The 144,179-nt window shown below is 43.8% G+C and overlaps 1 protein-coding gene across 1 annotated transcript; it reads left to right on the top strand.

The window, feature by feature from the left end:
• The first annotated feature begins 37,344 nt into the window (after positions 1 to 37,344).
• ENTPD3 (ectonucleoside triphosphate diphosphohydrolase 3) lies at positions 37,345 to 126,328 on the top strand. The gene is made up of 10 exons (XM_073678055.1): positions 37,345 to 37,560; positions 63,670 to 63,803; positions 77,803 to 77,920; positions 102,853 to 103,003; positions 103,656 to 103,815; positions 107,425 to 107,655; positions 110,752 to 111,024; positions 115,003 to 115,113; positions 120,237 to 120,374; positions 124,809 to 126,328. The coding sequence occupies exons 2-10, from the start codon at positions 63,678 to 63,680 to the stop codon at positions 124,995 to 124,997; spliced, it is 1,497 nt and encodes a 498-aa protein (XP_073534156.1). The 5' UTR covers positions 37,345 to 37,560; positions 63,670 to 63,677; the 3' UTR covers positions 124,998 to 126,328.
• Positions 126,329 to 144,179: the final 17,851 nt, after the last annotated feature.

Below are 144,179 nucleotides of genomic sequence, written 5' to 3'. Positions count from 1 at the left end.
AACCCCGCCGAGTTACAGCCAGATGCTTTAATCTTCGTGGCCTTGCTGAGCCACAGCCAGATGCTTGCATCCACTTTCGTAGTCTTGTGCCCTTACCCCTTGCAACCAGGCTGCAGTTGCCCACATTCTCTAACCAATTGTGAGGTAGCGCTATTGAGCACGTTGAGGTGCACTCACTTCACCGGGTCAATTAAAGCACACATGCAACATTTTCCAGTAAACTGAAATCCAGCAGTTTATTAACCTCATAAACTGCTTATAACATAGTCCATCTCAGTGGCTCGCAGGAATGTTACACACATAATATTCTAGAACCTTTCAGTGACAGCTATGCCTGCTTGGCTTCAGATACAGTCCTCAGCAAGGTAATAACATTAATGTCCATATCAAGCACCATCTTTTACCTTTGCCGGGACTAGCTGCTTCTATCAGCTCTGTTCCGTCAAAGCTGTGGTTTAAGGCTCACCAGACGTGGTCTTCAGGCCTCATGCCTTCCCGGGTTAATGGTGTCCCAGGCACAGGGATCAGGTCTCTTGACTCCCAGTGTTTCAAAAACACCCGTATATATATCTCTTCTGTGTGCACAGGACCTGTGATGATGTCACAGTCTTGTGATCAGTCACCTGAAGGAGAGGTACGTGGTCAGCCAGAACACCCCCTCTCAGACATTTTGCAATGCAGCAAGCCGCTGCATTACAGCTGATAGAGAGTAATAGTTTCTTCTTGATTTGTGCCGTCCATGACTTATTTCCACCTGTAAAACTTGCACAGTGCCAAAGATTTGTTAGCTGGCAAATGTTACATGAACGCCGCTAGGTTCAGATAGGGGCGAGACAGGTTACATGAATTCTTTGGAATCCAGGGGGAACCGTTACTCAAGGAGACCATAGACCATGTGCTGCAGCTTCTCTCAGGCACACAGGGGTATTGACCTTCAGGCACAGACACGTAGGTTGTTTCACTTGCTGACCAGACACACTTGACAAGAGTCCTCATAAATGGTAGAACATTAGAATTTAATAAGAAGCCGCACAGCCAGTGCAAGTTAAGTCTTATCAGCAACAGGCTCCAGTGACAAACAGTACAATTTCCTTAGCAGCACAGCAGTTCACAGTTTTCCCAGTAGTACAGGAAAGCACAGTTCTAATGCAAAGGCACATTAATGAACACAGCATTCTTTACAGCACAGTGAGATGGAGGAGGGGGGCGGGTTTGCTGAGGGAGATGATCCCTGTGACACCATTTCTTGCAGTTCTTATCTTTCTGCTTGACAATTCTCTGCACTGCTAGTTCAGGAACTCTACCTGACCTGTGCTTAGCTTCAATCCTGACTTGAATCCTTTCCACTTGCAGGGGCCCTTCTGTCAGATGCAGATCACACACACCACCTTTCTCTTCTGCTCCAGCCAGACAGTAAACAACTTCCCCACAATCCCCCTGGGGCTCTGCTAAAACCCTCCCTGTCTCCTGTGTTAACCCCTCTAGTTGCTGTATGCTTCTGGAGCACAACACTTACTGTCTCAAGTGCTTGTTACTTCTAATAGTTGCTGAATGCTTTTAAAGCAACAGCACTACTTGTGATTGTCACACTCTGCAACAGCAATACTTCTCCATGTCACACAAAGTAGAAAACAATTCCTACACCAGAGATGACTGAACATAAAACTCCCTACCACCACGAACAGACATTTCAGGTGCTGGCTTCCTTATGCAACTGTATAACTATCTTTGATTTGAATTGAAGCAGTGCTGGCCCTGCTATGAGCTGTGACATCCTCTCACTATCCAGATTCATCACAAAATGGATGCTGCATTTCCTGCTTTCATAGAAGCTATTATGTTCCCTTCTTGGCTGTGCTCTTCCATGTGATGTTGAAGCCCTCCCGGCTGCAGCTGAAATCGTATGATTTTTCTGCTGCAATCTTTGAAATGGTGGCGTCGATTTTAGACAATTCACTGAAAGCAAATCACAATTTTTTAATTTTGGTGAATTCTGCAAATTCCTAAAAATCAAATAAATTTGAATCTATTTGCTCATCTTGACATTCAGACACTGGTGAGTGCCACACGTACGTTTCTATTTTTACTTGAATATGTGTTTCATTATTACACTCCTGCATTTTGTTCTAGGTTTTGATGTGATCTAATCTTTTGAATCATTTTGCAGTACGTTTAGATTAGTGTGGTATCTACTGTTCACATTTCCCTTTGATAGAATATCGCCCACTCACCACTCCACTAGCTGAGGTCTCAGTGAGATAGCAATGTTCATATACATCTCACAAAATCAGCCCTTCAGCTAGAAGGATTACACATTGAACTATTTAAATGCACTCACATTAGCATATAAAACCCGGCTGGAGACAGGATTCTAATTTTAAATACCGTGCCATGCAAGTGATGCTGAATAGTCTTTATTCTGGTAATGTGCACACATATATCTTGACTTGAGAAATATATCGTTACAGCTTTTAAAAAGTATTTTATTTTTACAAACCAAAGTCAAGTTGTATTTGGTTTTCTGCATTCACTCTAGCTGTTATGTTCTGCTACCAGAGCTAAGGAAAGAGAGGAAATCTGTCCCTACGATAGAACTCAGCTGAATCCCTACGATGTAACAGGGAACCTGATCCTGCGATCAGACCTGCTAAAGTCCTAAGCTAGTCTGTACGGAGACCTATAGATGTGGGGAAGGAATCCCTACAAGTACTAAGGACTGGGAGGAAAATGGGACACCTCCTAACAGAAATAGTAGCAGACAGACAAACAAACAAAATATATAGAACACTGAGGTCCGTAGACCAAGCAAACTAACAGAGTTAGATACAGAGCACAGGCTAGCTAGAAAGTAGTTATACAATGAAGTCCAGCAAAGCCAGAAGGGCGGAGCAGGATTAAATAGGCCAACAAGGTCATGTGACCAGCAAAGGAAAAAACCTAAGAGCAAGGTTCTAACACTAGCACTTGGGAGATCTGTCTCCCATCCATCAGTATTTACCAACAGCAGAAGTGGATTCCGGCAACCTGTTTGGGGAGAGGATGAGAAGATGATGTTCTGCACACATTGTACAGCTAAATGGCCCTAGGATGTGGACAGAAATAGCACATGTAAATGAATTTTCATTTAAATTTGTAGTTTTTATTACAGTAGTTGTTGTGCAATTGTAATTTGTCTTCAATTAATAGGCTGCTATAGAAAGTGATTTTTGAGGTGTACGTTTTCCTACTTTATCACTGTATTTTGAAAAAAAACCAACCCATAATAATATATATTCTATTATTTAAAATAATGCGTATTTTCTTGCATTGTTCTATTATAGTCAGTTAAAAAAACACCTTTGTTTCTCAAGTTCACCAATTTACTTTCAAACCTAGTTAAATCAGGGGCCCAAATGGCAGAGACCCAGATGTCCATGAAGTGGAAAATTATTTTCTGTTGAGCCCACAAAAATAATAATTAATTGCATTGGATTCTATAGGTACATGCTCTGCTCCCTTCCTCTATGGCCGCTGCCCTTTGCTGTGGTTCATATTGGGTCTTACAAGTGGCCCGGAAATTTTTCAATGATATCATCTCTCAAGACCTTTAAAGGCCCACTTGGACAAAAATCACTAAGTCTAATCATTGAGACAGCAATGTGTTAAGCTGCTGTTCATTTGGGGTTTGACACAAACCAGTGCCTTCTGTTGCATTCGCCTTTGAAAGCTCCTGTGATATCTACAAACCTTTTGATCTACTATTTAGTGTAACATACCTGGCGGCGTCCTTGCATAGTGGTCCATCTCCCACTGTGCAAGAGCGCGCACTTGATCTCCAGTCCAGTTTGCTAGCCTGGCTTCCCTCCATGCTCTCTGTTTGCCTCTGTGTCTGCTGCTTAAGGCCGGCGCCCGATCACTTCCTGCTTTTTGTACCTGCTGCAGACACACCCCTTGTGCGTCCTCAGCCTATTGCTGTCTGCCATCTGGTATTTAACCCAGCTGCGCCAATGAATCCCTGCCTGAGCATTGTGTTCTGTCAGTTGGCCTTTGGTCACTGATATGCCAGGTCCCGTTTATGTTTCCTGCCTTCGGTATCAGTTCCCGTGTCTGAACTGTGTCCTGTCTGTATTATCTTCTAGCCTGTTGTCTTCTGCCTATCCTGGAGGCTGTATTTCCAGGCCTGTGTGAACTCGCTCCTGCCTGTTCATTCTGCCTTCTAGGGGCCGCTTACCTAGACCCGCTCCTGTATCTTGCTGCTGTGTCTGTTCTTGTCTGAATACTCTCCTAGCCTGTTTTGTTTTTCTCTATGTCCGTACTTTCCCTTTTTCTGCAGAGTCTGAACTCGTACCTAACTCCTGCTTGTTGTCACTGTACTTCCGTTTGTGAGTTTGTGGTCCACTCGCTACTTCTCTGCAAGTACCCTGTGGGTATCTGGTTCTGCCTTTCCCTTCTAGTCTGTTCCGTGTGAACAGAGCCTTGTCCACCGCGTCTGCGGTTTTCGCTTTGCTCAGCTCTGTCCACCGCGTCTGCGGTTTTCGCTTTGCTCAGCTCTGTCCACCGCGTCTGCGGTTTTCGCTTTGCTCAGCTCTGTCCACCGCGTCTGCGGTTTTCGCTTTGCTCAGCTCTGTCCACCGCGTCTGCGGTTTTCGCTTTGCTCAGCTCTGTCCACCGCGTCTGCGGTTTTCGCTTTGCTCAGCTCTGTCCACCGCGTCTGCGGTTTTCGCTTTGCTCAGCTCTGTCCACCGCGTCTGCGGTTTTCGCTTTGCTCAGCTCTGTCCACCGCGTCTGCGGTTTTCGCTTTGCTCAGCTCTGTCCACCGCGTCTGCGGTTTTCGCTTTGCTCAGCTCTGTCCACCGCGTCTGCGGTTTTCGCTTTGCTCAGCTCTGTCCACCGCGTCTGCGGTTTTCGCTTTGCTCTGCCCTGTCCACCACGTCTGCGGTTTCGAATTTGTCTCCCAGTCTGTACTGGACCCTACCCAGCCTGCGCTCTAGTCTGCCTGTTCCTGTATTCCCCGGTGTGGGTTAACAGCCATGTCCGGAGTCTGACCTGGAGTAGACCCTGGTTCCTCTGCTCGGTTCCTCCCTGGTGCACTGGCGTCGTATGCCGTCGTGCGACCTTGGTCGGATCGGGCAGATACTTAGTTACGCCCCTCCAGGCACTCTCCGGTTCATGGCACAGTGGAATCACTACATACACATGCACACGCCACTCAGTCCGGGCGTGTGCATTACAGCATGCTCAGGCCATGGTTCCCGTTGAGCCCCACGGCCGTCGCTCTCTGAGACGTTTTCCAGCGAGTACATGCATTAAAAATAAATAAATAAATTTTTTTTTTCCTCTAGCTGAGTTCCAAGCGAATTACGCACCCGTCCAGATGGATCTATCAGCTCTCGTTCCTGCGGATCTGCCACGGTACTATGGGGATCCAAGACAGAGTCATGCATTTGTGGAGCAATGCATGCTACACTTCAAGTTCTACCCTCTTTGTTTTCCCACCGATCGGGTTAAGGTGGGATTCATTATGTCTAACCTAGCGGGTGATGCCTTGGAATGGATCAACCCCCTATGGGAAACACAGGATCCTATCGTCCTCGACATAATGGCCTTCCTGGTGGCCTTTCTAATGGTCTTCGATGATCCTAACCCGGAGGCTCCTGCTGAAGCTTCACTTCCCAATATCCCGGAGCAGCCCCGATGGGTAATGTGTGTGGGTAGCGCACGAGTCCTCCTGCCCGAAGAGACTACTGCCCAACCAGAATCCACACAGGATGACTACGCTCTCTGGAATACTTCTCCCAACCTTAAGAGGCAGTCCAGACGTGCTAGGCGTAGAGGCAAGCTGTCACGCCAGGGTCTGTCCTCCCAAAGACCTCCTGACCCCAACCTTGAAGTCCCTGTTGAAGCTTCATTTCCCAGTATCCCGGAGCAGCCCCGACGGGTAATGTGCGTGGGTAGCGCACCAGTTCTCCTGCCCGAAGAGACTGCTGCCCACCCAGAATCCACACAGGAGGACTTCCTGCACTTGGTATCTGATACTTCACCCACTTTAATCGGTGAGCCTATCCAAGGGTACTCTGAAGCAGAGGTTACCCCTGAGTCTCTACACCCCTCCGACCAGGCGGAGGACCTCCAGTTGTCTCCTGAACCCTTCGGGGTGCTATCTGGTAGCGAATGGACTGAGACTTTCCTATACTCTGCACCTGATACCTCGCCCGCTTCATTCAGTGAGTCCGACCTAGTGTACTCCGAAGCAGAGGTTACCCCCGAGTCTCTACACCCCTCCGACCAGGCGGAGGACCTCCAGTTGTCTCCTGAACCCTTCGGGGTGCTACCTGGTAGAGAATGGACAGAGACTTTCCTATACTCTGCACCTGATACCTCGCCTGCTTCGTCCAGTGAGTCCGACCTAGTGTACTCCGAAGCTGTTAGAACCTTGCTGTTAGGTTTTTTTCCTTTGCTGGTCACATGACCTTGTTGGCCTATTTAATCCTGCTCCACCCTTCTGGCTTTGCTGGACTTCATTGTATATCTACTTTCTAGCTAGCCTGTGCTCTGTATCTAACTCTGTTAGTTTGCTTGGTCTACGGACCTCTATGTTCTATCTATTTTGTTTGTTCGTCTGTCTGCTACTATTTCTGTTAGGAGGTGTCCCATATTCCTCCCAGTCCTTAGTACTTGTAGGGATTCCCTCCCCACATCTATAGGTCTTCGTACAGACTAGATTAGGACTTTAGCAGGTCTGATCGCAGGATCAGGTTCCCTGTTACATCGTAGGGATTCAGCTGAGTCCTATAGTAGGGACAGATCTCCTCTCTTTCCTTAGCTTTGGTAGCAGAACATAACAGTAAGTCCAGCCTGCAAATTCTCTAAGGAAAGATTTTTTTTGTTCCATCATGGTGTCGGTTCAGGATTTGGCTAAACACCTGCAGGGACTCTCTCTGGAAGTGGCCGAGCTCCGTCAGCACGTGAGTAACTGTCCTGGAGCATATTTCTTGGAGCCTAAGGTATGTTTGCCGGATTTATTTTTTGGTGAACATCGAGAATTTTTTTCATTTAAAAATGCTTGCTTATTGTATTTTCGTTTGAGACCCAAGTCCTCTGGGGATGAATCCCAGCGCGTAGGGTTCATAATGTCACTTTTGCGCAAAGAGCCTCAGGAGTGGGCCTTTTCTTTGCAACCTAGTGATACATGCTTCAGATCAGTGGATAGTTTTTTTTCTGCTTTAGGACTATTATATGATGATCCTGACCGTGTGGCATCAGCTGAGACTGAGTTGAGACGTTTAAAACAAGGATCAGGTAATGTGGAAAAATATTGTACTCATTTTCGTCGTTGGTCCACTCAAACAGGGTGGAACGATTCTGCTCTGAAAAGTCTATTTCTTGCTGGGCTCAGTGAAAGGGTTAAAGACCTGCTAATTGCTTATCCTACACCTGAGGATTTGCAACTGGCTATGCAATTAGCTATACGGGTGGATAGAAGACTGCGTGCTAGGGTTAATGAGAGCAAATCCTCTGCTATGTCAGTTTCTGGTTATGATAATGTGTGTACTAACAGTGGTGAACCGATGGAGATTGGATCGGTGGCACCTCGCTCTCAAGAAAAAGACCGTCGTTTTTCGGAAGGCTTGTGTTTCTATTGCGGAAAATCTGGTCATTTGATTAAAGGCTGTGAGCTTCGTATGAAGAAAGAAAAAAAAATGGTCAGTCACGCCCGTATTGCCTGTTTAAATTCCAAGGGTATATTTTTAGCTGCTTCCACGATTGCTCAGGAAAAATTAATGGAATTTCGGGTGTTTGTTGATTGCGGGTCTACACTGAATGTAATTGATGGGGGATTCGTGGAAAAACTCAATTTAAAACCTGAACCTTTATCATCCCCCATTGCTGTGGTTTCTGTGGATGGCTCCCCTTTGAAGAATATTACTCTCAAGGTCAGTGAATTTCCTCTCACTATTAATGGTGTTCACCATGAGAAATTGGATTTGGTAGTGTTGAATAACTTGCCTTCTCCAGTAATATTGGGTTTGCCCTGGTTAAAATTTCACAATCCTGTACTGGATTGGTCTACCAGTGAAATTAAATCCTGGAGCCATAAATGTTATGACAAGTGTTGTAACGGGCGTATTGCAGCTTTGGATAGGGGAGAATTGCCTGTTCCTATTCAGGATTTTTGGAGAGTTTTTTCTGAGAAAGAATCGCAGGTTTTGCCTCCCCATAGAGACTATGATTGTTCTATTGAATTTGTCCCTGGAGCGACTCTTCCTAAAAGTCGTTTATTTAACCTTACTATTCCTGAGAGGAAGGCTTTGGAGGAATACATACAGACAAGTTTGGCCGCCGGTCACATTAGGCCCTCTAAGTCTCCTGTGGCGGTTGGATTTTTTTTTGTAAAAAAAAAGGACGGCGGTTTACGTCCTTGTCTGGATTTTCGTGAGATTAACAAAATTACGGTACGCAATCCTTACCCACTGCCATTGATTCCTGATCTGTTTAACCAGTTATTGGGGGCCAAGTGGTTCTCTAAAATTGACCTTAAGGGGGCATACAATCTGTTGCGCATGAAGGAGGGTGATGAATGGAAGACTGCTTTTAACACTCCTGTGGGTCATTTTGAGAATCTGGTTATGCCTTTTGGTCTTACTAATGCTCCTGCATTTTTTCAGAATCTGATTAATGACATCCTTAGACCTTTGATCGGTAAAAATGTGGTTGTGTATTTGGATGACATTTTGATTTATTCGCCAGATCTGGAGTCTCATTGGCGGAGCGTGCGTGAGGTATTACAGTTATTAATGGACAATTCGCTTTTTGCTAAGCTGGAGAAATGTGAATTCGCTGTACAGAGAATTAGTTTTTTGGGCTACATTATCTCCAGCAAAGGTTTTGAGATGGATCCGGTTAAGGTTCAGGCTGTGCAGGAATGGCCTAGGCCTATTGGTTTGAAATCGATACAGAGGTTTTTGGGTTTCGCCAATTACTATAGAAAATTCATAAAAAATTTTTCTAGTATTGTCAAACCTCTGACTGATCTCACCAGGAAAGGTGCTGATGCGGTTCAGTGGTCTTCTGAGGCCATTGAAGCTTTTGTGTATCTCAAGGAGAGGTTCACCTCTGCTCCCATCCTTATGCAGCCTGATGTTACTAGGCCGTTTTTGGTTGAGGTTGATGCTTCCTCTGTGGGGGTTGGCGCAGTATTGTCTCAGGATAACGGGGATGGATTACATCCCTGTGCCTTTTTTTCAAAAAAATTTTCGGAGACTGAATTGAATTACGATATTGGTAATAGGGAATTATTGGCTATTAAACTCGCATTTGAACACTGGCGCCACTTCTTGGAAGGTGCGGAATTTCCCGTTCAGGTTCTTACGGATCATAAAAATCTGATATATCTTGATGCTGCCAAGCGCCTGAATGCCCGTCAGGCTAGGTGGGCACTGTTTTTCTCGCGGTTTAATTTCTCCGTTACTTACATCCCTGGTACTAAGAATGTTAAGGCGGATGCCTTGTCTCGCAGTTTTCCTCCCATAGTCGGTGCTGAGAAAGAGGAAAACATTTTACAAGAAGGTGTTGTGATAGCTGCTTTAGACTCCGTTTTGGAAGATGAGATTCTTAAAGCTCAGGAGAATGCCTCATCTAACACTCCTCATGGGAGGTTGTTTGTGCCTGGGACCTTTAGGAGAGATTTGTTTGTTGAGTGTCATGAATCTCGGTTGGCAGGTCATCCCGGAATCTCTGAGACCAAGAGACTGGTGGGTCGCAGTTTTTGGTGGTCTGGATGGCAGAAGGAAGTCATTAAGTGGGTGCGCCAATGTACTATATGTGCTAGATCTAAGTCCTCACATACTCCTGCTGCGGGGTTGCTTTGTCCTTTGGAGGTCCCCAGTGCTCCTTGGACACATTTGGCTATGGACTTTATAACCGACCTTCCCCCCTCTGAGGGTTTTACTGTCATCTGGGTGGTCGTGGACCGTTTTAGCAAGATGTGTCACTTGGTTCCCTTCGTCAAACTGCCCTGCGCTAAAACTCTCGGTAAGGCCTTTGTCAAGGAAATTGTCAGACTTCATGGCGTTCCTATTGACATTGTTTCTGATAGGGGTCCTCAGTTTGTGGCTCGTTTTTGGCGTGCCTTTTGTGACAGGTTGGGAATTCATTTGTCGTTTTCGTCCGGATATCATCCTGAATCTAATGGCCAGACAGAAAGGAAAAACCAGGATGTTGAGCAGTTCTTGCGTTGTTTTGTGGCAGACAATCAAGAGGGGTGGTCTGAGTTTCTGCCACTTGCCGAATTTGCTCTGAACAATCATACATCTTCTTCTGCTGGTTGTTCGCCTTTTTTTTGTTGTTCTGGGAGACATCCGTCGTTTGGGTCGTTCTCCAAGTTGGGATCTGCCGTGCCTGAGGAGGAGAATTTTTCCGGTGATTTGGAAAGAGTTTGGACGGATGTGCGTGGTAATCTTCAGGAGGCCAACAGAAAATCTAAAGACTACTTTGATAGGAAACGACAGGAGGTTTTGTTCGCTGTTGGTGACATGGTTTGGTTGTCCTCTAGGAATCTGCGGTTGAGGATTCCTTCTAAGAAATTGGGTCCCAAGTTTGTAGGGCCCTTTAAGGTGCTTCAGGTTGTCAACCAATCTGCTGTTAGGTTGGAGGTTCCTACCTCCTGGAGAATTAATCCGGTCTTTCATGTCTCTCTGTTAAAAAAAGCTGTTGTGTCGGATGGTGACGCCTCTGCCTCTGTTCCTCCGGTGGTGGAGGACGGGGAATATGAAATTTCTCGCATCCTTGACTCTAGACGGTATAGAGGTAGTTTGCAGTATCTTGTGGCCTGGAAAGGTTTCGGACCCGAGGATAACTCTTGGGTGAGGTCAGATGATGTTTCCGCGTCCAGACTTATCAGAGCGTTTCACAGGAGATTTCCTGATAAGCCTGGTCCTAGGGGATCCGGAGGATCCTCTTAGAAGGGGGGGTACTGCTAGAACCTTGCTGTTAGTTTTTTTTTCCTTTGCTGGTCACATGACCTTGTTGGCCTATTTAATCCTGCTCCACCCTTCTGGCTTTGCTGGACTTCATTGTATATCTACTTTCTAGCTAGCCTGTGCTCTGTATCTAACTCTGTTAGTTTGCTTGGTCTACGGACCTCTATGTTCTATCTATTTTGTTTGTTCGTCTGTCTGCTACTATTTCTGTTAGGAGGTGTCCCATATTCCTCCCAGTCCTTAGTACTTGTAGGGATTCCCTCCCCACATCTATAGGTCTTCGTACAGACTAGATTAGGACTTTAGCAGGTCTGATCGCAGGATCAGGTTCCCTGTTACATCGTAGGGATTCAGCTGAGTCCTATAGTAGGGACAGATCTCCTCTCTTTCCTTAGCTTTGGTAGCAGAACATAACAGAAGCAGAGGTTACCCCCGAGTCTCTACACCCTTCCGACCAGGCGGAGGACCTCCAGTTGTCTCCTGAACCCTTCGGGGTGCTACCTGATAGCGAATGGACAGAGACTCTCCTATACTCGGTACCTGATACCTCGGCTGCTTCATCCAGTGAGTCTGAACAAGTGTACTCCGAAGCAGAGGTTATCCCCGAGTCTCTACACCCCTCCGACCAGGCGGAGGACCTCCAGTTGTCTCCTGAACCCTTCGGGGTGCTACCTGATAGCGAATGGACAGAGACTCTTCTATACTCGGTACCTGATACCTCGCCCGCTTCTTCCAGTGAGTCCGACCTAGTGTACTCCGAAGCAGAGGTTACCCCCGAGTCTCTGCACTCTTCCGACCCAGCGGAGGACCCCCAGTTGTTTCCTGAATCCTCCGGGGTACCACCTGATAACAAAGAGACAGTGACTTTTCTACACCTTGTACCTGATACCTCGCCCATTTCATTCTATGAGCTTGACAAGATGTACCCCGAAGCAGAGGTTACCCCCGAGTCTCTGCACCCCTCCAACCCGTCGGAGGGCTTCCAGTTGTCTCCTGAACCCTCTGGGGTGCTACCTGATAATAAGTGGAGAGAGACTTCCTTGTGTGCTATTCCTGGTACTCCACCTGTTTCGTCTGTTGCTGAGGATGGCTGGATAGGAGGTAGCATCCTAGCTACCCAGAGGAGACCAGTTTTTCCGGTGGACAGTGGAAGTGATCTCCTTGAAGTAAAGGATTGGCCCTCGAATTCCCTGCGGAACATTCTGGCAGGTCTGAAGAAGAGGGGGCGTAAGGGGGGGGTACTGTAACATACCTGGCGGCGTCCTTGCATAGTGGTCCATCTCCCACTGTGCAAGAGCGCGCACTTGATCTCCAGTCCAGTTTGCTAGCCTGGCTTCCCTCCATGCTGTCTGTTTGCCTCTGTGTCTGCTGCTTAAGGGCGGCGCCCGATCACTTCCTGCTTTTTGTACCTGCTGCAGACACACCCCTTGTGCGTCCTCAGCCTATTGCTGTCTGCCATCTGGTATTTAACCCAGCTGCTCCAATGAATCCCTGCCTGAGCATTGTGTTCTGTCAGTTGGCCTTTGGTCACTGATATGCCAGGTCCCGTTTATGTTTCCTGCCTTCGGTATCAGTTCCCGTGTCTGAACTGTGTCCTGTCTGTATTATCTTCTAGCCTGTTGTCTTCTGCCTATCCTGGAGTCTGTATTTCCAGGCCTGTGTGAACTCGCTCCTGCCTGTTTGTTCTGCCATCTAGGGGCCGCTTACCTAGACCCGCTCCTGTATCTTGCTGCTGTGTCTGTTCTTGTCTGAATACTCTCCTAGCCTGTTTTGTTTTTCTCTATGTCCGTACTTTCCCTTTTTCTGCAGAGTCTGAACTCGTACCTAACTCCTGCTTGTTGTCACTGTACTTCCGTTTGTGAATTTGTGGTCCACTCGCTACTTCTCTGCAAGTACCCTGTGGGTATCTGGTTCTGCCTTTCCCTTCTAGTCTGTTCCGTGTGAACAGAGCCTTGTCCACCGCGTCTGCGGTTTTCGCTTTGCTCAGCTCTGTCCACCGCGTCTGCGGTTTTCGCTTTGCTCAGCTCTGTCCACCGCGTCTGCGGTTTTCGCTTTGCTCAGCTCTGTCCACCGCGTCTGTGGTTTTCGCTTTGCTCAGCTCTGTCCACCGCGTCTGCGGTTTTCGCTTTGCTCAGCTCTGTCCACCGCGTCTGCGGTTTTCGCTTTGCTCAGCTCTGTCCACTGCGTCTGCGGTTTTCGCTTTGCTCAGCTCTGTCCACCGCGTCTGCGGTTTTCGCTTTGCTCAGCTCTGTCCACCGCGTCTGCGGTTTTCGCTTTGCTCAGCTCTGTCCACTGCGTCTGTGGTTTTCGCTTTGCTCTGCCCTGTCCACCGCGTCTGCGGTTTCTAATTTGTCTCCCAGTCTGTACTGGACCCTACCCAGCCTGCGCTCTAGTCTGCCTGTTCCTGTATTCCCCGGTGTGGGTTAACAGCCATGTCCGGAGTCTGACCTGGAGTAGACCCTGGTTCCTCTGCTCGGTTCCTCCCTGGTGCACTGGCGTCGTATGCCGTCGTGCGACCTTGGTCGGATCGGGCAGATACTTAGTTACGCCCCTCCAGGCACTCTCCGGTTCATGGCACAGTGGAATCACTACATACACACGCACACGCCACTCAGCCCGGGCGTGTGCATTACATTTAGCCTTCTGCTTGCTACTATTTCAGAGATTTAGAAGTAAACCCCCATATAAGTCCTCAGTGTAGAAATCAGGAGAAATTTGAATCACTTTTAAGGCTCGGTTCACAATGTTATGGACCCCAAAATCGTATAAATAAAAGCTTCAACTCAACCCACAAAAAAACAAGTCCCCACTCAGGTCTGTCATCTGTTCACGGAAATATAGGGTTTTCCATGTTCCTGGTAAAACAAAGGCTCTGGAAAAACAACATGGCTCCCCCCAAAAGAAATCAAGTGAAATATGTTACCAAAGATAGATGGGCGAACCCGAACAGTAAAGTTTGGGATCTGTACCGAACACTTAGTGGTCCCTAAAAATATAGGTTTTCATTGAAAACATGAAAAAATGCTGCTAAATTTTCAACCCTTCTAACATTCTAACAAATTTTAAAAAAAGAGGCTGATGTAAAGTATACATGTGGTAAATGTTATTTATAAACAATTTTGGGTGCTATGACTGTCTGTTTTAAGGGCATAAAATTCAAATTTTCAAAATTGCGATTTTTTTTTTTTTTTCAAAATCTTTGAAAATCATACAAAGTTTCATAAATAAATGCAAATCATATCAACCTAAGTTTTGCACTAATATAAAGTACAGTGTGTCGTGGAAAAACATTCTCAGAATCTCTGGGATATGTTGAAGCATTCCAGAGTTATTACTATATAAATTGACATGATCATCTTTGAAAAATTTGGCCTCATCAGGAAGGCGAAAACAGGCTTGTGTTAAGGGGTTAATCCAATATATGGTTCCAGAGATATGGGCCTTTTTATTTAATGATAATTTTATGGTCTTTATCAAGTGGGTGTGGCTTAGAGGATTCTCTTGGGACTTGTCTTTAAGCGGCTCTGCATAATTACCCTATGACCCAAGACCCCTTTTTTTAACAGTATAAAAATCAGCACTAAATAAAAATATTTCTGGAACCGTATGGCAGATGTATTTAAAAAAATCAACAAAAAAGCAGAATGCTCGGGAATCAGTGGGTATAAAATGAGAGTACAAAGTGATCACTTATCACCTGGTGAAAGATCCTCTTTAAAGGAAAGTTTCTATTTTTGTTTGGCTCTTGTCTCGAAAATCTTATTCCGCATTTGTTTGTACCATATAAGAGAACGATTCGGTACTAATTTATTTCCTGCCTTTAAATCTTGAGAAACATGAATAGTAGACCTCAACATTTTACTTAAATTATGTATGTGGATTATGTAATCTGAATAACATTGTATAATCGGTTACATGTGGCAGCAAGTGAATACGAGGGCTCTTTTGATGTTTTACAGATTGTGAAAGAATGTAAAGGAAACCTCATAGTTCAGAATGGAAAAGCAAATAAATGGAAATTCTTATACAATATCCATGGAAGAGTTCTATTGAAGCACCATATGCTGAAGTCAATACACAACTTCTAACCCAAACACAATTCTCTTTACAATAAAGGAAAGGAAAAAACATGAGGCCACATGGATGTCTGAATAGGCACATACAAGTTTCATGTATGCTTTGACTGTAGAGGTACCCGTCAGCATTTAATTATGCCCTTTATACAAACGAGGATAACATGTAGTTGCTACATAATATCACTCTTTCAAAAAAATACCATTAATACTGCATGGTTTTACAGGAACCGAACAGCCACAGTAAGCAAGCATCTGTTTGCGTATTTTTTTTTTTTTAATTGCTTATTTTTTTAAAAATCACATTGGGAGTGTGTCAGGAGATAGTTTTATAAGGAAAAAAAACATGAAAAAATGGTTGCAAACGTATGATAATACATTTGCATTTCTCTTCCATTGTTTTGTATTTTTTTTGTTTTTTTACAGAACATACAGATATATCAAGTACACGGCCTTAATCTGGAAAGCTAAAACTGTAAGTACAAGTTCATACGTTGCGTATATGTTGCGGATTTTGTTTTGAAAAGTTCTGCAACTGTCCTACTTACCCAATTCACATGAATGGAACCAGTTTTCAGTCGCAGAAATGTCATCTGTTTTTCTCTTAAAAATCTTATTAAATAGAAAGAATGGAAGATGCCTCAAACTTGATAAAGAAATCCAGCAGGTTGAAACGGTGCACATGATTTTGCAAATTTTATATTATACTGTGGGTACGGAAAGTATTCAGACCCCTTTAAATTTTTCACTCTTTGTTTCATTGCAACCATTGGATAAATTCTAAAAAGTTCATTTTTTTCCTCATTAAAGTACACTCTGCACCCCATCTTGACTGAAAAAAAACAGAAATGTAGAAATTTTTGCAAATTTATTAAAAAATAAAAAACTGAAATATCACATGGTCATAAGTATTCAGACCCTTTGCTCAGTATTGAGTAGAAGCACCCTTTTGAGCTAGTACAGCCATGAATCTTCTTGGGGATGATGCAATAAGTTTTTCACACCTGTATTTGGGGATCCTCTGCCATTCTTCTTTGCAGATCCTCTCCAGTTCTGTCAAGTTGGATGGTGAACGTTGGTGGACAGCCATTTTCAGGTCTCTCCAGAGATGCTCAATTGGGTTTAGGTCTGGGATCAGGCTGGGCCAGTCAAGAATGGTCACAGAGTTGTTCTGAAGCCACTCCTTTGTTATTTTAGCTGTGTGCTTAGGGTCATTGTCTTGTTGGAAGGTGAACTGTCGGCCAAGTATGAGGTCCAGAGCACTCTGGAAGAGGTTTTCATCCAGGATATCTCTGTACTTGGCCACATTCATGTTTCTTCAATTGCAACCAGTCGTCCTGTCCCTGCAGCTGAAAAAACACCCCCGTAGCGTGATGCTGCCACCACCATGTTTCACTGTTGGGATTGTATGGGGCCGGTGATGAGCAGTGCCTGGTTTTCTCCACATATACTGCTTAGAATTATCACCAAAAAGTTCTATCTTCGTCTCATCAGACCAGAGAATCTTATTTCTCATAGTCTGGGAGTCCTTCATGTGTTTTTGAGCAAACTATGTTGTGTATGCTGTGAGGTCTAATATAGACAGGACTTGATTTGGAAAGGCACAAACCTATCAGTTTAATTAAACACAGCTGGACTCCAATGAAGGAGTAGAACCATGTCAAGGAGGATCACAAGGAAGTGGACAGCATGTGACTTAAATATGAGTGTTTGAGCAAAGGGTCTGAATACTTATGACCATGTAATATTTCAGTTTTTCTTTTTAATAAATTTGCAAAAAATTCTATATTTCTGTATTTTTCAGTCAAGATGGGGTGCAGAGTGTACTTTAATGAGAAAAAAATGAACTTTTTAGAATTTACCAAATGGCTGCAATGAAACAAAGAGTGCAAAAATTTAAAGGGGTCTGAATACTTTCCGTTCCCACTGTATATGGAGTGCTGCAGTTTCTTCATCCTCCAAATTCCAGACAGCAGTTTGTTTCACAATAACCATAATAAATCAAATTGATTTATTGATGGAAAAATGGAGGGATAGGGGGCGATCTTATAACAGAGTACAAATATATGAGGGAACAGTACAGAGATCTTTCTTATGATCTTTTTACACTAAGGTTAAGTGCACACGTAGCGTTTTTGCTGCATTTCCGCGGCATTTTTTCTGCCGCAAAAACGCTTGGTAATGGGTCTGCCTGGTATTGCAATGGTAATCCTGATGTGCACATGATGCAGAAATTTCCACTCAGGATTAACATTGCGGAAAAAAACGCAGCATGTCAGTTACACGCTAGTTTCCGCCACAAATTCGTGCCCATAGACTTTAATTGAACCGCAGCAAATCCGCAGGTATAGTATTTATACCTGCGGATTTGCTGTGTTTCAAGTAAAGCCAATAGGCGCAATTTCGCGGCGGAAACGGTGCGGGTGGTACCTGGGTCGGCAGAGGAGTACTACTCGCTCACTCCCAGCGGTGTACTGCGCTGCCAGGACCTGCGGTCACGTGAGCTCTCAGCTGAAGATCAGCTGAGAGCTCAAGTGACCTCACTTTACGGCATCGATGCTGCGTGGGGACATTCGCAAGAATGTTCCAACCAGTATTGGTGCTGAGGTCACTGTCTGATCAGCTGCTGAACCCCAGTGACCTCACTCCTGCAGCAGCAATGTACACTGACAGGAGTGATTTTACACTCCTTGTCAGTGTACATTGCTGTCTTCTACAGCAGTGACATCAGTGATTGCTGATGTCACTGCTGTAGAAGTGACTCGGATCGCCGACGGACAATCGTGATGGAATCGTGGACTACGTTGTGACGGTGAACAGGTGAGGGATATGGTTGTCTTTTATTTTACGTTTTTTTTCAGGATATGTGGGATTCGGGGACTGAGAGTACAATAAAAAAAAATTTTTAAACCGTGTGTTTTTTATTTAATTAAAATGCTTTTTCAATAAATACACGGCTAGAATAAAGTGGCGACCACTTTACTACACGGTTAGTAATGGTGGCGTCTTATAGACTCCCTCCATTACTAACCTGGGCTTCACGTCAGCCGCCAACTCAAGGCTGACGTGAACCTCAACCCCATTACCCCACTCGCCACCGCTACTGGGCAGTGGGAAGAGCGGAGGCTAAGCGCCAGATTTGGCGCATCTTATGGATGCACCATTTCTGGGACTGCTAAGGGGTGATCTTATTAGCCACGGAGGGGGCCGAGGATCCATGACCCCTTCCCTGGCTATTAATATCAGCCCGCAGCTGTCTGTTTAGCCTTTTCTGGTTACATTTTATAGGGGGACCCTACGTCAATTTTTTTCTCGGGTCCCCCTGTAATCTAGCCAGTAAAGGCTAAGCAAATAGCTGTGGGCTGATATTAACAGCCAGGGAACATTTTTGGCTAATGGCCCCTTCCCCGGCTACTAATTTCAGCCCCCAACGGTCGGCATTCCCTCTCTGGTTATAAAAATGATGCGGGAGCCCACGCCATTTTTTTTTTACATTTTAGGCTCTGTGCCCACGATCCAAATGTAGCAGCGCTTTGGATGCATATATTTTTTGCTGCGTCCAAAACGTTGCATTCTATTGAACGCAGGTAAATCCACATGTGTACACTGAACCATGCGAATTTACCACATTCAATATATTCTAGTGGTCAAATTTCTGTTGCGGAGACTAGCTTAAGTTAAGGTTTAATCATAATCACAGTCGCAGATTCTTTACTGTAAGAGCAGTGAGACTATGAAACTCTCTGCCGCATGATGTAAGGGTTGATTGACTACTAACATTAAAGAAGGGCCTGGATGTCTTTCTTGAAAATATAATATAACAGGTTATGGGTATGTGCCCACGTAGCGTTTTACAAGCGTATATGCTGCGAAATTCCCGCAGCGTAAACGCTTGTGAAACGCTTGGTAATCCGTCCCCCATGGTCCCCAATGAGAATCCGAAATTTCAATGCCCATGCTGCGGATTTTTCCGCAGCGTTTTTGATGCGCTCAAAAATCCGCAGCATGTCCATTAATTTTGCGTTTACGCATGCGGAATTGCCTTGTCAATGCAAAAAAAACGCAAGGCAATTCTGCATGTCCAAAACGCTTCTAAAACGCGCGAAAAACGCTTGCCAAATTCCGCAAGCATTTTTCCGGGAAAGGACATGCAGAAATTGTCTGCTTCATTTCCGCATTGTGGGCACATACCCTAAGGGTACTAGTTTCTGTGATGGGGCGTTGATCCAGGAAACTGGTCTGATTGCTGTATGTGGAGTCGGGAAGGAATTTTTCCCCTAATATGGAGCTATTAGTGCCTGCCCCCTGGTTTTTTTTTGTTTTCCTCTGGATCAACATTTTAGGCTATAGGTTGAACTTGACGGACTTAAAGAGGTATTTCCACGAGCAACGCTAATTTTAATCAATAGATCTTTGAATAAAAAACGTTTCTACAATTGGATGTGCTTAAAAATTGTTCCTGTGTGGAGATAGTCTTATAAATGTGCCCCTGCTGTGTGTCCTGTGTAATGGCTGTGTCCGAATGTGCAGGGACAGGGTCTGATCATACCACAGGCAAAAAACCCCGCAGCAGATACAAGTAATAAAAACACATATAAAAAAGAAAGCAATGAAAAAACACAAGCAACCTAGCTTAACTAATAAGTGCAAAAATGCTGCAGAAAATCTGCAACATCAAAAACACATCATATACTCATTGTGAAAACTTAGCCCAATGGCGTGATCACATGACTGTGTTTTTGGCGGTCTCTGTAAAGAACAAATTGTCTCTTCAGAGAGGAAGAGGACTAGAACTCTAGTGCCACCTACAGGAAGTAGCAATCCTAAAAGTCAATAGTGATCCTTTAACGAGGCTTATCACATGACTTAGGATAAAAGCCAGAACCAAAAACTCAATTTGCAGACAAAAAAAACTGAAAAGAAGACACACAGAGTACAGCGCTCGGACCAATATTATCAATAGGGCAGTGCAGCAATTTTTTTCACTGACCAATTATGCAAGTGAAAAAAAAACATAGCATTCACTAGTATCTTACATAAATTGAAGGAGACTCACCCATTCAAGTCGATGGATGCACAAAAAAAAAATCGGATACCATATGGCTCCGCAGAATAGCATTATTTTTTACGGATTCCTAGCAATTCTGGAACATAGGAAACTGTAAATGATCTTGTAAATCCCACTATGGCCTTGTTCACACGTTCAGTATTTGGTCAATATTTTACATCAGTATTTGTAAGCCAAAAGTATAAAAGAAACACGTCACCACTTCTGTATTCATCACCCACTCCTGATTTGGGCTTACAAATACTGATGTGAAATACTGACCAAATAGTAATAGTGTGACCGCAGCCATACCTAGAGTGAATGCTCTTCAAAAAGCAAGCTTTTTCTAGTAAATGATTGCCCATCCCATTGTTAGTAAACATGATAGGGTTGTACAAGGAAACAAAGTAGTGTAAAATTTGCAAATGAAAGCCCATTGTAAATGGGTGTTAGTATTGATGGAGAAAACAGTTTCCCTGATTGTAATCAGACCTGGAACAATTCCTGTTCAGCTGTTTGCTTCAAACATGGGATCCTGTCGCCTCATTGTTCTTTGGCGTTTCATATTGGTGAAAAGCAAACTCCTGGTAATGCGATAGTAATTCCCACGTGTGAATGCTGAAGTGTCCCATTAACAGTAAGGCTATGTGCCCACGATGCAGAAATGCTCCGGATATTTTCCTGAGCGTTTCGGCATCTCCCTGGCAGAAAAAACGCATGCGGATTGTACATGCGGATTGTACATGCGGATTGTACATGCGTTTTTCCTGCCAGGGACAAGCGGATGTGAAGCGTTCTTCACATGCATTTCCGCATGCGGGTTGACAAGCGCTTTCCAAGTGATTTTAGCATCAATTGGAAAGTGCTTGTCAACTTGGTCACACTATATAAATGCATGCAAACGGCATGGATTTATATAGTGTGACTGTAAAAGAATGGTAAAAAATAAAAAAATAATTCTATACTTACCTTCCGATGGCCCCCGCAGTTTTGCTTCACTCCGTCCTGGCTTCTGGCAGTTCGCGGTACACTGAAAGGACCTGCCGTCACATGACTATGACGTCAGCGCTGGTCCTTCAGTCCACCGCGAGCTGCCGGCAAGTGAAGACCAGCGCACCGCGGGCCGTCAGAAGGTAAATATAATATTTATTTTTTATTTTATTATTTTTTTTACAGGTTCTATGGTACCTGGGTCCGGAGGAGAGTCTCCTGTCCTCCACACCCGGGTACCATCCGCACATTGAAGCGCATGTAATCCGCATGTACAGATGCAGTGATGCTGATTCCATGCGTTCCAATGCAAGTCAATGGCGGCGAAAACGCAGCACTTCCACAAAATAATTGGTAGTGCTGCGTTTTTTTCCGCAATGATAATCTGCAGCGGAAACTTCCGCAGCATGTGCACAGCACATGCGGATTATCATTGGGGAACATGGCAGGCCTTCTACCATGCGTTTTTTAAGCGTTTCTGCAGCGTTTTTTCCGCTGCGGAAACGCTTAAAAAACGCATCGTGGGCACACAGCCTTATGGGCTGCGGTCACTCTATCAGTAATTGATCAGTATTTCACATCAGTATTTGTAAGCCAAAACCAGGAGTGGGTGATAAATACAGAAGTGGTGATATGTTTCTACACTGTGTTCCAAATTATTATGCAAATAATATTTTCTCAGATTTTCCCAAATTGCTGCACTCAAAATGCATGTTCCAAATTATTATGCACAGCAGAGTTTTCATCCTTTTCATTTTAATAAAGAACAAAAAAATGGTCATTTTTGAAATTATAAGCATTAGCAGGTTATTACAAACTGAAATCAAAGATCATTTCATGCATGATAATGCCCCGTCTCATGCTGCACATAACACATCTGCATCTCTGGCTGCTATGGGCATAAAAGGGGACAAACTTATGGTGTGGCACCCATGCTCCCCTGACCTCAACCCCATTGAGAACCTCTGGAGCATCATCAAAAGGAGTGTCTATGATGGCGGGAGGCAGTTCACATCTAAGCAACAGCTCTGGGAGGGTATTCTGTCCTCATGCAAAACAATTAAAGCAGAAACCATCCAAAACCTGACAAATTCAATGGATGAGAGAGTTCAGAAGCTCCTTTCGAACAAGGGGTCCTATGTGCAAATGTAACATCACCTAGAATAAAGTTTTGAGTTGAAAACTGTTTGATTTCAGTTTGTAATAACCTGCTAATGCTTATAATTTCAAAAATGACCATTTTTTTGTTCTTTATTAAAATGAAAAGGTTGAAAACTCTGCTGTGCATAATAATTTGGAACATGCATTTTGAGTGCAGTTTGAGTGTTTTATTTTTTTTAAAAATATACTGTTATCATAGGCAGTTTGTACAAAAACCTTTCAATTGTACTCTAATAGTTATTTGACTGGAAAATTACAATGACTGTAATTCATATAGGTAATTTGGGAAAATCTGAGAAAATATTATTTGCATAATAATTTGGAACACAGTGTATTATACTTTTCCTCTGATTGTTCCCCTCCTGATCTTAGCTTACAAATACTGATATAAAATACTGAATGTGTGAACAAGGCCTTAGGACTATAAACTTTAGCTTTCTATTTGCCTCCACTTAATCTATTCATAAAGCTTTATGTTGAGTGATGTTCACACAGAGATTTTTGATGAGACTACGTTCCCACGATGAGTTTTTAGTGAGTTTTTGACGCTGAGTATTTTCACTGTATCAAAAATGCAACATATTTCAGTTCTAATAAAGTGGATGGGATTTACAGAGATCTGATGCCCCCTGTGCTTCTTTTTTACTCAGTGTAAAATGACCTGCGGGGTGTTTCATATCCATAAGATGTGAATTTCTCTTGTGGGTATGCTGAGTTTTATGTTCAGAATTTCCCATAAAATTGCATTAAGTGCAGAATATCTGCAGGTAAAAATACACATGCATTTTTAGCGGAAACGCATCACAAAATGCATGTAATCCTCGCAAGACTATATAAATAAAGTTTTGTAAAAAGCCAAATACCAGGAAGTATAAAACATTAGTTTTGTTTTTCGCACGTTTTTGAAGCGTTTTGTACATGCGGAATTGACTTGCGTTTTTCTAATGCATTGAAGAAGGCAATTCCGCATGCGTAAACGCATGGGCATTGAACTTGCGGAATGTCATTGGGGACAATGGGGGAAGGACTACCAAGCGTTTTACAAGCATTTACGCTGCGCAAATTCCGCAGAAAAAACGCTTGAAAAACGCATCGTGGGCACGCACCCTAATAAGAATCTTATTCAAAGATTATTTGAAGTGTTTTTTTATGTAGATTTTGGAACATAATCCATTTTTAAGGCCACGTTGACACAATGAGTATTTGGTGAGTTTTTGATGTTGTAGATTTTCTGCACCATTTTTGTACCCATTAGGCCACGTGCACACGTTCAGTATTTTACATCAGTATTTGTAAGACAAAATGAGGAGTGGGTGATAAATACAGAAGTGGAGATGTGTTTCTATTATACTTTTTCTCTGATTGTTCCCCTCCTGGTTTTGGCTTACAAATACTGATGTAAGCTACTGACCAAATACTGAATGTGTGAACATGACCTTAAGTAAATTAGTTACTTGTGTTTTTTCAATGCGTTTTTTTACATGCGTTTTTATCATGTTGACACTGTTTTTTTCTCAGAAAACTCAGTGTACCCGCTGGCGTGGGGATTTGAAGCACGCCCCGAGGTCAGTGTTCACTGACTAAAAAATAAAATAACAGTGGGCATGAGATTAAAATAAATCCCATCCACTTTTCTGGAATTTTAAGATGCTGTGTGTTTGATGCAACGAAAGTATGTGAAAACTCATCATGAGCACACAGCCTAAAGCCTTATAAAAAAACCTCTGTGAATAAACCATAAGGCTACATTCCCACAATGAGCTTTTGGTGAGGTTTTGATGTTCCAGATTTTCTGCACCATTTTTGCAACCATTAAGTAAAATACACTGCAGACACAGACAGAAAAGGCCCCCTGTGCAAGAAGAATATATGGGCCCTTTGCAGACAAAGAGCTCCTAAAAATTCTAAATCTCACCTTCTTTGGGGTAGAAATGGGCCCCCTTACCTCTTGGGCCCCTGTTTGGTCGCACAGGTTGCACCAATGATATGTCCACCCCTGGAAATAGGTTGCTTACATTTTTCAAAAAATATGCATCTTAAAAAACTCAGTAAACACTCATAGTGGGAACCTAGCCTTAGGCCATGATCAGACTACAGTATTTTCGGTCAGTGTGCTGTCCGTCTGTGCAACAGCATACTGATCCAATAATAAATGGTGAACCCATGCTCAAGTGGACTGATGGTATGTGTGAAAAAATATTTTTTTGGGGAGTGCCCTGAAATTTCACATTTGAGAAGCAAACGGTTACACCACTCTCTTTCTGTAAGGACTCTAAAGCCATGGCCCCACTATCAGTGTTTGGTCAATATTTTTTTTCAGGAGTGGGAGCCAAAACCAGTAGTGGGTGATAGATTCAGAATTGGTGACTTGTTTCTATTATACCTTTTCTCTGATTGTTCCTCACCTGGTTTTGTCTCACTGCCGAGAAAAAATACTGACCAAAGACTGATAGTGGGGCTGTGGCCTCAGGCTGTTTCCCACGCAGTGTTTTTGCTGCATATTTTTTCTGACGCAAAAACCTGCTCATTTCACAGTTAAAATACTGCGTTCAAATGCTCGTTTTGCCATGTTTTTTGCAGTCTACAGTACATGTTTAATAAAGTTAGTTTTATTTACCAAAATAAACTTCCATCCCACATACAACCCAAGAGGTGAAAACAATCTGGATGTACGGGTAACAGGCGAAAGGCGGCCTCAATATCTGTCTTGGCCATAAGAGCACCACGTCCTAATTTTTGCAACCAATCCACTGCTTTATCAAAAGACACATAAGATACCGAACAAACCTCATCACTATTCCGTCATTTACTGATTGACCCACAGGAAAGGACAGATGACGAATTAACCAAAACTTGTTGGGTTCCTTTTTTGGAACAACCCCACAAAGGAGAAACCCGCAGGTGAGGCCAAGGCGGATCCTTCGTCGTCACCTGCTTCGGATGCTCCCTGACTGGGACAATCCACTGCAAAGCCAGGAGTCTGCGCACAAACTGACCCCTCCACTAGCCGAAGATCCGTGCTGCCTGCCAACCGTCTCCATCGTTGCTTCCCAGAGTTCCCATGCAAGACTGTCGACGATGTACCAAGGGGCGGAGCAACCAGCTCCCTCTTCGGAGGAGGCGAGGCTCGTGAATCTCGTCCAGAACACCTGGAAGGGGGCAGAGCCCGGTGTTCCCCCCTTGTGTCCGTAGCCTCGGTGGTCCGAAGCCTAGCCACTGAAAGCTGTGACCACGATCTTGCAGATGTCGTGTCCCGCTGCTGAGTCTCGTTCCCTTCCCTGGCCCTGAAAAAATGTCCACCGACAGATCACTAGGCCCCACCAAAATGGCCGCTGGATCTAATATGGACCCCGAAAAAAAGGCAGCCGCATCTCCCCTGGTACCCTCGCGATAAGAAGCCTGGGCAGATGGCTCCTCCCCCTTCCTGTGGTCCCGGGCACTGCCACGTCTTGCCTCTGGAGCTGCGGCCCACAAACTGCCTCACCTAATCCCTCACCAAAGCCAGGGGGCGCGAAGTGGGCTCCTCACTCTCCTGCTTCTGTGGGGAATTCGGGGCTCAGGCGCTCCGGAGAACAGCGGCGTCTGGCAGGGGGTCTCTGGGCTGCAGTCCACTCGTCCGGCAGGAGGACATGCAGAGCTGGTGTATTCCTCACTGGCAGGGGCTGCTCCAAGAATAGAGTTCAGATGCTCCTGCAGCCACTCGCTCCCGTTCTTCTCTGCGGCGTCCTTCAGGGAGGACATCAAGGCTGGATCCATGGTGTCCTGGATGGTCCTGGATCTGCACAATCCTGGTCTAGAAGAAGAAGCAACCACTCTGGGATCCTCCTCTTCTAGATATAGGTACTTTACTGTAATGCACACGCCCGGACTGACTGGCGTGTGCGTGTATATGTAGTGATTCCACTGGACCGTACCGGAGAGTGAATGCCTGGAGGGGCGTAACTAAGTATCCACCCGATCCGACCAAGGTCGCACGACGGCATACGACGCCAGTGCACCAAGGAGGGACCGAGCAGAGGGACCAGGTGCTACTCCAGGTCAGACCCCGGACACGGCGGTTGACCCACACCGGGGAATACAGGAACAGGCAGGTTAGGCTGGCACACAGACTGGTGGGTACAGGCAGACACGGCAGGTATGCAGATGGGTGGATGCTGGCAAGCACGACTAGTATGCAGGCAGGGAGGTACTGGCAGGTACGACAGGTTGGAGCACAGAGTGGATAGGACCCAGTACAGACTGGGACTCAGGAACAGAACCGCAGATGCGGTGGACAAACACAGCAGAGTGAGGCCGCCCGGAGCGGCGAGCAAGAGCAGAGCAAGACGAGACCGCCTGGAGCGGTGAGCGAGAGTAGAGCAGGACGAGGCCGCCTGGAACAGCGAGCAAAGGGTCAGAGCAGAGCGAGACTGCCGGAGCAGCGAGCAAAGGGTCAGAGCAGAGCGAGACTGCCGAAGCAGCGAGCAAAGGGTCAGAGAAGAGCGAGACTGCCGGAGCAGCGAGCAAAGGGTCAGAGCAGAGCGAGACTGCCGGAGCAGTGAGCAAAGGGTCAGAGCAGAGCGAGACTGCCGGAGCAGCGAGCAAAAGGTCAGAGCAGAGCGAGACTGCCGGAGCAGCAAGCAAAAGGTCAGAGCAGAGCGAGACTGCCGGAGCAGTGAGCAAAGGGTCAGAGCAGAGCGAGACTACCAGAGCAGTGAGCAAAGGGTCAGAGCAGAGCGAGACTGCCGGAGCAGTGAGCAAAGGGTCAGAGCAGAGCGAGACTGCCGGAGCAGTGAGCAAAGGGTCAGAGCAGAGCGAGACCGCCTGGAGCGGTGAGCAAAGGCAGAGCAGAGCGAGACCGTCTGGAGCGGTGAGCAAAGGCAGAGCAGGCAAGAACTGCCGGAGCGGTGAGCAAGGCCGAGCAGGCAAGAACCGCCGGAGCGGCGAGCAAGGCAGAGCAGAGGGGACAGGGCTCTGTTCACACGTAACAGACAGGAAAGGAAAGGCAGAACCAGATACCCACAGGGTACTTGCAGTGAAGTAGCGAGTGGACCACAAACTCACAAACGGAAGTACAGTGACAACGAGCAGGAGTTAGGTACGAGTTCAGACTCTGCAGAAAAAGGGACGATATGGACGTAGAGAGAAACGGGAAACAGGCTGGAAGATAGATAGGGCAGGAACAGACACTGGGAAAAGACACAGACAACAGATCTAGGTATACGGCCCCTAGAGGGCAGAAGGAACAGGCTAAGAGCGTGTTCACACGGGCCTGGAAATACAGCCTCCAGGAAAGGCAGCTGGCTAGAGTACACAGACTGGACTCAGTTCAGACACAGGAACTGATACCGCAAGGCAGGAAACATAGACAGGACCTGGCACATCAGTGACAAGACGCCAACTGACAGAGCAAGATGCTCAGGCAAGGATTCCAGGGAGGAGCTGGGTTAAATACCAGGTGACAGACAGCAATAGGCTGAGGACGCATTAGGGGTGTGTCTGCAGCAGCTACAAGAAACAGGAAGTTCAGTGGGCGTCGCCCTAAACAGACAGAGGAGAGCAAAGCAGACCATATGGAAAGAAGCCAAAGTGATAGTCTGGACTGGAAATCAAGTGCGCGCTCTTGCACAGTGGGAGATGGACCACTATGCAAGGACGCCGCCAGGTATGATACATTTACATTACTCCTCCCTTTAATATATTTCCCCAATGGAAAGCTATTGTCCCCTAAGTGACCTGTCCTATGACCCACCCCCCACTTCCAACGTCTCCTGACCTAAGTGCAAAATCCTAGTTAACTCTTTCCCTACCTCCTTATTTCAAACTCATGTCATGTCCGGGCTTCCACTATCTGCGCTTATTCCAGCCCTATCTTTCTAATTCTGCCTGTGTCATAATGACCTGACTACTCAAATGAAAGAGGTGACCACTCATTTACTTTTGTTTATCTGTGTAGACAGGCATTTATACAACTGGTTGTGTCGGTCTGCCGGTTGGTATGTGTAAACCGACTCTTACAGTCCTCTCCCCAAACTGAATACATGCAAACTTGAGCCATGTCAAGAGAGCATGTGTGTAAGAGTTCCAGGAGAGGTAGCAGTTGGCCAACTGTTATCTAGAGTGTATAGACAACACTTTAGAGCACATTTACACTAAGCGATGAGTAGCGTTAAATTACCGCTGGCCGGCAACATGGTTAGTGGTCATTTAATAGCCTATTTATACAGGCAGACCACGCTTCAGTTGCACACAGAACAATCTATAATAAATCATTCAGTGCTATTGTTCTTAACAGCGCAGATCTTGTTTACCCAAGACATTGACCTGACATAAACAATGATCTTTTGGGCAAACTAAAAGATCATTTCACTTGACGAACGGTTATTTTTCTCTTTCGACAGGCCTGTTTAGACTGCAAAATTGTAATTAAATGAACATTCTCATGACTCCGATACACATTAGACTAATGCCTGCTTAATCCACCGATATCGACGGCTTCGGTCAACAGTCTAATGTGTATGGGGTGCCAACTGAGTGATGGTTGAGGGAGCTGTCGATCGTACATATCCTATTTCAGACTGCTGATCACAATGTCCTCCAGTGATGAGCCACCAGCCAATATGTCAATCTGCGGTTTTCTCGTAGAGAACCCCCACGCTCGTCTGAACAAGTGCTCCTGTGTATGGGAGTGTTGGCTGAGATGGCTGTCAGTCGAAAGATCAACTTAAGCATTGTTTGGCCGACAGCCATCTAATGTGTATGGCGAGTCTTTAGTATCACTTGTTTACGAAAACCATGCAGTGTAAATGCCCCTTTAGGCTGGCCAAACACATAAGATAGCTTTTGACTAGTCATGAGCGAGTACCGTAATAGTCGTAATCGCTATACTCGTAACGAGTACTTTGTAATAATCGCGTATTCGTTCCGAATAGCGAGTACAATGTAAGTCAATGGGAAATGTGAGTAATTTTCAGCTGGACCCTACAAAGGGGTCTGGGGGCCTGAGGAATAGGTGGAAATGGATGGGAAAGTGATGAAACAGAATGGGAAGAGCCTGGAGAATGTGCCTAAATGCATTTCTGACTCACATATGGTTTCTGGGAATAAGTTTGTCGCAGTTTTACACCACTTTTACAGACACACAAGAACAACTACCAAACCTAACCTAAATTGCATTTAACAGACCAAAAAGGTTAAGAAACAGTTTTTCCTGCATAATCACTTGTTTATAAGGCTAAATAAACCAGAGAAACAAAAAAATATCCCTTTTAGCGTTTGTTCACACATACTGTTGTGGCTTTTTTTCGCCTTTTACAATTGGGAGGGCCCTGACTTATACATTTTGTAGGTCTCTCTGTCATACATCATTTTTAGTTTGCTATTCTCTAGCACTTTACAAGCACAGCTAGAACGTGCCAGTAGGTATGTTGATCTTTGACCTGAGAGGCCTCAGGTGGCTCTGTAACATGCGTTTTGGAGGGACAGCTGTTACTTAGACATTTGAGCGGTCCCTCCATCATTGACACTCAGATAGTGGAATACATATTCCATAGCAGTTTACAATGTGCCCATTGTACCGTTGGGCTTGACCCTATCCTCCTCCTCCACCATGTGATACTGCGGCCCTAAATTCAAATGTTCAGAGGGCCTGCAGTAGGCAGGAAAGCTGAGTTTTGTGAGAGCCCTCGTGTGGCCCTGTAACATACATTTTGAAGTGCCCTCCTCTAGATATTTTGGACGTCCCTCTTGTGTACATTTGAGAGTGCCCTCACTTATTCATATTGTAGGGCCCTCACTATTATTTAACTAATTTAAGGGCAGAGACTACAGAGAAAATGGCCAAGAGACATGGAGTACTAGAAGGTAGCAGTGAGTGCGGCCTACGATCCTCAGGTATGGCTGAACTCTGTGAACCGGAAAAATAAAGCTGCACTAGTCAACAGGATGGTGAGCTCAAATATATCACTTGTGCAAGTCAATGGACAAAAGATATATGGTGCCCCCCTCCAGGATGGGTTGGAGAAGCAAGGGCCTCCAATCACAAATAGTAGTTAGGCTGGAGTAGGAATACTGTCCTGGTTTGTCCACTGCACAATGTGCATAGGATTTGTAAAAATTAGCCCTATGGGCTGTGTCATGGTTGACTCACTATTTTCGCTGTGCCTGTGACAGATAGCTTGGCTTGTGCCATCAACATCTAAAAATCTGTCAACAAAACCCAAAATGCCAAAAAAGCCTGTTGTTAAGGGACGTGGATGTGGAGTTAGTGGTGTGCGAGAAGGCACTCAGTCTGTGTCAGGTCAGAATAAGCTTGATGCATCCACTATGTTCCTGGAAAAAGTTCCCGGTCTGGAATGTAAACGTGAGTGGAAGCCAGAAGAGCAAGAGCAGATTCTGTCTTGGATAGCAGACAAGGCCTCTACGCATTTGTCAAGCAGCAACAAATCTTCCATGACCACACAGTCTACTGTGGATACACAGAAGGCTGGCCCTTCCAATCCTAAAGCTGGTTCTACTTCCTCCTGCCATTATCAGTCACAGGAAACATATGACCCCAAGCTTGGCCACTCTGAGGATCTGTTTGGTGCGTATCCTTTGGTTGGCTCTGGCCTATCACCGTGCAGCACTGAAGAGGGACAAAAGGAGGTGGTGTGCGTTGATGCTCAAGTATTTGAGGACCTACGGCCAGAAGAAAGCCACTTGGAGAAACGTCATTTACTGTCTCCAGAGGTGGAGGCTGATGATGATGAGACACTGTTGCCATCAGGTCAGCATACAATGTCAACTGGGAAGGAGGATGAGATAGAAGACGAGGTGGTCGATGCTGAGTCTACTGATCTGACCTGGACCGTTGGCACGCATAGCCATGACAGCAACACAGAGGAAGATGGATATGTAGCACCAACACAGGCACCAAGGGGTCGTGGTTTGCCCAAAGTGAGAACTGGGTCAATTGTTCCCAAGAGCACCCCCGCTGTGCGCCAAGTCAGGGCTAGGGGGCGTTCAGCTGCTGTGTGGAATTTTTTTTTCTGAAAGTCCTTCAGAGAAAAACATTGTTGTCTGTAGCGTCTGCCATACCAAGTTGAGCAGACGCCAGAGCAAAGGCAACCTGAGCACCGCCAGTATGAGAAACCACATGGCAGCCAAGCAGCCCAGTAGGTGGGCGGAACAGCAGGGTACCAAATCTGCGTCTGCAGGTCAAACCAATAATAATAATACTCTTTATTTATATAGCGCAAACCTATTCCGCAGCGCTTTACAATTCAGAGGTTCATATTCAACAGTCATAAGTAACATAGCTAAAGATAATACAATAATTAAAGCAAAAATAATGACGACCCTGCTCCTAAGAGCTTACAATCTACAATGAGGTGGGGGTGACACAAAGTACAGGGGCTTATTTACAATGATGGTCCAGCCATTTTGAGGGGATGATGGATAGATAAAGGCTGCATGAGCTCATCACCAGCCTGTATCTGCAGTGCTTTTGGGTTCAGTGGTGACTTATGCCATGTCGCCTGGGCTATGTCCTTCAGAATCTGCTGTTCAAGAAGCAGGCACTCATACCTCCTGCCCACAAACTGCGGTTGCTCACACACAACAAACATCGACCACATCCACTTCCTTGTGCCAGCAAAGCGTCCAATTGTCCGTGCCTGAGAGCTTGGAAAGAATGCATAAATACCCACTCACAGGCACAAATACTAAACTCGCACATTGCCAAATTGCTAGCTGTGGAGATGTTGCCGTTTAGGCTTGTGGGAACACAGTTTTCCGTGATCTCTTGGCTGTGACTGCCCCACGATACAGTGTACCCAGCCGCCACTATTTTGCCCGGTGTGCCGTCCCTGCGTTACACAAGCACGTGTTAAACAATCTGAACTATGCTCTCACCAACACCGTAACCCGGAAGGTCCACCTAACAATAGACACCTGGACAAATTGTTGTGTACAGGGACGATACATTTCTGTCATGGCACACTGGGAGAACCTGGTGGAGGGTGGGACAAAGGTGCAAACTGGAACATCACACATCCCACTCACGCTAAGAATAGCGGGCCCAACTTCTGTCAGGGTTTCCACCTCTTAATATTCCACTTCCTCTCTCCTCTTCTCCTGCTCCTCATCCTCTGCTGAATTACCCTCCCCATCACTGCCAAGCTGGGACCTGTGCAGCAGCGCATCGGCAAAGTGGCAAGATGCTCTGCTGAAGCTGATCTGTTTAGGTCAGAAAGAACACATTGCAACAGAGCTATGGTAAGCTTTAAAACAACAGACCGATCAGTGGCTCTCCCTGCTGCACCTCCAACCCGGTCTGGTTGTCTGCGATAATGGGCGTAACCTGATGGCGGCTTTAAAGATCGGCAAGCTGGTACACGTGCCATGCATGGCTCACGTGCTGAACCTAGTTGTTCAGAAATTTCTGAAAACTTTCCATGACTTGCCGTACCTACTTGAGAAGGTGCACCGTATTAGCTCTCATTTCCGCCATTCCTCTACTGCTTTTACAGCTCTGCAAAAGAGCTTGAATTTGCCAATTTACCGACTCATTTGCAACCTGCCCAAGCGGTGGAACTCCACCTATCATATGTTGGCGAGGATAAGTGAACAGCAGAGGGCAGTAGCTGAATACCAGCTTTAGCATGCCGGTCAGACTGAGAGTCAGCCACCACACATAACTGTCGAGTGGGTGTGGATCGCTGACATTTGTGAGGTTCTTTAGAACTTTCAGTACTGTACCAACCTTGTGAGCGGTGATCAGACTATTATCAGTGTAACCATCCTACTGCTGTGTCTCTTGAAACAATCACTGCATAATCTCAAAGAGGAAGCTTTGACTGCCTAGCATGTTGGTATAGAGCCAGATCTCCCAATGGGTGATACTACCTAGCCCAGCCAATATTCTGAGGCAACATTGGGTGATGAGGAAGATGAGGAGGGAGAGGACTTGTTTTTCTGGGCTACCGAGGGGACTCGTAATGCTACAGAGGGGACACCCAACCCAAGCTTCATATCTGTCCAGCCTGGATGGGATGGAGAGGAGGAGGAGGTGGAGGAGGAGGCGAGTCAGTGTGAGGAGAGGATGGGTACTGTTTCTACTGTTAGGGACACAGAACATTTGCCTTTTTGCAGCTTGGCCCACATGGCACAGTTCATGTGTAAGTGTCTGTGGCAAGACCCTCGCGTGGTACACATTTTATCCAACAGTAATAATAATAATCATTTTTATTTATCTAGTGCCAACATATTCCGCAGCACTTTACAATTAAGAGGAGACATGTACATACAATAAATTCAATACAAGGTAAGACAGTTTATACAGTTACATTAGGAGTGAGGTCCCTGCTCGCAAGCTTACATTCAACAAGGAAATGGGTGGACACAATAGGTGAAAAGTGCTTGTTATTTCAGGTCTGGCAATTATAATAAGTAGAGATTTTCATATAAGACTGCATGCTCCAGTCATCATCCAGTATGTTTAAGCGCAATAATCAAGTATTGAGTGTAGTTATCGTGTGCATGGAGGGTGTGTGGAGACAGATGTATAGTAGGGTGCAGATTTAGAATAATATTTAGAAGGAGGGAACAGAGGAAATTTAGTTTACTGAGTAGTTGAGGTGGTAGACTTGTTTAATTAAAGAGATGGGTTTTTAAAACGCGCTTGAAATTGTGGTGGCTAAGCATCAGTCGGATCGTCTGGGGTAGAGCATTCCAGAGAACTGGTGCAGCATGAAAAAAGAAGTCTTGGAGATGGAGGTGCGAGGTTCGGATTATGGAGGATGTTAGTCTTAGGTCATTTGTAGAAAGGAGGGCACGTGTAGGGCGATAGACAGAGATGAGAGAGAAGAAATAAGGCGGTGCAGAACTGTGGAGAGCTTTGTGGGTGAGAGTGATGAGTTTATATTGGACCCTGTAGCAAATGGGCAACCAGTGTAATGAATGGCAAAAGATGGAGGCATCGTTGAAGCGGCTGGACAGAAATACGACCCTGGCTGCCACATTCAGGACGGATTGAAGGGAAGAAAGTTTGGTAAGAGGGAGACTGATCAGAAGAGAGTTGCAGTAGTCCAGACGAGAGTGAATAAGACTGACAGTAAGAGTTTTAGCAGTTTCAAAGGTGAGAAAAGGTCGAATTCTGGAGATGTTTTTAAGGTGCAGGTGACAAGAGTAACCTATAATGGTTGGCCACCTTTCTCGATACACGGTGCAAGAAGAAATTTCCTTCTCTCCTTTTGGAGTCATCAAAGAGTTTTACAATTGAATTGTTCAAGAGGGCCATTGTAAATCAGTTGCTGAAAACATTACCCTCAGACAATGCTGGTGGCATAGGTAACGTCTCTTTTCAACACCAAGGGATTATGGGGAGAGACAAGAACACCAGCTCCAACAGAGGTGGGGGGAAAATGTGTACAAATTGGGCAATTTTCAATAAACCAGCACAACAGTACAGGCTATCTGTGCCTGTAACAATGCCAAGGAGGGATAAGTTGCAGAACATGGTCAAGGGGTACTTAAGTGACCATACGTGCGTCCTTTCTGACTCTTCAGTTCCCTTTAATTATTGGGTGTCTAAGCTGAACACTTGGCCCGACCTCTCCTTACATGCTTTGGAGGTGCTGGCCTGCCTGGCTGCTAGTGTGGTGTCAGAGCGTGTTTTCAGTTCCGCTGAAACAAACCAGGACAGTATTCCTACTCCAGCCTAGCTACTATTTGTGATGAGAGGCCCTTGGGATGGTGGCTTCCTGCGTCAACCATGACTCAGCCCATAGGGCTAATTTTTACAAACTCTACGCAGATTGTGCAGTGGACAAACCAGGGCAGTATTACTACTCCAGCCTAACTACTATTTGCGATGGGAGGCCCTTGGGATGGTGGCTTCTTGCGTCAACCATGACTCAGCCCATAGGGCTAATTTTTACAAACTCTACCCAGATTGTGCAGTGGACAAACCAGGGCAGTATTCCTACTCCAGCCTAACTACTATTTGTGATTGGTGGCCCTTGGGATGGTAGCTTCCAAAATAGTGGTTAAAATGGGCTGGTGCGTGCTTTGTAGCAGGCAGTAGGAAATGTTTGGACTACTGCTTTGTGCTTGGCACTCAATGATTTTAAAAGTGGACTAATATGGACAGAAGGCAGGCTGACACCCCAAAATCATGGTTAATATGGCCTGGTACGTGCTTTTTAGCAGGCAGTAGGGAATGTTTGGACTACAGCTTTGTGCAGGGCACTCAATTATTTTTTAAGTGGACTAATATGGACAGAAGGCAGGCTGACACCCCAAAATAGTGGTTAAAATGGCCTGGTGCATGCTTTGTAGCAGGCAGTAGGAAATGTTTGGACTACTGCTTTGTGCAGGGCACTCAATGATTTTAAAAGTGGACTAATATGGACAGAAGGCAGGCTGACACCCCAAAATAGTGGTTAAAATGGCCTGGTGCATGCTTTGTAGCAGGCAGTAGGAAATGTTTGGACTACTGCTTTGTGTAGGGCACCAAATGCCTTTTTAAGTGGACTAATGTGGACAGCAGAAGCCAGGCTCTGACCCCTAAAACAGCAGGGAAAATAGACAGGTGCTAAAAAAAAAAAAGGCAGCACAAAATGCTACTTCTGTGTGTGCTGGAAAAATATTGCTTTACCTCTGACAAGAGCTGTTTTACGATGGACACTGGAAGAACACTTTATCCTCTCCCTACCTAATACACAATCTCTCCCTCCCTGTACTCTGACTTTGTTGTGTGTCTTCAGCTCTGAAAAGAGCTATTTTTTGGCGGTATTAAGGAGCTAGTGAGCAGCTCCTTTAAACTGTCCCTGCTCGAGTATCTCTCCCTCCCTACTCTAGTCTGAACTAGTATACACTGCAGGTAGCCCTTAAGAGGGCTTTTGCTTTATCTAGAGGCCTAAACACTCTCCCTAGCAGCTCAGCGATCTATCTATGCTTATAGAATGCAGGCTCCAGACGCAATGTGCACAAAATGGTGGCCGCAGGGCTTAAATAGATCCTATGACGCTGGGCGGCCAGCCAATCACAGTAATGCCACAACAAAGATGTCTGCAGCATTACTGTGATTGGTTAAGCAGCCCAGCATGTTTAGTGGCTGCAAGGAAGGCGCCAAAACTGCAGGGCGGGACATCCGAATATAGCGAGGCGAGTACACAAATACTCGCAGAATAGCGAGTAACCCGAATACCGTACTATCCGTGCGAATAGTAACGAATACACTCGCTCATCACTACTTTTGACCAAACTTGCGCATGTTCTTAGTTAGCAAACTAATCTACGCAGAAACAATAGGATCAGGCAATTGAAATTCAACTGCCACTTTTTTATCTCTCTCAACATCTTCCATTTGACAGCATCAAAAGGACCCAAATACAGATTGGATGGTCACATGTTCCAAAATCAATGTGCAAATATAAATGTAAGGCCACGGCCCCACTATCAGTATTTGGTCAGTATTCGGTCAGTATTTTTTCTCAGAAGCGGGAGCAAAAACCAGTTGTGGAACAATCAGAGAAAAGGTATAATAGAAACAAGTCACCTATTCTGCATTTATCACCAACTCCTGGTTTTGGCTCCCACTCCTGAGAAAAAATACTGACCAAATACTGATAGTGGGGCCAAGGCCTTACATGTATCACCAACTTTTGGCTTGTTTCACACATAGTTGAGTTTTTCTTTGCACTTTTTCTAAAATCATGAATTTTTTACAATTATTTTCTTTTGTTTGTGCACTTTTTATGCATTTCTTTGCTAAAAAAAAATGCAGCTTTTGAATAAAAAATAAATAAAAATAATTAAACAGGGACCCCAAAATGGCAAAAGTGTAGAAAAATGGCAAACAAAAATTTGTATAGTATACTTTTTGTATAGTGTTGCTCATATTTTCTAAATGCCGTACAGCCAACAGCGCTTTTTTTTCTGCAAAAAATGCCAAACGTAATGTTAGTTTCTAGGTAGAAATTGGAAAATGTAAAAATTGTTTTGGTCATGTCCAAAAAAATTATGTTCTCAAAGGATTGTGGCATATTGTGACATTAGGAGCTGAGGAATGTGTATATGAGGCAGGCTCGCACTGCCCACCTACTGTGGAACCAATCTCCCCCTTTGCCTCTTTGTAGATCCTTGGCTACTCCCCTTCTGGGGGTGCGGTTAGCCTAGCAGCCCTGTCTGTACTACACAATGCTACATCTGCACCCATTCATTTCCATGCTGCTCACTACATCTCTTACTTCTTTGCTTCTGCTCAAAGCCCTGGGACAATACAGCATTTTCCTATTGCATCTGACTGAGCTGTGGTTTTCTGTGACTGTCAGGTCCAGACTATTTGTTCTCTGAGCTGGAGAGAGCGGTAAGGATTATTTATAACATGACTTCTGTACTGAATGTATATGGCTTATACGTGGTTTCACATAGCTTGTTAGTGCATAGCTCTGGGCCTCTCTTGTAGTAATTGTCCATGCAATATGACCGATGATGAGCCATCTAATGATAATTAGTGCATTTATTCCACAACGACAATGAGATGAGAAATGTTTTACATTATGGGAAAATGGATTGGACTTGTATAAACCCATGTATGGATTGTTGATCCGGTCAATACTTACATATCTTTGGCTATCTAGAGTCGAAAACTGGCAAATCCACTAGTGGTTTTAGTAATCTGAAAGACAGTGTCAGTTATCATATTTTAGCCATCTGCCAAATCAAATGAAAGAACGATACAGATTATACCATTATTATGGACACCTTATCAATTTTCATTCATAACGCCTAGTCACAGATCGATGCAGAAATCTACTTTATTAATCAGCACCGTCATCTCAACTATAATACAACCAGATAGCTTACAAATGGCAAGTTTTTCACCAGTCATCTACCCCGATTACTTATATATGACCAGCTTCTTCGCTGTCCCCCAACATGACAGTCACCAATGTCACCCAACAGCTCCTATTGGCTATAATGAGTTCATTGGGTTTCCATCAAAGTGTCAGTCATTTATTGTCCATCATATAATGTACTAGTTAAAATTTAGAAAATAATCATCAGGCCTTGTGCACACGATTGTATTTTCAGTCTGAGTGCTATCCGTTAAAAAAACGGATTGCACTCGGACCAATGTTATTCAATGGGGCAGTGCAAATTAATGATTTTTTTCACTGACCAAATTTGCGTGTGGAAAAAAAAAATCGCAGCATAAGACTATGGGTACAAGAAAAAAATTGAATGCCACCTGATTTTTACGGATACAGGATACATTGCAGTTCTGTAATGTGGGTAAATGGTTAAAAGCTACTGTAAAAAAGCGAACTGCACACGGATGAGAACTGAAAAAAAATATCGTCCCACTTTTCTTGATGAAACTGAATGATTTTTTATATTGTCGTGTGAACCTACCCTTACTGCAAATATGGAAAGCCTGCTAAACACTTTTCGTTGAGCCTCTGCAAATATAATGAACCAACAGGTCTGCTTGCACTTCCAAGGTATTTTTCTTGCACATATGTAGACTAGACACTTAATTATACCAGATGGGCTATTACACCGTCATTTTTTTATGCAGTATGAAGCATTTCACTGATGTTTTAATTTCTGGTTGGGGAAATGGGAGTTTTCCTCACATTGGACATATTTGGATTCTAATTAACAATTCCACTTCCCTGCTGTGAATTGTGTTATCTGTCATCATGATTGTTACAGTTCACTAAAATAGCTGCAGATCAGAGAAAGGGGATCTAGGGCATACTGTTCAGCAGAATCCACCATCACCAATTAGATGTACAGTACAGACCAAAAGTTTGGACACACCTTCTCATTTAAAGATTTTTCTGTATTTTCATGACTTTGAAAATTGTACATTCACACTGAAGGCATCAAAACTATGAATTAACACATGTGGAATTATATACTTAACAAAAAAGTGTGAAACAACTGAAAATATGTCTTATATTCTAAGTTCTTCAAAGTAGCCACCTTTTGCTTTGATGATTGCTTTGCACACTCTTGGCATTCTCTTGATGAGCTTCAAGAGGTAGTCACCGGAAATGGTTTTCACTTCAGAGGTGTGCCCTGTCAGGTTTAATAAGTGGGATTTCTTGCCTTATAAATGGGGTTGGGACCATCAGTTGTGTTGTGCAGAAGTCAGGTGGATACACAGCTGATAGTCCAACTGAATAGACTGTTAGAATTTGTATTATGGCAAGAAAAAAGCAGCTATGTAAAGAAAAACGAGTGGCAATCATTACTTTAAGAAATGAAGGTCAGTCAGTCCGAAAAATTGGGCAAACTTTGAAAGTGACCCCAAGTGCAGTTGCAAAAACCATCAAGCGCTACAAAGAAACTGGCTCACATGAGGACCGCCCCAGGAAAGAAAGACCAAGAGTCACCTCTGCTTCTGAGGATAAGTTTATCTGAGTCACCAGCCTCAGAAATCGCAGGTTAACAGCAGCTCAGATTAGAGACCAGGTCAATGCCACACAGAGTTCTAGCAGCAGACACCTCTCTACAACAACTGTTAAGAGGAGACTTTGTGCGGCAGGCCTTCATGGTAAAATAGCTGCTAGGAAACCACTGCTAAGGACAGCCAACAAGCAGAAGAGACTTGTTTGGGCTAAAGAGCACAAGGAATGGACATTAGACCAGTGGAAATCTGTGCTTTGGTCTGATGAGTCCAAATTTGAGATCTTTGGTTCCAACCACTGTGTCTTTGTGCGACGCAGAAAAGGTGAACGGATGGACTCTACATGCCTGGTTCCCACCGTGAAGCATGGAGGAGGAGGTGTTATGGTGTGGGGGTGCTTTGCTGGTGACACTGTTGGGGATTTATTCAAAATTGAAGGCATACTGAATCAGCATGGCTACCACAGCATCTTGCAGCGGCATGCTATTCCATCCGGTTTGCGTTTAGTTGGACCATCATTTATTTTTCAACAGGACAATGACCCCAAACACACCTCCAGGCTGTGTAAGGGCTATTTGACCAAATAGGAGAGTGATGGGGTGCTACGCCAGATGACCTGGCCTCCATATTCACCAGACCTGAACGCAATCGAGATGGTTTGGGGTGAGCTGGACCGCAGAGTGAAGGCAAAAGGGCCAACAAGTGCTAAGCATCTCTGGGAACTCCTTCAAGATTGTTGGAAGACCATTTCTGGTGACTACTTCTTGAAGCTCATCAAGAGAATGCCAAGAGTGTGCAAAGCCGTCATCAAAGCAAAATGTGACTACTTTGAAGAACCTAGAATATAAGACATATTTTCAGTTGTTTCACACTTTTTTGTTAAGTATATAATTCCACATGTGTTAATTCATAGTTTTGATGCCTTCAGTGTGAATGTACAATTTTCATAGTCATGAAAATACAGAAAAATCTTTAAATGAGAAGGTGTGTCCAAACTTTTGGTCTGTACTGTATGTTGGTCAAACAATAATTTCCCAACTTCCCCATGCACAGAAACACTATAAAGCCACCATACATATTAGACTAATGTTGGCAGGACACAGTGATATCGTCTGGTTCGACCGACAGTTTAATTTTTATGGGACCTCGGACAATTGACTGTTAGGGGAATTAAGGATCCTGCATTTCCGATGTTAGACTGCAGATCCTTCTGTTCTCTAGAGATACCACATACCTGGGTGTGGCTTTCTGCTAGAAAACACAGGACCACTCTGCTGAAAGAGTGAACCTTTGTATGGAAGAACCAGCCAAGATGGCTTCCTAATGTGTGTGGCTGCCTTTAGAGAGACCCGCTGCCCGAATATTGCGGCAATGGCTTATCTCCTTGCCAAGCAAGAGGATCAGCAACTAAATTCCAATCGCCTTATAAACCCCCAATATAATGTTAGGAGACAGTCGGAAGACCGCCATACAAAATCAGTGGTATTGGGCTTACTGTTAACTAATTGTCTTAAGGCCTTTATATTGTAAGTCTGTCTCCAGTAAGAAGCTGAGATGTCGCTATATCCTTCTATTTGACATGACGTCTGTGCTAATGACGCGCCCAGGGGATGGGGACGACTCGGTACCCGGGCCTTTTACGTTGCTTAGGATGTCACGGCATTCGGCTCCGTGGCCCGTACCCTGGGGTCACTCTTGATGAAGGGGATTGGAACTTGAATAGAAAATAAAAATAAAGTAAATAGTTTGTGACGCCACCTGTTGTACCTGGTAAGGATTACCAGCGCTGCTGCAGACCTCCGGGGGGTGATGGGATGGCAGCTGGGATGTTTCTGCTCCCTACAGGCGGAGCGGGCCCCCGGGGCAGTGTGGAGTTTGATGGTGGGTGGTGCTGGGACTTGTGGTGCAGAGGGAGAAATGGCGCAGCTGAAATAATTGACGGAGGCAGTGCAGTCATCCGAGTTTTTACTCACAGTTCTTATGTAAGTTCCACAGGTGCACTGTATGGGTGTCAGCCTCCCACGTCGCGCTGCGTTCACCAGACCGGGGGTTCAGCTCTTCCTCAGATGTGTCAGGAGTGCTTGACGGAACCCCGCTTTCCTTATGTTCCTTGCTAGACCGACTTCTCACGCTGGGTCTCCTCCCTCCTGCCCTGCGCTTCCCCACTCACAGTCCCGATCGGGTGCTCTGAAGTCCCTCTGGGCAACCTGGAGTTCCCGGACCTACTTGACCCTCACGGTGACTAAGATGAGGCTGTGGCAACTGCATCATAAAAGTCAGAAGCCTCCAGTTTTTCCAGCCGAGACCTGGAGTAACACGGCTGGTCCAGGGGCCGGTTCCCTTCTTGCGGCCTGATCCCTCTGACACCTGGCAGATTCGGGGCGTACGGGTGCCGTCCTGCACTCACCGTACCCCCTGGGATCCCTTCTGTAGAACAGAGCCTTCCTCCTCTGCTCCCTTCCTGGGCCTCCATCACTAGGCCCCACTTGTGGAGCAGAGCTCCTAATGAGACTCTGCTCCCCTCCTTACTGCTCACTCACTTACTGAAAATACTGTTCTGACCTGCCACACTAAGATGGCTTCCCTTTATATACCTCCTAATATGGTGCTCCCCTACTCTACTTCCTCCACCCACACCCACTGCTGGTTCCAGTACCTTTGGTTCCCCCCACTCCAGCCAGGGACAGGGATCAGCAGGAAACACAGTGCATCTTGCCCTTTCAGCCGGCCTGGAGCAGTGTAGTGTTGAATGCGGGTATTGGGATTCCGGGCAGCACTCCCTCCTTACCTGAGAGAAGGAGACACCACACCTCTGGGTGAGGTACAGTACCTCTGTGGCAACTGAACCCTCAGGGGCGCCACACTAATGTGTAGAGTGGTCCAAATACGAACACTCAATTCAGAACATTGTACCTCGCCACTATATGCCTTTATAAAACTGGTTTCATTTTATGTAAGAGGTCATTGAGTGTTCTCATGTACCAGATCTTAACTGCTACACTTGCCACCATAATACTATAACTATACCCCCGCTCTTTATAAAAATAGACTATTGTTGTGTCAATGTCAATTGTGTCTGCACAACTTTTTTGTCAATGGATTGCTGCTGGATTAATTCTAAAGGATGTTTACTGGACATGTGAATTTAGCGTTAAAGGGGTATGCTCAAGTTTGAAAGTTGCCCTCTATTGTTAGGCTAAGAAATAACTTCTCAATAGCCGGGGACCTGACCACTGGCACCCCCACCGATCCCAATTACCAGAGCTTTGAAAAGCCCTATATGAATAGAGCAGGGGGTTGATCGTATGATCGCTCTGCCACTCCATGCATTCCCAATGAGACCACTGGAGATAGCCGAGCGCTTCACTCTGCTGGTCTTTTGCACTCCTATAAAAAGGAATGGAGCCTCAGTGCACATTATCAACCTCTGCTCCATTCTTGGTATCAGTGCAAGTCCTTGTGGTTGGATCCCCAGTCATTGGGACATTATCCCCTATCCACAGAAGAGGTGCTAACTCTCAAACTCGAGAATACTCCTTTAAAAATAATTTCACCCTACAAACGTGTGTTTTTGTTTGTCAGGTGATTGGCAGCCTGTTTACACTAGCCTGTTATCGATAAAAAAACATTCCCAGGAATCGTTGTCACCGATAATCAGCCAATGTAAATGCACCTTTACATTCTTATCAGCAGATGCTAGAATTCCAAGTCTCCTATTATCATTATGCTAGAAATCATTCATTTCCCATAAAAAGGATTCAGATGTCAGTGTCTCGCTATGGTTTTGTAAAGGCTCCCATTGCAGGAGAGTCTTTGACTTGGACAAACGACCATCAGATTCCCTAAACAAAATATAGTAGAGGGTGATATTGTAAACAGCAAACTGTTAGTCATCAGGTGCAATTTAAAATGAGCAAAAATATGTAAATTCCAAAGATATACTGATAGGGGATTTAGATTGTGAGCCCCATTGTGGACAGTGATGATTGATGATGTCTGTACAGCGCTGTGGAATTACTTGCGCTGTTTAAGTGAATAAAATAAAATAAATGTGCATCTCAGTCTTTAATTGCCAAGAAGACCAAGTCCAAGAGGCCACAACTCCTTTAGCAACAAAGGTGCTATTGGATACGTGATCTTAGAGGTTCAGTAATTTACATGTGTACTTTGACAGCAATTTAATCTCTCTGGGTTTCAAGTCAAAAGGGTGGTAATTTCTAGCAACTGGCAGCTGTGCATGTCTACACCCTGAAATGAAAATCTATCAGCCATGGAGTGATAACACACACTGGACTTAAAGCAAACCTGTTAGGATATTGCTAAGTAAACTACAGGCAGTGTTATGTTGGCGCTGTTGCACTGATTAATATGATACCTGAGGTGAAGAAATCTGTCTAGTGGTTCTTGTGTAATCTGTGTTTGCAGTTTTGAGTTAATAATAAGTCCGTGCTCAGGTGCGGGACTGTAGGCAGAGTCTTATCCTGGTACTCTAGGCCAGATCAGCAAGAAAAGATCTGCCCACAGGCCGCCCCTATCTGTCTCTCTCTGTCTGGGTGTCTCTATGATGTGCAACATGCTCATGCCGCTTTGGGGCGGCCTGTGGGCAGGTCTTTTCTTGCTGATTTGGCCAAGAGAACCAGCAAAGACTCTGCCTACAGTCCTGCCCTGGAGCATGGGCATATCATCAACTCAAAACTGCAAACATTGATTACACAAGAGCCACAAGACGGATTTCTTCACCTCAGGTATCAAATTAATCAGTGCAGCAGCCCTAACATGACAATGCCTGTAGTTTACTTAGCAAAATCCTGCTGACAGGTTTACTTTAAAGAGAACTTGCAATCAGAAATGTATACCCTAAATAAAGGCATGTATATAAAGATGCTTAAATGCTGAGTAAATCTTCACCTTTTGGCACAGGTGTGTCAGATGAGACAGACAGTCGCTCTGCATCTGGCTGCAGAAGGTCACTGCATTTGGCATTGTAGACATCTTCTTAAATCCTTCTCACTTTTGCACCCAGCGGCAACCTTCCTCCTGCTCTGACTGAAACACTCTGGCCTGGGTGTTTATAAACTCTCAGTCTGCTGCTGGGAGTCGCCGGTGATATTCACATTTTTCCCTTGTGAAGGATTGGAGCTTTTGCAGTCAGCTCGCTTCCTCTCTGGTGCCCTTGGAGGACGTTTGGTGTTATTTCTCTGGTGTCTGCTCAAGCTAAGTTTTCCCCCTTTGTTTGTCTCTCTTGTTGTCTTTAGTTTAGTGGTGACTGACCAGTGCTCACCCCCCTCCCTATCAAGGGCCTAGCTCTAGGGATATACAGGGTTTATGTTTCCTGCTCGGCGATTGGTGTGGAACCAATATAAGGACTGTAGGGTAGGCAAGGTGTTATTAGATCAGCTTAGGGGTCTCCACTCCCCCTTTCCCTAGTGTCTGGGCTTCCTTCCCTTCGTCCCTTCGTGTTGCACTTAGTCTTTCTCACGGTTTGTCCTGACAGCAAAGGTGGTGCTAGAGATCAAAACTGAGAAAATTTCTGTGTTTGACAGTGGACCTGGAGTCAGCATGGTTGATGCTGCGTATGTGAGAACTCATGGGCTTGCTTGCTGTACTTTAGCTAAGCCCATTACCATCTTCGCCATTGACTCGGCGCCACTTGCACAGAGAGCTCTGACTCAGATTGTACATGGTGTAAAACTGAGGGTGGGGTCGGTCCATTGTGAGATGATTCCTTGCTATGTCCTGGACGGTCTTGCCACTCCAATTGTTTTGGGTCTACCCTGGTTGGTGAAACATAATCCATTGGTGGATTGGCAATCCAGGGAGATCATTGAGTGGGGAGATTACTGCCATGACAATTGTTTAAATATTTCCCTTTCTACGGTCTCTACATTTTGTCTGGTTTTGAGGACCTTTTTTTCTGAGAGGGGGTGTTAGGATTTGCCAACAAGTGCTAAGTATCTCTGGGAACTCCTTCAAGATTGTTGGAAGACCATTTCTGGTGACTACCTCTTGAAGCTCAAGAGAATGCCAAGAGTGTGCAAATCAGTCATCAAAGCAAAAGGTGGCTACTTTGAAGAGCCTAGAATATAAGACATATTTTCAGTTGTTTCACACTTTTTTGTTAAGTATATAATTCCACATGTGTTAATTCATAGTTTTGATGCCTTCAGTGTGAATGTACAATTTTCATAGTCATGAAAATACAGAAAAATCTTTAAATGAGAAGGTGTGTCCAAACTTTTGGTCTGTACTGTAGTTGGATGCCGCCCTGCAGGCTTTTCTTCCCTAAAGAGCTGTTTTGCCTCGGCACCTATACTCAGTCAACCCAATGTTTCCCAATCCTTTATTGTGGAAGTTGATGCGTCGGAGGTGGGAGTTGGGGCTGTGTTGTCTCAGGGTCTGTCCCCTGGTAAATGGCATCCATGTGCTTTCTTTTCTAAGAAATTTTCTTTGGCTGAGAGAAATTATCACGTGGGTAATAGGGAGCTTTTGGTGATTAAACTGGTGTTCGAAGAATGGCGACATTGGTTGGAAGGGGCTGTCCATCCTATTACTGGTATTACTGACCATAAGAACCTGTCATATCTTCAATCAGCTAAACGTCTCAGCTCTAGACAAGCTAGATGGTCTATGTTTTTTACTAGGTTCCAATTTTGTTGTCACTTTCCGTCCAGGGGTCAAAAATGTCAAGGCTGATGCTTTGTTCCGGAGCTTCCCTGGTGGTGATGACCATGAGAACCCTGCCCCGATTTTGCAGAAGGGGTTAGTCATTTCGGCATTGTACCCTGATCTGGAGGGTGAGGTGTTGGAGGCTCAAGGGGACACCCTGCCTCCTGCCCTTCAGGAAGGTTATTTGTACCATCTAATCTGCCCCACAAAGTAATTAGGGAACATCACAAATCTGTGCTTTCTGATCATCCAGGTGGTAAGGCAACTGCGGATCTCCTTTCTTGTTGTTTTTGGTGGCCGGGGTTGCATCAGGATGTGGTTCAACACGTATTTGCTTGTAGTATTTGTGCGCGTTCTAAAGTGTCGCATACCCGTCCGTCTGGTATTCTTCTTCCGCTATCTATTCCTAGCAGGCCATGAACACACTTGTCCATGGATTTTATTACTGATCTACCGGTATCTGCAGGTAAAACTTTGGTTTTGATGGTTGTAGATATGTTCAGTAAAATGGTTCACTTCATCGCATTACCTGCACTTCCGAATGCCAAAACTCTTGCTCAGGTGTTTATAAATGAGATTGTGAAGCTTCACAGTGTTCCCTTCGATGTGATGTCAGATCGGGGGACCCAGTTTGTTTCCAAGTTCTAGAAAGCATTCTGTTCTCGAATGGGGCTGCAGCTGTCTGTTTCCTCTACCTTTCATCCTCAAATGGACAGACCGAGCTGTAATAATTAACTCTATATGTTTGAAAATTAATGGAAAGCCTCCAATATTAAATGGAACTTTACATGCTGGATAATACTAATTACTGCAGATATAGGGTTAATCTGCAGGAAAATTATGTTAGAAAGGTGCCTGGCTGCCATACTGAAAGCACTGCTCCTGGAAGAAAATTAACTTTATTCCTCCTGGGAGCTCCTGGCTCACCATATCTGCATTTTTCACCCACTCCTGGTTTTGGCTTACAAATACTGATGTAAAATACAGACCAAATACTGATAGTGTGACCGTAATTTTATTATCTCTTACATTCACAGCACACATAGAGAAGAAGAGATCTTGGTTTCCTAACTTTCTGTAGCACTGTAAATCAGACACTGGGGTGAGAGAACAGACTTATTGGAAACACTTATTGATGACTCTCTCTGTAAAGGCTCGTGCACATGACCAATTTTTCCACATACTTGAAAAACAGACCGATTATTTTGATCAGAGTGGCTTCAGTTTTCCTCATACATGGAGAGAAAAATAAAAGTTTCTCTACATTGTCCTTTCTGTCAGTCCATGAAAATCCGAGTGCGATCCAATTTTTTTCAAGGACCCATAGACTTCCATTGCCGATTTTGATCCGACCTCTCGCGAACCTCTCAATCCAAGGAAGAAAATTGAATATGTACACAGCTCCATAGAATATCATAGGTGCGAGTGCTATCCGTGAAAACCACAGATAGCATTGGTACAAGAAAGTCGGTCGTGTGCACGAGCCCTAATTCAGAGAGAGTGATTAGTGCAGGAGGAAGGGGGAGTAGTTGAAAAAGTAAAGTAAGACAATTCTATCTATTAAGATGTTTTACAAAATTTCTTCTCTTCTCTTTTACTATTGAATTTCAGAATTATTTTTTTAGTGATAGTTACTTTTTAGTGCTTGAACATAATTACTAGACAGTGTGGGCCCTTTATATTTTAGACGCTACAACACTACGTCTTGTTTGCTCTATTGTGTTTTTGCACTACCTTTACTTTGTATGAAACTGTTTTTTTTTTTAGCTTGTACAATGTTATGATATACTGGCGGGCATCTATGTACAGTGTTGTCACTTACAGTAGGGAAAATAAGTATTTGATACACTGTCGATTTCGCAAGTTTTCCCACCTACTATGAATAGAGAAGTGTGTAATTTTTATCATAGGTACACTTCAACTGTGAGAGACAGAATCTAAAAACAAACAGAAAATCATATTGTATAATTTTTAACTAATTATATTGCATTTTATTGCATGAAATAAGCAAGCAAGAATTCTGTCTCTAATAGACCTGTTAGTTTTTCTTTAAGAAGCCCTCCACTCATTACCTGTATTAATTGCACCTGGCTGAACTTGTTACCTGTATAAATTACACCTATCCACACACTCAATCAATCACACTACAACCCCTCCATCATGGCCAAGACCAAAGAGCTGCCTAAGGACACCAGGGACAAAATTGTAGACCTGCACAAGGCTGGGATGGGCTACAGGAAAATAGGTAAGCAGCTTGGTTAGAAGGCAACAACTGTTGGCACAATTATTAGAAAATGGAAGAAACACAAGATAACTGTCAATCTTCCTCGGTCTGGGGCTCCATGCAAGATATCAACTCGTGGAATAAGGATGATTCTGAGAAAGCTCAAGAATGAGCCCAGAACTACATGGGAGGACCTGGTCAATGACCTGGAGATAGCTGAGACCACAGTCTCAAACATTACCATTAGGCCACAGCCCCATTATCAGTATTTAGTCAGTATTCGGTCAGTATTTTTTCTCATGAGTGGGAGCCAAAACCAGGAGTAGGTGATAATTACAGAATTGGTGCACTTGTTTCTATTATAACTTTTCTCTGATTGTTCCTCACCTGGTTTTGGGTCTCACTCCCAATGAAAAATACTGACCGAATACTGACCAAATACTGACAGTGAGGCCGTGGTCTTAGTAACACACTATGCTGTCATGGATTAAAATCCTGCAAGGCATGCAAGGTTTCCCTGCGCATGCCAGCACTTGTTCAGGCCTGTTTGAAGTTTGCTAATGACCATCTGGATGATCCAGAGGAGGCATGGGAGAAGGTAAAGTGGTCAGATGAAACCAAAATAGAACTTTTTGGTATCAACTCCACTCGCCATATTTGGAGGAAGAAGATGGATGAGTACAACCCCAAGAACACCGTCCCAGCTGTAAAGCATGGTGGGGGAAATATCATACTTTGGGGGTGCTTTTCTGCAAAGGGGAAAGAATGACTGCACCATATTGTAGGGAGGATAGATGGGGTCATGTATCGTGAGATTTTGGTCAACAACCTCCTTCCCTCAGTAAGAGCACAGAAGATGGCTCTGTAATAAGCATTTCAACGTCCTTGAGCAGCCTAGTCAGTTTCCAGACCTGAACCCAATAGAAAATCTTTGGAGGGAGCTGAAACTCAATGTCGCCCAGCGACAGCCACGAAACCTGAAAGATCTGGAGAAGATCTGTATGGAGGAGTGGGCCAAAATCCCTGCTGCAGTGTGTGAAAACTTGCTCAAGAACTACAAGAAATGTAAGACCTCTGTAATTTCAAATATTAAGTTCTGTTTTTTCTATTGTATCAAATACTTATTTCATGCAATAAAATGCAAATTAATCATAAAAAAATCATACAATGTGATTTTATGGATTTATTTTAAGATTCTGTCTCTCACAGTTGAGGTGTACCTACAATAAAAATTACAGACCTCTCCATTCTTTGTAGGTGGGAAAACTTGCAAAATCAGCAGTGTATCAAATACTTATTTTCCCCACTGTATGTACTTATATCCGTGTGCATGACCAACTCACTTAGCTGAATACTACACATACTCCAGGTGATGTTTATGCTATGGTTGTCAGTGTAATATACTGTGAGCACTAATGAATACATGTCATTATCATATATACATTATTAACCCCTTCACCCAAAAAACTGTTTTCGCCTTCCTGACCAGGCAAAATGTCACAATGTCACTTTATGAGTTAATAACTCTGGAACACTTCAACGGATCCCAGTGATTCTGAGATTGGTTTTTCGTGACACAGTGTACTTCATGTTAGTGGTAAATTTTGGTCAATATGATTTGCGTTTATTTGTGAAAATATCGAAAATTTGACACAAAAATGACAAGTGTTCATGGAGTAATATCTTTATTGGCTAACCAGAAAAAATATACATTTGCAAGCTTTCAGAGCACAGAAGCTCCTTCTTCAGGCTGGTTAGCCAATAAAGGTATCACTCTGAGAATACTTTTGTCATTTTTTGGGCATAAAAATATTGACATAAATTTTTCTAGCTAACACGGTCCCACAATATAAATTTGTATTATACATCATGAAAATTTGACACAAAATGTGAAAATTTTCGCAATTTTTGAAACTTTGAATTTTTACACCCTTAAGGCCACATTCACACCTTCAATGTTTGTTCCGTATTTTACCTCAGGATTTATAAGCCAAAACCAGGAGTGGAATAATCAGAGGAAAAGTATAATAGAAACACGTGAACCACTTCTACATTTTTCACCCACTCCTGATTTTGGTTTACAAATACTGATGTAAAATACTGAACAAATACTGAATGTGTGAACGTGGCCTAAATCAGATAGTTATACCACACTAAATAGTTAATAAATAACATTTACCACATATCTACTTTACGTCATTATCATTTTTTAAACACAATTTTTTTAGGAAGTTAGAAAGATTGAAAGTTAATCAGCAATTTTTCATTTTTCCAACAAAATTTACAAAACCTATTTTTTAAGGGACCACATCACATTTGATAGTGACTTTGAGGGACCTATGTGACAGAAAATGCCCTAAGTGACTCCATTTTAAAAACTGCACCCTTCAAAGTGCTCAAAACCACATTCAAGAAGCTTATTAACCCTTTAGGTGCTTCACAGGAATTAAAGTAATGTGGAAGGAAAAAAAATAAAAATTTAAATTTTTCTCACAAAAAGGTTGCTTTAGTCACATTTTTTTCATTTTCGCAACGGTAACAGGAGAAATTGAACTGTACAATCTGTTGAGAAATTTCTCCCGAGTACACCGATACCCTATATATGGTGGAAAATTACTGTTTGGGCAAATTAGCTGGAATAGATAGCAAATGCCATGTCGCGTTTGCAGAGCCCCTCATGTGCCTAAACAGTGGTAACCCCCCACAAATTATCCCATTTTGGAAAACTAAAACTTCACCCCTCAAGTAATTTGTCTAGCACCTCAAACAAGCAGGTGCTTCACAGAATTTTATAACGTTGAGCCATGAAAATACGTATTTCCGCAAGAATGTTGCTTTAGCCCCAAATTTTTCATTTCCACAAGGGTAACTGAAGAAAATGGACTATACAATTTGTTGTGCAATTTCTTCTATGTACACCGATACCCCATATGTGGTAGAAAACTACTGTTTGGGCGCACGACAGGGCTCCAAAGGAAAGGTGCACCATTTGACTTTTGTAGAGAAAAATTGGAATAGATAGTGGACGCCATGTCGTGTTTGCGGAGTCCCTGATGTGCCTTAAAAGTGGAAATCCCATAAATGTGACCTCATTTTGAAACTACACCCGTCAAGGAAGTTATCTAGAAGTGTGGTGAGCACCTTGAACCCACAGGTGATAAACAGAATTTTATAATGTTGAGCCGTGAAAAGAATAAATAAATATTTCCAGCAAATATGTTGCTTTAGCCCCAAATTTTTCATTTTAACAAGGAGAAAATGGACTGTACAAATTGTAGTGCAATTGTTCCTGAATACACTGATACTCCATATGTGGTAGAAAACTATTGTTTGGGCACATAGCAGGGCTTGGAAGGGAAGAAGCGCCATTTGAAATGGAGCTCAATTTTGGCTCAAGTAGATTGCGGATGCCATGTCACATTTGAAGAGCAGAAACCCCCACAAGTGACCCCATTTTGGAAACAACACCTCTCAAGGAATTCATCTAGGTGAGTAGTGAGCATTTTTAACCCTCAGACAATTCAAAGAATTGTACAATTTGTTACATAATTTTTCCTGAGTACGCCAATACTCCATATGTGGTCGAAAACTACTTTTGAGGCACAGTGCTTAGCTCAGATGAGAAGGAGCGCCATTGGAGTTCAGATTTTGCTGGAATTGTTTGAGGGTGCCATATCACATTGGCAGAGCCTATGAGGTGCCAGAACAGTAGAACGCCTCCATAACTAACTCCATTTTACAAACTACACCCCCCAATGAACTCATCTAGAGGTGCAGTGAGCATGTTGACACCACATGTGCCTAACAGAATTTTATACCATTGGTCAGTGAAGAAAGAATAATTACATTTTTAATACTAAAGTGTTGTTTTAGCTCAAAGTTTTCAATTTTTATAAGAGCTAATAGGAAAAAATTGTCCTCACAGTTTATTTTGCAATTTCTCCTGAGTGTGCCAATGCATATAATCGGGAAATACTTTTCAGGCACAGTGGAAAGCTCAGAAGGAAAGTAGCGCCATATTATAGTGCAGATTTTGCAGTTATGGTTTGCAGGTGCTATGACTCACAGGTAAAGGCCCTGTGGTACCAGAAAATCAGCTATAATTTTTCTAGATTTTTGCCAACAGAATCATGTCAGGGCTTGTGTTTTGCAGAACTGAGTTGATGTTTTTATTAGTACCATTTTCGGGCCATGACATCTTTTGATTGCTTTCTATTCTGATTTTTGGGAGGCAGAATGAAAAAAAACAGCAATTGAGACTTTTTTTTCTTTTTTATATGATGTTCACCGTGTGGTAAAAGTGATAAAACAGCTTTATTCTTCGGTTCAGTACGCTTACAGCGATTCTCCATTTACATAATTTTTTTTATGTTTTTCCGCTTTTACACATTAAAAACTATTTTATAGAAAAAATAATTGTTTCGCTGTATTCTGAGAGCTATAGCTTTTTTATATCTCCGCTGATGGAGCGGTATGACAGCTTTTTTTTGCAGGACAAGATTACTTTTTCAGCGATATAATTTTTATTTACATTTGAATTTTTGATCGGGTTGTATTCCACTTTTTTTTGCGGTATGATGAAAAAGCATAGTTTTTTTGCCACTTTTTTTATGGCGCTAACTATTGAGACAGTTTTATAGATTGGGTCATTCTGGATGCGGCAACATCTATTATGTGTACTTTTTTTTGTTTATTTTGTTTCTACATAAATATTCGTATTCATGGGTATATTTTTTTTTTACTTTTTTTAAATTATTTTGTGATTTTATTTTTTTTTTATATTTTTACATTTTTTTATTTTTTTACTTTCTTTACTTTTTTTACTTAGACCCTCTATGGGACTTCAACTTTTATTACTCTGATCATTGGTATAATGCATTTCAATGCACAAGCACTGCAATGCATTACACCTGTCAGTGTTACATTAACAGAAGCCTCTTACACCATGCTCCTGGCATGATCTAAACAGGTTACCAAAGCTGGCAGACTCGGAGGTCGTCATGATAATCTTGGGTTGTCATGATGACCATGGGCCCTCGTGATGACATCGTGAGGGTGCAGATCGGAAGGCAAAGGGAGCTCCCTACCTCTCCTAGCCTACTAAATATATAATCGATATTGGTTGCGGCATTTCGGGGGTTAAACAGCAAGGGGCATCACTCGGGCATTACTCCTGGCTGTGGCAGCTGGGGCTCGGCTATCACTTAAGCCGAGCTCCCAGGGGCTATTGCGCGTGCACAGCTCCTGTACCATGCATGATCGCCATGACTTACCTATACGTCATTGGTTGGGAACCCCTATACATCATAAGTACGTCAAATGTCATGGAGTGGTTAAGCAGTCTCCAATTATCGAACTTTCATTTTGTCAGCAGTTTCAGTCTTGCTTTATCAACTCTCTTGGAACGTCTATAAGGCTATATGCCCACGATGCAGAAATGCTCAGGATTTTTACCTGAGCGTTTCTGCATCTCCCTGGCAGAAAAAAACGCATGCGGATTGTACATGCGGATTGTACATGCGTTTTCCTGCCAGGGACATGCGGAAATGAAGCGTTATTCACTGGCATTTCCGCATGCGGGTTGACAAGCGCTTTCCAAGCGTCACTTGGAAAGTGCTTGTGACAACTAGGTCACACTATATAAATTCATGCAAACGGCATGGATTTATATAGTATGACCCGAGAGAGTGGTTAAAAATAAAAAAATAAACCTAATGCTTACCTTCCGATGGCCCCCGAGACTTGCTGCACTCCTGTGCTGGCTGCTGGCAGATCGCGCTACGCTGTACTGAAAAGACCTGCCGTCACATGACTGCGACGTCAGCGCAGGTCCTTCAGTCCTGCGCGATCTATCGGCAAGCAGAGTGAAGGAGTCTGGGGGCCGTCGGAAGGTGAATATAATCTTTATTTTTTATTTTATTCTTTTTTTTATGGTACCTGGGTGTGGAGGAGAGTCTCCTGTCCTCCACACCCGGGTACCGTCTGCACAATAGAACGCGCCAATTACGCAAGTACAGATGCAGTCTTGCTGAATTGGCGCGTTCTAATGTAAGTCAATGGCAGCGAAAACGCAGCGCTTCCGCAAAATTAATGGACATGCTGCGGATTTTTGAGCGCAGCATAAACGCTGCGGAAAAATCCACAGCATGGGCATTGAAAGTGCGGAATTGCATTGGAGACCATGGGGGAGGGTTTACCAAGCGTTTCTCAAGCGTTTACGCTGCGGAAATTCCGCAGCGTAAACGCTTGAAAAATGCATCGTGGGCACACAGCCTAAGGCTCCTGGAAGAAAGGGATGCCTCCTGGACTTCCAAAAAGTTGACAAATATCTCTTGCACTGCTGAATCCTCCAGGAAAGCAGCTCTTCTGGAAGATTTTCTGAATGTGGCACTGGGATGCTTGATCTTTAGAAGAAGCCACAGCATCCAGGTACAAATTTAGGGGATGAAAATGGGGCCTTGGAAGGATGATTTTCTTTAAAAAGAGGGCCTAATCATGAAGAAATTTTGACAATGTCTCGCATACACATTCCAGTATTTGACTTTTCTGAAAGTCGCCAAGTGTGATTTTACTTAGTTAGAAAAAGATTTGTGATCCAGTTCTCACAGAACACACAACCAAATTAAACATGTAGAGATGTAAAACTCGCTTTCTTAAATTCTGAGTTAAAAGGTAATTTAATAGTAAAGAATAGTATATAAGAGAAAGGTTGTAATAGACTATGTAGTATACACATATTATCTAGGGTGTCTATGATATCACTCTGTCTTCTCATTTTCATGTCACCGTAAGTGAGATTTCCCCCAGCTAAACACAAACCTGACAGATATTCACAACTACGCAAACCTGCTATTCAATTATGAACTGCGTGGGTGGAAAAATCTAAAAACACATCAAACATCATCTATAAAAAAACATACAAGGTAATGACTTGTATTATACAGCTTGTAGCGTCATGTCTGAGTTTTCTGGAATTTTGCTAACCATGAGAAAATATAGTGAAATATATATTAATGTGAGGAATAAAAATGTACTCTGTATTAGGGGGTACACATAGTACATCTCCACATGAAGTTTTTGGTTTAAAAGATGTTTATTGCTCCCCCATCTCCTCCTCACATGATAGTCTCAAAGATTTCTCCTGATGAAGATTTTTAAATGCCACTTGAAAACTTACCTTTTCAGAAAACCTTGCAAACTGCAATATCCCTGTCTCTATTATGCAAATGTATAGCCAGCTGCTAACCATTTCAATTCATTCCCTTTACCTTGTAGATTGTACACCATGGGCATACAACCCTGCGTTTCCCATTACAGGAAATAATGGTATAGCATTAGGATATGTCATCGTATTATGATCACTGGAAGTCTTAATGACGGCATCCCCTGTGATCCTGAGAATAAAGGTCACTGCCTCCTCCCTTCGCAATGACCTTTGCACACACAAAATTATTGCAATTACACATGTTTTGTTATACACGTTTGTTTCCTATGTGTGTATTGGAACAACACACAAAAAAACAGAAAAAAGGGCAAATTACATATAATTTCACATAAAACCCCCAAAATGGGCCGGACAAAACTGTTGATGCCCTCAACTTAATATTTAGTTGTTCACCCTTTGGGATAAATAACTGCAATCAATCGCTTCCTATTACCATCAACAAGCTTCTTATCCCTTTCAACTGGAATTTTGGACCACACTTGTTTTGCAAACTGCTCCAGGCCTCTCATATTTGAAGGGTGCCTTATCCCAACAGCAATGTTAAGATCTCTCCATAGGTGTTCAATGGGATTTAGATCCGGACCCATTGTTGGCCACTTCAGAACTCTCCAGCGCTTTGTCTCCATCCATTTCTGGGTGCTTCTTAAAGTATGTTTGGGGTCATTGTCCTGCTGGAAGACCCATGACCTAAAACAGCTTTATGACACTGGGCACTACATTGCAACCCAAAATCTTTTGGTAATCTTCAGATTTTAAGATGCTTTTCACACAGCCAAGGCACCCAGTGCCAGAGGCAGCAAAGCAACCCCAGACCATCTTTGGACCTCCACCATATTTGACTGAGTCAACTTCTCCCCTTTTTATCTGGTTTCAGGTGTGATTTTCATATTGCCCTCACCTGTTAATTGCCACAAGTGAGTTTGAATGAGCATCACATGCTTGAAACAAAGTTGGTTACCCATAATTTTGGAAAGGTGATACCACTTTTGTCTGGCCAATTTTGGGGGTTTTGTGTTAAATTATGTCCATTTTACCTTTTATTTCTCCGTTTTTTTTTGTCTTGTTCCAATACGCACAAAGGAAATAAACATGTACAGTACAGACCAAAAGTTTGGACACACCTTCTCATTTAAAGATTTTGCTGTATTTTCATGACTATGAAAATTGTACATTCACACTGAAGGCATCAAAACTATGAATTAACACATGTGGAATTATATACTTAACAAAAAAGTGTGAAACAACTGAAAATATGTCTTATATTCTTGGTTCTTCAAAGTAGCCACCTTTTGCTTTGATGACTGCTTTGCACACTCTTGGCATTCTCTTGATGAGCTTCAAGAGGTAGTTACCGGAAATGGTCTTCCAACAATCTTGAAGGAGTTCCCAGAGATGCTTAGCACTTGTTGGCCCTTTTGCCTTCACTCTGCGGTGACTGTGGAGGCCCGGTCATCTGGCGTAGCACCCCATCACTCTGAAAATCGGAGCTACCAGTGTAATATGTTACGGCTTCTCTCTGCTCTCTTGATCTCACTGCAGAGCTGTGTGTGATTATAACTGACACATCTTGAGGTTCCTTTCAGTGCTTTAGCCTCCATCTCACAGGCAGCCAGTGTTGCAGTGCAGCAGAACTGTGAGACTTGTAGTTTCACAGTGTTTGTAAGGAGACAAAGTTCAGCTGTTCATCAAGAATTGAAATTAAAATGGGTTAAATCAGCGCTGCCTGTGGAAAAGTGATGAGAAGAAGTTTTGACGTTTCACACTTCTTCATCAGGACAAACCACAGCTTTTGTCCTGATGAAGAAGTGTGACACTTTGAAACGCGTTAACTAATAAAAAGCATTCCTGAATTTCTGACTCCTCCTCAACACTGTCCCCCCGGCAGCGCAGATTTAACCCATTTTCTCTCCGATACTTGATGTTTTCATAGCCGTGAGTCTGCAGCAGCCTAAGCCTTTTTTCATCGGTTATGATTATATAAGTAGGTGGATGTGTTGCCCATATTCCCCCCCTTGAAGACATGTATATTGTTGCAATGTGTTGTGACGTTTGACTGATTAATAAGCTGTATTAATAGTGATAAGTTGTTTTCTGCGCAGCCACAGATAGTTGATAGGGACAGGTAGAGTTAATGGTTGGGAACTGCCCAGAGTGGGAGGGGCTAAAGCAAAGGGACAAAGGGAGTTTCCTTTCAGGAAGGCAAATAGGGCCTAGCTTGCAGCTAGAGCAGACATTAGATCTGATTAGTCAGCAGAGTCATATGAATTGGGTGTCCCTAAAATGAGCGTAGACCAAAACAGCACATAGCATAATCCACAGTGGAGATAAGGAAAAACCTTAGAAGGAGTGAGTGATTCTCCAGAGACAAGGTCTGGGGCAGGAAGCCTAGCGGCACGGTTTGAGTTATCTAACAGTCAAATGACAGACCAGCATTGAGAAGTAAAGCGGGACGAAGAGGGAGTGTCCCGTGTGGTAGTTTCAAGTGTCGGCAAGCTGAGAAGTTAAGTAACAGCCATAGTGGCACAAGTAGCGCCCCTAAGAGGAAAAGGATGTGGAACCGGGGGTTGAACAATAGGACTTTCACTTACTGGTTAGTGGTGCTGTTGTTGGAGATTAAGGAATCTTCTGAAGAGCTGTTCTGGGTGGCGGTGAAGCTAGAGAGAGATGCTAATGGGTAGAGTGATAGGAGCAAGCTCAGGAAGGAACGGAATGTTAATGAAAATGTAGTATGTTCTAAGAGAAACGTCCACAAAGTTTTGCACCCGCTATCCCCTGTACATACCTCTCCCTATGTTATTGTTCAGTTAAAGACAGTTTATTTTTGAGTAGAGGCCTTCCTCATTGAACTCTATAACATCTGGTCCTGGCCAGCCGAAGTCATCGGCATCATTCGGTATGCAAGGGCGTATTGCCCCTACAGCTAAAGTCCACACGCTGAGCCAGGACACCCACTTTCATGTAGCGTGCTGGGGCTTGAGGCATGAGTACCTCGCCAACGGCTTCCGCCCCGTGCCACGTTACAATCACACAACCCTATGAGGTGAGCACCGTTACCCACATTCTATTAATTTGAACCAGGTAATAAGACCCTATTGCACTTATTGTCTCCTTCCAGCTCTACATTATAAAGTTCAGTTGTTCTGTGCTGTGTTAGTTACATGTCTCACACTGGTAACTCCCCTTTTTATTTCAAATATGCTCTGGATGCACATTCTCATGTAGATCTATGTTTGGCCCATAGATCTTAACAGCTCATTTAAATATAAGAAAAATTATTCCCTTTAAGTGTACATTGCTAATGACTGGTAATGTAGGGGCAAGGTGGGGCCCAATACTGCACAAGAGCCCACCGCGGGACTAACTTGCCCACCTGTGGGCCAGTCCTAGCCTGGATACTATAAATGCTCAGCTAGTAGGCCATATTGACCAAAATACAACATTGATATACGGAGGACATCACGGTTATTAAAATTTTAAGAGTAGCAAAAATTAAAAAGAATAGGCATATAGTTATATACTTCGCCTATTAACTCCCAGTGCAAAACAAAATTTTGTTGTGGCCCACTATGTAGAAAATTGCAGTCAGCTTATTTTGTAATACAATAGAAGGAAGGCATACAGACATGGGGCGGCATGGGGCAGCGCTGGGGTCCTGGGTTCAAATCCCACCAAGGACAACATCTGCAAGGAGTTTGTATGTACTCCCCGTGTTTGCGTGGGTTTCCTCCGGGTTCTCCGGTTTCCTTCCACACTCCAAAGACATACTGATAGGGAATCTAGATTGTGAGCCCCGATGGGGACAGCGACGATAATATATGTAAAGCGCTGCGGAATATGTTAGCGCTATATAAAAATAAAGATTATTATTATTATATTATATACTCTTTCAGAATCTTTTACTTAATTACGCCATATGGATATATTTGACACATACAGTGTATTTAGAAAGTTTACACACCCATGTTTAAATGTCAGTTTTTAGCCATGTAAAAAAAAATCATACCAATAAGAATAATTTGAGAACTTTTTCCACCTTAATGACACCTATAATCTGTACAATTAAATCAAAAAAAACCTGAAAACCTTTTGGGTGGAAAAAGTAAAAAAAAGAACTAAACTAATGTGGATGCATAAATATGCACAACCTTAAACTAATACTTTGTTGAAATATTCTTTGCATTTATGACAGCATTCAATCTTTTTGGATAGGAGTCTAACAGCATGGTACATTTAAAATTTACAATTTTTGCCCACTCTTTTTTGCAGTAGTACTCCTAATCTGTCAGATTGTGAGTGTATCTCCTATGCACAGCGCCCTATATAAGGGGGCATCCTCTTCGTGTAGAGGAAGGAAAGGTTAATCATAATAATCGCAGATGCAGATTATTTACTTTAAGAGCAGTGAGACTATGGAACTCTGTCACATGATGTTGTAACAGGCGATTCACTAAAAAAGTTTAAAGAGGTTTTGAATGACTTTCTTGATAAATATAATATTACAGGTTATGGGTACTAGATTCTGTGATGGAACGTTAATCCAGGTAACTAGTCATATTCCCGTATGTGGAGTTGGGAAGAAATTTTTCCACTAATATGGGGCAATTAGTATCTGCCTCATGGGTTTGTGCCTTCCTCTGTAACACCATGTTCTGTTATAGGTTGAACAGGATGGACTTGGGTCCTCTTTCAAACTTAAAACTATGAAATTTCAGGATCTATCTGCAGAAGTATAGAGCACAGGTACAATATGTCATAAGTCAAGCCAGAGGTCAATAGTAGAACCTTGTATGAAACTTGTTTTTAGACACTGGAGATGGGCAACCGAAGACCTAGCTTAGTGACTTACAATATAAAATATCTAATAATATAGGGTGATTCACTCACTACTTTACCAGGAAAACTAGCTGTGACTTCTAATTCCGGCGGTGTTAATTAGTACAGTCACTCTGTATGGGCGAACACAACCTTTCTTGGCTGCTCGTTGACATGTGGAATATGACATGCCTGTCTCCTGGGAAAACCTGTACAACGATTTACGTGGAGATGACGGAAGTTGCTGTTTCACATCTTGAATTGTTTCCTCAGACATTTTCAGACGTCCTCCATCTTGCCTACCAGTAATGGTCCTGTACGATCCAGCTTATTCACCAATGACAGGATACACAGTTTGGGCAGCGGATTTTGACCTCCAAACTTCTTTAGAAACTCACTTTGGCACCTCTTGAAGGACTCAGTTTTCCAATAAGTTTTCACAATGAATACATGCTCATCCAAACTGTAGCTGTACATTGTTAACAAATGAAGAATAAATTCGTCAGGAGTGAAATGCAAGTGCCAAACATAAACTATTGGCACACAGAAAGGCGTGCAGCAAGTCTATCTCATAGTGAAGACAACCAGTGGGGCGACAAATTGGCGAGACCACTTGGCGTGAGGATGTTTCTCGTTGCTGAGGTTAACTGCACTCTCATGTCTCATGAACCAAAGTATGTACAGACCAAATTTCAGTACGGTCGACAGTCTCTTTTAGAAGTTATAACAATTTTTATGGGTAAAGTAGCAAGTGAATCACCCTGTATAAGATTTGATTTGGCACAATAAAGGCCAGAGTATGAGAGATGGTCACATTACATAAGGATTAAAAAGTGCTCCTTTAGCAAACTTGCACATATAATCCCCAGTAAAAAAAAATAAACTTAAAAAATGGTGAGTGATTAATCTACAGGTGATATTACAGCTCACTGACATTAATCACACTCACTTTCATATCATAACTATTTCTTCTTTGCTTATTTTTAGTATTAATGATAAGGTTTCCAAGTTCTAGCCAAGCACATTAATCCTTGATTCCAGGAATAGCCTTGGCAGCAATTCACTCACAAAATTCTCTTAGAAGAAGGTTGTGACCTTGAGTAAAATTATAATAAAATGTTAGTTCAGATCATACAGTAAGTAAACCAATTATGCTTGTGATGCTATAGTAAACTAATGACATTTCAGATTACTTTAACCCAAATCTGACTGTGGTATTTTAACACTAAAGAGGTTGTTTGGGCATACACTATTAGGACAGGTTATCAATGGCAGATCGGTGGACATTTGACACCATGCGCACCCATCAATAAGCTGTTTTTGCTCTGGTGCAGCTCCATTCAAAGTGTAGTGACTATTGACAGCTACTGCAACACAGCTTCTATGCAAAAAATTAGGATCTGTGCTGCTGCCTGGAAGCAGCCGCTACATTATGAACAGAGCTCAACTCAACACCTCCGTTCAATGAGTTTACATCCTGCTGCTGCTGGAGCAAAAAACATCTGATCGGTGGGGGCGCTGGTTGTCGGACCTCCACTGATCTGCAATTGATGACCTATCTTGAAGATAAGTAATCAATACTGCATGCATGAAAAATCCCTTTAAAGTGTATTCCAGCCTAAAATATGTTTTACCTATTGTGACAGAGTCACTGGTCTGATACACGAGGGGAGGTATGTATCACTTAGGATGCTCTCCTGTGTGAACTGAAACCTACTGAACTTCTGCCAGCATGTTATATGCTGGGGGCTTAACTCTCTTAAAAGGGTGTGGTTTTCTGGGAATGACAAAGAGAGTGGTAGGCCATTCCCCTACCTCCCCTCAGGGTGTGGCTAAGCAGGGTTAAATGCTCAGTCAGCTTTGTTTCTCTGTGGTGTGTGGTCTGGAGAGTGAAGTCTCCAGGCTGTGCTTGGGTGAAACCAGAGAACAACACCAGAGGACTGGTGTTGCTGAAGACTTCACTGTGCTACCTGCAGCGGGCAGAGCCTTTCTTACTATTGGACTCTGTCATACCTTATCTTTTTGTTTTTCCCGTTAACCCCGAGAGGGTCTGTTTATTTCTATGGGACACTGCTGGAGTTTATGCCACAGAATAAACCAGCCGGAAGTTAACCCAAACCTGGTGTCTTGTGTCTGCCTCTGGAGAGCTGAGCAAGTCGCTTTGCCACACGAATACTGATAAATGTTGGACCACGGCAGGTCTGACTGCTGGGACTCCAACTGACTGCTACAATCCACCAGCTGCACGACAAGTTGTGTGGAGAATTTATACACATTCTGATACACGGCCTAATGTAATTATTTTTAAAGTGGATAGAATTTTTTTTCTTTTTTGCTTTTCTTTTATACTGTACACATTGCCAATGCATGAGCATTTTGCTTTTTTGTCGGGTGATTGCTCTGCAAAACAGTCCAACATTGGGACAATCGAAAAGGAGCATTCTTACAAACTCGTTCCCTAAATGTTAGCTTATTCATATGCCTTAGGCGATGTGCACACGTTTAGTATCTGCAGCAGATTATTTTGCAGCAAAAACTAGAGTGTTGGCAGGAAAAATGTTGTAAAATTTGCATGTTTTGCTGTGTTTTTACTTGTGTTTTTTCTCCATGAAAAACGCTGCAAAAACTCTGAAAGAATTAAAACGCTGCAGATTTTAAAAAACACTTTGAATGTTCAAATCTGCAAGGAAAAATAAGCATCATGTGCATAAGTCTTCAGAAATCTTGTTCACTTTTCTCATACTGTAAAGAGTTACATTTTTTTCTACAGCAAAATGTGGCAAAAAATGCAATATATGAATATGAACAAGCTCTAAGGTTATGTACACATTGTATATTTGCAGCAGATTTTTATGTACTTAAAATCAATGTTGTCATAACAAAAAACACTGCTTAAAATATGCATTTTACATGTGTTTTTACTTGCATTTTTCCCATTTAGTTGAATAATTGAAAGAATTTACGTGCTGCAGATTAAAAAAAAAAGCTGGATGCCAATGAGTCTATTGATGGCTACTGTTAACGTGGCTGTTTCTCAAACTTTTCTCTAAATGTTCAGTCCACATGGAGCCTCTCATGTACAGCCAAGAGCTCAAGAGCTGTGTCTCATTGTAATATTATATTCTTACAGGTGCCGGGATGCCTTCTAAGGTGAAGATTCCACTCGTTATTTCCATTTTGTTTCTCTTGATCAGCGTATCTGTTATCATTGCAATTGCTTATGTTCAGATTCACCAAGAACGTTCCCTCTCTCCTGGTTTAAAGGTACATAATATATGTAAATATGTAAGATATACATTGCCTTCTCAGTTTATTTTGGTCTGAATTTTTTTTAAATTCTTTTATTTGAAAATAAATTCACTTTTCTTTTGTGTTCCTAAAAAAAAAAAAAGAAAAGAAAAATGAAACATGTTGAGAAATAAATTATCATTTACATACTTGGAAATGTATTGAAGATTCTTGTGTGAAGAAGACCTGTCACCTCTCCTTATAGAAATACTATGGGTACTTTATAAATATTTGAAATAATTGTATTCTTTATGAAATAACAGTCCTGTGGCATCTATTTTAGAAATCTGATATGTTCTGTTCCTCTTTTATTCTTCCTGGAAAATTATGTATAAATTGACAATTGGGTGTTGCCCGTCATAATCTGACATTGTCCAATCAGTGTGGACATACTCCACTGACAATAGTATTCTACCCCATGTAAAGTGAACAGATATGTTTAGATTACAAATTACATTTACAGAGCTTGTTCCAGCTACTTTCTTCATTGTAAACTGGAGTGTTCTTTATGCAAATTTCTAACCCGCAATTCATTATTAGCAGGTGTTTTAAAATGAAAATAAAATAGAAAAACTTCTGCTTGCATTACTATTAAAGGGAATCTGTCACCAGGATTTTCCTATCTCATCTGAGAGCAGTATCATGTAGGAAAAGAGACCCTGATTCCAACCATATATCAGTTAGCTTACTGTGTGCAGCAGTTGTGACACAATCAGAGTTTTTAGATGTAGAATGTAGTAGAGCTCAGAATGCTGCCCCCGCCCATACCACAGCTTTCTATGTACATTGTATAGTGACAGTGAGCTGCTAATAAGAGGAGGGGGCATGGTCAGACCAGGGCACACTGTGCATCAGTCCTCAGTCAGTCTCCAGATGATAAAACATTCATTGTATTGAAACAACAGCACACAGCCTAATAAGTGACACATTACAACCTAAAAATTCCTCATATAATATTTTCTCCCATTAAATCCTATAACCGATACAATAAACCAAAACTCGAAGATCAATTACATAGTCTAGGTATCATGTGGAAAGAGAATCCACCATAATAATAACCCCCAAAAAGATTAACCTAAACAAATATAAGGAGACACAGTGAAAGTATCAAAAATTCCTTTATATACCATTATAATAACATAATTCTATATTTGGTAGACAATCTGTTAAAAAATATCTATTGAGACCACAGGTTACCTGGCTGAGATATAACCTAACCGGTACCTAGGAAAGAATATATTACAGCAGCAAATAAGTGAAACAATTCATAGACTCAAAGAAGGCAGTATCAATATTATATAGGTTACAAGTAACCATATATTTCTACGATCGGGTCATGTTAATAAATGACAAACTGATACTTTAATGAGTACAAAAAAGCACAAAAAGTATAAGAAGGGCTAGCTTGCAATGGAAGAAACTAAATATATGTAATACTATTGCTATATGCATCTGAAAGCATACAAAAATATCTTGCAAATGCTGTCAATATGATCACAGTCAGGCATTAATCTGCGTGCCAGGCATGTAGAGATAACTAACAGGTTTAGTCCAGATAATTAATTTAGTTGATGTTATCTAACATTTTAGGATAGTGGCAGATTATTGTATGCAGGACCATGGGGGTGCATTTTATTGTATGCAGGACCATGGGGGGTGCATTTTATTGTATGCAGGACCATGGGGGGTGCATTTTATTGTATGCAGGACCATGGGGGTGCATTATATTGTATGTAGGACCATGGGGGTGCATTATATTGTATGCAGGACCATGGGGAGCATTATATTGTATGTAGGCCCATGGGGGTGCATTATATTTTATGTAGGCCCATGGGGGTGCATTATATTGTATGTAGGCCCATGGGGGTGCATTATATTGTATGTAGGACCATGGGGGATGCATTATATTGTATAGAGAACCATGGGGGTGCATTATATTGTATGGAGGACCATGGGGGGTGCATTATATTGTATGGAGGATCATGGGGGTGCATTATATTGTATGGAGGACCATGGGGATGCATTATATTGTATGGAAGACCATTGGGGGTGCATAATATTGTATGCAGGACCATGGGGGATCATACTGTGTTGGGGTCACCATACTTTGCTGGGGAAGTTGAGGTGGAGAACAGTAGGGTCATTACTGTAGTATGTGCATGTAGAGGAATTCACCATGGGGGTATCATATGGTGTTTGGCGGGCACTTTTGTTTGCATAATAGTTTATGGGGGCAATGAAAGAGGAACCAATTAGAACTTCTGTTATAGAGCCCTATGATTTCTATGTACGCCCCTGCTAGTAAGTATACAACACTGAAACGTTAAAACGTCTCCTCTCCTTTGCTTTATATTATGGTATATTACCTGACAGTCCTGCAGTAGCATTACCTGCTTAGATGATCTTGCTCTGATCTAGACCCTTCCACTTCTAGAGGCCTAAAAGACACTTCAAAGAAAAATATCACATCAGTTCACCCTGGTTAGGTATCGTTCAATCTAATAAGGGTTCGGTGTACGGATAGAGACCACAGACCAGCTCCTGGATGAAAATGGTCAGGTAGAAGGCAGGAAGGCATTGAGCAACCTCATTGGAAAGGACTATAGTTTTTTCCATTGCACTTGCTGGATGTCTTTTTGCTTTCTACCTAAATATACAATGGCTGTAATCTGTAGGATTGTAGAATGCAAAGAAATATTTACCTGTCATTCATTCTTACATGGGCAGGGCCTTTATTTGTGGATGCTGATATACATTTGGAAAATAAACCACAGAAATGCTGTAAAACTTTGTTTATACAGTGTTTAGAAAGTTGATACTCGAGCAGTCATAGTAACGGGTACTCCCAAAATGAAATGTAGGATTATTATTACATCATCCAAACACACTGGTTTTCTAAATCTTTTTTTCCATCCAAGATGAAGTTTAGTGGATATAGTAACATAACAGATCTTGTCTTGTTTCTATTCCTATACCACCTGCTCTATGGGAATTCATGTCAAGAGCTTTTAAAACTCACACAGAAGTTTGAAAAACATTTTAGCGTGGTATTATCCTATAATAATACTTTATTTGCAGGGGCACGGTTCATAAAAACTGAAATCCATCGGTCCAGGGAGTAGCGACAATGCTTCAGAATAATTTATGTCCGCTGTTGCCAATTGGAAGTGCTCCATAAATATTGATGTATACAGCTAGTATTAAAGGCTTATACATTACTTTCTAAAACGAGTCCCAATGTGGTGTTAAAATAGAAAAAACAAATCTATACTCACCAGGTGACCCTTTGCCGCTCCTCCATATCACTGCCCTGTCTTGTCTTGATGTTACAATTGAAATAAGTATCAGCTGTCATTGGTGTTTTCAGTGTAGCATTTTTAACATGGGTATGACCGCAACTGATCACACATATTCTCCTAAACATCAGATTGATTTCAGCAGAGCCACTGATATGCAATAACATAATTAAAGATGGGGCTTGTAAAAGGGAAACTGACAGCTGATACGTGCTGCCCGATATACAATCAGCATGTATCAGACACTGGCTGGATGATCTCAGCCAGGTATGTTGGACAGGCGGGTCCTGGCAGCTTCTCCCTGCACTCTCCCCTTGAGTGACCCGTTTCTCCCTGCATGAGTGTATGTTGAGAGACCTGTCACTCCAGGCCAGTGGATAGACATATGTACATACACAAAGCATACACATATGTACATATATATATATACATAGCACATACAGCGGGTGAAATAAGTATTGAACACATCACCAATTTTCTAAGTAAATATATTTCTAAAGGTGCTATTGACATGAAATTCTCACCAGATGTCAGTAACAACCCATCCAATCCACACAGGCAAAGAAATCAAACCATAGATGTCCATAAATTAAGTTATGTGTAATAATAAGAAATGACACAGGAAAAAAGTATTGAACACTTTAAGAAAGGAAGATGCAAAAAGCCATGGAAAGTCATGACACCAGCTGAAATCTATCAGTAATTAGAAAGAAATCCTGCCACTTAGTGAAAAATAATATCAGATGGTTCAACTGATGGTCTATAAAAAAGGTGTCTCGTTACCAAGGTGCCACACAAGAAACATCTCATGATGGGTAAAATAAGTGAGCTGTCTCTACACATTCACATCCTTATTGTTGCAAAACATACTGATTGAATTGGTTACAGAAGAACTTCTCAACTACTGAAGCTTCTAGTGAGCACTACTGGTGCCATAATCACAAAATGGAAGGAACATCATTTCACCATAAACCAGCCACAACCGGGTGCTCCCCGCAAGATTTCAGACAGAGGAGTGAAAAGAATTATCAGAAGACTTGTCCAAGAGCCAAGGACCGCCAGTGGAGAGTTACAGAAAGACCTGAAATCATCAGGTACAATTGTTTCAAAGAAAACTATAAGTAATGCACTCAGCTTCCATGTGTTAGAATCTATGTTGTTTTACTATCGGCCATCTTGTTGTGGTTTGCTGGCTTCTAGTCTTTTCCTCTGGTGCTGGGTTTCTTGGTCACGTGATCTCTGAACCCTTTATTACTCAGCACCTGGCTCTCATTCCCCGCTGGACATCAGTGTTGTAACGCTCGTGCTGTGGCTAAGTAGCCTTGTTTAGTTCTTCTTGCTGTGGATTATTGTTATCCTGGGACTTCTTGTTCCACCAGTTTTGTTTCCTTTAATTTTCGTTTCTGCAACTATCTTTTCTGTTAGGAGGTCTCCTGCTTTTGCTCCCAGTCCTTAGATCTTTTAGGGACCCCTTTCCCCGTCCTACAGGTCTTCGTTTGAGTTCAGTGCAGGAGTTTCGGTGGGGCTATTCATAAGGAATAGGACACCCACCCCAGCGTAGGTTTAAGCTGAGTCTCAGTGCAGGGACAGCTTTTCCCTCCTATTCCTTAGTTCTAAGTTGCAGAACATAACACCATGGCCTGTATGCATGCTCACCATGCAAGACTCCATTGCTAAACAAAAAGCATGTTCAAGCACATTTAAAGTTTGCTCAACAACATTTTAGACAAGCCTATGAAATACTCAAAGATTATAGTCTTGTCAGATGAGACCAAAATTGAACTCTTTGGATGCCATAATACACACCTTGTTTGGAGGCCAAAGGGCACTGCATATCACCCCCAAAACATCATACCAACAGTGAAGTTTGGAGGTGGGAACATCATGGTTGATGAATGCATAAATGTACGGAGACATTCTTGATAAAAATCTGCTGCCATCTACCAGGTTGATGAAGATGAAATGAGGGTGGACATTTCAGCAAGACAATGATCCCAAACACACAGCCAAGGAAACTCTCAGTTGGTTTCAGAAAAAGAAAATAAAGCTGCTAGAATAGCCCAGCCAATCACCTGACCTGAATCCAATAGAAAATGTATGGAAAGAACTAAAGCTCAGAGTTCATAGAAGAAGCTCACGGAACCTTCAGGATTTGAAGAGTGTTTGTTTGGAAGAATGGGCCAAAATCACCCTTGAGCAATGATTGTGACTAGTTTCCCCATACAGGAGTCATCTTGAAGTTGTCATCACCAACAAAGGCTTTTGTACAAAGTATTAATTCAATTTCAGTATGCGTGTTCAATACTTTTTCAATGTGTCATTTCTTATTATTACACAAAACATAATTTAGGACCATCCATGGTTTGATTTCTTTGCCTGTGTGGATTGGATGGATTGTTACCAACATCTGGAGAGAATTTCATGTCAACATCACCTTTAGAAATATATGTACTTAGAAAATTGGTGACACGTTCAATACTTATTTCACCTGCTGTACATACACACATACAGTATGTATATACTGTGGTAGATTGGCTTGATCTGCTGCTCACTGAGGTAGATAGAGACCACTGTCTCTTTAAATTTCTTGTTGGTTTATTTAAAACAGCATAAACCACGGTAAAGTTCATAAAATCAATACAGCCCTTCTGGCATAACAGTAACGAAAAAGAAAAGGTACAGGACAGTCCTTACGACGGCCAGGGTCCGGCCACTCGAGGTTAACAACAACAACACATGATCCAGGTTAGCACAAAGCACAAACTCCTCTCTCTCTGGAGCTAGCCTCTCCATACACTGAACACCACATGACTCAACAGGCTGACTATTTATGTCCCAGACCACATCCCGGGGTGGAGATATGGTGAACAGTCTCCCACCCGTTCTACAGCTGTTCACATAAAAACCTAGGCAATTAAAAATCACTGATTAACCCTCTCAGCAAATACCATGTTGGAGAAGACTTTCAGGTTTCACATCACTGAAGCTAATAGCCTCAGTGAGACATATCTCCCCTGCAGCACTTTACCAGTGACTTTATCACAATACATATAGTACATACATACACACACATACATACAGTTATATGAAAAAGTTTGGGCACCCCTATTAATCTTAAGCTTAATGTTTTATAAAAATTGGTGTTTTTGCAACAGCTATTTCAGTTTGATATATGTAATAACTGTTGGACACAGTAATGTTTCTGCCTTGAAATGAGGTTTATTGTACTAACAGAAAATGTTCAATCTGCATTCAAACAAAATTTGACAGGTGCATAAGTATGGACACCCTTATCATTTTCTTGTTTTAAATACTCCTACCTACTTTTTACTGACTTACTAAAGCACTTTTTTTTGGTTTTGTAACTTCATTGAGCTTTGAACTTCATAGCCAGGCGTATGCAATCATGAGAAAAGCTACTTAAAGTGGCCACTTGCAAGTTGTTCTCCTGTTTGAATCTCCTCTGAAGAGTGGCATCATGGGCTCCTCAAAACAACTGTCAAATGATCTGAAAACAAAGATTATTCAACATAGTTGTTCAGGGGAAGAATACAAAAAGCTGTCTCAGAGATTTAACCTGTCAGTTTCCACTGTGAGGAACATAGTAAGGAAATGGAAGAACACAGGGACAGTTCTTGTTAAGGCCAGAAGTGGCAGGCCGAGAAAAACATCAGAAAGGCAGAGAAGAAGAATGGTGAGATCAGTCAAGGACAATCCTCAGACCACCTCCAGAGAGCAGCAGCATCAACTTGCTGCAGATGGTGTCACTGTGCATCGGTCAACTATACAACGCACTTTGCACAAGGAGAAGCTGTATGGGAGAGTGATGCAAAAGAAGCCGTTTCTGCAAGCAAGGCACAAACAGAGTAGGCTGAGGTATGCAAAAGCACATTTGGAGAAGCCAATTTCTTTTTGGAAGAAGGTCCTGTGGACTGATCAAACCAAGATTGAGTTGTTTGGTCATACAAAAAGGCGTTATGCATGGCGGCAAAAAAACACAGCATTCCAAGAAAAACACTTGCTACCCACAGTAAAATTTGGTGGAGGTTCCATCATGCTTTGGGGCTGTGTGGCCAATGCCAGCACCGGGAATCTTGTTAAAGTTGAGGGACGCATGGATTCCACTCAGTATCAGCAGAGTCTTGACAATAATGTTCAAGAATCAGTGATAAAGTTGAAGTTACGCAGGGGATGGATCTTTCAGCAAGACAATGATCCAAAACACCACTCCAAATCTACTCAGGCATTCATGCAGAGGAACAATTACAATGTTCTGGAATGGCCATCCCAGTCCCCAGACCTGAATATCATTGAACATCTGTGGGATCATTTGAAGAGGGCTGTCCATGCTCGGCGACCATCAAACTTAACTGAACTGGAATTGTTTTGTAAAGAGGAATGGTCAAAAATACCTTCATCCAGGATCCAGGAACTCATTAAAAGCTACAGGAAGCGACTAGAGGCTGTTATTTTTGCAAAAGGAGGATCTACTAAATATTAATGTCACTTTTCTAGTGAGGTGCCCATACTTATGCACCTGTCAAATTTTGTTTGAATGCAGATTGCACATTTTCTGTTAGTACAATAAACCTCATTTCAAGGCAGAAACATTACTGTGTCCAACAGTTATTACATATATCAAACTGAAATAGCTGTTGCAAAAACACCAATTTTTATAAAACATTAAGCTTAAGATTAATAGGGGTGCCCAAACTTTTTCATATAACTGTATATGTGTACGTATACCCACATTTGTATATACTTATAGTACATACCTACACACATGCATATATACATAGTACATACTGTAAGGTAGCTCACGGACATCTAGTTGATGAGAGGTGTGTATCACAGAGATGGTTGTCAACTGTGATGTAATCCTGGAATATTTCTCTAGTGCACATAAGCACTAAGAGGATTGTTTGGTGCATCTGGGCCAGGTTTTACTGGTAGTTGGAGAGATGGGCAGGTCTAGCTGCCCACATACCTCACCACTGGGTGTGGTTAACAAGTTAAAATGGAGGCCGTTGTTTGGCACATGGTCTATGTGTGGGGAGGAAGATGTCCAACTGTATGTTTTCTCCAAACTGAGCCGGTGTACTGGATGCTATCCAGCCTGTGTGAACAGGACTGGCTCTCAAGAGATTTTGCCAAAAGAACTGTTTACTTTTTTTTTCCTGAACTGAAAGCCGTCTATTTTCCTTCATCGAGCACGTCACACAGATGCAGGAGAGGTTTGCGAAGGTGATCCCCATTGTAAAAGGACATCTCCTCCAGGCACAAGAGGCTCAAGCTAGGGTCTACAACCGGTCAGCCAGAGTGAGGCATCGATCCCAGGGCCGATTCCTCCTCCTAATTCCCACTATGGAGAGTAAATTCTTGGCCAAGTGGCAAGTGCCTTACGAGGTGGTGGAAAAGCTTGGTGAAGTGAATTATAAGACTCATCAACTGGGAAGACATAAACCATTCCAGATCTACCATGTCAATCTCATCAAGCCATGGCAAACCAGTGAGCCTGTTGAAACTCCATGTTTTTTGGTCAAGCCAGAAGCCGAGATTGAAGAAGTCGCAATAGCGGAGATGCTTTCGAAGGCCCAAAAACAGCAGTGTCAGGAATTGCTGCAGCAGAACAGGGACCTGTTCTCGGAATTGCCTGGGTGTACAAAGGTCATAGAATACGAGGTTCTGACGGAATTTCAAGTGCGGGTGAACTTGAAGCCCTATCAAATGCCCAAGGCCCGACGAGAGCTGGTCTCCAAGGAAGTGAGTCGTATGTTGAAACTTGGAGTCATTGAGGAATCCAAGAGCGGATGGTGTAGCCCAATTGTCTCGGTTCCAAAATCCGATGGCGAGTGGAGATTCTGCAACGATTATAGGAATTTGAATGAAGTCTCCAAGTTCGACGCACATCTGATGCCTCGTGTCGATGAGCTGATCAAGAGACTTGGGCCGGCAAGGTACAAAACCACCTTGGATTTAACAAAGGGATATTGGCAGATCCAAGGAGAAGACTGCGTTTTCTACCCCGGACTGATGCTTTCAATATGTCCAGATGCCGTTTGAACTTAAGGGAGCCCCAGCCACCTTCCAGAGGGCCATGGATCGGATTCTCGCACCCCATAAGAATTACGCCGCGGCATACATGTATGATATTGTATTCTTCAGCCCCGACTAGGGAAGTGATCTGGAAAAGGTCCAGGCAGTGTTTGATGCTCTTAGGAATGTAAGGTTTTCGATAAATCAAAAAAATGTGCTATGGGGAAAGAAGAGGCCAAATACCTGGGATATGTAGTAGGTGGAGTCGAGATCAAACCCCAAATCAGTAAAGTTGATGCAATTCAAAACTGGCCTAGACCGCTCTCAAAGAAGCAAGTTAGACCCTTTCTAGGAATCGTGGGATACTACTGGAGATTCATCCCAAACTTAGCCATGATGGCCGCAACCCTGACTTACCTCATTAAAGGGACAAAATCAGCAATGGCCAAATGGACTGCAGATGCAGAGATGGCCTTTCAAGAACTGAAAGTGGCTCTGTGTAAGCAACCGTTTCTGGTTGCCCCCGACTTCAAGAGAGAATTTATACTCCTTCTAAGGAGATACACGAGGAGGAGCACCCTGTTCTCTACCTGAGTAGGAAGCTATCCGCATGTGAAAAGAATTATTCCATGGTAGAAACGGAATGCCTGGCCATAAAGTAGGCGGTGAACACATTATGGTACTATCTGTTGGGACGAAAGGTTGAATTTGTATCACACCAAGCCCCACTCAGTTGGATGAGGGAGAAAAATGGGAAAAATGCTAGGGTTATCCACTGGTTTTAGCCCTACAGGATTTCAGCATCCATGTGGAACTACATGGAAGCTACATGGTAATGCTGATGCCCTCTCGAGAATCCTCTGTCTAGTAGTAGAAGATGCCAAGCCCCACGGCTTTAGGCAGAGTGGGAGGTATGTAAGGTAGCTCATGGACACACTTTACCAGTGACTTTGTCACACTACATATAGTACATACATACACACATATATATGTACACATACACACATTTGTATATACTTATAGTACATACCTACACACATATGCATATATACATAGTACACATTGTAAGGTAGCTTACGGACATATAGTTGATGGGAGGTATGTATCACAGAGATGGTTGTCAACTGTGATGTAATCCTGGAATATTGCTCTAGTGCACATAAGCACTAAGAGGATTGTTTTGTGCATCTGGGCCAGGTTTTATGGGTTGTCGGAGTGATGGGCGGGTCTGGCTGCCCACATACCTCACCTCTGGGTGTGGTTAACAAGTTAAAATGGAGGCCGTTGTTTGGCACATGATCTGCGTGTGGGGAGGAAAAGGTCCTCCTGTATGTTTTCTCCAAACTGAGCCGGTGTATTGGATGCTATCCAGCCTGTGTGACCAGGACAGGCTCTCAAGAGAGTTTGTCAAAAGAACTGTTACTTTGGCTGGTTTATGACACCGCAACAAACCAGAATGGACCTTTAGGCTATGTACCCACGATGCAGAAATGCTCCGGATTTTTCCATCTCCCTGGCAGAAAAAACGCATGCGGATTTTACGTGCGTTTTTCCTGTCAGGGACAAGCGTAAGTGAAGCGTTTTTCACATGCATTTCCGCATCCGGGTTGTCAAGCGCTTTCCAAGCAATTTTAGCATCACTTGAAAAGTGCTTGACAACTTGGTCACACTATATAAATCCATGCAACCGGCATGGATTTGTATAGTGTGACTAAGTTATAGTAAAAGAATGGTAAAAAAAAAATAAACATTATACTCACCTTCCGATGGCCCCTGGTCTCCTTATCCAATGCGTCTGGTGTGTTGGGCGGCTCGTGGTGGTCTAAAAGGACCTTCCATGACTTCATTTATTCATGTGACAGGTCACGCGACCACTGTCACATGACTAAATGATGTCATTTAGACCACCGCGAGCCGCCCAACACATCGGACGCATCGGATAAGGAGACGGGGCCATCGGAAGGTGAGTATAATGTATTTTTTTATTTTAAATTCTTTTTTTTACAGGCACTATGGTACCTGGGTCCGGAGTAGAGTCTCCTCTTCTGCAGACCCAGGTACCATCCGCACATTGAATCGCTTAATATCCGCATGTGCACATGTAGTCATGCGGATATGAAGCGATTCCATACAAGTCAATGGCAGCGAAAACGCCGCGATCACACAAAACAGTTGGTAGCGCTGCGGATTTTTCCGCAATGATAATCCGCAACGGAAATTTCCGCAGCAGGTGCACAGCACATACGGATTATCATTGGGGAACATTGCAGACCTTCTACCAAACATTTCTTAAGCGTTTCTGCAGCGGATATGCCGCTGCGGAAACGCTTAAAAAACGCATAGTGGGCACACAGCCTTAAATGGAAATGCTTCCTGTTTTGCCTCTCGACCCACTCAAGTGAATAGAAATCCCACAATACCTATACACAAATGTATATACACACAGCACATACACATTCACTATAGAGGACTTACCAGTCTGTCTCCTCCTGTTCAGTTCTTCTAAGTTCCTGCAGGGTCACATGACCATGATGTCACCAAAGTGTTAACCTTGGAAACTGCACTGATAATGCAGTACTGCTACTATCGGTGCTATTTCTGCTTTGAAATGCTGGGGAACCATATGAGGATGGGGACCAAGGGCAATTACCAAGTTTTTTCGCCTTTAATGCCAGCTCTGCTCCATTACGTGAGCAGTAGGTGCATAATACACTTAATTTTGTGAATGTGGGTAATGTAAATTTTACATACAGCTGAACAGTTGGCCTCCAGACCCAATGTTACTGGTGGGTCCATAACACCCTAATGTGACACTGTCTATGTGCCTTTAAGGCCCTATTACATGGGTCTTTTACTTGGGTCATTGGTCTGAGTAATCATGTATTCTGATGAAATAACAAATGAGTAAATTTACCTTTTGATCACACCTCTTATGTTAACATTAAAATCATCACATCGCACCCTGTGAAAGGGGATGTCCTGCGAACAATGAAGAAACTGTATGCAAGGATGCAAGCCAAAGATAGCACTAGCAATCATTTGGTCACATACAGTGTCCACAATTGCCCCCTAGAAATTGAGCTACAGTATATCATTAATTGGCATTTATTTCAGGCATAAAATCTGTCCCTGTAAAAGGATATGTATAGGATATGTCTAACCTGCCACATTTATATACTACTTAGAAAGACGCAGACAGACATTTAACTTGATAGAGACGAAGCATGAGTGACTCCGCGACATTTTTCACTTTAAAAATGATTGATACTTCATAGTAAATTTGGCTTATACCATAAAGGCAACAAGCTGATTAAGACTCTTGGTATCCATCATATTCTCGTTAATAATCATATAGTGCCCATGTTCAGCCTTATATGATCATTAGCAGCTGGCCTTGGACAAAGTCCTACATAATGGTTCAGAAGAACTAAATTATAATTTCTGGTTTCGTGTATCTTGTGGAGACACAGGGGTCAGTGGCATGTCTTTAGAAAGACCGCATGCACCAGGGCTAATCCCGCTGAACGCCTGCACTCTTTCCCCGTGGGCATAATACTATTCAGACAAAACAGGGTGAGGGTACAACAGTGTGGTAATACTTTATTGAACCATCAACAGACGATAAAACATATAGAACAGTCCCAGCAAATACTCAAGATGGTGCAAATTACAGAGTCTCACCCTTCCGCTGACTCACCGGGATTAGAGCCACTGCGACTTTGGGGCTTCCAGGTCTAACTACCCCCAGCCAGTGGCACTCCGATTTTGACAGGCACCCACAGAGAGGAAGTACCGACAAGCTTAGGAAGCTGACAGTCGATTGAGATATGTGACCAGGTGACCGGAGGGTCCCAACCTGACTTCCCCAAATGTCTCCATGGGGCCAGGTGACTGGAGGGTTCTAACTTGGCTTCCCCAGAGGTCTCCATGGGTTCAGTGATGATCAATTGAGCAGATCTGTATTCTTCCAGCTAGTGTCATGGTCCCTTATGTTGACATCCTGTAGAATGTCAAATCTGTGTTCCTGTTGATGGAGCCATGGTGTCCTGGCTGCTGTTCTGTAGAGTCTCAATGCAGAAGGATATAGATCCCTTTTTATACCCACATCTGCAGTTCAGGCCATCATCCACAGGTCAGGGGGAAGGTAGGATGAGATTAACTCTTATTGTTTGAGTATTAATCAAACTGCATAGTTTGGCCTTCACTGTTTGCAGGTCAACAAGTTACATGAACTTATACAATGGGTAATCAGCATTAGGCAAACATTGATTGCTAAATGACCCTGCGTCCCTATCCTCCAAAGATAGCAACGCAATCACCTGTAGGAGCTGATATAATAGGTAAACAGCAGTCATTCAACAATTCACAAACATTAATTCAAGAGTCAATGTTCAGACAATAGTCTAGTTTCTTAACCCACTGAAGAAAAACACATCAATTCAAGAGTAAACATTCAGACTCATATGAACAATAGTCTATGTCTCTCTCCTAGCCTACTGAAAATATATGTCTGGCATAATTAAGATTAAATGCTGTGTCATCACATAACTCATAATAAGATCTGACTAAACTATACATAAATTATTAGTTATTACCCGGTCACATATTATCAATCATCAAATTTGTCTGTTCTGTGTGTACAGTATGGCATAGTGCTCGACGCCGGATCCTCTAGGACCACAGTATATGTGTATCAATGGCCTGCTGAAAAAGAGAACAATACTGGAGTAGTAAGCCAGACCTTCAAATGCAACGTTAATGGTAAGAATGTAATTATTTTTTGAATTTCTAAATTGCTTATATTATATAATGAGAATCTAAAGTCCCAGGGAGGTTTACATTAATCAAATGAAATTGGCTAAAACTAACATTGACTCGAAATTGGCTTTGTCATACTTGTCCTTGAATACAGAACAATCTGCTCAGTATGCCATCCAGTTGGCAAATTACATGTTAGCAAAGGAAATTCTTAAGATTTTAATTTAAAATCTTCTGCATTAAAGTATGTGTGTGGGGAGCAAAGTGGGATAATACAAATTACCGAGGTTAAGCAGTAGACCTACCAAAACTTGAACAGATTTAAACATAAAAGGGTTGTTCACTTCTGAAAAAAAACCCTTATAAATGACCCCATGATGCTACTTAAATAAAAAAAATTAAACTCACCTTCCAGACTGACAGCACTTCTCTGCTCTCAACCCTGTGTTCTCCACTGGTCTTCTGACATAAACAATTTCATGTGACCCCTGCAGTCAATCAGTGGCACCTGATTAGCTGCAGCGTTCAAATTTCCATCCAAACATCAGAAACAGTGTTCTTCCGCTTAAACAGAATTGTGAAGCCTGTAGCCAATCAGCAGTCACTGACTGGCTGCAGTGGTCACATGACATTGTTTATATTAGAAATCCAGTTGGGAACACAGGGATGAAAGCAGAGGAGTGCTGTTAGTCTGGAAGGTAAGTACAGATTTTTTTAAATTCTTGCAGCAACTTGGGTCCTTTAATAAGATGTTATCCAGTAGTAGACAACCTCTTTTTAAAGTTTTGATTTAAAAAATAATGTTTTCAAACTGCAGCCATGAAAAAAATGCAGGCGTTCTGGCTTTAAACCTGTCCCTTATGCTGTATGTATACATCTTTAAATGAAAATCTACTGGTATTTTTTTCCCTATTACTATCTATGAAAGTGGAGAAACACCAGTTGTAGCCAAAAGGCAGTAGGAGAGCTAGTAGGAGAGCATGTTTTACATGCAGGTATACAAGAAGTCAATATATGCCCCATTCCTGCTTACATTCTATGCTTATTGTATGTAACCACATGTCCACATATACTGTATATGTAGTACATACTGTATCATGTATGGGCCTGTAGATTACAATTTAAGAGCAAAATGCAGACACAATACCATCATCCAAGCCATCCAAATTTTGTGTCAGTATTATGTCTGTGTTTCACTTTTTTTTTTAATAAAAATTGATTGTTCTCAGTGGCAGAAACAAAGTAATAATCTTGTATTGTACTTTGTATTACATATACAATTTTTATGAAAAGAAGAAACACAAAAAAGAGCAGAGACATGAGCTCAGAAAATTAATCCTTCATAAGTGATAAGTTCATAAGTGATAAGTTCATAAGTGATGTGAAAGTTTTATTGTCCCAATATCCTTGTAAGTTCAGAGACCTAATGCCATCACTGTCTCTGGAGCAGATTCCTCAGATTTTGTAGTAAGTCATAAATCCTTAACACATTTAGTCCTGTGTGGAAGGAATCAAAACTGTCATAATTTTTTTTCACAGACCTGTCGGTGTTTTTATGATGTGAAGTTGCCTTTTAATATAACAACTTTCATATTGTTTATTTTGTGTCCTGGACCACAGAAATTTTTAGCAACAGGTTGATGGTTTTTTTTTGTATGTAATCATGTGGAGATGAGATCTCATCGTTGCTCTCAGTATCAGTCCTGTTTCTTCAACATAGGGGCCCCCAGTTGGACAAATAGTGTACAAAATTAAGTACACAACATTGGAAGAGGAACATGTGAATGCCCCAGGAATCTTATAGACCTGCTGTGCATTGCAGATCTGTATCTGGTCTGTGGTTATTACATGAATGCAGGTTTTTTAACTCTTCACAGTGCAAGGGTAAGTTCCTCTTGGTGAATCAGAGCTTCTGATCACAATATTTCTTATATTTGGAGGTTATCTGTAGCATAGCAAGGAAGGGTCTTTCAATACTACTTTTAGCCTGTCATCTTTGTGTAGGATGTGGTGAAGTTTTTTGGCAGTTTTTCTGAGCACTTCAATCTGTAGGCTGTAGGTCACCACCAGAGGAATACAATTATTTTCTTCTTTTTCTCCATATTTAAGTAGTTAACTTCTAGGGATCCTTGTGGCTCTAATAATCTGATCATCAATGGAGGTGGGGTGGTAGCCTTGGTTTAAAAATGTCTTCTTAAGATGAGTTAAGTGTTCATCTCTGTCTGTTGGGTTGGAGCAGTTATGACTATATTTGGGGGCCTGGCTGTAGACAGTGGACTTTTTAATGTGTTTTTGGGTGTATGCTGTCCAATCTGTGTTATGTGGACCAGTCAATTGGTTTCCGATACATAGATGTCTTGATTGAACCATTTTGAATTTTTATGGTGGTATACAGAAATTTATGTATTTGAGTAGTCCAATGTCAAGTTCATGGAGGGATGAAAGGTATTGAATCGTTCATGGAATCTTATAAGTTTTTATTCAGACTCAGTCCAGATTATTAAGATGTCATCAATGGAACAGAAATAGGCCAAGGGTTTGATGGAGCAGGATGATAAAAAGTTATTCTCCAGTTTAGCCATGTAAAGGTTGGCATACTGGGTGTCCATAGCAGTTCTGTTGCACTGTAGATATAGCTTCTCACCGAAATAAGAAAAAGTTATGCGTGAAGACAAATCTGGTTAGTTTTAATACAGACTTAGAAGGAATTTCATTAGCTTCCAGAACCACTTGGCAGTGTTTTTCTTACCGGAAGCTTGAAAACATTCTCTACCCATCCTGAGATTTTTTTCAGTGAGTGTCCCCCCCCCGAGATGATTGGTCTGCCTGGGCTGCCTTGCTTATGAATCCTGAGAAATATATAGAAAATTCCTATCCTAGGACTCGCAGATATAAAGTCCAAAAGGTTTGTGGAATATGTACACCAGCCTCTGATAACCCTTTTCAACTCTCTCATATATTTTGAAGTTGGTGTAGTATGTCTGTGTGCTTCTTTAATGTAGTCTGTTGTATTGAGAATGACTATGGCCCCACCTTTATCCGCAGGCTTAATAGTGATCTCCTTGTTGTTCTCCAGGCTATGAATTGCCCTTCTCTCCTGTACAGTCATGGCCAAAAGTTTTGAGAATGACACAAAAATTATATTTTCACATTATCTGCTGGCCTCTGGTTTTTATTAGTGTTTGTCTGATGTTTATATCACATACAGAAATATAATTGCAATCATATTATGAGTACCAATAGGTTATATTGACAGTTAGAATGAGTTAATGCAGCAAGTCAATATTTGCAGTGTTGCCCCTTCTTCTTCAAGACCTCTGTAATTCTCCCTGGCATGCTCTCAATCAACTTTTGGACCAAATCCTGACAGATAGCAGTCAATTCTTGCATAATCAATGCTTGCATTTTGCCAGAATTTATTGGTTTTTGTTTGTCCACCCGTCTCTTGATGATTGACCACAAGTTCTCAATGGGATTAAGATCTGGGGAGTTTCCAGGCCATGGACCCAAAATCTCTATGTTTTGTTCCATGAGCCATTTTGTTATCACCTTTGCTTTATGGCAAGGTGCTCCATCATGCTGGAAAAGGCATTTTTGGGCGCCAAACTGCTCTTGGACGGTTGGGAGAAGTTGCTCTTGGAGGACATTCTGGTACCATTCTTTATTCATGGCTGTGTTTTTAGGCAAGACTGTGAGTGAGCCGATTCCCTTGGCTGAGAAGCAAACCCACACATGAATGGTTTCAGGATGCTTTACAGTTGGCATGAGACAAGACTGGTGGTAGCGCTCACCTCTTCTTCTCCGAATAAGCTGTTTTCCAGATGTCCCAAACAATCGAAAAGGGGATTCATCAGAGAAAATGACTTTGCCCCAGTCCTCAGCGGTCCACTCCCTGTACCTTTTGCAGAATATCAGTCGGTCCCTGATGTTTTTTCTGGAGAGAAGTGGCTTCTTTGCTGCCCTCCTTGAAACCAGCCCTTGCTCAAAGAGTCTGAGCCTCACAGTGCGTGCAGAAGCACTGACACCAGCCTGCTGCCATTCCTGAGCAAGCTCGGCACTGCTGGTAGTCCGATCCCGCAGCTGAAACAGTTTTAAGATACGGTCCTGGCACTTGCTGGTCTTTCTTGGGCGCCCTGGAGCCTTTTTGACAACAATGGAAGCTCTCTCCTTGAAGTTCTTGATGATGCGATAGATTGTTGACTGAGGTGCAATCTTTGTAGCTGCGATACTCTTCTCTGTTAGGCCATTTTTGTGCAGTGCAATGATGGCTGCACGTGTTTCTTTAGAGATAACCATGGTTAACTGAAGAGAAACAATGATACCAAGAACCAGCCTCCTTTTAAAGTGTCCAGTGATGTCATTCTTACTTAATCATGACTGATTGATCGCCAGCCCTGTCCTCATCAACACCCACACCTGTGTTAATGGATCAATCACTAAAACGATGTTAGCTGCTCCTTTTAAGGCAGGACTGCAATAATGTTGAAATGTGTTTTGGGGGTTAAAGTTCATTTTCTGGGCAAATATTGACTTTGCAAGTACAGTAATTGCTGTTAAGCTGATCACTCTGACATTCAGGAGTATATGCAAATTGCCATTACAAAAAATGAAGCAATAAACTTTGGAAAAATTACTATTTGTCTCATTCTCAATACTTTTGGCCATGACTGTACACCATTAGATGGTTCTTTTCTCTATTTATCCGGTATTGTGGTCTGAACAGAATGTCTAAATCAGTCATCATTTGGGTCCAAAGTGGTGTTGCGGCCAGGAAGAGGCGTCTAGTCATATTGTTTCTTATCCTCTAATCTGACTTGTGTTTGGCTGCTTAGAAGCCCCAACTGTTCCAATATTTATGGCCACAACTGTTTCTCCCTCTCCCATACTGATAGTTCTGCTTCACGTCACTTGTCTTAACTATGGCATTATTTCTGTGTCCCGTTGTGCATAAATATGTGACTCTTTTCATTTTGTGTTATTCTATGCCTGATGAAGAGACCTGAGTAGTCTGGAAAGCTTGCAATTTGGTACCATCTTTTCAGTTAGCCATTAAAAGGTATCAACCACTGGGGACTCTCAAACCTTAACATTTTTTTAGAAGCCCCAAGTTATCTTTACCATCCAAGAAGAACTCCTTCAGTCTCAGTCTCCTGAAGTATTGTTCCATGTCACTACGTAGTTTTGTTTTGTCTAGAGGTTTTGTAGGACAAAATGTGAGACCTTTGGAAAGCACACGGTGTACTAGATTAGTTGGTTTGTGAGATGACAAATTAATAACACAGCTGACTGTACCTGTGTCCTTCTGCCAGGTCTGCTGCATGCTGTTGTGCTTGGGGGGGACTTGATTGGTGCTTGAATTCAATCCTGCTTTCAGTCAAAGTCTGTGGAGTTTCTTTTGCTTATTGTCTATTAGGTATGACTGAGGCTATGTGCCCTCGATGCAGAAATGCTCCGGATTTTTCCTGAGCGTTTCTGCATCTCCCTGGCAGAAAAAACGCATGCGGATTTTACATGCGTTTTTCCTGCCAGGGACAAGCGGATGTGAAGCTTTTTGATCATGCGATTTCGCATGCTGGTTGTCAAGCGCTTTCCAAGCGATTTTAGCATCACTTGGAAAGTGCTTGACAACTTGGTCCCACTATATAAATCCATGCAACCGGTATGGATTTTATATAGTGTGACCAAGTTAGTTAAAAAAAAGAATAAAAATGGTGAAAAAAAAACAAAAAACATATACTCGCCTTCCGATGGCCCCCGGTCTCCTTATCCGATGCGTCCGGTCTTCCCAGTTTCTCACGGTTGTGTAAAAGGATCTTACATGATATCATTTAGTCACGTGACAGGTCACGCGACCGCAGACGTCGGCGGCCGCGTGACCTGTCACATGACTAAATGACGTCATGGCAGGTCCTTTTAGACCATCGCGAGCTGCTGTGTAGCCAGGACGCATTGCTATGGAGACCGGGGGTCATCAGAAGGTGAGTATAATGTATATTTTTTATTTTAATTCTTTTTTTTTACAGGTACTATGGTACTTGGGTCTGGAGGAGAGCTTCCTCTTCTCCAGACCCAGGTACCATCCGCAGATTGAATCGCTTAATATCCGCATGTGCACATGTAGTGATGCGGATATTAAGCGATTCAATGTAAGTCAATGGTGGTGAAAACTCTGCGATTACGCAAAATAATTGGTAGTGCTGCGGATTTTTCCACAATGATAATCCGCAGCGGAAATTTCCGCAACATGTGCACAGCACATGCGGATTATCATTGGGGAACTTGGCAGACCTTCTACCAAGCGTTTCTTAAGCGTTTCTGCAGCAGAAATGCCGCTGCGGAAATGCGTAAAAAACTTATAGTGGGCACACAGCCTTAAATGGAAATGCTTCCTGTTTTGCCTCCCGACCCACTCAAGTGAGTAGAAATCCCACAATACCTATACACAAATGTATATACACACAGCACATACACATTCACTATAGAGGACTTACCAGTCTGTCTCCTCCTGTTCAGTTCTTCTAAAGCCCCCGTCTCACATAGCGAGATCGCTAGCGAGATCGCTGCTGTGTCACGGTTTTGGTGGCGCAACAGCAACCTCACCAGCGATGTCGCTATGTATGACACTTTGCAACGATCAGGCCCCTGCTGTGAGGTCGCTGATCGCTGCAAAGTGTCCTGGACCATTTTTTGGTCGTTGCTCTCCCGCTGGTCAGCACACATCGCTGTGTGTGACCAGCGGGAGCAGCGATCAGGCTGGTAACTATGGTAAACATCGGGTTACTAGGGGCACACGCGCACCTAGTAACCCGTTGTTTATCATGGTTACGAGCCTGCTAAAGTGAGCGGTAACCTCCCGCTCACCGTAGCAGAGTGGTAACCATGATAAACAACGGGTTACTAGGAGCGCTTGTGCCCCTAGTAACCCATGTTTACCATAGTTACCAGCCTGCTCCTGCTTCAGCAGGCTGGTAACCAGGAGCAGGACATCGTGGAAAGATTCTTTCCACGATGTCGCTGCTCCCCTGATCGTTGGTGAGCCTGCCTGTTTGACAGCTCACCAGCGACCACATAGCGACGCAGCAACGATCCCTGACAGGTCGTATCGTTGTCGGGATCGTTGCAGCGTCGCTAAGTGTGACGGGGCCTTAAGTTCCTGCAGCGTCACATGACCATGATGTCACCAAAGTGTTAACCTTGGAAACTGCACTGATAATGCAGTACTGCTACTATCATCACATGCGGATTATCATTGGGGAACATTGCAGACCTTCTACCAAGCATTTTTTAAGCGTTTCTGCAGCGGAATTGCCGCTGCGGAAACGCTTAAAAAACGCATAGTGGGCACACAGCCTGAAGGGTTGTATAATAATGCTGCATTTTCTGTTGTACGTTTATAGTAAGTGTACTCCTTAAAGTTTGTATTTCTATTTGGATCTTTTTCTTGGTGTTGTAGAAAACATGAATAAGGGCATTTCAGAGAGGTGTTGGGTATAATGAGTATTGTATGTGTTCTGAAAAGGATTCTTTAAGCTTACTCCTTTGAGTATTAAATGTTCCTTCTTGCATCTGGTTAACAAGATGTCACTATGTGTGCAGTACATTTCTGGTATCCTCCATTTAGTTAAAAGAAAAAAATACGGTACTGAAACTTGTATTTCTTTTAACTTTTTTTATATACTCGTGTGAATACAGCTTGAAATTCTGTCACATTTCATTCAAGGCATGTGTATAGAACAGTATTTATATACACTGCTCAAAAAAATAAAGGGAACACTCAAATAACACATCCTAGATCTGAATGAATGAAATATTATCATTGAATACTTTGTTCTGTACAAAGTTGAATGTGCTGACAACAAAATCACAGAAAAATCATCAATGGAAATCAAATTTATTAACCAATGGAGGCCTGGATTTGGAGACACCCCCAAAATTAAAAACACACTACAGGCTGATCGAACTTTGATGTAATGTCCTTAAAACAAGTCAAAATGAGGCTCAGTATAGTGTGTGGCCTCCACGTGCCTGTATGACCTCTCTACAACGCCTGGGCATGCTCCTGATGAGATTGCGGATGGTCTCCTGTGGGATCTCCTCCCAGACCTGGACTAAAGCATCCGCCAACTCCTGGACAGTCTGTGGTGGAACGTGACGTTGGTGGATGGAGAGAGACATGATGTCCCAGATGTGCTCAATCGGATTCAGGTCTGGGGAACGGGCGGGCCAGTCCATAGCTTCAATGCCTTCATCTTGCGGGAAATGCTGACACACTCCAGCCACATGAGGTCTGGCATTTTCCTGCATTAGGAGGAGCCCAGGGCCAACCACACCAGCATATGGTCTCACAAGGGGTCTGAGGATCTCATCTCGGTACCTAATGGCAGTCAGGCTACCTCTGGCGAGCACATGGAGGGCTGTGCGGCCCTCCAAAGAAATGCCACCCCACACCATTACTGACCCACTGCCAAACCGCATCCTTCATGCTGAAGGATGTTGCAGGCAGCAGATCGCTCTCCATGCCGTCTCCAGACTCTGTCACGTCTGCCACATGTGCTCAGTGTGAACCTGCTTTCATCTGTGAAGAGCACAGGGCGCCAGTAGCAACTTTGCCAATCCTGGTGTTCTCTGGCAAATGCCAAGCGTCCTGCACGGTGTTGGGCTGTGAGCACAACCCCCATCTGTGGACGTTGGGCCCTCATACCACAGTCATGGAGTCGGTTTCTAACCGTTTGTGCAGACACATGCACATTTGTGACCTGCTGGAGGTCATTTTGCAGGGCTCTGGCAGTGCTCCTCCTGTTTCTCCTTGCACAACGGCGGAGGTAGCGGTCCTGCTGCTGGGTTGTTGCCCTCCTACGGCCCCCTCCACGTTTCCTGGTGTTCTGGCCTGTCTCCTTGTAGCGCCTCCAGCCTCTGGACACTAGCTGACAGGCACAGCAAACCTTCTTGTCACAGCTCACACTGATGTGCCATCCTGGATGAGCTGCACCACCTGAGCAACTTCTGTGGGTTGTAGAGTCCGTCTCATGCTACCACGAGTGTGAAAGCACAACCAACATTCAAAAGTGACCAAAACATCAGCCAGAAAGCATTGGTACTAAGATGTGGTCTGTGGTCCCCACCTGCAGAACCACTCCTTTATTGAGTGGGTCTTGATAATTGCCAATAATTTCCATCTATTTTCTATTCCATTTGCACAACAGCATGTGAAATTGATTGTCAATCAGTGTTGCTTCCTAAGTGGACAGTTTGATTTCACAGAAGTTTTATTTACTTGTATATCTATCTATATATATTATGCTATTATCTTTCATTGTAAAAAATAGTTTATCTAGTAATTTATGAGTGAAAAGGAGGTTTGAGTTGCACATCCACTTCCATCTTAAAGGGGTTGTCCACTACTAGGACAATCCCTTCTCGATCTGAATGTTTGGCGCAGATAAAATAAAAACACCTATACTTCCCTCCCGTGCTGGTGCATTCCCAGCGGTGTCAGCACTTGTGTCCCTAGGGCTCACGTGAGGTTGTTATGACATGTGAGCCCTGCATCCAATAAGCGCCGGCCAGTCAACTATATCCCAAAAGGATATATTTTTTGCCTATATTTGATTATATGGATGTCTATGGGGAAGACAGCATATAGTATCTTTTGAAAACAAAGGCTAAAAGCTAAAACAGAGTGTATCAATTATATATTTTACTAGTTACAGCCATATACTGAAACATACCTTCTTCAAATCTCTTCTTGTTTTCTGTACATGATTATTGAATCAACCATCTTGAAAGAGCGCATATCATTTGCAAAAAAAACATTATATACTTGCAGATATGGTGTCAATCTCAGGTAAATAGTAGTAAAATGCTGCCTGGCCGCCTTACTGAAAGCACAATAACCGGGAGAAAATGAACCTATATCCTCCCGAGATTTGCTGGCTTACAGTCCTAGAGGTGTGCATGAGGTGAACACATTCATCGCTTACTATACTGTGAATGTGGCCTGTACATTGACCTCATATCTGCTGGTAAATTGCATTTTTTGACTATGGCAGGTTCCTTTTAAAGGAAGTCTGTCAGTACAGAATGTTTGTTTAAACCAAGTACAGACTTTCGATGCACCTTTTGCGTGGTCAAACATTTAAGTGCACCTTTTCATCTACTCTAGCTTTAATGAGCCAGGGAAGGGTGGAGGTGGAGGGAAAACAAGTAGGTGGGAGGATGCAGTTAAATGTTTTACCGAGACAAGGGTGCACCGAGCGCCTGTACTTGGTTTTAAAAGTCATTCTGTGCCAAAAGGATCTCTTTAAGTTGTAGTTATTAGCATTCAGATATAAGTGTTATGATCTGCAACAAGTACTAAGGAAAGATAGGGGAAAGCTTTCCCTACAGTAAGACTAAGCTCAATCCCTACGATGTAGCGGGCTGCCTGTTCCTAGCGAACAGACCCACCTTTGTACTCGGCTAGTCTGAACGAAGACCTATAGCATAAGGGGAGGGGTTCCTAAAAGATCTAAGGACTGGAACAAAAAATGGGACACCTCCTAAACAGAGAAGTTGTTGCAGAACACAAAAAGACAAACTGACAAAAAGGTACTAGAGGTCCCAGAAGGACCAAGTGAACTGACAGAGAAAGGCACCGAAGCACCTGGCTAGAGAAACAGTCAAACACTGAAGTCCAGCACAGCCAAAAGGGCGGAGCTGGAATATAAAGGCAGATGGTCATGTGACCGCAAAACACAAGATGGAAAAAAACAAACAGGTGGGTTCTAACAGTACCCCCTCTTTAATGAGGATCCTCCGGATCCTCCAGGCCCAGGCCTATCCGGAAACCTCTTGTGGAAAGCTTTAACAAGCCTTGGAGCAGAGACATCATCCGTCCTAACCCAGGAGTTGTCTTCGGGACCGAAACCCTTCCAGGAGACAAGATACTGTAATCTCCCTCTATGCCATCTAGAATTCAAGATATACGAGAAATTTCATATTCGCCGTCTTCCACCACAGGAGGAACTGAGATAGTGGCATCCCTATCTGACACATCAGCCTTTTTCAACAAGGAAACATGAAACTCAGGTTTAATCTTCCAGGAAGTAGGGACATCCAACCTAACAGCAGACGGGTTAACAACCTGAAGCACTTTAAATGGACCCACAAACTTAGGACCCAGATTTTTAGAGGGAATCCTCAACCGCAGGTTCTTTGAGGACAACCAAACAATGTCACCCACAGTAAACAAAACCTCTTTACGTTTCCTGTCAAAATACTTCTTGGACTTCTTGTTAGCCTCTTGAAGGTTGCAACGTACATTAGTCTAAACTCTCTCCAAATCACCGGAAAAATTCTCCTCCTCCGGCACCGCCGACCCCAATTTGGAGAACGAACCAAAAGACGGAACTGTACTGTCTCCCAGTACAACAAAAAAAAGGAGATCACCCAGCAGAGGAGGATTTATGATTGTTAAGAGCAAATTCCACGATAGGCAGAAATTCAGACCATACCTCTTGATTGTCCGCCACAAAACAACGCAAAAACTGTACTACATCCTGGTTCTTTCTTTCAGTCTGTCCATTAGACTCAGGATGATACCCAGACGAAAATGACAAATGGACTCCCAACCTGTCACAAAAAGCATACCAAAAGCGAGCCACAAACTGAGGTCCTCTATGAGAAACAATATCCGTGGGAATGCCATGAAGCTTGACAATTTCCTTAACAAACGCCTTAGCGAGTGTCTTGGCGAGGGCAAGTTAATGAATGGAACCAAATGACACATCTTACTAAAAAGGTCTACGACCACCCAGATGACAGTAAAACCATCAGACACAGGAAGATCAGTAATAAAATCCATTGTGAGCTGCGTCCAAGGTGCACTAGGAACCTCCAGAGGGCAAAGCAACCCCGCAGCATGAGTATGTGAAGCCTTCGACCTAGCACACACAGAACATTGACGCACCCACTTGATGACTTCTTTCTGCCATCCAGGCCACCAAAAACTGCGACTGATAAGTCTCTTAGTCTCAGAAATTCCTGGATGACCTGCCAACCGAGACTCATGACACTCCACAAACAAATCTCTCCTAAAGGTTCTAGGCACGAACAACCTCCCATGGGGAGTGTTAGATGGAGCATCATCTTGAGCTTTCAGAATCCCATTCTCCAAAACGGAGTCCAAAGCCGCCACCACAACTCCTTTCTGTAAAGTGCTCTCCTCCTCCTCGGCACCGACCGTAGGAGAGAAGCTGCGAGATAAAGCATCGGCTTTAACATTCTTAGTACCAGGGATATAGGTAACAGAAAAATTAAACCGATAAAAAAAAAAGTGCCCACCTAGCTTGACAGGCATTCAAGCGCTTGGCAGCATCCAGATAATGTTAGGTCCATATATATTTGGACAGAGACAACATTTTTCTAATTTTGGTTATAGACATTACCACAATGAATTTTAAACAAAATAATTCAGATGCAGTTGAAGTTCAGACTTTCAGCTTTCATTTGAGGGTATCCACATTAAAATTGGATGTAGGGTTTAGGAGTTTCAGCTCCTTAACATGTTCCACCCTGTTTTTAAAGGGACCAAAAGTAATTGGACAGATTAAATAATTGTAAATAAAATGTTCATTTCTAGTACTTGGTTGAAAACCCTTTATTGGCAATGACTGCCTGAAGTCTTGAACTCATGGACATCACCAGACGCTGTGTTTCCTCCTTTTTGATGCTCTGCCAGGCCTTCACTGCGGTAGTTTTCAGTTGCTGTTTGTTTGTGGGCCTTTCTGTCTGAAATTTAGTCTTTAACAAGTGAAATGCATGCTCAATTGGGTTGAGATCAGGTGATTGACTTGGCCATTCAAGAATATTCCACTTCTTTGCTTTAATAAACTCCTGGGTTGCTTTGGCTTTATGTTTTGGGTCATTGTCCATCTGTAGTATGAAACGAAGACCAATCAATTTGGCTGCATTTGGCTGGATCTGAGCACACAATATGGCTCTGAATACATCAGAATTCATTCGGCTGCTTCTGTCCTGTGTCACATCATCAATAAACACTAGTGACCCAGTGCCACAGTCAGCCATGCATGCCCAAGCCATCACACTGCCTCCGCCGTGTTTTACTGATGATGTGGTATGCTTTGGATCATGAGCTGTACCACGCCTTCGCCATACTTTTCTTTTTCCATCATAGAGGTTGATCTTGGTTTCATCTGTCCAAAGAATGTTCTTCCAGAACTGTGTTGGCTTTTTTAGAAGTTTTTTAGCAAAGTCCAGTCTAGCCTTTTTATTCTTGATGCTTATGAGTGGCTTGCATCGTGCAGTGAACCCTCTGTATTTACTTTCATGCAGTCTTCTCTTTATGGTAGATTTGGATATTGATACGCCTACCTCCTGGAGAGTGTTGTTTACTTGGTTGGCTGTTGTGAAGAGGTTTCTCTTCACCATGGAGATTATTCTGCAATCATCCACCACTGTTGTCTTCCGTGGGCTCCCAGGTCTTTTTGCATTGATGAGTTCACTAGTGCTTTCTTTCTTTCTCAGGATGTACCAAACTGTAGATTTTGTCACTTCTAATATTGTAGCAATTTCTCGGATGTTTTTTTCTGTTTTTGCAGCTTAAGGATGGCTTGTTTCACCTACATGGAGAGCTCCTTTGACCGCATGTTTACTTCACAGAAAAACCTTCCAAATGCAAGCACCACACCTCAAATCAACTCCAGGCCTTTTATCTGCTTAATTGAGAATGACATAACGAAGGGATTGCCCACACCTGTCTATGAAATAGCCTTGGAGTCAATTGTCCAATTACTTTTGGTCCCTTTAAAAACAGGGTGGCACATGTTAAGGAGCTGAAACTCCTAAACCCTTCATCCAATTTTAGTGTGGATACCCTCAAATGAAAGCTGAAATTCTGAACTTCAACTGCATCTGAATTGTTTTGTTTAAAATTCATTGTGGTAATGTCTAGAACCAAAATTAGAAAAATGTTGTCTCTGTCCAAATATATATGGACCTAACTGTAGATCAAATTCTTATGATCTGTGAAAACCTGAATAGGAAATCTAGCACTTTCCAAAAAATGACGCCAATGTTCAAACGCGAGTTTAATAGCCAGCAACTCCCGATTTCCAACATCATAATTCAGTTCGGTTTCCGAAATTTTTTTCGAAAAGAAGGCACAAGGATGTACTCCATCCCTGTTCTCCTGAGACAAAACTGCTCTGACCCCTACCGATGAAGCATCGACCTCGAGCAAAAAAGGCTTGGTCTCATCAGGCTACATAAGGATAGGGGCAGAACTGAACCTCTCTTTGAGATACTTAAACGCTTCAATGGCCTCAGTAGTCCACTGGACCGTATTCGCACCTTTCCTGGTGAGATCGGTTAGAGGTTTAACAATTACAGAAAAATTATTAATGAATTTCCTGTAATAATTGGCAAAACCCAAAAATCTCTGTATAGATTTCAAACCAAACTTAACGTACACTCTGCCAATGGGAATCTAGATCTGTGAATAAATCAAAATGTCATCCAAATACACAACCACATTCTTACCAATCAAAGGTCTCAGGATGTCATTAATAAGGTTCTGAAAAAATGCAGGTGCATTGGTAAGACCAAAAGGCATCACCAGATCCTCAAAATGACCTACCGAAGTGTTAAAAGCAGTTTTCCATTCATCACCCTCCTTCACTCTTAACAAATTGTATGGCCCCCGAAGATCAATTTTAGAGAACCACTTGGCCCCCACTAACTGATTAAACAAGTCAGGAATTAACGGCAATAGGTAGGAATTGCGTACGGTAATCTTATTAATTTCACGAAAATCCAGACATGGATGTAAACCCCCGTCCTTTTTTTTAACAAAGAAAAATCCAACTGCCACAGGCGGCTTAGAAGGTCTAATGTGACCAGCAGCCAGGCTAGTCTGTATGTATTCCTCCAAGGCCTTTCTTTCAGGGATAGTCAGATTAAACAAGCGACTCTTGGGAAGAGTAGCTCCCGGAACAAACTCAGTGGCGCAATCATAATCCCTATGAGGAGGTAAAACTTGCGACTCCTCCTCCGAAAAAACCCTCCAAAAATCTTGAATAGGTACCGGTAATTCCCCTTTTTCCACAGCCGCAATGCGACCATTACAACATTTATCATAGCACTTCGGACTCCAAGACTTAATCACATTAGTAGACCAGTCCAGTAAAGGATTGTGCAGTTTTAACCAAGGCAATCCTAGAACAACCGGAGAGGGTAAATTATCTAATACAACCAAGTCCAAAATTTCTCGGTGAACTCCATTGATAGTGAGGGGAAATGCAGCAACCTTGTGAGTAATACATTTCAAGGGAGTGTTATCAATTGCAATCACAGAAATAGGTGATGACAAAGGTTTGGATTTCAATTTAAGTTTTTCCAAAAACCCTTTATCAATCACATTAAGTGTTGAACCACAATCCACAAATACCTGAAATTCAATCAAATCTCCCTGCAAAGTAGTACTCCCAGAAAGAAATACTCCTGCAGAGCGTAAATAAGCAATACGGGCGTACCTGACCTTTTTTTTTTCTTAAACGAAGCTCACAATACTTAATCAAATGGTCAGCTTTACCACAATAAAGACACAATCCCTCAGCGAATCTCCGGTCTCTTTCTTGAGAGCGTAGTGACATCGCCCCAACCTCCATCGGTTCTCCGCCATCTGAGCAGATTTTCTGGGGACTAGGACCTGACATTACAGGAGTCTTTACCTCATTCAGCCTGAACCTCAGCCTCCTGTCCACATGAATAGCTAATTGCTTGGCATCCTGCAGAGTCTCAGGTGCTGGGAATGCAATTTGCAGATCCTTAACCCTTTCACTCAGACCAGCACGATATAAACATTTCAGCGCAGGATCATTCCATTTGACTTCTGAAGCCCATCTTCTGAAGTGTGTGCAATAATTTTCAACATCACCTGACCACTGATTCAAACGCCTGAGTTCTGCCTCAGCAGATGAGATTCTATCAGGATCGTCATATAATAGACCTATAGCAGAAAAAAATTCTTCTACAGACCTTAAGCATGGATCATTAGGTTGGAGAGAAAAGGCCCACCACGGGGTTAATTGCGCAAAAGTGACATAATAAAACCAATGCGCTGTGATTCATTCCCAGAGGACCTTGGTCTCAAATGAAAATATAACAAACAAGCATTTTTAAAGGAAAAAAAATCTTGCTGTTTATCATAAAAAACATTAGGCAGTCCTACCTTGGGTTACACAAAATGCGCTCCAGAACAGCTACTCACGTGTTGCTGTAGCTTGGCCATCTCCAGAGACAATCCCTGTAAGCGTTGAGCCAAATCCTGGACGGAAGCCATACTGATCCCCGAATTTCTTTCCTTTTAGTTTTTTGGGCTGGACTTACTGTTATGATCTGCAACAAGTACTAAGGAAAGATAGGGAAAAGCTGTCCCTACAGTAAGACTAAGCTGAATCCCTACGATGTAGCGGGCTGCCTGTTCCTAGCGAACAGACCCGCCTTTGTCCTCGGCTAGTCTGAACGAAGACCTATAGCATAAGGGGAGGGGTCCCTAAAAGAACTAAGGACTGTAAATTGTTTGAAGGATTTCTTAGAGATGCTATTGTAGAATATCTTAATGATAATAACTGTCTAACTCCATATCAACATGGATTCATGAGAGATCGCTCCTGCCAAACAAACCTGATTGCCTTCTACGAGGAGGTGAGCTCACAGCTGGACCGGGGAGAGTGAGTGGATGTTGTATACCTTGACTTCTCCAAAGCGTTTGATACCGTGCCACACAAAAATTTGGTATATAAAATGAGAATGCTTGGTCTGGGGGATAATGTGTGCAAGTGGGTAAATAGCTGGCTGAGTGATAGAAAGCAGAGGGTGGTTATCAATGGAGTAAGCTCAGGGTGTGTCAGGGTTACTAGCGGGGTGCCTCAAGGGTCTGTCTTGGGCCCTATATTATTTAATATATTTATTAATGATCTAGTGGAAGGGTTGCATAGTAAAATAGCAATATTTGCAGATGATACTAAACTTTGTGTAGCGCCGGCGTCCCTGCCCTCTGCTAGGCAGGGACGCTGTTCCCCTCACCTCTCTGCTCCGTGCCCGGCGTCCTCCTCCCGCTCTGCTGGCAGCGCGCGCTCCTTCCCGGCCACTGTGCTTAGGGCGCGCGCGCTCTCCCTCCCTCTTAAAGGGGCCGCGCGCGCCGTCCTAAGGAGTCCCCGGCCAATGGCCGGAGGACTTCACCATATATAAGGCACCTCCTCCAAAATGGAGGTGCCCGAGCAATGTTGTTGCACTGTTCTCTACTCTGCTTCAGCCCTCAGGTCCCGTTGCCAGTTACCTGCCAGATACCTGCCAGATTCCTGCCAGCTCGCTGTCTTATTCCTGCCTGTTATTCTGCTACCTGCCTGCTAGCCTGAGGTCCGACGGTCTGCCTTACAACTCCTGTCAGTCTGTCTAAGGACCAGCTTGCCCGCTCACCTGGGAGCGCACATCTGCTACCTGCCTGCTAGCCTACCTGGAGGCTCCGCCGTCACGTGCTGTGACCACCTGCCTGTCCAGTGTCTCCTGCCCGCTCACCTGGGAGCGCTCATCTGCCGCCTGTCTGTTGGTCTTCCTGGAGGCTCCGCCGTCACATGCTGTGACCACCCGTTTATCCAGAGACTCTCGCCTGCTCACCTGGGAGCTCACGTCTACCATCAGCCGCCACAGGTCGTACCAACCCTTTACCCAGAGACTGCCCCGGTCACTTGCCGTGACCATCTGCCCGTTCATCCAGAGACTGCCCCGGTCACTTGCCGTGACCATCTGCCCGTTCATCCAGAGACTGCCCCGGTCACTTGCCGTGACCATCTGCCAGTTCATCCAGAGACTGCCCCGGTCACTTGCCGTGACCTCCTGCCCCTTCTTCCAGAGACTGTCCCGGTCACCTGCTGTGACTGCCTGCCTGGTCGCCACCCGCTCCCTTACAAGGACCGCCCCCTTGTATAGTAGCTCAGAGGTTCCGCCTCCCAGACCCGTTACAGTTTGCTCGGGCCATGGAACCCGGTGGCACCCAAGCTCCCTCACTCTCGGACCTGTGTCATGAATTGTCCCGTCAGAGGTCCCAACAGGAGTCCATCCTGGGTCACCTGCGGAATGTCAATTCTCGCCTGGACACTCTGACTGCTCCGCCAGCAACCTCCGCCAGTGCCATGACTCGCAATCCGGCAGCTCCGCTGCCCACTAATACCATGGTATCCTACCCCGGACCCCGGCTTTCTGCACTTCCTCGCTTCGGAGGCGACTCCGCCCAGGCTCGGGGCTTCATAAATCATTGCACCCTGCACTTTGAACTCCTGTCCCACCAGTTTAACTCCGACCGGGCCAAAATTGCCTTCATCATGTCCCATCTCACCGGGGAGGCCCTGGCCTGGCTAAATCCTCTATGGGAGAGAGGAGACCCCCTGGTGTCCGACTTGCCTGCCTTTCTCACGGCTTTCCGGAAAGTCTTCGATGAACCCGGACGGAAGACCTCATCCGCATCATCACTGCTACGCCTCCGTCAGGGAAGTCTCACCGTGGGCCAATATGCCATACGGTTCCGTACCCTTGCCTCGGAGCTGGCCTGGGATAACGACGCTCTGGTATCCGTCTTCTGGGAGGGTCTGTCCGGCCGTATTAAAGATGAACTTGCCGGTCGGGACATTCCTACCACTCTCGATGACCTAATAACTCTTGCCACCCGGATTGACCTACGGTTCCAGGAGCGTGCCAAAGAGGTCACCCGTGAGAGGAGGTTTCCACGTCTAGCTCCTACTTTTCAGAAACCCGTCACTCCCTCCATCTCTCCCCAGGTACACTCTCCTGAGCCTATGCAGGTCGACCAGCCCAAGATGGTCAAAACCCGTTAGGACTTACGCCGTGCTGAGGGGAGCTGCTTCTACTGTGGCAGTAAGGAGCACCGGATCCGTGCCTGCCCGGAGAGGTCGGGAAACGCCTGTGTCTAGGTTCGCTCAGAGAGGTCGACCTAGACAAGAATAAATCCTCTCCATCTCTGCTGCTGTCAGTCTCAATCGTCTGCGGGGAGAACCGTTATTTCGAACTAGCCCAAATTGACTCTGGAGCAGCCGGGAATCTTATTTCACAGTCCCTGGTAGAGAAATACCGCATCCCCACCAAACCTCTGGCTGTACCCTTGTCTGTTGCTGCCGTGGATGGGGGTCTCTTACCACGCCCCATCCAACTCATCACCGAATCCATTACTCTGCAGGCGGGAATGCTGCATTCTGAGAGTATCTCCTTTCATGTTCTGCCTGGACTCTCTCACGCCCTCTTGCTAGGTCTACCTTGGCTCCAGAGACATGCACCCGTGCTTGACTGGCAGACCGCAGAAGTCCTTCGCTGGGGACAGGACTGCCATAAGACCTGTCTGGTTTCCGTCCATCCCGTCCGTCCTTCTCCTACCCCAGCTAATCTACCTGGACTTCCGATTCCTTATTGGTCTTATGCTGATGTCTTTAATAAAAAGGAGGCAGAGACACTACCCCCTCATAGACCATACGACTGCCCTATCGACCTGTTACCCGGTACTACTCCTCCCCGTGGGCGTATTTATCCATTATCCGCTGCTGAGACCCGGTCGATGTCCGAATATATTGAGGAGAATCTGGCCAGGGGATTCATCCAGAAATCTACCTCCCCGGCGGGGGCAGGCTTCTTTATCGTCAAAAAGAAGGACGGCTCTCTCCGTCCCTGTATAGACTATAGAGGCCTTAACCAGATCACGGTGAAGAATAAGTACCCCCTTCCGCTCATTCCGGAGTTATTTGATCGTCTGAGGGGGGCTAGAATCTTCACCAAACTGGACCTCCGTGGGGCGTACAACCTGGTTCGTATCCGTCAGGAGGATGAATGGAAGACGGCATTCAACACCCGGGACGGCCACTATGAATATCTGGTAATGCCCTTTGGTCTCTGTAACGCTCCTGCCGTCTTTCAAGAGTTGGTCAATGACATCTTCCGGGACCTTCTCTACTCCTGCGTAGTGGTGTACCTGGACGACATCTTGGTCTTCTCTCCGGATCTCCAGACGCACCGGAGGGACGTTCGTCAGGTCCTGATCAGGCTCAGGCAGAATCACCTCTTCGCTAAATACGAGAAGTGCCTCTTTGAGCAGACCTCGCTTCCGTTTTTGGGCTACATTATTTCTCAGACCGGCCTACGAATGGATCCAGAGAAACTGTCTGCCATCGAGAAATGGCCTCGACCGGAGGGGTTGAAGGCCATTCAGCGGTTCCTGGGCTTCGCCAACTACTACCGCCTCTTCATACCACACTTCTCTTCCCGGACTGCCCCAATATCCGCGCTCACCCGTAAGGGTACTAATCCCAAAGAGTGGCCGCCCGAAGCAGAGGAGGCCTTTCTTTCCTTAAAACAGTCCTTCTCTTCCGCCCCGGTGCTGCATCGCCCGGACGGCAACAAGCAGTTCTTCCTGGAAGTTGACGCCTCCTCCTCTGGAGCCGGAGCGGTACTTACTCAAAAATCATCTTCCGGGAGGATGGTAACTTGCGGCTTCTTCTCTAAACTCTTCTCCTCCTCAGAGCGCAATTATTCCATAGGAGACCGAGAGTTATTGGCCATCAAACTGGCATTGGAGGAGTGGCGTTACCTGCTCGAGGGGGCTCTTCACCCGGTAATAATTTACACTGACCACAAGAACTTGGCTTACCTCCAGCATGCCCAGAGACTTAACCCGCGCCAAGCCCGGTGGTCCTTGTTTTTTGCTCGCTTTGATTTTGTTCTTCATTTTCGCCCGGCTGACAAAAACGTCAAGGCGGACGCCTTGTCTCGATCCTTTCTGGTGTCTGATCTCGAGGAAGATCCGAAACACATCATCGATCCCGCCAGAGTACTGCAGATGGCTCCCGTGAGTCTAAATCGTCTCCCTCCCGGAAAGACGTTCGTATCAGTACCTGATCGGGAGAAGATCCTTCACTGGGGTCACTCGTCTAAACTGGCTGGCCACGCCGGTCAGAAAAAGACCCTCCAGCTTATTACCCGGCACTACTGGTGGCCTACCCTGCACAAGGACGTAATAGACTTTATTTCTGCCTGTGTGTCCTGCGCCCGCAACAAGGTTCCGAGACATCTGCCAGCCGGTCGCCTCCTTCCGCTTTCTGTACCTGCTGCCCCCTGGCAGCATATAGCAATGGACTTTATAACTGACCTCCCAGTCTCTGCCGGTTGTACGGTCATTTGGGTGGTCGCTGACCGCTTCTCCAAGATGGCTCATTTCGTTCCCCTGCCAGGCCTCCAGTCTGCACCCGAGCTAGCTAAAGACTTTATTCGTCACATCTTTCGTCTTCATGGCCTGCCCCTCCACATCGTGTCGGATCGTGGGGTACAGTTCACCTCACGCTTCTGGAGAGCCACTTGTAAACTGCTAGACGTCACCCTGGACTTCTCTTCCGCTTACCACCCGCAGTCCAATGGTCAAGTGGAGCGGATCAATCAGAACCTGACCAGTTACCTCCGGCACTTCGTTAATGCCCATCATTCAGGCTGGGTGGATCTCCTACCATGGGCCGAATTCTCTTATAACAATCACGAGAGCGAATCCTCCTCCAAATCCCCGTTTTTTGTAGTCTTCGGTCAGCATCCTCGGATTCCTTTTCCTGTCTCCACCTCTGTGGACAACCTGGCTGCGGAATCTCTCGTTAGCAAATTTTCCTCCATTTGGGAGAGTACCCGATCCGCACTCCTTCAGTCGTCCGAACGGATGAAAAGACACGCTGACAAAAAACGCCTGGATCCTCCACAATTTCATCCTGGAGATAAAGTCTGGCTCTCATCTAAATATGTCCGACTCAAGATACCTTCTTACAAGTTAGGGCCTCGGTTCATCGGTCCTCTGGAGGTCATCAGTCAGATCAACCCGGTGGCCTATAAATTGAAACTCCCGGCCAACTTACGGATCCCTAATTCCTTCCATGTATCTCTCCTCAAACCTGTGGTACTTAACTCTTTTTCCAAGTCTACAGGTACGCCTCCTGCTCCGGTTTCTGCTGAGGACGAGTTTGAGGTAGAGAACATTCTTGCCACCAAAAGGGTAAGAGGAAAGACCTTTTTTCTAGTAGATTGGAAGGGGTTTGGTCCTGAGGAGAGAACGTGGGAGCCCCGGGAGAACATCCATGCCCCTCTTATCCTAGCTAAATTTCTGTCTGGCCTAAAAAAGGGGGGGCCTAAAGGGGGGGGTACTGTAGCGCCGGCGTCCCTGCCCTCTGCTAGGCAGGGACGCTGTTCCCCTCACCTCTCTGCTCCGTGCCCGGCGTCCTCCTCCCGCTCTGCTGGCAGCGCGCGCTCCTTCCCGGCCACTGTGCTTAGGGCGCGCGCTCTCCCTCCCTCTTAAAGGGGCCGCGCGCGCCGTCCTAAGGAGTCCCCGGCCAATGGCCGGAGGACTTCACCATATATAAGGCACCTCCTCCAAAATGGAGGTGCCCGAGCAATGTTGTTGCACTGTTCTCTACTCTGCTTCAGCCCTCAGGTCCCGTTGCCAGTTACCTGCCAGATACCTGCCAGATTCCTGCCAGCTCGCTGTCTTATTCCTGCCTGTTATTCTGCTACCTGCCTGCTAGCCTGAGGTCCGACGGTCTGCCTTACAACTCCTGTCAGTCTGTCTAAGGACCAGCTTGCCCGCTCACCTGGGAGCGCACATCTGCTACCTGCCTGCTAGCCTACCTGGAGGCTCCGCCGTCACGTGCTGTGACCACCTGCCTGTCCAGTGTCTCCTGCCCGCTCACCTGGGAGCGCTCATCTGCTGCCTGTCCGCTAGCCTACCTGGAGGCTCTGCCGTCACGTGCTGTGACCACCCGCCTGTCCAGAGACTTCTGCCCGCTCACCTGGGAGTGCTCATCTGCCGCCTGTCTGTTGGTCTTCCTGGAGGCTCCGCCGTCACATGCTGTGACCACCCGTTTATCCAGAGACTCTCGCCTGCTCACCTGGGAGCTCACGTCTACCATCAGCCGCCACAGGTCGTACCAACCCTTTACCCAGAGACTGCCCCGGTCACTTGCCGTGACCATCTGCCCGTTCATCCAGAGACTGCCCCGGTCACTTGCCGTGACCATCTGCCCGTTCATCCAGAGACTGCCCCGGTCACTTGCCGTGACCATCTGCCCGTTCATCCAGAGACTGCCCCGGTCACTTGCCGTGACCATCTGCCCGTTCATCCAGAGACTGCCCCGGTCACTTGCCGTGACCTCCTGCCCCTTCTTCCAGAGACTTTCCCGGTCACCTGCTGTGACTGCCTGCCTGGTCGCCACCCGCTCCCTTACAAGGACCGCCCCCTTGTATAGTAGCTCAGAGGTTCCGCCTCCCAGACCCGTTACACTTTGTAAAGTAGTTAATACAGATGAGGATAGGGCACAGCTACAGGAGGATTTAGATAAATTGGGGAGTTGGGCCAAAAAATGGCAAATGGGGTTCAATGCCGATAAATGTAAGGTCATGCACATGGGAAAGAAAAACAGCAGTCACCCATACATATTAAATGGGAAACCGTTGGGGAAATCTGACATGGAGAAGGACCTGGGCGTCTTGGTTAATAGCAAATTAAATTGGAGTGCCCAGTGTCAGGCAGCAGCTGCGAAGGCAAATAGAGTCATGGCATGCATCAGAAGAGGAATAGGGGCATATGATGAGAACATTTTTCTTCCTCTGTATAAAGCGCTGGTAAGGCCGCACTTAGAATATTGTGCACAGTTCTGGGCTCCGGTGCTCAGGAAAGACATATTGGAGCTAGAGAGGGTACAAAGGAGGGCGACTAAGGTAATAAAGGGAATGGAGGGACTAGAATACCCAGAGAGGTTGTCAAAATTAGGCCTATTTACGTTGGAAAAGAGAAGGCTTAGGGGAGACCTCATAAACATGTATAAATACATCAGGGGGCAGTACAGAGATCTCTCCCATGACCTGTTTATACCAAGGATGGTGACAAAGACGAGGGGGTACACTATGCGTCTGGAGGAAAGGAGGTTCCTGCACCAGCATAGAAGGGGATTCTTTACGGTCAGAGCCGTGAGACTCTGGAACTCTCTGGGAGAGGAAGTGGTGATGTCCAACTCACTTAATGAGTTCAAGAGAGGCCTGGACGCCTTTCTTGAGAACAATAAAATTACATCTTATGCTTAGTGATAGTTAATTAATCCAGATTGGTGTCAGGAAGTGAATTTTTCCTCAATGATGTAAATTGGCCTATACCGCATGTTTTTTTTTTGCCTTCCCCTGGATCAACGCTGCGGAATAGCTGCAGTGCACAAGAAATAGGCTGAACTGGATGGACGCTTGTCTTTTTTTCGGCCTTATAAACTATATAACTATGTAACAAAAAATGGGACACCTCCTAAACAGAGAAGTTGTTGCAGAACACAAAAAGACAAACTGACAAAAAGGTACTAGAGGTCCCAGAAGGACCAAGCGAACTGACAGAGAAAGGCACCGAAGCACCTGGCTAGAGAAACAGTCAAACACTGAAGTCCAGCACAGCCAAAAGGGTGGAGCTGGAATATAAAGGCAGATGGTCACGTGACCGCAAAACAAAAGATGGAGAAAAACAAACAGGAGGGTTCTAACAATAAGCTCTACAGCAGCCACATGTAGTCTGGGCACTGCTGTGCAGGGAGGTGGAGATGCTTAGCTGCAACCATCACTTATTCTGAATGGTGTTTCATTGTAGCCATAGTGAAAACTGCAGGATTTAAGGATTTTATTTATTTTTTTAATATAGATGTGATGACATGAAAAATTTTAATAAAATCATTCAAATTCTTAAAATATATGTTTGCCTTAAAAACTTTATTTTCTGATAACACATTCATATTAATTTTCCAAATTAGAAGACCATGTAATTACAAATGTAAATCTCCATGTAACTCATGAATGTTGATTTGTTATTGAAGGGCTTGGGATTTCCAGCTATGCCAGCGAGCCTGGAAAAGCTGCTAAGAATATTGACAACTGTATGAAGAAAGTTATAAGTGTCATTCCATTTAATCAGCATAACAGCACCCCTGTATATTTAGGAGCCACAGCAGGAATGAGACTTCTCAGGTAAGTGATTTTTTAGGAAATGTTAGTTTTTACATAATTACATCAGACAGTTTCATGCCAATGAGCACCATGAAAATTCTGTCCCTCAGTGGGAATCTTGGGGACTACTGTTGGTTGTATGTGATTACTTGCCACTTGTGCAATACATGGATGAGATGTGTGAATATCACAGAAAAAGACAAAGCCTTACCAACACCAGGTCAGACCACCAAATGCACCAGCAGCATGCAGCAGGCCTCCATGACAAAGGCGGGGGCATCAGTAGGTTAGTGAGTGGCAGTCGGATCTGTATTTTGCACATGTGCTGCCCCCGCCTTTGTCATGGAGGCCTGCTGCATCCTGCTGGTGCATTTGGTGGTCTGACCTGGTGTTGGTAAGGCTTTGTCTTTTTCTGTGATGTTTTTTGAAAGTTTGTCCCGTGTTCGCCATTTTTAAGAGATGTAAGAATATGCCCATAGTTCTTCATACAGAAATTGTGCCTTGTCTGTTATTTGAAGCTTACACATTCTAAACCGTAAATCCCTTTAAAGAGCATGTCCTGTAACACTGCATGTACTATAAAGGAGAATACTAGGACGCACAGTTGTATTCAGACTGATATTGAAGATCCACTTTCCATGTTCTCAGTATTTTTTTCCTGTAAACTATTTAGGTTGAAAAATGAAAGTGCCTCTCAAGGAGTCCTTTTCAGTATTGAGAACTACTTCCAAACCCAGCCATTTGATTTTAGAGGAGCTCACATCATTACAGGTCAGGAAGAAGGGGTTTACGGATGGATTACAGTCAACTATTTAATGGGAAATTTCTTAGAGGTGTGTGAAAAAATGCATGCTTTCTATTCCACCTTTAAGCCTGGTAGGTCATATATCTCATATTCATCATTTGTCCAGTTTATAAAGGTCTGCATGAATAAGTAGTCACCAATATCAGAAAAGTAGTTCAAGGTGACATGTTGTTCAAGGAGTTTTGAGATATATGGGAGTAGTGATAGGGGGGGGCAAAAGCTTATCAAAGAGGATGAGTCAAGGGATGGTCTACTTTAATGGTGGAGGAGCATGTGACCAGCTTATGTCCATCAGCGTTCTCCAATTAAGAAACCCTTCACGTGTGAAGCAGGGGACACTTCACAAAAGAAGAGAACCTTTAATACTTATATATCACAAGTGCTGCAAAATCGTGTCTTTAACACATTTACAAAAATAAAGTAGACAACCCCTTTAAGGAAGATACGGTGGTTGCATGTTTAAAGGGAATCTGTCATCAGGTTTTTGCTACCTCATCTGAGAGCAGCATGATATAGGAGCAGAGACCACGATTCCAGCGATGTATCACTTACTAGGCTTCTTGCTGCAGTTTTGATAAAATCACTGTTTTATCTGCTGCGGATCTACCAGTTCTCTGAATGCTGAGCTCTGTATAACCCATCCACATCACTGCTTGACAGCTTTTTGTGAATGACCGCGAGTCTGGCACTTGGAACTCCGGCATTCATCAGTCCAGAACTCGAGCCACCATGAGACCCAGTGGCTGTGAACTCTGCTAACCAAGGTTACCGAGTCTTTCAGAATCTGCGAGGCTTGGAAACCTCATGGGAAACTTTGAGGGACACTTTAAGGTTAATTGTGTTTTCAGCTGCTGAAACACCTGGAGGCTGTGAACTAAGGTAACCTTGGGTGTGTATTTTACTGTACTTGTTAATAAATAAAAAAATAAATGAAAAAATGGTGTGTGGTCCCCAGTAATTTTCATAACCTGCTGAGGGAAAGCTGGGACCTGATGTTATTATTCTGAAAAGGAGCCATTAAGGTTCCCAGGCTAATAATATCAGCTCACAGCTGTTTGCTTAGGCTTTACTGATTATTATAGGGGAGACCCCCCAAAAAAATGACGTGGGGTCCCCCCCTATATTTACTAACCAGCAAATGCTATGCAGACAGCTGCGGGCTGATATTAATAGCCTAGGAAGGGGCCATGCATATTGGGTCCCTCCCAGACTAAGAACATCAACCCTCAGCCGCACCAAAAATGGCGCATCCGTAAGATGTGCCAATTCTGGCGCTTAGCCTTGCTCTTCCCATTTGCCCTGGTGTGGTGGCAAGTGGAGTAATAGTTGTGGGGTTAATGTCAGCTGTTTTAAGGCCGCTGACATCAAGCCCACAGGTTAATAATGGAGAGGCGTCAATAAGACACCACCATTACTAACCCCATTGTGAAAATTAAATAAAGACACTCAAACATCTAATAGATGGTGGTTTTGACAGCAAAGACCGGATCCTTGTATAGGGGTGAAAGTGTGGCTAGTGTAAAGACCGTCTCCGGAAGCCTTATTGAGAGTTACCATACTCCACAAACAGTCTCCATAGCTGAAAACAAAAGAAAAAAAGATGATTAACATTGCCCTTTTTCCACTGTTTTCCAGTTGCTACAAAAAGTGACAGGGGATTTATTTTGACACTAATTACCGTGTGCTTCTGCAACGTATAGCTGGCATAGGGGGATTATTAAAATGATGACCTCATTTTCTTGTAATAGGCTTGTACATTCACACAAATTGCATTAAACATTCCTGAAGCTATAAGTCACACTGCTTAAGACAAATCCTATTAGTATGATTTTCTTGTCAGCTTTGCTACAATTTATTTCAAGAGAATGCAGACTTGAATAAGACATTATCTGTGTTTTCCTGCTTGTTAATTAAAGGGAACCTATCACCAGAAGAAACGCTGTTAACCTGCAGATATGGGGTTAATCTGCAGGTTAAAGCATTATTAACCTGCCCGATGCCCACTCTTACCCGAACGCTGCAGGGAGAAAATGAACTTTTTTTTCCGCTGGTGCTGGTTCAGTCACTGTTCTGAGTATACAGAGTGGCGGCTGTAACCGCGTCCCTGGACCTGACTGCCCCTGGTTAATAGCATTTTTTTATGGTGATAGGTTCCCTTTAAGCTGACCAAATTCGGCTGAACCTGCCGATTAGAGGAGCATCTGTGGGTGATTTTTTATGTTTGTACTCCCCGCAACTCTACATAAATAGCACATGTTAGGGGAAGGAGGAAAGGTATATGTTGGATTTCAACATGTTAATGGGCAAGATAGAATTAAAAGTCACGTCAGACATAGACTCCTTCTTTTCTTCTCATTAAATTAAACATGGATGCCCTGCCAAGTTGAGTGTAAATGCTTACAGCATGATTATTCACAATTTTAACAACAGTGTCTGTACTTAAGTGACCAAGATATAAATGTACTGTACTTGCATTGTATCGTACCATGGAAAATTATTCCTACTCCCATGGCTAAATACACAAGAAATTAATGTGGAATTTAATAAATATTATTGTATGTAAAATAAACAATCTCATAACATAAATACAGAACCAGAACAAAGCTCATAACAAAAGTACAACAAAAGAACCAAACTCATAACATACATACAGCACCAGTACCAAGCTCATACTGTAATACAAACACTGCACCAGAACCAAATACCACAAATCCAGCAGCAGAATCGAGCTTATAACATAAATAGAACATCAGAGATAAGCTCATACTGTAGTATAAACACAGAACCAACCCATAACAAAAATACAGCACCAAAACCATGCGCATTACATAAATGCAGCACCAAAACCTAGGTCATACCATAAATACAGTGTGGGGTCCAAATATACTAGAACTTGATAAGACAAAAGCAACAAAAAGAACACCAATTGGTTCCTCGATAGAATACCACTGATTAACAATAGTTACCCACCACAAAATGCATAATATAAAATATAAACTTAGTTTGCTAAAAAGATGACACATAGAGGACAGGGAGCCAAGTAAAGTTCTCCTGAACCCTTCCGAGTTGCCAATATATTCACTTGTGCTACAGCTCTGGACTATAATTCTTTTGAGTGAGGCTCTAGACTAAAATACAGGATTTATTCCAAAATTTTTTTATTTAAACTGCCAAATAGTGTTCAAGTGAATGTATACTTTTAATGTTACAGTAAGGGCAATGAAATAGATGAAATGTAAATGATATTTTTGTGATTATATTGGTTACAAAATTATATTTCCCACTTTATCATTCTATTTTGCCATGGGGACTTGTCCTTGATGTCCACAAAATGCAGAAAATGTATTGTCAGTGAACTCCTATTAAATCTCAGTTAACAAAGACTGAAAAGATTGTAAAGACAACTGCCAAAGCTATGGTATAATCACTGGGACATACGCGTAGGTTCCTAGAATCCCCTGCAGAGGAGATGTATTATTCTCCACCGGCACAGTGTCTCTAAACTGACTTAGCAAGGGAAAACTAGTCCTACAATGTGTACTGGTACCTGAAAAATCCACATATAATTTAGAGTAAAATTATTTAAGAATGCTGTTATGTAGAATGTGGATGCAATATGCTTTTTCTTTACCCTTAGAAAAACATTTGGAGCACTTGGGTACGTCCAGATGGAGCGGAGACAACCGGAGCTCTGGATTTGGGTGGTGCCTCTACACAGATCTCATTCATTCCTGAGAAGTCAGAGCAAAACCCTAACAGCACACTGGAAGTGACACTGTATGGCTATAAGTACAATGTGTACACTCACAGCTTCCAGTGCTATGGAAGGGATGAATCAGAGAAAAGACTGCTGGCATCATTAGCTAAGGTATTACAAACATGGCTTGTATAAATCGTAATTGTGCGTGCTAACAATTAGGCAGGTCCATGTATATTACAAACAGTTCTAATATACCAGTCCTATTGCACAGTCGTATTATTGTGTGGTACACCAGCTCAGTAATTAGGTTTTAAAAGTTTTTAGAATATTTAATGCAAAATTAAAATTGCCACTCGAAAAGCTCTTTTATGATGTGTTCTGTAATAATGGCATAAATATCTGATTCTATGGGGGTTTGACCTTCCAAACAAGCATTGCCCCATGTGAAGTGCTCATAGTTTGCCAAACATGCACATCACACTCTGTATTACAACCACTAGTATATGGGAATTATGAAATTGATATTTTCATATCTAGCATAGACAGTGTTAGTTATAATTCATAGAGGAGAGTGCCATACACAGAACACTCCTATCTTCTTCTGCCATCTATAGCTATCTTCTCATCTGTGTGGGTCCAGGGATTTGATGGCATTCATTTTTACATTGACTAATATTAATACTATATTCTATAAGGGTTCTCTGTTTCTTTCATGCAAATACCTCTCCTCAGTATGATTTGTTAACTGTACAAACATTTCTGCAGGATAATTATGACACTAGTGGAAGTAACTAAAAAGATGGAATTTTTACAACTTCCATTAAACTCATTGTTTGTCCATATTAGAAGAAATATGTAAAACCAGAGATACAGGGTGATTCATTCACTACTTTACCTGGAAAATTTGCTGTAACTTCTGAAAGAGATGGTCAACTGTACTGAAATTTGGACTGTAAATATTTTGGTTCATGAGAAGTAAGGCTGTGTTCACACGATGCGTATTTCATGCGTTTCCGCGGCGTTTTTGCAGTTGCGTAAACGCCGCGGAAACGCATGAAAAACGCATGGTAGAAGGGAAGCAATGTTCCCCAATGGAAATCCGCATGTGCTGTGCCCATGATGCGGATTTTTCCGCAGCGTTAACGCTGCGGTCAAAGATCCGCAGCATGTCAATTAATTTTGCGGAAACGCGGCGATTTCGCCGCCATTGACTTGCATTAGAACGCGCCAATTCCGCAAGACAGCATTTGTACTTGCGTAATTGGTGCGTTCTAATGTGCGGATGGTACCCGGGTGTGGAGGAGAGGAGAGTCTCATCCACACCCAGGTACCATTAAAAAAGCTGTAAAAAGAAGAATAAAATAAAAAATGTATTCTTACCTTCTGTCGGCCCGCGCAGCGCTCCCGCTTGGTTCCCGGCACTTGCAGTGAGTTGTAGGACCTGCGGTGACGTCAGAGTCATGTGACGGGTCACGTGACGCTGACGTCGGCAGGTCTTTCAATTCAAAGTTGCCGGCGAGGGAGAACAGATTGAGCAGGACAGCGCGGGCCATCGGAGGTAAGTATATACACTCTCTCGGTTCACACTGTATAAATCCATGCTGTTTGCATGGATTTATATAGTGTGACCTAGTTATCAAGCACTTTCCAGGTGATGCTAACATCGCCTGGAAAGCGCTTGTCAATCTGCATGCGGAAACGCATGTGAATCTGCATGTGGATCCGCATGTATTCTGCAGGAAAAACGCATGCACAATCTGCATGCGTTTTTTCTGCCAGGGAGATGCAGAAATGATGCAGAAATTTTCTGCTTCATTTCTGCATCGTGTGCACATACCCTAAGAGTGCAATGAGCTCAGCGACAGTGAAGAAAAACATCCTCGTGCTGAGAGGTCTCGCCACTTGTCGGCCCGCCGGTCGTCTCCACTATGAGATAGACTTGCTGCTCGCCTTTCTGCGTGTCGGTAGTTTGTGTGTGGTACTTGCATTTCACTCCTGTCGAATTCCTTCTTCATTTGTTAACAATGTAAAAATACAGTTTGGAGGAGTGTGTTTCATATAAACTTATTGGAAAACCGAGTCCTTAAAGGGGTTGTCCACTACTTGGACAACCCCTTCCTTATGTAAATGCTTGGCCTCAATAAAATAAAAAAGTGTATACTCACCTCCCGTGCCGGCTCTGTTCCAGTGGTTTTAGCACTTGCGGTCCCGGGGCTCTCATGCAGTTGTTGTGACACATGAAGCCGGCGCCCAATCAGCACTGGCGTCACTGGCCCCACCTCCTGTTGAACTGAACATAAAGAGGAAGTCCGGGCTGCAGCTGATCTCTGACTCCCTCTAAATGTTCAATTCGACATGAGGCGGGGACAGTGATGGCAGCACTGATTGGGCGCCGGGGTCACGTATCACAACAAGAGCACGGAAGCTCCGGGGAGAGCGAGTGCCGATACTGCTGGAACGGCGCCAGCACAGGAGGTGAGTAGAGGCTTTTTTATTTTATCGGGGCCAAGCGTGGGATATGAGAATGAGTTGTCCAAGTAGTGGACAACTTCTTTAAAGAGGTGCCAAAGTGAGCTTCTAAAGAAGTTTGGAGGTTGAAATCCGCTGCCCAAATTTTGTATTCTGTAATTGGTGAATAAGCTGGAACGTACAGGAACATTACTGGATAGGCATAATGGAGGACATCCAAAAATGGCTGAGGAAACAATTCAAGATGTGAAACAGTGACTTCTGGCATCTCCACATAAATCATTGCACGGATTTTCCCAGGAGATTGACATATCGTATTCCACATGTCAACAGAGTCACTGTACTGATTTAACACCACCGTTCTCTTTGGGGCCATTTGAAAGGTCAGGTGTACAGTAAGAAGCCATGAACATCACAGGCACTCCAAAAGAACATAAAGTGAGAAATTCAGGCTATGACCCCAAACATCATGTGGAATACATTCCACAGTATGGAACGGTGCGTGCAGCCGTGCTTGGATGCGAACAGTGGACATTTTCAATATTTGCTTTAAAACATCAGTTTCTCATGAACCAAGGTATGTACAGGCAAAATTTCAGTACGATAGGTTGTCTCTTTTAGAAGTTACAGTAATTTTTCCTGGTGAAATACTACAGGATTCTCCCTGTAGTATTGTATCATAACTGGAAGAAGATCACAGCATGGGGTCCTGCAAAAAGTCCAAAATTATTGAACATCTATGACTTTTGCATAGTTTAATCTGCACCTTACTTCTCTTCTTTCTATCATATTTAGAGCTCACATGGGAAATCTTCTGTAGAAAATCCATGCTATCCTCAAAATTACAAGGTGGATTTGACAATGAATCACATATTTGGAAGCCTGTGTTCTGCATCTTTCCAACCAGCAAATTACAACCCAGAGCAACTCATAAGTTTTAAGGGCACAGGAGAGCCAGTCCAATGTATGGAGAGAGTAGCTACGCTGTTTAATTTTGCTGCATGCCATGGGAAGCAAGACTGCTCATTTGATGGTGTTTACCAGCCCAAAGTGAAGGGAGGATTTTCGGTAAGCTGTTCTCAGATATTAGTAATGTGCGTTTCATCACCTAATAGTCAGTGCTACCACTTTCTGTACATATGAAATATTAATGATGATACTACTAGAATTATTCAGCAAGAGATCATTTCAACAGGTCTGCAATGTAGTCTGTTCTTTCGTCTTGGCTGCTGCATACAAGGGGCGGACATACAGTGGTGGCCAAAAGTATTGGCACCCCTGCAATTCTGTCAGATAATACTCAGTTTCTTCCTGAAAATGATTGCAATCACAAATTCTTTGGTATTATTATCTTCATTTAATTTGTCTTCAATGAAAAAACACAAAAATAATTATCCTACACTGTGTTCCAAATTATTATGCAAATAATATTTTCTCAGATTTTCCCTAATTACCTATATGAATTGCAGTCATTGTAATTTTCCAGTCAAATAACTATTAGAGTACAATTGAAAGGTTTTTGTACAAACTGCCTATGATAACAGTATATTTTTAAAAAATAAAAAACTCCAACTGCACTCAAAATGCATGTTCCAAATTATTATGCACAGCAGAGTTTTCAACCTTTTCATTTTAATAAAGAACAAAAAAATGGTCATTTTTGAAATTATAAGCATTAGCAGGTTATTACAATCTGAAATCAAACAGTTTTCAACTCAAAACTTTATTCTAGGTGATGTTAAATTTGCACATAGGACCCCTTGTTCGAAAGGAGCTTCTGAACTCTCTCGTCCATTGAATTTGTCAGGTTTTGGATGGTTTCTGCTTCAATTGTTTTGCTTGAGGACAGAATACCCTCCCAGAGCTGTTGCTTAGATGTGAACTGCCTCCCACCATCATAGACACTCCCTTTGATTATGCTCCAGAGGTTCTCAATGGGGTTGAGGTCAGGGGAGCATGGGTGCCACACCATAAGTTTGTCCCCTTTTATGCCCATAGCAGCCAGAGATGCAGATGTGTTATGTGCAGCATGAGACTGGGCATTATCATGCATGAAATGATCTCGATGGTCTAGATGGATGGAGTGGAGGATGGCTGGTTGATGGACACCCCATGCAAACACGGCTATGGCGCTAACAAGGAGGAGGTGGAGTAATGTTTTGGGCTGGAATCATGGGGAGAGAGATTGTCAGCCCTTTTAGGATCCCTGAAGGGGTAAAGATAAACTCCATAATGTATGTTGAGTTTCTCAAACAGCACTTCCTTCCATGGTTCAAGAAGAAGAACCGTGCATTCCGCAGCAAGATCATTTTCATGCAAGATAATGCCCCGTCTCATGCTGCACATAACACATCTGCATCTCTGGCTGCTATGGGCATAAAAGGGGACAAACTTATGGTGTGGCACCCATGCTCCCCTGACCTCAACCCCATTGAGAACCTCTGGAGCATCATCAAAAGGAGTGTCTATGATGGTGGGAGGCAGTTCACATCTAAGCAACAGCTCTGGGAGGGTATTCTGTCCTCATGCAAAACAATTGAAGCAGAAACCATCCAAAACCTGACAAATTCAATGGACGAGAGAATTCAGAAGCTCCTTTCGAACAAGCGGTCCTATGTGCAAATGTAACATCACCTAGAATAAAGTTTTGAGTTGAAAACTGTTTAATTTCAGTTTGTAATAACCTGCTAATGCTTATAATTTAAAAAATGACCATTTTTTTGTTCTTTATTAAAATGAAAAGGTTGAAAACTCTGCTGTGCATAATAATTTGGAACATGCATTTTGAGTGCAGTTTGAGTTTTTTATTTTTTAAGAAATATGCTGTTATCATAGACAGTTTGTACAAAAACCTTTCAATTGTACTCTAATAGTTATTTGACTGGAAAATTACAACGACTGCAATTCATAGAGGTAATTTGGGAAAATATGAGAAAATATTATTTGCATAATAATTTGGAACACAGTGTAAAGCCAAATTGGATATAATTCCCAACCAAACCTAAAAAATTGGGTGGACAAAAGTATTGGCACTGTTTGAAAAATCATGTGATGCTTCTCTAAATTTGTGTAATTAACAGCACCTGTAACTTACCTGTGGCACCTAACAGGTGTTGGCAATAACTAAATCACACTTGCAGCCAGTTAACATGGCTTAAAGTTGACTCAACCTCTGTCCTGTGTCCTTGTGTGTACCACATTGAGCATGGAGAAAAGAAAGAAGACAAAAGAACTGTCTGAGGACTTGAGAAACCAAACTGTGAGGAAGCATGAGCAATCTCAAGGCTACAAGTCCATCTCCAAAGACCTGAATGTTCCTGTGTCATCAGTGCGCAGTGTCATCAAGAAGTTTAAAGCCCATGGCACTGTGGCTAACCTCCCTAGATGTGGACGGAAAAGAAAAATTGACGAGAGATTTCAACGCAAGATTGTGCGGATGGTGGATAAAGAACCTCGACTAACATCCAAACAAGTTCAAGCTGCCCTGCAGTCCGAGGGTACAACAGTGTCAACCCGTACTATCCGTCGGCGTCTGAATGAAAAGGGACTGTATGGTAGGATACCCAGGAAGACCCCATTTCTTACCCCGAGACATAAAAAAGCCAGGCTGGAGTTTGCCAAAACTTACCTGAGAAAGCCTAAAACGTTTTGGAAGAATGTTCTCTGGTCAGATGAGACAAAAGTAGAGCTTTTTGGCAAAAAGCATCAACATAGAGTGTACAGGAAAAAAAAAGAGCCATTCAAAGAAAAGAACACGGTCCCTACAGTGAAACATGGCGGAGGTTCCCTGATGTTTTGGGGTTGCTTTGCTGCCTCTGGCACTGTACTGCTTGACCGTGTGCATGGCATTATGAAGTCTGAAGACTACCAACAAATTTTGCAGCATAATGTAGGGCCCAGTGTGAGAAAGCTGGGTCTCCCTCAGAGGTCATGGGTCTTCCAGCAGGACAATGACCCAAAACACACTTCCAAAAGCACTATAAAATGGTTTGAGAGAAAGCACTGGAGACTTCTAAGGTGGCCAGCAATGAGTCCAGACCTGAATCCCATAGAACACCTGTGGAGAGATCTCAAAATGGCAGTTTGGAGAAGGCACCCTTCAAATATCAGGGACCTGGAGCAGTTTGCCAAAGAAGAATGGTCTACAATTCCAGCAGAGCATTGTAAGAAACTCATTGATGATTACCGGAAGCGGTTGTTCGCAGTTATTTTGGCTAAAGGTTGTGCAACCAAGTATTAGGCTGAGGGTGCCAATACTTTTGTCTGGCCCATTTTTGGAGTTTTGTGTGAAATGATCAATGATTTGATTTTTGCTTCATTCTCTTTTGTGTTTTTTCCTTGCAAGCAAATTAAATGAAGATAATAATACCAAAGAATTTGTGATTGCAATCATTTTCAGGAAGAAACTGAGTATTATCTGACAGAATTGCACGGGTGCCATTACTTTTGGCCACCACTGTATAATTGTTGCAACAGTGGTCCAAAAGGAAAGGGGGCAACTTCCACTTACAAAGGTGGAATTAAGCATTATGATGAGCTATTGGACTGTAAAGGGTTCATATTGTTCTTGCACAGGGGCCCTCTTCTGTCTGCATTCCCCTCCATTGCATATTATACTATGGTATAACAATATGTAGGGGTTATTTTAAATAAAGACGTGCAACTAAGAAATCACATTCCGCAAGTTGTAACCATGGGCGCCACCAGATAAAATAGGCATCAGATATGTTGAATATTACCATGACAAGTCCTTTGTTCTTCTGGCAGATAAATGTAGCCTGATGTTTGGAATCTGTCACCAGGTCTCTGCTTCTGAATATAAGGGCAGCTTAAAAATGAAAGAAACACTCATTCCAGCGGTGTCTCATTTACTCGTCTTCTTGCTTGCGTGCTCTTTTTTTTGCTATAAAGAGGATGGTGGTAACAGTTGAGAATTGTCTGACTACTGGGCAGAGCGCCCCCACCCCCACTTTCTAGTACAGTCTATGGTTATATACATTTAGGATTGTAATTTTAATGTGTTTACAGATTCTCTTTCTGTTCCAGGCATTTTCTGGTTTTTATTACACGGCCAATGCTTTAAATCTGACTGGAAATTTCCAATTACCAGAATTCAACACAAGTATGTCTTCTTTCTGTAGTCAAGAATGGAGCAAGGTTTGTATAATATTCTTTATTATAGTAGGATAAAAAAAAGAAAAGAAATAAGGGCTAGAACCCATACCCATTTACAGAAATGACTCTTTTCAGCCCGTAATATCCAAGAACAGAATCCTAGCACAAATGTGTTGTACCTCTTTCTGAGCAGGGCAAAATACATTGCTACATTGCTTTAAATGGATTTTCTGATCTTAGAAAATTGATAGCCTACCCTTAACATAGGACATCAATATCAGATTGGTAGTGGTACGAGTAACAGCACCCTAACGTACAAGGAGGGCTCTGGTGCTCCCGCAAACACTGCATCCCCTTTATTGATTACTAGCTGTATACTTTTAGTAGAGCCGGTGTTTAGAATTAGGCTGCGTGCCCACGTTGCGGATTACAAGCGTTTTTGATGCGGATTTTCCGCAGCGTAAACGCTTGTAAAACGCTTGTCAATCCGCACCCCATGGTCCCCAATGAGAATCCGCAAGTTCTATGCCCATGCTGCGGATTTTTCCGCAGCGTTTATGCTGCGTTCAAAAATCCGCAGCATGTTCATTAATTTCGCGTTTCCGCATGCGGAATTGCCTTATTCAATGCATGAAAAAACGCAAGGCAATTCCGCATGTCGAAAACGCGTGAAAAACACGCAATAAACGCGTGCGGAATTCCGCATGCGTTTTTCCGGGAGAGGACATGCGGAAATGAAGCAGAAATTTTCTGCTTCATTTCCGCAACGTGGGCACATAGCCTTACAGCCCTGAAAAGCTTAGTCCCATTGAAGTGAATACAAATAGACTGTAATTCCAGGCATAGCCATTCGAAAAAGTGTGAATGTGTCTGGTAGACAATGAAAGGGACACAGTGATGACTGAAGTAGCAGTTCATTTTCAATCATTTGATCAGAAGGGGTGCCAAGAGTTGGACCACCACCAATTTGACTTTCATCATCCATGTAGATGGACTGGAGGACAACTTTTAATATTTTTTACAGTGTAGTGCTACAGTTTTAGGTAGGTGTGGGGAAAAGTAAGTTGCAAAGTAAGAATGCTTTCAAAAATAGAAGTGTTAATATTTTATTTTTAGCAATTTAAAATCTAAATCAAATGAATATTTGGTGTGACCTTCTTTTGCCTCTTAAAAAGCATGAATTCTACTAGATACATCATGTAATACCATCAGGGAGGCGTTTGATTGGTTGTATGTTTGGGCTTGCTGTGCTGCTGTAGAATAGATTTGGAGCCAATGTCATTAAAAACTATCTTCAACATAAAGAAGAACAAGTAGTAAGCCCTGATCTCTACATCGAGTCTGTCTGGGATTACATGAAACAGAATGATTTGCACAAGTCTACATCCACAGATCTGTGGTTAGTTTTCCTAGATGTTTAGAACAACCTCAATGTGGAGTTCCTTCATGAACTGTGTGTGAAGGCAAAGTTCGGTCACACCAAATATTGATGATTTCGATTTTCCTTTTGCTCTTTCACTTTGCATTTTTTAAATTTGCTAAAAATAAACGATTAGCAATTCTATTTTCATAAGAACTTACTTTGCAGCATTTTATTCACATCTACCTAAAACTTTTGTACGATATTGCACATGAAAAAGTGTTATAGAGAAAAGGGAAGCAGACAATCACTGCACATATGTAAGTATTAAACCAAGTATATCTGTATCTGTGTCCAGGTACATACATGGAACTTATAAATAGGGCTCAATACACCAAAATGCATTATCCTATAAGAAAATGTGTACATAGAGAACCATAATAAAAGGTAAAGCTTTATTAGAAATCATTAACATACAAATATTTAAAAATATTAATTAAAATATGGGAGACCACTAGATGGCATCACAGCACAAGCGTGTAGCAGGAGGTATGAAAAAATACAATAATTATTGAACTAGAAATAACAGACAGCTTGTGTTACATATTGTGAAATATAGCAAGTGTGACATGTTAATAAACTAAATAGAAAACTGCAGCCATATATAAATAATTTGCCACGTACTTATCAACTATCATACTACATTGCTGTATGTTGCCTATCATGCAATATCTAGCCACAATGAAGAGACATATAGAGGCAACAGTGCAGGAAACAAAACAAGAAAGTTTAATTACCTCTTGCATGATGTGGTGCCTAACCCCAATATAGCCTCTATATGACTCTTTTACTATGGTTCTCTATGTACACATTTTCTTATAGGATAATACATGAAAAACTTTGTAGGTCTTTTTTAGTGACCATCTAGAAGGACCATTAAAAGAAGACCTGTCACAAGGTCAAAAAAGGTCAAAAAGGCAATTATTTGCTCTAATTCCTGCTGCTCCCCTGACAATTCCATTGTTTTTTTTTTTGTTTTTTTTTTCAAATCCGCCACGTGGTTACAGAGTTATGGGCCTTTCTATTTAGTGATAACGTTGCAATCTTTACCAAAGAAATAATTGCAAAGCAGCCTAAAGACCCCCCCCAGAGAATCCTATGAGCCACACCACCTTGGTAAAGACCATAAAAAATAGCACTAAATAAAAAGACCCATATCTCTGGAGCCAAATGATTGATTAAAAACAAAACAAAACGGAATACTCAGGGGAACAGCAAGAATAAAAAAGGCAAAAACTGTACACTTGTCATAGGTCCACTTAAAAGGGGTGGTTGAAAGTCCAAATTTATTTTTCTCCTAAATCCCTATCTATTGTATGCCATAATCAAAACTATTTTCTAATATACTTGAATTAAAAATTCCCTACTATACCCTAACTGCTTTTCTACTTTGTTTTCAATTCATTTTTTATTACACTTATTTGAGAATCGCAGTGCATGCCAGGACAGTCAAATGAAGTGTCATCAGGGTTGAGGCTGCGGTCACTGTTCATCCCCTCACCCTTACCTGAAACGAAGCTTCATCAGTGACACTCGTTTCAGGGGCTGGGCTAGTGCCTGTGTGCTGTGCACTATGCGATGTGCACAATGACAGCGCACTCTCTGTTGCCAGCTCAGATCAGCAGTAAGGCTATCTGCCCACGATGCAGAAATGCTGCATATTTTTTACGCTTCTCCCTGGCAGGAAAAACGCATGCGTTTTTTACATGCGTTTTTCCCGCCAGGTAGAAGCGTTTGTCAAGCGTCTTTGCATGCATTTCTGCATGCAGGTTATCAAGCGCTTTTCCAAGCGATTTTAGCATCACTTGGAAAAGTGCTTGACAACTTGGTCACACTATATAAATCCATGCAACTGGCATGAATTTATATAGTGTGACCAAGTTATAGTTAAAAAAAAGAATAAGAATGGTAAAAAATAAATAAAGTTTATACTCACCTTCCGATGTCCTCCCGGTGTTTTGTCCATGCTGTCCGGTCTCTTGGGCGGCTCGCGGTGGTGTGAAGGACCTGCAGTGACGTCATTGAGTCATGTGATGGGTCACATGACTCAGTGACGTCATGGCAGGTCCTTACAACAGCGCGGGCATTGCAAGAGACCGGACGGCGTGGACAAAACACCGGGAGGACATCGGAAGGTGAGTATAAACTTTATTTTTTATTTTAAATTCTTTTTTTCACAGATTCTATGGTACCCAGGTCTGGATGAGAGTCTCTTCTCCTCCAGACTTGGGTACCATTCGCACATTAGAACGCGCCAATTACGCAAGTACAGATGCAGTCTTGCTGAATTGGCGCGTTCTAATGTAAGTCAAAGGCGGCGATTACTCTGCGTGTCTGCAAAATTAATGGACATGCTGTGGATTTTTGAGCGCAGCATAAACGCTGCGGAAAAATCCGCAGCATGGGCATTGAAAGTGCGGAATTGCATTGGAGACCATGGGGGAAGGTTTACCAAGGGTTTCCCAATCGTTTACGCTGCGGAAATTCCGCAGCGTAAATGCTTGAAAAACGCATCGTGGGCACACAGCCTAACATGCTGGCAACAGAGCGCGTTGTCAGAATACCTGGCTAGTGACATCATCTCCGGGTGTGGCACTAGTTTTTGTACATCAGGTATTCTGACTGCGCCATTGTTGCCAGCTTGTTATTGCTGATCTGAGCCGCAGCACGCTGTCTTTGTGTGCATCGCACATTGCGCACGGACTAGCCCAGTCCCTGTCACTTTGAATATCCCAGCATGCACTGGGATTCTCAAATGAAGCGACATAAAAAAGGAAGTGAACAAAAAATAGCAAAGTAGTTAGATAGAGTAGTTAGGGAAGGACAGGGTATTTTTAATTCAAGCATATTAGAAAACAGTTTAGATTATGGCATTAGATAGGGATTTAGGAGGAAAATTAATTTGCACTTTGGACCACCCTTTTAATATTATAAGGAGAGTATAAATGAATCCCTGACAATATACTGTATAATGTATGGTTGATGTGTTTCAGTACCTTGGGTATCATTTTCCATGGCTTGGAGCTGTTTGAACACGTAACTGATCTCAGATAAAAACAAATTATGACATTAATATTATATTCATTGTAAAAACAACATTACCGACGGGATTGTATAGTCTAATAAAAATGTGATTATTCAATAATGAAAAGTTCTGCAATTTTCTCCTATAACCTATGCATCTATTCTGCATTGTTGTCAAGTTCTCTGCTTTCAGTTGGAATTCAGATGCGGCAAATAAGTCCAGTCCATGCCCTGCTAACATGGCTGCTGGAGATGTTACAGTGTATATTGGTCTAAGCAGTCTAGTCATTTAAAAGGTTTTGTCCCAACTTCACTTTCAGGAGCGCACCGCTCCCCAACCTCTCGGCTTTCGGATTGTTGAGTGGGCAAACAACCCTGATTGATTGATAGTTCGGGCCAGCAGCATTGCTGTGCTGATGGCCTAAACTGTGCGCTCTCTGATGCTACTATTTGAGGCAGCTTTGCCTCTCTGCAGCACCGGAAGTGAAGTGGGACCGAAGCTGGCTGGGAGTAAGCGCGAACAACGCGCTCCTGCAATCCCGGATGTTTCAGACAGTGCTTACAAGCTCAACAGAAAGCAGCTTGTAAGTTCTGTGCTATTTGGCCACCACTGCTAGACTGCAGCGCTGGTCAGTCCTCTTGACAGTGCGCTTTAAGTAATAACATAGAAATCTGTTGTTATCGCTATAGTCTGCCGTGGATTCTGTCTTTTTCCCTTCAGCTTCCACTCATCCTATCCAGATTTGATGAAACGTATGCAAGATCCTATTGTTTTTCGGCTAACTACATCTATCATCTATTAGTCCATGGATATAAATTTGACAGTGAATCTTGGCCTCGGATACTATTTCAGAAGGAGGTAAAATAGTTATTTCTTAAACAGTGGAGTTTAATGAGAAAGTGTCAAGACATTCTAATAGTTGTCTCCCCACATAACAATAATTTCTTATCTTCGTAGTGGGCCTCATTTATCAAAACCATATAAAAGAAAAAGTGTCTGTTTCCCATAGCAACCAATCACTGACATCTTTTATTTAACTGCAACAGTTTAAGAAATGAAAGTAGAACTCTGATTGCTATGGGAAACCATGCCACCTTTTCTTTTTGGCAGTTTTGATAAATGAGGCCCAAACTGTCTTTATAAGGGTACATACAGTACATCAGTGATTGTGCTGCTGTCAGAGCACAATCAGCACAATCGTCAGTGCACTTGCGACCGTGTGCCCATCTTCCCTCACGACATGCCTGCTGAAAGCCCCCATCACTTCCATTTTAGTTCTCCACTAAAGATTAGTTTTAGGACTTGCTCACATGAGCATATAACACAGCTCAGTGCTATCTGATGTTTTATTGAATAGAAATCTACCTAATGTTATACTATGGGGCAATGCAGAACTGTGAGTTTTTCTACAGACCGAATTGGTCTGTGGAAAAAAATATCAGCATGCTACGAGTGGCTCCGGAATTCGGATCACGCGCAACCATACAAGTCTATGGGTGCTTGTGAAACATCGGACTGCACACGGATGTCTTCCAAGTGCAGTCCGACATTCGCAAACTCAGATAATGGAGAAGACGGAGAAATTAAGTTCTCCACCTTCTCCACACCTGTGCTCCGATTCTCGCATGCGAGAGAATCGGATCATGCTAAGATGACACTCGGCTTAAATTTTGAAAGAGTTTGAGCTGAGTGTCATTAGCATAATCGTCCCAATTCTCTCACATGAGAGAATCATCGCTTGCATGACCCCATTTTTAGACCATGAATTATACTATATACTTCAATACTGTGATGTTATAGTATATAGTATAAGCAATCAAATGATCACAGGTTAGCGTCCCCTAAGTATGGAAATAGAAATGTCCTAAAAAAAATCTTTAAAAAAATAAAAAAATCTAAATCAAATATAATTTGTATAACTACTTCCATAAAAGTCTAGTCTATTAAACTATAAAATGATTTAACCATATGTTGAAATCTCAGATCTGTGTTTTTTTCAGTAACTGTAGATCGGTCAAAAATTGCAAAAAAAAAAAAATCAATGTCATAGGTGCCCCAAAATGGTAAGAACAAAATCTACAGATCGGCATGAAAGAAAAACTAGTCCTCACACAGCTCCATTTTTGGCAAAATAAAAAAGTTACGGATCTCAAAAGATGGCGACACAAGGAACATTTTTTTTTTTTTACAAATTTCAGACATTTTTTTTAGCACTAGAATAGAACAAATGATACTTTTCTCGTCATAATTGTACTGGCCTGAAGAGTCATGATCCTTGGTGATTTCTACAGCACAATGAGTGCTGTACAAACGAAACCCAAAAAGTATGGCGCAATTGCAGCTTTTTTCACAATCTCACCCCACTTTGAATTTTTTTTTTACTGGTCTTCAGTACATGATACAGTAAAATGAATGGTGTCATTCAAAACTACATCTCATGTTACAAAAAAACAAGCCCTAATAGAGCTATATTGACAGAAAAATAAAAAAGTTATGGCTCTTAGAAGAAGGGGAGGTAAAAATTAAAGTGCAAAAATTAAAAACTGGCTAGTCCCAAAAGGGTTATTCTCTTTCTAGAGTAGTTTATACCTTAGAATACACATTTTTCTGAATGTAAAATGTATATGAAAAAAAATTTGGGCTCAGGACACCTATTCTAATGATTGATGGGACTACCAGCGATCAGACATTTATCGATAAATGTATGGGGAAACACCTTTAAGCCATAGCTTTTTGCTTAGATTCGCCACACGTTGTGCCTCATCATTTGATATTTTTCCCCTGTAATGAAATTGCAGTATTTGGTCTTCAGATGGTGAGAAGCAATTGCCAGAAGTTTAATGGCTTGTAGAAAATCTAATGGAGACGCTGTGTAAGGCCACGGCCCCACTATTAGTATCTGGTCAGTATTCGGTCAGTATTTTATCTCAGGAGTGAAAGCCAAAACCAGGAGTGGGTGATAAATGCAGAATTGGTGACATGTTTCTATACCTTTTCTCTGATTGTTCGTCACCTGGTTTTGGCTCCCACTTCTGAGAAAAAATACTGACCGAATACTGACCAAATACTGATAGTGGGGCCGTGGCCTAAAGGTTTTACACCATTACATAATCACAATACCACAACAATGCCCCAATATCTGGTGTAACCCTATTACGAGATCAGATATTTTACTTACTGACATCACCAACCCTGAATTGGCTTTGTTATAGCAGCCACCGCATTTTAGAGAAAATATACTTTGAAAAGCCTTTTGGGGACTATGCATCTTGGATGGCTAGTCTGAGGTCAGTTCTGGCCAGTTTATCCCCAACCTGTTCTCCTTGACTCACTGGTTCCTCCCAACATACACTACCGTTCAAAAGTTTGGGGTCATTTTGAAATTTCATTATTTTTTAAAGAAAAGCACATTTTTTTTTCAATGAAGCTAACATTAAATGAATCAGAAATACACTCTATACATTGTTAATGTGGTAAATGACTATTCTAGCTGCAAACGTCTTGTTTTTTGCAATATCTACATAGGTGTATAGAGGCCCATTTACAACAACCACCACTCCAGTGTTTTAATGGTACATTGTATTTGCTAGCTGTGTAAGAAGGCTAATGGATATTTAGAAAACCCTTGCACAAGTATGTTAGCCCAGCTGAAAACGGTTTGGCTGATTTGAGAAGCTATAAAATTGACCTTCCTTTGAGCTAGTTGAGAATCTGGAGCATTACATTTGTTTGTTCTATGAAACTCTCAAAATGGCCAGAAAAAGAGAACTTTCATGTGAAACTCGACAGTCTATTCTTGTTCTTAGAAATGATGGCTATTTCATGCAAGAAGTTGCCAAGAAACTGAAGATTTCCTACAACGGTGTGTACTACTCCCTTCAGAGGAGAGAACAAACAGGCTCTAACCAGAGTAGAAAGAGAAGTGGGAGGCCCCGCTGCACAACTGAGCAACAAGACAAGTACATTAGAGTCTCTAGTTTGAGAAATCGACGTCTCACAGCTCCTCAACTGGCAGCTTCATTAAATAGTACATGCAAAACGCCAGTGTCAACGTCTACAGTGAAGAGGCGACTCCGGGATGCTGGCCTTCAGGGCAAAGTGGCAAAGAAAAAGCCATATCTGAGACTTGCTAATAAAAGGAAAAGATTAATATGGGCAAAAGAATACAGACATTGGACAGAGGAAGGTTGGAAAAAAGTTTTATGGACAGACGAATCAAAGTTTGAGGTGTTTGGATCACACAGAAGAACATTTGTGAGATGCAGAACAACTGAAAAGATGCTGGAAGAGTGCCTGCCGCCATCTGTCAAGCATAGTGGAGGTAATGTGATGGTCTGGGGTTGCTTTGGTGGTGGTAAAGTGGGAGATTTGTACACGGTAAATGGGATTTTGAATAAGGAAGGCCATCACTCCATTTTGCAACGCCATGCCATACCCTGTGGACAGCGCTTGATTGGAGCCAATTTCATCCTACAACAGGACAATGACCCAAAGCACACCTTCAAATTATGCATGAACTATTTAGGGAAGAAGCAGGCAGCTGGTATTCTATCTGTAATGGAGTGGCCAGTGCAGTCACCAGATCTCAACCCCATTGAGCTGTTGTGGGAGCAGCTTGACCGTATGGTACAAAAAAAAAGTGCCCATCAAGCCAATCCAACTTGTGGGAGGGGCTTCAGGAAGCATGGGGGGAAATTTCTCAAGATTACCTCAGCAAATTAACAGCTGCAATGCCAAAGGTCTGCAATGCTGTAATTGCTGCAAAGGGAGTATTCTTTGACGAAAGCAAAGTTTGAAGGAGAAAATTATTCTGTCAAATAAAAATCATTATTTCTAACCTTGTCTATGTCTGGACTATATTTTCTATTCCTTTTGCAACTCATTTGATAAATAAAAGTATGAGTTTACATGGAAAAGACAAAATTGTCTGGGTGACCCCAAACTTTTGAACGGTAATGTATGTGTAGAGAGAGACCTGTCAGCTATGGGAACTAGAGCGGGAATAATCCGCCAGGTACCTACCTCGGAATAGTCAGTCAAGATGCTTAGTACCAGGCCAACTTCTTAAAGTATGTCTTCTCTGGAATGCCACATAATAAAACATACACAGCTGCAATAAGACACCACTCTGATTTATGCTGCCTGTAGCTCGGCCAGGATGACTCAGATGACAGGTTCCCTTTAATGTGATGGCAATTATAGGGTAATCTTGGGTTTCTGATGATATTTTCTCAGGAATTCGGCTGACTATATTTTTATTCTAATATTTTGTGGTCTCTTTTTGATTGGCAGGTTGGCAATAGCAGCATTGCATGGTCCCTGGGTTACATGCTGAATCTGACCAATATGATCCCTGCAGAAAGGCCGCTAATTCTTCTCCCCATGAGGCCTACTGTGTTTGCTGGACTTCTCTTCTTGTTTGCAGCAATATCATTACTTTGTCTCATACTCCTTGTAGTTTTAATGGTGCGGGCTTACTAGGCCTAATCTTCAACATTTAAAGTAAAAGCCTATCTAAGTGACTAAAGAAAGGACTTCTGTTCATCCACGATTTATGCAAGGAAGCATAAATATTTACCTGTCAAGGAACGTAATTCTTATTGTAAACCTTTGTACAGTATTAAAAAAATGTACAGTGCCAAGTTTGGTGTGCCAGGGCTCAACCTCATATCTCATGGATGTACCTCAGGGACAGCGGACAATGCTCTTGGTCATTTCTTCTGCAATGCCAAGATGGGATGCTGTATAAAGCAAGCAATTAACTATGTGTTTTATATGAATGAATATCAGTGTATTATTTCAAATCCGAGACAGTGGACAATGATAGATATAGATGTATAGATGTCTTATTCTAGTCTGGTGACTATTTAAATTTTCTTATTTGCTATTTCAATTTTCTGTTGAAACTTTTCTCATACATCACTAATGGCATACAATACATTGAGAATAGTTCATAAGTTGAAAAGCAGAATCCTGCCGCATCTGTTCAAGTGGGTTGCTCTCAGAAAACCATAATAACATCTTTTCTGCTAGGTGTTCTCTCCCAGGACCCACCTCCGATCGATCACACTGTCTCTTAGTCACTTCTGCACCGGTTCTCGCTATGCCTTACTTTCGGTCTCCTCTCACTTTAGGGACACCCCAAAATGTGGCAATGTTCACTATGGGACTTAGAGCCTGGACTTCATAGAAAGAGGGCCTATCTCACTTCATAACAGGAAATTGTCACTTTCCCTCTAACTCAGACCCTCCCACTCTGGGCTAGTCCCAAATATTAACTCTAACTGTCCCTACAGTCAAATTACACACATTATTAATATCACTAATACCTTTAGCGCATATCACAATTCACTCTATACATCACAGCTCACTTTACATCACATTTTACATTAATAATATTACCCTTGTTTCTTCAAGAGGAAAACGTGGCTAGCATGTCCATCTCCTTACACTACTACAGCTATAGAAGAAGAAAATTAATTTAGGCTGGTTTTGTCTTTTAGGGTATGTTCACGCAGGGTTTTCTACCACATAAATTGTGCCACATATTCCATGCTGAAAGTCTGTGTTGCCTTTGAAATTCAGTCTCTAGGTTGAAAACTAGAGTGGCGGGTCACTTATTAAAGCAGCTTCTGAACAAATCACACTTGGAAACTGCAGTGGGTAGCCACGCATGCATTACTCCCACTGAATAGGGTATTTCCACTTGCCGACCCACAGCAGTTCAAACCCGATGGTCAGTCTTCGCTTTCTCCCTCATACTCTACTGCAAATACCCTAATGACTAAATAAAGGATTGAAAAATATTTAAATTTGAGAGTCCTCAGTGGTTTATTCCTTTTAATGGCTAATTTTTCTATCTACTGGCTAAAACAGTACAAAGATATGTTTTTCCTGTATCTAAATAAAGGGTTGTCACTTTTCAAAGATTATTGCTCCAAAGACTCAGGGGGCCAAAAAAACATACAAACTGAGCTTTCACTTACCCTCCCGGGATCCATCGCTGCCTCCCACTCCAGACTTTGTTGATCGGTTGCAGCGTTGACATCACATCTTTGGTGCTGCTGACACACCCCCTGGGCCGTGGGGTACTCGGTGCCAGGCCGGTCGTTACTGGGGGTGATGTCACAGTGGCGGTGACCCGGTCCGTGACCCAGCGCGGTCATTCAAAAGGGATTTATTTACAGGGGATTTTGTGATTTTAAATATATAGTTTGTTACGCCACCTGTGGTATGCGGCTAAAGGGAGCAGGTCCTCTGGAGCTGATGTTAGTGCAGCAAAGCTGGTGTGGCTCTCCACATGTAGAGCTTAGCTCCAGGGCAGTGTAGATGTTATAGGTGATGCTGGGCGTTGTAGTGCAGGGGTGATGGCACAGATAATAATCACAGAGATGGTGGAGTGCAGTCCTCAGGGTCATTACTCACGGTTATTGCAGTCCAAGTTACAGGTACCAGTGTAACTTCCCTCGTCGTGCTGCGCTCACTCAGGGAGGGGTTCAGTGCACCCCCAGATATCTCCGGAGTACTTAGCGGGACCCCCTTCTGTGTGTTCTTTCTCTGGCTATTTCCCTGCACCTCATACCAAGTGTCCCAATCCGGTACCTGCGGGCCTTGTCGGGTGACGTCTGTTCCGTCCTCTGGGTCCTCTATAGTTACCTTCTTGGTGAGACTGATATGGACTGTTGGCTGCAGGACTTGAAATACTGCAGCCTCCGGTTTCTAGTTGAGACTGAAAGTGCTCCGCTAGTTGAGGGACAGGTCCCCTTTGTGTGGCCTGACCCCTCCACCTCCTGGTAGATTCGGGCGTACAGGTGGCCTCCAGTACTGCCCGTACCCCTGGGGTCCCTTCCTCGTTCCTGGAGCCCTTCCTGCTCCTCTCCTTCTCTTTCAGTCTTGGGCCTCTCCTCAGGCCCTCCTACAGAGCTCCTGCTCCCAACTCCTCTCAGACTGAACTCTCTGACTGTCCTGACTAAACAAGATGGCTTCTCTATATATACCTTCCTCTCATGTGCTCCCCTAAGCTACTTCCTCCACCCACACCCACTACATAGCTCCTCCCAACAGCTAGGGACCCGGGACTGTGCTCTCCCTTAGGAGCAATCTCGCCCTACCCCCACTGCGGGTATGTGTTGGATGCAGGTGTTAGGGTCCCGAGCTGAACTCCTTCCTTACCTGAGAGTGAGATACCACACCTCTGGGTGAGATGCAGTACCTCTGTGACGACCGAACTCTCAGGGGCGCCACACTGCAGTCAAATATTGAAGCTCAGTGACAATGCTGATGTAAACAGCACATGCCTAAGACAACCCTTTTAATAATAAATAAGCAGTTTCAGTTCCTATTTACTAAGTGGGGATTTGACAAGGTATGGAGATCTGGTGTTGTGAATTATCCTTCATTATTGTTGGTGACGTCTCTTTCCGGCTGTGCTAGATCCATGGCACGGTAAACTCAATTGACTACAAAGAGCTTCATCAGGTATTTATCATGGTGGTGTCTGTCATTTCACTGGAAAAAATATGATGGAATCTGGGACTCAAACTTGGAACAGACTCTAGTGCTGAGAGGCTGGTGGAATTCTTCTTTTCTCACTGATGAAAACAGTAAAACGGTTCAGGAACCAATGCCAGATTCAAGTTGTGAAGACTATTGTAGAATTTTAGTAATTATTAATTTGTGATCCAGTTATATGATTTTATGTATACATCACACATACAGGAAGAGCCACTTATTGGAGGGACGTTCTCCAATAAAAAAAAGTTGTGCTCTAGTGCTTTTTTTGTTCAGGGGCTTTGGAAAATAAAGTGTACCATAATTGACTACTATAAGCAACAAGACTACTTTTCTTTTGTAGTAGTTCTAATATTTTTTTTTCAATTTTAAAATTGTCATCTAAGACTCTAACAATGATGGTCTATCCTTACTACAGGCCAGCAATGGTTGATTAGTGGGAGTTCAGCCACCAACACCAGCCATGATTAGCACATAGAGCAACCCATAGCTACTGTGCCTCAATCTGTGCCATAGTTTGTCCCATACATCAACTGCAATAACAAGTACATCTGCTCATATGAACAAGTCACTCATTCCAGAATTTTTTTTTACAAGACTACACAATGTATCTCTATTCTAGCACTCTATCCCATAGGCGAGGAGTTGAATGGAATGGCCAATCATGCATGTACGCTGCTGGTCTATTAACTGTCTATGGGGGTGACGATAATAGCTGAGCTTTTGGCTATATTTGTCAGTGACATTGACTTTGAATAGTGCGGCAAGTCACATTTGTGATTGTCTGCACCTTTCAACGTCTCCTGGCTACAGTTGTGTGATCAGAAGAGAATGAACAAGGGACTGGTGAGATCCTAGAGTTTTATACTTTTACAACACATTAACTGTCATTGATCTGAAGTCAACGCTGTTATCATTATATTTGTTTACAGAGAACATTGTATTTGAACAAGCACCTAGCTCAGGAAATTGATGATGATGGAGGCAAGGGATTGTGATTATGCAGGACTGATAAGAGCAGCACGGTCACGAGCTGAGAGGAAAGTGAGCAGCTAACTGCTGTATAGACTATAAGGTAGCTAACAGACACATAGTTGATGGGAGGTATGTATCACAGAGATGGCCGTCCTCTGTGATGTAATCTGGGAATGTTGCTCTAGTGCACGTAAGCACTAAGGACTGGTGGTGCATCTGGGACTGGGTTACGAGTAGTTGGAGAGACGGGCAAGTGTGGCTACCCACATACCTCATCTCTGGGTGTGGTTAACAACTTATAATGGAGGCCGTTGTTTGGCACATGGTCCGTGTGTTGTTGTCTCCAGACTGAGCCTGTGTACTGGATGCTATCCAGCCTATGTACTGGATGCTATCCAGCCTGTTTGCCCACAGGACTGCCTAACCAGAGACTTTTCTTAAAGGACTGTTTATTTTGTTTTTTCCTGCACTAAAGGCTGTTTGTTTTTCTTTTGCTTTTGACCGGTTTATGAAGCAATAAACCGACATGGACATTTAAGTGAAAACGCTTCCTGTTTGCCTCCCGACGCAGTGAGTAGAAACCCCACAAGACATATAGGCTGTATAGACATCAATGGGCTGGAGAGAGCTGACTGGGATGTTAGGAACTCCACTCCTAAAACATAACTAAAAATACTTAGTCAGGGGCTGGTGGTTGAACCCCTATGTACATTATGTGTGCTAAAAAAACTCTCATAGCAGGAGAATGACAACAGATAGAAAAAAAGCAATTCAATAGAAAATTTGCTTATTTTCATGTGGTTTAACTAACTAAAGCAATTTAATAACAAAACTACCCCTTTACGTGCACCTTTATGGTGATCAAGGTGGTCTCAGTAGTAAAACTTACAACAAGCTAACATTTATCATCTATGGATAGGTGATAATTTTTGTAGACTAGAATATCTCTGTAAAGAGAACCTTTCATGCGATTTATGGTATCCAAACCACAGGCAGAGTGAATCAGAGACTGGCTGCACAACTGAAAATACAGATAGTGGATCCGGATGGAGACCATAGCCAGAGATGAGGCTAGTCCGGCGCCGCACCCCAGCTGGCTTATCTGAGACCAATCAATCACTTGGAGCAGCGCTGAGAGAAACCAGCCAGGGGTGGCGCTGGATTAATCTTGTCTCTGCCTATGGTTCCAATGGGATCAATAAAGTATACTTTCCCCAAAACGCTAAAACGTTTCTGGAAAAAAATATATCTGGCTGCAATTATACAGCCAGTCTCTGAGTCATGCTGCCTGTGGTTTGAGCGGCATAAATTACTTGACAGGTTCCCTTTAAGGTAACAAAACAACTATGTATAGATATGTTATCCTAAATGTAAATGAATGGGTTTATTTTAAATCGGCTTTTCTATTTTTGTATAAAAATTAAACATTTTGAACTTAAGTGTTCCTTTCTCATGTACGGTCAATTGGAAATATATATCTTCTGTCTTAGGGCTCGCTCACAAACCTCCTGTTTATCAAACAAGAGCTATCTGATTTTTTATCGGATTGCACTTGGACCAATGTTATTTAATGGGTCAGTGCTGATTACCGATTTTTTTCACTGACCGAATTTGTAAAAACAATTGCAGCATGTTGCGATTTCACTCTGAAAACTATTGCACTCACCCATTAAAGTCTATAGGTGCATGAAAAATATTGGACTGCACTTGGATGACATCCGAGTTCTCCATCTTCTCATCACCTGTGCTACGATGCTCTCATCCAAGGGAATTGGATCACATTAAGCTGATATTCTGATGAAACTTGGATCAGAGTGTGATTGGAGTTATCAATTGATCCAATTCTCTTGGAGGAGATAAACTACGCTCATGTGATCCTACCCTAAAAGGGAAGCTGTCACCAGGTTTTTGACACCTAATCTGAGAGCAGCATAATGTAGAGACAGAGACTCTGATTACAGCAATGTGTCACTTACTGGGCTGCTTGCTGTAATTTTGATAAAATCACTATTTTATCAAGAGATTATCTCTAGAGGAGTGGTAAACCAGTTGCCAGGTAGTCCTCCATATTCATAAGCTTTGTATAGCCCCGCCCCAAGCACTGATTGGTAGCTTTCTGTGTACACTGCACATGGGCAGAGAGCTGGCAATCAGTGGTGTGGGCGGGGTTATACGGAGCTCAGCATTCCGAGAACTGTTAGATCTACAGCAGAGAAAACAGTAATTTTATCAAATTGACAGCAAACAGCCAAGTAAGTGACACATCACTGAAATCGGGATCTTTATTTTACATTATCCTGCTCTCAGATGGGGTAGCAAAAACCTGGTGACAGATTCCATTTAACTGGAGATTTCATCTTAGATTATTATTAACCCTTTATAGCAAATGCTTATACTCAGTGTCAGACTGAAGAACATTGGGCCCACCAGAGGATTTGATTCTAAGGGCCCACCTTCCTCCCCCACTCAAGAGCCCCATAGCAGCTGCAAGGTCTGCACTATGTACTCTCCTGAAGGAGAAGCCAAGGCCCACCGGAGGATTCTTCATTTCTCTGGTGGGCCAGTCCAACCCTGCTTATACTATTGCCATTGTCATTTGTGTACCCACATTTTATCCACATCAGGTTTGCCACTATAGTATAAAATGCTTTTTTTTAATACTTCTGTAAATGTATTATATGCAGAATATCTCCCTCCAAGGATTCAGGATCCAGAACTGTTTACACTACATATACTGAAACCAACGTGGTGATTATATTCTGTAAAATAAAATACACTGTACCAATACCATATTTTTATATTTTGCTTATTCAGGATCTTTTGGAGACAAAACAATGACTACATTTTAGAGATGTTTCACTGATCACGGACTGCAATGAATCAAATAAACATGAAGCCAATTCTGCAGTGATGGAATACAATGCAGCCTGCAGGATATAATGTCCCAGCTGCTCGGGGCATCAGTACAGGGAAAAAGCAATTTCACATGTTCATTCTGTTATATTCTTTTTCAGGTCACAATTGTTACATCTTCTATTATTAGAAACACATTTCCAAAGACAGCAAACCATCCCTTAATACTCTGTATTCAATACATTTATACCATTTGGCTGAATATATATTCCTGTAGCATTTAAAGGGAAGATGCCGCGATTGTTATTTTTGTATTATTAATTATTGATTAGATAATCAATTACTTTCAATACAAAATAATTAAACGCACTAGAGAAATAAAAGAAAAAAGTCAGCTCACCCATTACTGAAGGCAACTGAAGATCTACGCACGGAAGCTGGCAGTGCCGCAGGGTAAGTGTTCAGAAGAAGAAAACAATTCCAGCACAGCGAAACTTCATAAAAATGATTGGTAATCCTTTAAAACTGGAAACATGAACATTTAGAGACAAAAAATGTGAGTAAGAACTTGTGACATGGTTCCTTATTCATTGCTTTAAAAGTTTTAAAGGATTACCATTATATAGTTAATTTTTATGAAGTTTCGCTCCGCTGAATTTTTTTTCTTCTAATTTAATTTTACTGGTTTAATATTTTGTAATTTATTTTTTTTTTTCTTCAGCCAAATGGGGGCTGCCATTTTCATTTGCTAACGTGTAAGTGTCTGTACACGGCATTTATACACTTCAAATACGGCAGGCCCTGTACATAGAAGACTGGGGTGAGTGTCCAACCGCATCTCCTGTATGGTGGCTGCCTCCAGCTGTGACCTGGGCTTCACTTTACGCCTGTCACCGCCCAGAGTGCTCAGTGCAAGCGGTGACAGGAGATGTACGGATGTGGCGAAGGCAGAGCGGAGGTCCGGAATGAGATGATCATTGGCGCCATTGAGTGGTGATCAGCAGCCTGACATTAATATTACAATACCAGGCTACTGACCTCTCATCCCTGACGCTGTCACCGGTGTTCAGAGCACAGCAGTGCAAGCATCACGCTGCTGTGCACTGATCACTGAAAGAACTCTGCTATTCAAACCAAACAGGAAAAAGGTAGATACCTGATGAAGGAGTCAACCCGACTTTGAAACGCATTGTATAAATGAATAAAGATCCAGACAACATACACCCTTGTCTTCACTCTGTGGCAGTGCCCGGAAATCAACGCTCTTTTTTCTGTTTGGTTTGAATAAGTTTCTTCCCACCGGCGTGTGGGTCAGAGGTCGGAGCAACAGCCCTTCATTTTTACAAATATGGAGTTACGCCAGGTCACAACTCAGGCTGGTGAGCATATACAAACCTTTGCTCGCTATATTGAAGGTAACACACTTGGAGCGCCTTTTCTCTTTTTCTTTACAACTCTGCTATGTGACTGTAAGCCTATGAAGGAGGCTGAGCTGAGCCATGTATTTAATGCCCATCATGTGTGGTACCATCCAGAGCTGTGTATCTAATCCCTCCATCTGCGATATCCTGCAGAGCTGTGTATCTAATCCCTTCATCTGCGATAGCCTGCAGAGCCGTGTATCTAATCCCCATCATCTGTGATACCCCCCAGGGCTATGTATCTAATCCTATCATCTGTGATACCCCCTGACCTGTGTATCTAATGGCCATCATGTGTGATACTCCCCAGAGCCTTGTATCTAATTCTTATCATGTATGGTAACCCGCAGAGCCACGCACTGTATCTAATGCAAATCATCTGTGATACAACCCAGAGTCGTGTATCTAATGCCCATCATGTGTGATAGAACCTAGAGCTGTGTATAAAATCCCATTATCTGTGATCCAACTCAGTCATGTATCTAATGCCCATCATCTGTGATGCAACCCAGAGCTGTGTATCTAATGCCCATCATCTGCGATACAACCTAGAGCCGCGAATCCAATGCCTATCATCTGTGATACAACCCCGAGCCACATATCTAATGCCCATCATCTTGGATGCAGCCAGAGCAGTGTATCTAATCCAATCTGTGATACAACCCAGAGTCGATCATCTATCATACAACCCAGAGCCGAGTATCCAATCCCAGCACGTACTACACTCTGCGCATCCAATCCCAGCGTGTATTACACATTACACCACTGCTCCCATAGAAGTGGATGGAGCGGGGCAACAAGTATCTAATCCCATCCGGTTTAATACACCCCGCTGAGCCCTGTATCTAATCCCATCATATGTGATACACTACACTAATCCCTGCATCTGATCGCAGCATGTGATACACTCTGCTTATGTAACCCCAGTGCATGATACAGCAAGTAGCAGCAACTAACAGAATTGGTGCTGCCGGCCGTCCTCGGTGACATTTTCCATATGGCAACGGCCCCACTATCAGTATTTGTTCAGTATTCGGTCAGTATTTTTTTCTCAGGAGTGGGAGCCAAAACCAGGTGAGGAACAATCAGAGAAAGATATAATAGAAACAAGTCACCAATTCTGCATTTATCACCCACTCCTGGTTTTGGCTCCCACTCCTGAGAAAAAATACTGACTGAATATTGATAGTGGGTCCGTGACCTATGTCAGTATCACTGGCAGTCACCAACTTATGGCTCTGTACTGTGATCCTAAACTTCAGGTTCCATTATCCATTTGCAAACACCCAGAAGTGGAGTCATGAAAATACAGAAAAATCTTTAAATGAGAAGGTGTGTCCAAACTTTTGGTCTGTACTGTACCTCCCAACTTTTGAAGAAAAGAAAGAGGGACAGATCATGCGGCACGCAAATTTTGGCTATGCCCCTAGTTACACCCCAATCCACGCCCACTTACCATTTCTTTCTCCCCTGGTAGGAGTTGTCAGAGTGGCGCTGGTAATGAGGGGCATTCAGCAGACGGCCCTCATCCCCATTCCTGGTATGCATTGCCTCCTCATCCCCAATTCTAGTATGCTTGGCCCCCTCAGACCAAATCCTGGTATGCATGGCCCCCTCAGACTCAATCCTGGTATGCATGGCCCCCTCAGACCCGATCCTGGTATGCATGGCCCCCTCAGACCCAATCCTGGTATGCATGGCCCCCTCAGACCCAATCTTGGTATGCATGGCCCCCTCAGACCCAATCCTGGTATGCATGGCCCCCTCAGACCCAATCCTGGTATGCATGGTCCCCTCAGATCTGATTCTGGTATGCATGGCACCCTCAGACCCGATCCTGGTATGCATGGCCCCCTCAGACCCGATCCTGGTATGCATGGCCCCCTCAGACCAGATCCTGGTATGCATGGCCCCCTCAGACCCGATCCTGGTATGCATGGCCCCCTCAGACCCGATCCTGGTATGCATGGCCACCTCAGACCCGATCCTGGTATGAATGGCCACCTCAGACCCGATCCTGGTATGAATGGCCCCCTAAGACCCGATCCTGGTATGCATGGCCCCCTCAGACCCGATCCTGGTATGCATGGCCCCCTCAGACCCGATCCTGGTATGCATGGCCCCCTCAGACCCGATCCTGGTATGCATGGCCCCCTCAGACCCAATCCTGGTATGCATGGCCCCCTCAGACCCAATCCTGGTATGCATGGCCCCCTCAGACCCAATCCTGGTAGACCCAATCCTGGTATGCATGGCCCCCTCAGACCCGATCCTGGTATGCATGGCCCCCTCAGACCCGATCCTGGTATGCATGGCCCCCTCAGACCCGATCCTGGTATGCATGGCCCCCTCAGACCCGATCCTGGTATGCATGGCCCCCTCAGACCCAATCCTGGTATGCATGGCCCCCTCAGACCCAATCCTGGTAGACCCAATCCTGGTATGCATGGCCCCCTCAGACCAAATCCTGGTATGCATGGCCCCCTCAGACTCAATCCTGGTATGCATGGCCCCCTCAGACCCGATCCTGGTATGCATGGCCCCCTCAGACCCGATCCTGGTATGCATGGCCCCCTCAGACCCGATCCTGGTATGCATGGCCCCCTGAGACCCGATCCTGGTATGCATGGCCCCCTCAGACCCGATCCTGGTATGCATGGCCCCCTCAGACCCAATCCTGGTATGCATGGCCCCCTCAGACCCAATCCTGGTATGCATGGCCCCCTCAGACCCGATCCTGGTATGCATGGCCCCCTCAGACCCGATCTTGGTATGCATGGCCCCCTCAGACCCAATCCTGGTATGCATGGCCCCCTCAGACCCAATCCTGGTAGACCCAATCCTGGTATGCATGGCCCCCTCAGACCAAATCCTGGTATGCATGGCCCCCTCAGACTCAATCCTGGTATGCATGGCCCCTCAGACCCGATTCTGGTATGCATGGCCCCCTCAGACCCAATCCTGGTATGCATGGCCCCCTCAGACCCAATCCTGGTATGCATGGCCCCCTCAGACCCAATCTTGGTATGCATGGCCCCCTCAGACCCAATCCTGGTATGCATGGCCCCCTCAGACCCAATCCTGGTATGCATGGCCCCCTCAGACCCAATCCTGGTATGCATGGCCCCCTCAGACCCAATCCTGGTATGCATGGCCCCCTCAGACCCAATCCTGGTATGCATGGCCCCCTCAGATCTGATTCTGGTATGCATGGCACCCTCAGACCCGATCCTGGTATGCATGGCCCCTCAGACCAAATCCTGGTAGGCATGGCCCCCTCAGACCCGATCCTGGTAGGCATGGCCCCCTCAGACCCGATCCTGGTATGCATGGCCCCCTCAGACCCGATCCTGGTATGCATGGCCCCCTCAGACCCGATCCTGGTATGAATGGCCCCCTCAGACCCGATCCTGGGATGCATGGCCCCCTCAGACCCGATCCTGGTATGCATGGCCCCCTCAGACCCAATCCTGGTATGCATGGCCCCCTCAGACCCAATCCTGGTAGACCCAATCCTGGTATGCATGGCCCCCTCAGACCAAATCCTGGTATGCATGGTCCCCTCAGACTCAATCCTGGTATGCATGGCCCCCTCAGACCCGATCCTGGTATGCATGGCCCCCTCAGACCCAATCCTGGTATGCATGGCCCCCTCAGACCCAATCCTGGTATGCATGGCCCCCTCAGACCCAATCCTGGTATGCATGGCCCCCTCAGACCCAATCTTGGTATGCATGGCCCCCTCAGACCCAATCCTGGTATGCATGGCCCCCTCAGACCCAATCCTGGTATGCATGGCCCCCTCAGACCCAATCCTGGTATGCATGGCCCCCTCAGACCCAATCCTGGTATGCATGGCCCCCTCAGATCTGATTCTGGTATGCATGGCACCCTCAGACCCGATCCTGGTATGCATGGCCCCCTCAGACCCGATCCTGGTAGGCATGGCCCCCTCAGACCCGATCCTGGTAGGCATGGCCCCCTCAGACCCGATCCTGGGATGCATGGCCCCCTCAGACCCGATCCTAGGATGCATGGCCCCCTCAGACCCGATCCTGGGATGCATGGCCCCCTCAGACCCGATCCTGGTATGCATGGCCCCTTCAGACCCGATCCTGGTATGCATGGCCCCCTCAGACCCGATCCTGGTATGAATGGCCCCCTCAGACCCGATCCTGGTATGCATGGCCCCCTCAGACCCGATCCTGGTATGCATGGCCCCCTCAGACCCGATCCTGGTATGCATGGCCCCCTCAGACCCAATCCTGGTATGCATGGCCCCCTCAGACCCAATCCTGGTATGCATGGCCCCCTCAGACCCAATCCTGGTATGCATGGCCCCCTCAGACCCAATCCTGGTAGACCCAATCCTGGTATGCATGGCCCCCTCAGACCCAATCCTGGTATGCAAGGCCTCCTCAGACCCAATCCTGGTATACATGGCCCCCTCAGAGCCAATCCTGGTATGCATGGCCCCCTCAGACCCAATCCTGGTAGGCATGGCCCCCTCAGACCCAATCCTGGTATGCATGGCCCCCTCAGACCTAATCCTAGTATGCATGGCCCCCTCAGACCCAATCCTGGTATGCATAGCCCCCTCAGACCCAATCCTGGCATGCATGGCCCCCTCAGACCCAATCCTGGTATGCATGGCCCCCTCAGACCCAATCCTGGTATGCATGTCCACCTTTGGACCCAATCCTGGTATGCATGGCCCCCTCAGACCCAATCCTGGTATGCATGACCCCCTCAGACCCAATCCTGGTATGCATGGCCCCCTCAGACCCAATCCTGGTATGCATGGCCCCCTCAGATCTGATTCTGGTATGCATGGCCCCCTCAGACCCGATCCTGGTAGGCATGGCCCCCTCAGACCCGATCCTGGTAGGCATGGCCCCCTCAGACCCGATCCTGGTAGGCATGGCCCCCTCAGACCCGATCCTGGTATGCATGGCCCCCTCAGACCCGATCCTGGTATGCATGGCCCCCTCAGACCCGATCCTGGTATGAATGGCCCCCTCAGACCCGATCCTGGGATGCATGGCCCCCTCACACCCGATCCTGGGATGCATGGCCCCCTCAGATCCGATCCTGGGATGCATGGCCCCCTCAGACCCGATCCTGGGATGCATGGCCCCCTCAGACCCGATCCTGGGATGCATGGCCCCCTCAGACCCGATCCTGGTATGCATGGCCCCTTCAGACCCGATCCTGGTATGCATGGCCCCCTCAGACCCGATCCTGGTATGAATGGCCCCCTCAGACCCGATCCTGGTATGCATGGCCCCCTCAGACCCGATCCTGGTATGCATGGCCCCCTCAGACCCGATCCTGGTATGCATGGCCCCCTCAGACCCAATCCTGGTATGCATGGCCCCCTCAGACCCAATCCTGGTATGCATGGCCCCCTCAGACCCAATCCTGGTATGCATGGCCCCCTCAGACCCAATCCTGGTAGACCCAATCCTGGTATGCATGGCCCCCTCAGACCCAATCCTGGTATGCAAGGCCTCCTCAGACCCAATCCTGGTATACATGGCCCCTTCAGAGCCAATCCTGGTATGCATGGCCCCCTCAGACCCAATCCTGGTAGGCATGGCCCCCTCAGACCCAATCCTGGTATGCATGGCCCCCTCAGACCTAATCCTAGTATGCATGGCCCCCTCAGACCCAATCCTGGTATGCATAGCCCCCTCAGACCCAATCCTGGCATGCATGGCCCCCTCAGACCCAATCCTGGTATGCATGGCCCCCTCAGACCCAATCCTGGTATGCATGTCCACCTTTGGACCCAATCCTGGTATGCATGGCCCCCTCAGACCCAATCCTGGTATGCATGGCCCCCTCAGACCCAATCCTGGTATGCATGGCCCCCCTCATCCCCAGTCCTGGTATGCATGGCCCCCTCATCCCAAGTCCTGATATACATGGCCCCCCATCACTGCACACATGAAAAAAATAAACAATTCTACTCCCCTTCTTTCCTCCCCTCCTCATACGCCCTCAGATGCCAAGGTGAGCTGCGGGGATATTCCCTCCTCTCCACGCCAGGACTATGAGCGTGGAGAGGAGTGAATAGTTCTCCTTAATAGCGCACACAACAGTGGCCTCGCTCATGCTACAGGTTCCGCGATCCTCTGTGCCCGCTACTAAAGAGAATGTTTATTCACTCTTCTCCACGCCCACGGGAGTGAAGAAGAGTGAATATTCATTCTCTCTAATAGCGGACACAGAGGATCGCGGAGCAGCAGCAGGAAGCCGGCGGCTGCGATTGACAGTGTGCGCTATTAAGGAGAATGAATATTCACTGCTCTCCAAACCTGTGGGCGTGGAGAGGAGTGAATATTCATTCTCTTTAGCAGCGGGCACACATGGTAGCTGCAGCTGCTGGCTACTACCTGTGCCCGCTGCGCCACCGCCGCAACCTGCCCCACCACCCACCACAGCCGGGAGAACAGCTGAGCCGTGACGGGACGCAGGACTGAGCCCTCAAACAAGGACAGTCCCGCGGAAACCGGGACGGTTGGGAGCTATGGGTGAGGGTTGTCAATGAGTGGAACAGGCAGCCACAAGGGGTGGTGAGTTCTCCTTCAATAGAAGTCTTCAAACGGAGGCTGGACACACATCTGTCTGAGATGGTTTAGTGAATCCTGCATTGAGCAGGGGGGTTGGACCCTGGAGGTCCCTTCCAACTCTAACATTCTATGATTCTATGATAACACTAGGTTTTCATGTCAAATTTCAGAAGCTTCTCCACCTAGTGTTTATAAGTGGAAAATATCAAATATTTTAAATTATTTTTCACATTTTATACCATTAAAAAAAGTTAATATATTTTTTAAAAATTAAAACATTAATACTTTACATATTTGCAATTTTTGAAACTTTTTTTTCCATGGCACCTCCCATTTAAACCCACTTTTCAATATTGCATAAATGAATACAAAAGAAGGATTTTTTTTTACAGAAATACATATGAAAAAGGGCAACTGTATCGCACATTCAAAATATATTCATCTACAGTGGGACGGTAATGTGATTTCTGGCGTAGGGAACGTCACAGCTGTTGCGTCACGATCCCGCTGCGCCCGGTCCTGCACCAGCTCTGCCCATGCAAATATTACACATTTCTTAGTTAACATTCTGATCAAAATTTGTATTATTTATTATATCAATTAGAATATGCAGAAAGGCAATAAATGCCATAAAACATCAAAATAAACATTAGATACCCAATGAATCCCTTGTCGCTCCAGTGCTCCCTGCTAGTTTCCATCTCCTTCTCTGCAGCAGTTATGTGCTGCTCAAACGTGATGACTAGAGCTAAATTCTGCAGTTGGTGGAGATGCGATACAGGGCCGCTAAGGTATGCTCACCAAGAGCTCTGAAAATAGCCAAGAGCTCCTCAATTTTTGGAAGTCCCATAGATGTGAATAGAGAGAGCAGCACATATTCACCCTCTTCTCCAATAACAGTGTTACAAGAGGGAGCTTCATTCTCAACATCGTTGCCCTCAAAGTTGGGCCCCATGTCTATCAACCATTTATGGTATATCCTGTAGAGCTGCCATAAAAGTCGGAGATATACTGTAAATATCACTTTAAAGGGGTTATCTTTGACTTTTAGGGTTTATCTGTAACTTTTAGAGTTTTTCTTCCCATTGAGCAAAGACCTTATCTTACCTGCCTGTTCTGATGATAGCTCTCCCGACTCAGGCGGTCACTCTCCTCCTTCTTCTGACCTCAAGTCAACAGAGCTGCTCCTCTTCTTCCACTCTGTTGACCCGGCATCACAGCAGACTTCATACTGATTGACAGCTAGATCCCTGCAGATAGTCATTGGGGCAGCCGGCTGTCAATCAGCATGACATCGGCAGAGATGCCCTGTCAACAAAGAGCGGAAAAGAAGAAGCTGCTCTGTCGATGTGATGTCACTAGAAGAAGGAGACTCGCTTTCACGAGTGATCCGTGACAAGGGCAGGCGTCAGCACCCGGGAAAGTACCGGGGCCCTGAGCAGGCGGGGGGGCCCACTCGCGGTCGGGCACCCCGCCAGGCTATGGGTGGAGGAGAGCGGTGCCAGTGCCCGCCCTTCTCCCCCGCTTGCTCAGGGCCCCGGCAACTGGATACTTACCTCTCCCTGTGCCTCCGCAGATCCGCTGTCTTCGTGCTGTGCGCTCCCTGTGACGTCCCAGGTCAAAGGGTGCGGTGACGTCTTTCCACCTCATCCTCCGCTGAGCCGTCACAGGCAGCGCAGAGCGGGAAGACGCTGGTGACGCTGGAGTCCGGACCTGAGCAGCGGCAGCAGGTGAGGAGAGTATTTGATTTTTTTTTATTTTAATGTATGGAGGCATGGGGCATTATATGGGGGGTGACATTCTGCATGGGGCATCATATGGGGGGTGACATCCTGCATGGGGCATTATATGGGGTGTGACATCCTGCATGGGGCACTATATGGCGAGGTGACATCCTGCATGGGGCATTATAAAGAGGGGGGGTGACATCCTGCATGGGGCATTTTAAAGAGAGGGGGGTGATATCCTGCATGGGGCATTATAAAGAAGGGGTGACATCCTGCATGGGGCATTATATGGGGGGGAAAGGGACATCCCGCATGGGGCATTATATGGGGGGGGGGACATCCTGCATCGTGCATTATATGGGGGGAAAAAGACATCCTGCATGGGGCATTATATGGGGGTGGAAGGGACATCCTGCATAGGGTATTATATGGGGGGAGAAGTGACATCCTGCATGGGGCATTATATGAGGGGTGACATCCTGCATAGGGCATTATATGGGGGGGAAAGGAACATCCTGCATGGGGCATTATAAGGGGGGGAACAGCCTGCATAGGGCATTATGTGGGGGGAACAGCCTGCATGGAGCATTATATGGGGGGCAGTATCCTGTACGGAGCGTTATAAGGGGGCCAGTATCCTGTACGGAGCGTTTTACATGGGCCAGTATCCTGTATGGAGCGTTATATGTGGGCCAGTATTCTGTATGCAGCATTTTGTGGGGGCTAGTATTCCGTATGGAGTGTTATATGGGGGCCAGTATTCCCTATGGAGCATTTTGTTGGGACCAGTATATTGTATGGAGCATGTTATGGGGGCCAGTATACTGTGTGGAGCGATTCGACGGTTTCTGAGCTATTGTGGAATTCACAATAGATATCACTCATGTAATGTAAGAAGTGAAATCTTCAGCATTGTACTATATATATACCGTACAGACCAAAAGTTTGGACACACCTTCTCATTTAAAGATTTTTCTGTATTTTCATGACTTTGAAAATTGTACATTCACACTGAAGGCATCAAAACTTTGAATTAACACATGTGGAATTATATACTTAACAAAAAAGTGTGAAACAACTGAAAATATGTCTTATATTCTAGGTTCTTCAAAGTAGCCACCTTTTGCTTTGATGACTGCTTTGCACACTCTTGGCATTCTCTTGATGAACTTCAAGAGGTAGTCACTGGAAATGGTTTTCACTTCACAGGTGTGCCCTGTCAGGTTGAATAAGTGGGATTTCTTGCCTTATAAATGGGGTTGAGACCATCAGTTGTGTTGTGCAGAAGTCAGGTGGATGCACAGCTGATAGTCCTACTGAATAGACTGTTAGCTGTTTTTTCTTGCCATAATACAAATTCTAAGAAAAGAAAAATGAATGGCCATCATTACTTTAAGAAATCAAGGTCAGTCAGTCCGAAAAATTGGGCAAGCTTTGAAAGTGTCCCCAAGTGCAGTTGCAAAAACCATCAAGCGCTACAAAGAAACTGGCTCACATGAGGACCGCCCCAGGAAAGGAAGACCAAGAGTCACCTCTGCTTCTGAGGGTAAGTTTATCCGAGTCACCAGCCTCAGAAATCGCAGGTTAACAGCAGCTCAGATTAGAGACCAGGTCAATGCCGCACAGAGTTCTAGCAGCAGACACATATCTACAACAACTGTTAAGAGGAGACTTTGTGCAGCAGGCCTTCATGGTAAAATAGCTGCTAAGAAACCACTGCCAAGGACAGGCAACAAGCAGAAGAGACTTGTTTGGGCTAAAGAACACAAGGAATGGACATTAGACCAGTGGAAATCTGTGCTTTGGTCTGATGAGTCCAAATTTGAGATCTTTGGTTCCAACCACCGTGTCTTTGTGCGACGCAGAAAAGGTGAACGGATGGACTCTACATGCCTGGTTCCCACCGTGAAGCCTGGAGGAGGAGGTGTGATGGTGTGGGGGTGCTTTGCTGGTGACACTGTTGGGGATTTATTCAAAATTGAAGGCATACTGAACCAGCATGGCTACCACAGCATCTTGCAGCGGCATGCTATTCCATCCGGTTTGCGTTTAGTTGGACCATCATTTATTTTTCAACAAGACAATGACCCCAAACACACCTCCAGGCTGCGTAAGGGCTATTTGACCAAGCAGGAGAGTGATGGGGTGCTACACCAGATGACCTGGCCTCTACAGTCACCAGAACTGAACCCAATCGAGATTGTTTGGGGTGAGCTGGACCACAGAGTGAAGGCAAAAGGGCCAACGAGTGCTAAGCATCTCTGGGAACTCCTTCAAGATTGTTGGAAGACCATTTCTGGTGACTACCTCTTGAAGCTCATCAAGAGAATGCCAAGAGTGTGCAAAGCAGTCATCAAAGCAAAAGGTGGCTACTTTGAAGAACCTAGAATATAAGACATATTTTCAGTTGTTTCACACTTTTTTGTTAAGTATATAATTCCACATGTGTTAATTCATAGTTTTGATGCCTTCAGTGTGAATGTACAATTTTCATAGTCATGAAAATACAGAAAAATCTTTAAATGAGAAGGTGTGTCCAAACTTTTGGTCTGTACTGTATATATATATATATATATATATATATATATATATATATATATA

The sequence above is a fragment of the Phyllobates terribilis genome, unplaced genomic scaffold (assembly GCF_046119375.1).
Source record: "Phyllobates terribilis strain yellow unplaced genomic scaffold, ASM4611937v1 Scaffold_4__5_contigs__length_816908805, whole genome shotgun sequence".
NCBI lineage: Eukaryota > Metazoa > Chordata > Amphibia > Anura > Dendrobatidae > Phyllobates > Phyllobates terribilis.
Note: the sequence above shows the minus strand (reverse complement) of the source record. Positions and strands in the feature narration are given on the sequence as shown.

What these genes read in the sequence shown, in the direction of transcription:
- ENTPD3 (XM_073678055.1), top strand. Translation starts at nt 63,678, where the DNA reads ATGCCTTCTAAGGTGAAGATTCCACTCGTTATTTCCATTTTGTTTCTC. An exon ending in CTTCAAATGCAACGTTAATG is followed by an intron (nt 77,921 to 102,852) that starts GTAAGAATGTAA and finishes TTGTTATTGAAG; the next exon opens with GGCTTGGGATTTCCAGCTAT. An exon ending in GTAGTCAAGAATGGAGCAAG is followed by an intron (nt 115,114 to 120,236) that starts GTTTGTATAATA and finishes TTTTCCCTTCAG; the next exon opens with CTTCCACTCATCCTATCCAG.